The sequence below is a fragment of the Aquila chrysaetos genome, chromosome 18 (genome assembly GCF_900496995.4).
Source record: "Aquila chrysaetos chrysaetos chromosome 18, bAquChr1.4, whole genome shotgun sequence".
In the NCBI taxonomy this organism is placed as follows: Eukaryota; Metazoa; Chordata; class Aves; order Accipitriformes; family Accipitridae; genus Aquila; species Aquila chrysaetos.
The window spans coordinates 9671926-9816104 of NC_044021.1; the positions used below are offsets into that span (position 1 = coordinate 9671926).

Here is a 144179-nt window from a genome sequence, read left to right on the forward strand (position 1 = left end):
TTACTTAATAGAGGAAGCAACAACATAGCAAGTCTTTTATCCATGGTTTCAGAAGTGTAGCAGGTTTTCTTTCATCTTTTACTGTTTTCTTTTTCTTCTAGCTGATAATAATATTAATGATAATGAAACAAAACTTTGTATTGTGATTGATCTCAGTAAATACAGACCGCGCCCTTCGACTGTAAAAAGTAATTTAAGTTTTCACAATATCTGAGAATATTGCCATGGTGCTTTACCAATAAACCAGAATTTCCTATATTCTACTTCCTTGCTTAGTAAACAAAAGAACTTGCGTTCTTAGTAAACAAAAGAGCGTGAAAACAAACGGGGTTTTTGACATATCAATTCAAAACTTTCCCAACCTTTTAATAAAACAAATATTAAACTGTATATAAAAATTGTTTAACTTCACTGTAATTATGCACTCAGGTGGCAATTATTTTCCTTAAGTTCCGCATTGTGCTTCACAAATGGGAAATAAACATTTAATGTATTTAATATGTATGACTTTTGTGACCTTTAGTTTTTGATACTGCCATGAAATGACTTTCTTATCAGAATGTCCCCCAGGTAAATCCTGTGAACTACAAAATCTAGTTTACATGTCTTTGAAAAAGACAAAGAAATGAAATAGCCTGTTTTCCTGTGACTGATTTCTTCCCCACCTTTCCTCCATAGCTACATCTTCCAAAAAGATACAAAGAGCTTGCATCCTTTTACTCCTCACCCCGCTTCTCCTTACTTCTTTTTCTCGTACTTTCTATTTTTAATTTATTCTTTAACAATAACTTGCATATACTCTGGATTCTGGATAAGACAAGAAAGGTCAGGAAGAAAACAATGTAACATGGAAGTAAGCTCTCTGTTATCCTCTCTCACTCTTGCATCGTGGTGCTCTGGGTACTTTGTGTGTTTTAGTACCATGAATCTCTCTAATGTTGAATTCTTGATTATTTTTTTTTTTTTTTTTAGGGGTTTTGGGGGGGGGGTGTCTTTTTTTTTTTTTTTTTTTTTTTTTTTTTACAGGGGTATGAAATCTATTGTTGCTTATCACATGTTTTAGAAGTGTTTTCTTACCCTGAAGCAATTTATTTTTCCAAATTCAGTAAGGGTTCTGCTGTGGCTTCCATAGAAACCATTCTCCCTGAAGTAGTTAGTGTCCTCTTATTCTCTGCTAATGAAGAGTCCTCAACCTCAGTTCAGTACTTGACATTGTTGATAATCCCATCTTCCTGAACTATCTCCATAGCAATCCTAGTTATCCTACCAATCTCACCCATTTTTGTCTTTCAAATTTGGGCAGCTACTTTTTGTTGATAAACCTTCTGCTTATAACATAACAAGATTAGATTCATAATCTTCCATTTTCTGTGTTTGGCTGTGCAGTTTTCCTCTGTTTCCTTGTCTACATTTAGTAGGTTCCCAATATTGTTTTACAATAATAAATTCTAAATGGTTTGTTACATGTTTTAAGGAGAAGAATACCAGGTTACAAATTTAATTGCTGGCATTAGAATTATTGCTAAGACATGATTTCACAAAAAGTTTGGCATCCTTGTGAAAGAATATGCAGATAATGTAAAATAGCAAAAAAAAAAAAAAAGGCACTTACTTAATTTTTTAACAAATTGAAAGAAAAACAATGATTTTAGCATAGCTGTGTTTAAACAAGGGTTGCAAACCAGGACACTGTGCTTTCTATTTTTATCTAGGTGCATTGATTTGCTATGATAGGATATAATTGATTTTATATGATAGGATAATTATTGTTTGTATTTTTTTTTTTTTAGAATAAATCACCAGGGAGGCTAGAGGCACTATTGCTGAACCAACAAGGACTAACAAAGTTACTAGTGCATCCTTTCAACTACAGTCTTTTCCTGGTGTACAGGGAGATGTTATCATTTTCAGTAGAGAATAAAATTTAATTTTCTCTAATAGTAAAGTTAGTCTAAACCTATATTGATTAAAAATTGGGGGGTGGGGGGTGGGTGTCCATATGATGTGTATGCAGAAGGACATTGCTCTTTTCTAGAGATGATAGCGGAAAGATTTCACAGGAAAACAGAACCCAGTATCAGCCTTCACTTCAGAAATGCAGCCTTCATCCTTTTTTTTTTTTTTAAACTTCAAAAAAGTCAACAAGTTATGTAGCACAATTAATTATGGCTGAATTTTAACAAAATCTTAACTATGGTTTAATACAGATTCAGAGCATGCCTGTGTTTGACATATGTATATTTGCATTTCAATATCCTTTGACATTGTTTCTAAATTATTAGCTATTCTGTGAGTAAAACTGATGAATTAGATGGAATTCTAATGACAAGACTAAGCATATTTTAATACAGAGATATGAAACAGAAGGTTTGATTAATAATGAAAATTGCAAAGTATCATCTTTCATTGGAAACGTGGGCATAGTTGATCTTTGAAACAAGGGAAAAAAGACACTCAGATCGCCAATGCTGACGTGAACAAAATATGTTTTCTGACATATCATTCTTGGTCTGGGGGGAAAAAAATCCACTCAAGGAAAGATACTAAAACCTACAATTCAGATGAATGCAGAATAAACTGCAATTTACTTTTTTAAAATACATTTGCTGCGAAATAATTTATTATACATAGTGTATTGTGAAATTTCAGTTCTCTGCATCTAAGTAATTCATGAATGTTTAGTTCTGATAACCATTTCAAATTTTTAAGTAAAAATAAACCCTGTCCTGTCTGTATACTGGAAGATTCTGCTGTCTCGTAGACCAAAAGTACAAAGAGTTTGTGTATTCCACTCACGCCAGGCTTCCTCTAGTTATTTAGCTTCAAAATCTTGTCTTGAACTGACCTGAGGATCCCAGAGATAGGCAACGGGACTGAATTAGCACTCTGAAAGGAATTCTCCACTCATTTCCAGTGGTGAAATGGCATTGGCTCCATAGTACTTTTGCTTGGATAATTCATATCCTGTCAGTCATAGGTAAGGGCAAATTAACAGCGGAGACTTCAGACAATTTGCCACTTCAAGATGTAGTTTGAGTCAATGCTTGTTTTTAAACAGTTTTTAAAGGCACGCACAAAAATAAGTTGCATTAGCACAGTGAGAAGGTTCATTATATTCAGTTAATACATTTCCCCCGTGTCAGGTTCCCTCTCTAACCATTAAGTTCAACTACCAGACTGAAGCGAACAGAATCTGTGCTGATCACCTGAAGCACTCTGTGGAAAAAAGAAGTGGGATATAAAGCTTATATGGTAAATACAAAACAATATCTTTTTTCTAGGAAAAGAGATGTGCCTCGGAAAGACATAAAGACTATGACTGCTGAAGAACTGTTTGTGTTTTCAGAGGTGTAACTTCTGACCATGATGTAGCCACGCTAAAATTGGCCAAGTATATTCTGTTTGCCTAAGTTGCACAGTGTTATCTAGCAGGCTCCTTGGCTTGTATCCTCGTTTTCACACAAGCTGCTCCAGGTGGGCAGAACAGCCCTGCCAAGGGCAACTACATCCTTCCCCACCAAGCTGGGGAAGCTGGCAGAGTGGAAAGTCCTATCCTGCCAAATGCCTCTGAGGAGCACAGCAGGCACAGTGGGTTCTGCAGCGTGTTTCTGAGGTTGCCTGCTTATCTAAATATTCTTTCAGCTGGAAAGCTGTATTGGGATACAGTATCACAGATACCAGTATGGACTCTGGTAAGAGTGTGTGTCGAAAAAAAAATTACAGAAATAATGCAGAAGGGTAGGGAAAATAAATCTTGACTTGAGACTAGGTTAAAACACAGCAACTTATTGAAATAACCTAAATGCCTTCAATATAGCTCAAAGTTGGTGTTTGAGGCCTTGTTTGTGTTTTTCTCCATGGCAGTTTAATTGACGTATTTGACAATGGCAAGTTTGCAAGCATGCAGGGCACGGTTCAACACTTGTTTTTCTTGAGTTAAACGTAAGTGTCTGTAGAAAGCGTACTGTTATTCAGTGATGTCCTATGGCAAATAACTGCTCTTGAGTTTTCCTCATGAACATTTAACTAGTGTTAAAAATCCTGTACTGGTACGGCTTAAGTTTAGAACTACATATTGCTGTTAAACTAATTTTGTTGCTTGTCTGAAGAGCTTTCTGCAGGTCCACGTTGACAAAGCACAGTATTAAGGAAACCTTATCTTCTTCAGTATACTTTAACAATTATTAAAAAATAAGCAGGAGCTGACAAAAAAACCCTAAAAATATTTATAGAGGTATTTTTCCTGTTCTTTACTAAAAAACTTTTGAAGAAATGTGTTTTAACACGATTTTGTAATCTTTTCTATAGAATAGGTTTCCAACTTGCTATACAAATATGGCATAGTCATCAAGCAGTATGCTTATGTTCCAGAAGAAATTCTGATATTCCTTTAGGTAAGAAAATAATAATAAAAAGTACATTTGAAAATTTCATAAGAAACAACTTGGGAATAATTAAAAATGTATATGTAATAAGTAGAACTTCATTTTAATAATTTAGCTTAATTTTTTATGTTTGGCACGTTGGTTTCATCAAACCTTTTTCTAGGTAGAATAAAATTTAATGAAAATTAATGTGTTCTGTGTGCTCAGATGGTAAATTTCTTATTTGAAGCTAGAAAGTGCTACCCTGCCCCGAAATAGCCTTCAAAGTCAAGGATTTGGCCTCAAATATTCAGGTGTCAATATAAGACAACAGCAATAAAACTGTGAATGAGATCAGCTTCCCAGACTTTTTGTGGTTTTGTACCGAGATGCTGACTTGCACATCTTTTCCCACAGCTTTCAATGTGGGAAGCTCCAGAGGAAAGAACTAATCCATGTTCTTGAGTACCCCTTTTAGGTTCTGCTTTATTTTCACCCTCCTCCCCAGCGGCACGGACTGTGATTCAGGGCACCGAGAGGGCCCTGGCTCTCTTCCTCTGCCTGCAGAAGCTCATCCTTTCTTGTTGTGAGGGTTAGCAGTTTTGCCTGTGGGTGGTATTTTTGGTAGCCTCCTGGGTGGCAGAGGAAGTGGGATAGAAACAGCAGAAGCCAGTCAGACAACCCTACACCTGCTAGCATTTTCCTACAGGAAACGATGAAGTACTCTTCCTCTTTCTTCCCTTTTTTTTTTTTTTTTACATTCTTTTATTCTGTATATATCTCAGTATGATAATGGCAGTACATCAAATATACTGCAGCACTGTATTATACAGAAAATGGGAAAGAATAAAGAAAAGGTCCACATGGGAATGATAATATTTATATATGAATGTAGCGTACAAAATGTGTATATGCTACTGAGATTTAAATTTCCATATCTGACATATTGGTGATTTGTTTTTCTTTGATTACATCCCGAGAAGCAGCACAAGAAATGTATGCTGTTAACAGCTGATACATTGAATGTCATGTTTAATATTTTTCAAATATAATAAAAATATTTAATATTTTCTTGTTGTTTCTTCTGTATAATGCTGAAATTAAGGCCAATGAAACGCATATTTTTTTAATATTCCTTAAGAATGCAAGAGAGCATATAAATGACACATACTGGGCTGATTCAAGCATTTTGCTGTATTAGCATAAACACTTCTTTTTGAAAACACGTGCATAAAAAGCACAGCAGGATTATAAATTTGGCATTACCATGCCCCAGAGGGCTTATGCTTATGTAGCAGTGCTAGGAAATGAGACCCTTCTTCCAAAAAATAGAATTTTGCCGTATAAAGGCAATTTGAAAGGGGTATTTTGCAGGTATACAAAGGTTTGCCAGTGGAGAAGCTCTGCAGGACCAGGTTCTGCATCTCCATACTATGTAATAAAAAAAGGAATCTATGTACAATTATTTAATATTGCAGATGCTACTGCTGTAAAAGAGTAATATTGTCTTAGTAATTACCCCTTCATTCTGTTTCCGTCTCTTATGCCTTAGCAAAATGGTACTCTACTGCATTATTGTTTGTTCTTCTCTTAGGTTAATTTAAATTGTAACAAGTAAATGAGCTTCTACATTTTTCCTGGGGAGATAATTCTCCAGTTTAACAAATATCAGTGCTTTGCTGTTGAATTTCCTCATAGTCACTCTATACATCCCTATTTCTAATTTTAAATGGAATATTCTATGCTTTTGAAGAGAAATGTCTTGTAGACCACACCTGGTATTTAGACTTTTTTCCATTGGTTTTCTTGAATTTGAATGGTGCATTTCTACTGTGGAAAGCTGCTTGGTTTTAAAGGACACTTCTTGGTTTTATTTATTTATTTAAAAGTTCTGTAGTTCACAAACAGGCCATTGGCTGGAGTATTTCTTAACTAATACAATATCAGAAGTTTACCTTTTGTCTAATTTTTTTTTTTATACCACAAAATCTTCTCCTTCCTTCTGTTTCCTTTTTCACTCCACAAGTTCTAATTGCAGAGCTATGGGTGATGCATGAGCAGAAAAGGGACACAGCTTGACTTCCTGCTTCCATGCTGCGTTTGAGGCATGACTAAGAATGAAGACAATATTTCTACTAGGAGACTGAGCAAATATGATCTTGAAGTCACTGGCAGTTAATAAATTTGTAATCCCCATTTTTGTTGAGCTATTTACTAGGCTAGGACTGCATTGTCTGTTAGCAATCACAACATATATGTAAGTTCACATCTTAGAAAGAGAAATTGTACTTCAAATTATTTTGAAGTTACTACACAAAGTTCTTAAAATAAGAACAAGCCAGTTTAAAAGTCTGGTTTGGGAACTACTCATCTTTTGAATACAACTAATAAAATATTTATAGGATTGGTGGCTGAAAGAGGTTTAAAAGTGATCACTGTTGATCCGATGACCAACCAAACCAATTTACAAATTTAACCATTTCTAGTTTTGTGATTCTCCCCACTACTAAAACCAATAGCATAATGTAGACACATAACCAGACTTCTAGTTAGCCAATTTCTGTTCTTGGTCACTGGCCACATCTCTGACAGTCCACTGTCTGTCCCTTGATCAGTCTGGCTGCATTCTGTGACCCTTGTCGTCTTTAAAACATCATCAAAATGTTTTATTTTGATTTTTGCTCCCAAATTTCCGTTATCTTTCATCCTCCCACACATCTATCCTTTTTCATGTTATCATTCTGATATCTGTGTATCTTTCTTTTACGGTGTATTTTGATGTTTCGCAAACTGTAATCTGAGGTCTGTGATCCACGTTAATTAGTAAAGAACTTGTGTATAAATATTCTTCTTTTGTCCTGCTCTTTCTCCAAACATCCTTTTATTGTATGAAAGTAAAAAAATCTATTTTCTTTTAATTTTTCATCCTTAAGCAATTACGTGCCAGAAGGATGCTTTATAGCCTCTAATGAGCATACTTAGTTTTTCAGGAAACTGAAACAACATTACATTAATCATCTGCGAATGAAATTATATCCTTCTAAACTTCAGTAAGTTGCCAATGCCATTTAACCTCCAGGTTGTTTTTGTTGTGGGGTTTTTTTCCAAATTAACTATTCAAAACCTATTTATGCATGCAAAAATAGTCAAATAACTTTAAAAGCTGAATTTAAAAAACATAAATCTTGATCTCATAGTTTTTTGAGAAAATCAGGTAGCAGGTTTAAAGCGAGTGCAAGCTCAGATCATAAATAAATAGAAGCTATTCAAAGCCTAAATGGAATCAAAAGAGATTTTAAAAGCTTCATGGAAGATAGATCTATTAGTGGCTATTTAAATGATAGTCCAGAACAGGGCAGGATGAGTATTGAACCAAGCTCTCCTCTTTCATTTCTAGAGGCTGCTTGTTAGAGCTTATGGGTATTGCTGTTATACAGAGGAAAGAATGCATGTCCTTTAGGTTAAAAAAAAAAAAAAAAAAAAAAAAAAAAAAAAAAGGCAATAAAATAGGTCTTTTGCATTTCTGAAATAAGAATGAATCAATCTTTCATACATGAGTGTAGAGAAATGGAAATGTTTAAGATACTCCAATTATTGTCCTCCAAAGCATCTCTTAGGAAAAATAATAGTGCCCCAATATCTAAACCGACCTGAAAGAGCTGAACTGCTGGAGGAATCTCTTTGTGTGTCAGGGGAAGAGGGAAAGAACATTAGTTTCTTCAGTCTGTTATATTTACAGTCTGCAGGTTTGGCTGCTTGCGTGAACAAAAGATTAGTAGCAAATCAGCAGCAGCAACAATATTCTGGAGAGCAGAACTGCGTCCACAGTTGCTTTTGCGGTTTTACTCAATGAGAAAATTAATACTACAAAATTAGAAGGTAGCACTACACTGGTGTATGTGGACGCACAAGGTATTATATAACAGTAAATCATTTCCTATATACTCTGAGACCGCAGGTGAAAGTCCTGGGGTTAATTGCTAAAGATGGGGAGAGGACAATGCAGAAAAAGAAACTCAGGGAAAAATGGATTTGTTCTTAAACCTGGCAGAACATTGCAGTGTTGTTCAGACCTGCTGATGGGCACTATATAGGTTCAATGATTTATGTATTATGTAGATTTATGCTGCCTAGATTTATATTTTTAAGCAGTGTATACTCTCTATTAAAGGAACTTTGTACGGGTTCATCATAACGTCATTGACTTACATCACAGTCCATAAGGAAAGGATATGATGCTATGGGACAGATGGCGATCCAAATCCAAAATAATTTGCTCTGGAGGGAACGGAAGATTAAATCTGGAGCTGCTAAGTATAATGCAATAATCACTTTACCATGTTCTTAAAGCTGGAAACCACTGAAGCTCTATCAGTGAACTTTCATTTTCATAGGTGTATTCACTATGTCTGCAGTGTCCTGGTTCACCAGGATATTTAGAACAATACTGTCACTAAATGGAACTGCAGGCATCCACAAAATCATTGGGGCCTGCTTCCATGATGATGATGCAACTTGAGAGTTGCATTGCTGGGAAGCAAGACTCGGATTTAGATGAGACCTTTATTGAATCAGAAATTTAACTGACTTTGGAACAATGAAGGTTTGGAGTCAAATGTTATGTTCTTGCTTTTGATTTTTGCCATCCAGGGCTGCAACCTGACAGTTCAGAGTTCCCATCTTTGGCAGGATAACCATGACATCGCAGGAATTTTCTTAAAATCCAACGTCTGGTTGCTGTGACCCACTGGCTTCACAGAAGTTGCATGCAATACTTTAAAGGACTGCATATGTTACAAGGGCCACAGGATAAATTGTTATTTAAATACATAGTAAAATTTATTCAGGATGTGTATGTATTATGCATATGAATTGTGAACTACTTTGTTGCAAACTGGTTTATCTAATAATTTTGAACTAGCTGCTTTGAAATTCCACTATTCTGCCTCTCTGGGTATGCTGACAGTCCTATCCTACAAAATTCAGGCAGTGTGTTGCCATACTGGCTGAAAAGTGAGATGAGAAGAATGTTTTCTCATGAACGGATTTGCTGTATTTATGCACATACGATAAAAGTGAATTGAAAAAAGTATTAATTGGCAAATGTCCCTAAATGTAGCTATAGAGCATGTCAGCACATCTACCTTGCAAATGTTGCCATAGCAAAATACTCAAAATTTGCAATTTATAAATGAGAACTTCTGTTAATAAACAATTTAAAAATTAATTTGGGCATTTGGACTTCAAAAGCTTATATTGCAGAGTGGCATTGGAGATTTTTCTAGTCTTTCTCAGTCCTGATGAGAAGGGATTCATAAGCCTAAAAACTTGTCTGGTTTTATTAAAGCAGCTAATATAGTTGGATAAAAGATACTACCTCTCTCCTCAGACTTTCCTTCTATTACAAGTGTGTAAATCTTTTTTATAGGAAAGTCCTTATTCGCTGGGTAGAAATGTGACACTTTATTTTTTTTCTCTACTTTATGTAAGACAGTATAGATTAATAGTTTTTGTAAGATTATTTAAAAATCTGTACAAAGAATCTTTCTGCAAATTATATATACAATACCATCTAACCATTTAACATTTATTTGAACCTGCTTTATAGGATTGTTAGGATCAAGCTTTTAATTTACGGGCAACTATCTAGTTTAAAACACTGAAAGAGATTTCCTTTATATAACTGAAATACTTATGCAAATTACATCAGATTACATCACTTGTACAAACGTGTGTTTGTATTAATGATGTAGTGCAAAACTCATTTTCTTTTAATTTTTAAGGGCTTTTCATAAAATCGAGAGAAAGACCATTAACACGAGGGTTTGCTTTCCTCTCAAAAATTATAGCGTATGATTTTTCATAGTACTTTGCAATGAGTTTGGTGAAGTGCAGCAGCTCGTCACTGGCTTTGGAAGAAAAATGCAGTGGGTGAAATCTGGCCGTTACTGGTAGTGCTGTGCAAAAGCTGGCTGTAAAACAGTGCAGGGTTGGCCGAACATCAGTGACAACAAATATTCTGGCACTATTGCCCGGGATGGCTGAAGGCGCTCAGCCATGGCACATAGAAAAGCACACTGCCATTGCTTTGGAAAAGAGCAAACTTCCCCCTTGGTCAGTAAGTTGCAGATGGCAGCATATGTGTTAGCAGGTGGAGAAGCTGTTTACTCCCTTTGGCTCTCGCTCTGGATCCCGTCGGCTGGTGCCGTGCTGCCTGGTGTCCATTCTGTATCCTGATTTGAGCATTAGTTGAAACAAAGCCCTTCGCTTACACAGGGGATGGGGTTGAAGAGCCTCTTCGTGTCTTGTTTTCTCTCTGCATCTCTGCTGAGTGCTGGTCAGGCTCATTCCTAAAGATTTGTCATTAAATTACCAATCTGGAACTGCTGGGGAAAAAGCAATTTTTTCAGCAATCAAAAGATAATGTCTCATCAAGAAATCAAACGGAAAGGCATGGGAGTCCTTAGAAATATAAAAATAATTAATTCTGAAGGAGTGGAGACCAGCTGGTGTTGGTTACTACAACGTGATGTTCTTCCACTGTCTGCCCCTTCTGTCCCTCTGTCATCTGCTTTAAATGAAAGATTAACTTTCAAGTTAAAGCTACGTCTTTGCCAAATCTGGGCATATTCCTGCAGTTTTTAGGGCTTACTCCACATTCCTTTGTCTCTCCTTTTCACTTTGTACCTGGAATTAAAAGCCTCGTTCTTTCACTTTCCTTCAGGAAGCAAGCCTGGGAAAGCACCTCAGTTTTTCTTCTTGCAGCTACCTTGGACCTGTCTCAGAAACGCGTACTTGTCCGAAGCACAATCTTGATTTGGAAAACGTCTTTGACTCATGATGTCGCATGGAAGGGCATCTTCCTTTAAGATGTCTGAAATTTGTGGGGCAGTAAAAGCTAACTAAAAGCAAGATTTCTGACCAGTTTAAGCAGGGAAGTTACATAAATTAATGTCTCCTCAATGGTCAACAAGGTAACGTGGCCTGTGAAGAGAAGAGCAGGCTTCTGCTCCTGTTTTCAGTACTGTGCTGCTGGGTGTCCTTGGGGAAACTGGTGCACAAAAAAGTGCTTTTCCTACCTGTGAAATGGTGATAATGACACTGACCTTCTTTGTAAAAGCTTTAAAAACTAGGGATGAAAAGCATTATATAAGAAGTAAGTATTATTATCGTTGCTCCTAGCAACTAGCAGCCTGCTTCCTGACAGCTGCAAGAGCAATTCTCAAGTGACAAAAATCCCAGCCCTAATTTCCTTCTCGCCATTTTTACTCATGAAACTCTAGCTTTCAACTCTTCTTCCAGTAGTAAGTGCCAGATATGTACTTGTGTGCTGCAGTGCCTGGGAGGGTCATTCTGCCTCCTGCTGCTGGAGGGAAAGGAAGGCTGTAAGGATCCCAGACTGGTTGTTGGATCCTGTGCTGCTCCGAAGATATTCTTGCGCTACTCTAACAGATCATAAACTGTTTCTGATGTGGTCTAAGTATCTACCAGTAACTCAAAAGGTAAATTGAAGGACACAACTGTAAGCACTGAACAACGTTATTATCATTTTACTCCCACCAAAAATCAAAATCTGTGTTTGTGCAGGCTTACTTTGTACAGCCTGTCATTCCCCTGTGAGAAGTGATGGGAGAAATGCTTGGCACACTGACTCTAAAAGCAAATGCTTTTTAAAATCATGGAGTTCATTCCAAGCTTGATGAAGGTATATTAATATATGTTATGACAGGAGCTGTGTCAAATTCCGTGGTAAAATGAACAAAATCAGGAATATGCTCATATTTAAAGTCACAGGACTGCTATGAAAATGTATTTCCTGCTAAAACAGTGCACACCAGCAAAAGGAATAAGACATTGAAATTGTGACAAGACACTGTCACTTCTTTGGCTTTTACTGGTAATCTGAAATTTGCTAAAAAGGATTCTAATGAATTTTGCTGGAGTGGGCGAAGGGTGTTGCAGAGTGCTTTGCTTCGAATGGGGACGGTGGGGGGGGGGGGGAGTAAAAGGAAAGAAGTAAATGTTCCTGGATTTCCTCTCTTGCATGGTACCCTGTGATAGCCAGTGGGCTGATTCCGCACGGAGGCACTCGCTTCCCCTGCAGAAATAACATCAACATGATTTCTTTGGAACACAGGAGCAGTGATGTTCACAACACTCTTTTCTGCATTTCCATTGCTGTGGGATTTTAACAAAGATGCAAAATCCCAAATTTGGAAGTGATTTTGAAGTAGAGTTCAGGCCAGATCCCTCCTAGTTTGAATTATGATTCATGAATGGAAACTGAACCGAAGTGTAAAATATACCCTCTAACAGCAGGATGCTAGAACAACATAAAACAATCTGTAAAATCAGATTGGTTTATGTCCTTTTGTTTGCACATAGTTGAATGTGTCTTGTACTCTGCCGTGGGTTTTTTCCTCTTAGATGGGCATCTCTGAATGGAAGTGGGACCTAAGGGTTTCTGTTGGTTAACCTTATAGATAATAAAGTGGGATTTTTTATATATATGCTTATATATGTACACTCACCTATACGTATAGACAGACATTCATATGCATACAAAGTAACATCTATGTTATGTTCCTGAAAAATTCTTCTAGAATTCACCTCTCCCCCATTCATCTTCCTATAGCAGAAGCAAAACTGTTTGATTTCCCCGTACTGCTTTTTTTTCCGTGTTTTTTCTTTCTGGAACTGCTCAAGTTCTTCTACAAATTCAATTGTAAAACATAAAATGTAACAATACTCCAAAATGCAGTAACCCAAACGCTTATGTGTTCTATCTGTATGCTTAGCACAAGTGAGGAGTGAAGTGTAAATGTGACTTGAAACTACAACTTTCAGTGTAAATTAGACCATTAGCAGTTGAAATACCTTTGGTAGAGCAGAAGGTGTTAATGCCGTTTGTCATCAATGCTTAAGAAAGGTACTAAGGAAGTTTTATATATGGGGGTTTTTTTGTGTGTGTGACTATTCTGTTCTGAAAACAGCCATTTCATGAAATGACTAAAAATTTTAGGTTCATGTATGGTAGTGGTTGCAGTTAGGTTGCTTAACCTGGCATAATGAGGAGTCTGTTTCGGCATTTCACTGAAAGATGCAACCTTCTGTGAGAGATTGTCTCCAGCATTATTTTTTACTGATAAGACTGTTTATCCAGATAAGCTTGTACCAATATGAGGATGTTACAAAATTCAGTTAAAGTGAAAAGAAATAGAAAATACATAAACATTACAAAACAAGACCTTCATCACATGTTCCTCTTTCCTTTTTTTTTCTGCTTTCAAGATGGAATGGATTTACTTTTGGGGTTTTTTTTCTTGGAACATTCACTTGGAATTTTTCTGTGTTCATTTTTATTCCTTTTCCCTCCTTTTTCTCAGCTTATTTGCTCTTAACCCTGGGGAAAGCCCATTCAAAATTGATTTAAGACTGTTTGGAATGATGACTAAATCCCACAGTATTTCCTCAGGAGTTAGTAAGTTTATCTTGGCCCTTAGCAGTCACAAGTAGTTTTTCTGCAAGACGTCAAAATTAGTCTTGTACATCCTAAGTATTTCCAGCTACTTTTTCTCCTTTGGAGTGAACCACAATGGTGGCAGAAAAGTAGATCCTTGGTGAGATTAGCATCATAAAAAATGACCTTTCTCCTTCCTCTTGAGCCTCTTTTAAGGTCCCAAGGCCTTGAACTTCCCAGTGAGACATGTCTGAGATTTGAGGCAATCCCATGGATCAGAACCTTAGCTAAGCACAGTTGATTTCACAGAGGATGAAGATGTGCATAAACTTGAAATGCCCAGCACTTCTGTGCCTCAGTTCTCTCTCAGAGGGGAGAACATCTGCAGAAGCATCACTGGAAGGAGTTCCTACCTCTCATCCCTCTCTTTTTCCTGCTGCTTAACCAGTATTGAATATCCCACTGTGTCAGTCAGCACTTCTGCCCTGTATTGGACCAATATTGTTTGCCTATCCAGCTGAAGCTTTGTCTTTTTTGTTGGACCTTTTGTCAGTTGTACCCATCAATGTCACTAATCTTAAAACGCCAAAGGAAGCTAATAAATTCATCAGTACCAGTTTGTATTGGACAACTCAAAGACATTTTCTGTGTCAGTCAGCTCCTTCAACCATATTAGGGTAGTGGTACCCATGCAGGACTTCACCCAATTCCTCTAAATGTGGACCTGTGAAACCGAAAACAGCCATCGAACTTTAAGAGGCCTCTCAGGACCTTCTTTTTCTTCCTGTACCTTTGGGAATCCAAATACAATGTAATAGTGGGATCTAGGTGTGATGCTCCCTTTAGGACTTAGAGAAATCATATAGCCATTGTTTCACTGATGGTTTAAAGGAGATGACTTGCTAGTAACTGGACTTCAAAACGAGCTGTCAACATACACGTTTATTACCCAATCTCCTTTCCTTCTCCCACAAAATTCCTGTTTATTCATTGAATGATGAACTTTGTTAATATTTATTTCACAAAAATATTGTTTAAATAATCCAAAAAAATGATGTGCATAACTCCATCAGTCTGAACCTATTACTGGAAAATAGATGTTAATCAAAGGGTGATCTGAAGTTTTTCTGCCACCTTTGTATCCCGACAAGGCAGATTTCTGCCAATGCTATGCAAGTTCCCGTTGGTTCCTATGTCTGGCCTTCTGCCTGTTCAGAGACACCGAAAACCTGAGATTTAATTAGCCGCAACACCCGCTAGGGCATCCAAAGCGGCTGGCCACCCAGCAGCCTCAGCACATCACAGGCTAGAAGCTGCCCCTGTTCATCTCAGAATGTCCTCAGCATCGGGAGGTGGTATAGCGTGGGTTTTGCAGGCATAGCGCTCTAGCATTTTGGGTAGGCAAACTCAGAGGCAGTGCAGCTGCTCTGCTGAATACCTATGGCAGCAAAGGCGCGTGCCTCTGTCGTAGATAAAGGTGGTAGTCGTACCCTTGAGGGATATGGCTATTGCTGTGCAAAGGGTCTCCTCTATGGGAAATACCCTGGGAATCAGTCAGGTTTATGACACCAGAAGCAGCAGCTTATCTTATCACATAGGGTTGTCACTCATTGGTTTTATCGTATAAAATGTAATCAAAAACGCCACCCAAAAAATCTCAATGGATGTAAACAGATAAAAATGATACAGAGCAAAACGGACATATCATGGTAGTTTTCACTGTGAATACAAATTCCTCACCTGTGATGTGGTATTTACTGCGTTGTTTCAGATGTAAAAGAAGATCCATTTTTAAAAAACAATTGTAATAGAAAAAATAGTTTCTGCAGCCCATTTGAATGAACAAGCCCACATAACTACCAGTTAGGCATGTCAGGTGATAAACTTGCCAGCTAGCTTTAGTCATTTTAAGAATGCTTGAAATTTTTAGCACTTTTGAGAAATTTCTTGTTTTGCTATATCAACTGTGTGAATTTCTGTGAGCTGTAAATCCATGTAGGTCCTCTTTTAAACATATATTGCTTTAAGTGAGCCAAAGGTTCTTGGGCTCACTACTGAAATAGTAGGAAAGCATGGGAAAGTCTCATTCTCTTGCTGAAAACAAAGGCTTAAATCTCCCTCTCTTTGCTTTAGTGGTAATGACCCATGGGATGAGAAAACCTAGAGTGAGAGAAGGGGGTGCCTTTTTCTGATGATCTCCTAGAGTTTCTGCTCTTCCCAAAGTACCACAGTGGTACCATGACAATGATAATGAGGACATGTCTCTACCAGAGCATTCTGTGAGTGACTTCTACAATACTTCTTTTTCCTTTCTGTCACTCCTTTCTGAAAAAAAAACAAAAAAAAAAAAAAAAAAAAAACAAAAAAAAACCAACAACAAAAAAACCCACAAATAAGATTATTTCTATGTGGAAAATATAATTTCTAAATTAAATTTATATGTCTTCAAGGAAGAATAATTCCTCAGACCCTGTTTCCTCCATCCTGCCTTCACCAGTAGCCTCTCTGAAATCAAACTGGTACCCTTTAATGTGTACTGCACCAACTCTTAACATCTTAAAAACTTACTCAACTGCACTGACATATACTTTGTCTGTATCTGTCCTTGCTTTGGGACAGAAGTATTTTCACTGTCCTCTCTCCTGCCATTCTACATCACTGTGTGATATTCAGATTTCTGATGACAATTTACAAGATTGCTAAGAGCTCTCCTCTTAGTCCAATCCACTGTGTTAGTCACTGAAGATGAAATTGGGTGTACAATTTCTATAAGTCAAAGAAGATTTTCCCATATTCTTGTTTTAGTTTGTTTTATTCTCCCCCCGCCCCCCCGTCCCCCCCCGTAATTTCTCTTCAGGGACATAGTTGTTTTATCATCCATTTTTTCCCTCCTATCCCATCTTAAGGGAGTGCCTTAAAGTTATGAAAATTGCATTGAAAGACTAATGCATTCTAGTGTACTTTGCCAGCAACACTGTTGAGAACATACATTCCATAAGTCTTTTGCTTTTTGCTCCAAAAGACACAAAAAAGAAATATGCATTCTTAGGCCATCAAGCTATGCCATCAAGCTATGCCATCATGTCTTGTTACTACATCATATCCACATACATGGCTGCCACGTAGCTGCAGGTTATTTTGACTTTTTTGTGTCACTAAAGTTTTTTGCTTGCAACATAGTGTTTCAGACCTGACATGCAGCTCACAGGGAGCTGTTCAGGTGCTTGTTTGGAACCCCAATCCCCTGACCCCCTGTCCCCCCCCCAAAAAATAAAGGAGTTCAGTGTCAGAAAACTTGAGATGAAACCTTGGGGCTATCAGAAGAATACAGTAGAGGGGTACAATAAATAATAATAAAGAGATGTTTTGGAGAAATAATCTGAAAGTCAACATAGTAGAGAGGAAAATATTAGGCAGGAGTGTGTTCCTATGTGCAGGCGAAGTGACTTTGTGTGTACCCTCTTTATTATATTTTTGGTAAGAGATGAGTGCCTCAGTAGTCCACATTACATTGCCAATGTGTATCTTAAGTTTCTTTCTGAAAAGATCTGAAAAATAACTAAGTAATTGAGAGAAAACCTTAAAACATTATTATTTTGGACATCTATATGCACTTGGTTTTCCCTAGAGTTGATATTAAAAATTGAAATGCTATGGATAGCGTACATCCTATATTGTTGTCATCTTTGATTCTTTTTCATACATTTGAGGTTTTTTATTTTTCTTTTTTTAAACAAATGTGGATAAACCTTGCAACTCTCAGTTAGATCACATGCGATCCAGGTAAATTCCTCCTATCCTGTGTTGTGAAAAAAACCGTGCATTGCATAAAAGCTGATCCAGCAAATAGATTTTAAACACAGATATATACTTGAAGATTGTCATTAACGCTTTTAAAAAATATGCAAACGTATGCACTTCTTTGAAGGAAGAGAACACTAACATATTTAATAAAATATTACTTGGGCTTTGTTTTCATTGCTTGGCTCGCTTTGATTTAAAAAGAAGCTATTAGTAACATGTCTGATTTGCCTTATTGCCTCAAAACCCCCAAATAAGATTAGAATACAAAAGCCTTCCTTTCATTATTGATGTTTGCTTAATTATTCCATTTTTAAAAGGGAATATTATAAAATTGTTTTCATATCTACCAGAATAAACCTTCACGGTTCCTTAAATCCTCAGGTGTATATCTGTTAAATCCTCTCACTGGTCACCTGTTCATATAAGAAGGTATGTGGGAGCAAGTTTCACAATGAAACTATATTATTATGCCATATAGTAATACACATTGCAAGCCAGACTGCATTTATTTATAACCACTTTTTCAAAATAATTTTTCTTTTTTCTACACTGCATTCCCATTACAGAGCACTCTCTCCATATTGTTCTTGCACAGTACATTTCAACCACTAATCTGACAAAAGAAGATGCATTCAAAAATTAAGTATCGCACAACACGCAGTTTCCTTTGTTCAGAAAGACTGGACAGTTCCTTGTGATTAACAAAGTACGTGAGTAAGTATTGTTTTTATAAATACTAATTTATTTAATAAAAATACAAAAATATAAATATACATATATAAAAATATCATGATGAATCAACACACAGACATTCTTTAACTCAATAAATATGGCAGTAATATTAATCTTTTTTAAAGTATATTTTTGAGATTATGTTACAATGCAGGTGCACACTGTCCCAGCTAGTAGGAAAGGTAATGCAAAGCAATAAAAAAAAATTAAGTTTCCACCTCATTATTAAAGGCACAAAAAGCCTTTTATTGTCTTTTCATTGTCAATAAAAACCTTTCATCAGAGGTTTCTAGGCAGAGAGGGTGAATTATAGATTTTTTTTAAAATCTAAATCATTCATATTCATTCACGTTGACTTATTGATTAAGCAAACCCCTACTAAGACAACACCTATTTTTTGTAAATTTTTTATTCCCAAGTAAGAGAGAGTAGGCCACTTTATCTAGTAACATAGACATGAATTCCACTAACACTGACCAGGTCACAGATTACTTTCTCAGTCTCGATCACTGTCCTCGCCACCATACATATCTGCTAGTTTTTTAAACCGAGGTCCCCAGTCACTGAGGTAATCATAGTCTTGGTTGCCCTCCGTGGTAAGCGATTCCAGGGAGCTGAGTGAATTTGCTATGGAATCATTCCCTTCGTAGGCATATGTTGCTAGTGAATCATAAGGAGGGGCAGCTGGGTCTAAATCATTTTCCTTTAACCTTCTATGAATAAAATCTTGGACATCAATGTTTTCCCAAAGAGGTGCAGTCCGTCTTATCTGAAATATAGTTTCTGGGATAACATCTCTTCTCATCTTACTTTCCTCTCTTGCTTCTGGATTTCTCAGTGTGCCAATGTCAAAAGCCTGGGTGTCTTCTTCCCCACCTCCTTCATCGTTGTAGGTCACAATGTTATCCCGAACATCGTCCTTTGAGATGATCAAGGGTTCTTTCTTCCTCTGTCTCTTGAGAGCCGTAAACAAGACAACTAATACTGAAAGGAAACAAAAGATGAATGCAGAAATGGGTAGTTAAAAATTAAATAAATGAGCTAATATGTTGCATTTTCTGTTGAACTGGAAAAGTTTTAAGGCTAGGATAGGATTTTTAGTAGGGGAAGAGTGATAAAAGCTCTCTCCAAGCTCAAGTTAATAAGGAAAAATATTAATGATTTTATAGTAGTCAAAAACTTATGCTTTTTTAAACCTATGGGAGCAATGATTAAAATATTATATATTGGAAATACAGATACGATTAGGCTGAAGTTGAGAAGCAGACAATGTCTTAAAATATATCATCCTACTAGGGTTTGACTTTGATTTTAGTTTCTTGAAGTACTGCCTTCCTGGCAGTCACTAAGGGTGATTTCAACAAATGTAGTTGAATCTCCTTGGCAAAAGTAATTCACACTCTTGAAAGCTAGTGATTTAGGTATTCCTAAGTGCCTAATTCACTTTTGAAAATGGGATCTACAGGTCCTTCTGAAAATAAGAACCTGAAGACCTTCAGCTATCAATATTATTGATGAAACTATTTTTGGCTTCAATGACTGCAAGGATTGAAATCTAATCTTTGCTACTAAATGTTTCTTTTAAAAAACATGATCCCCCTAGTTTAAGAAATGTTGGTTGAATAACCCTTCCTTTTGGAGAGGTAAAGTTTGACACAAAAATGAACCTCTACAGAGGGAGATGAAAAACTGAAGTTAAGATTTGTAAATACATCCTGGTGCCTAAATGCTATTGATTTCAGTAGGAATTCAAAGCTTAAATGCATTTAAAAATCTGACCGTAGCTCCTGTAGCTGGAGTAAATAGGAGAGGCCAGCGAGATCATCTGTCAATGAGGCATAACAATGGTTGCCGAACCACACATTACAGCAGTGCTGAGCACTTTTGTTGAGTCTTAGGAGCAAAGCTTTTACTCTGAATGACTTGAGTACTGGTGAATAAAAGGGAAGACTGGACGTGCTGCGGGTAGGGAGAGGGGAACTGTGATCTTCCACATGCCATGGTACAATGCTGTGAATGTAAAGGCTGTTCTGTTTTGTTTGCGGGTTTTGTATCTGTACAGGAACCATTTTTTTCAAGTTTTCCTAATGCTAGACAAGTAATAGCCCACTTAAGTAAGTTTAAGACTTCATATACAAGAGTAGGGCAGATCACTAAAAGGTTATTATGAAGAAGTGTCTTTCACAGCCAGGTACTTAAAATGTCTCTCCTATTTTGGGCATGATGACACCAGTCTACTATCCTATAACACTACATCCTGTTGAACAATCAGATAAGGTGCTGAGAATCACAGCAGCTGTAGACTAACAATTCTGTTTAAATGCTCTTCAGCCCTGTGCTACTCTGGCTTCAGCTGTGTCTGTAGCGCTAAGTAGTGCAGGGTCTCTAACCTTGGGGCCAAGAGACACAAAGTGTCACAGTTGTTTTGCACAGCACTTGTCCCTGAGCATGTTCTGAGTCTCATGAGCTATTGTTGTGGTCCTAAGGCACACTTTGATTTTTGTTTTCAGTTCAGTGTTTCTGTACTAAAGCATTGCAGCCGATTAGAGTGATGTTATCCTAGTGATCAAGTAAGGGTATGTGTTTCATGGTATACATTTCATGCTCTATGCTGGGGCATAAAGGGTGGCTTTGAAGACGCAGAGCCTGTTGACATGGTGTTAAGAGCTATGCAAGGTGGAGAGCCAGATCTGGCAGGGTTTGAACCACAGTTGTCTGCTGGAAGTGGTGCCCTGCAAGTTCTGTTGCTCAGGCTATGCCTGGGCAACATCCTGGGGAATCCACGCTGGCTCATGCTGAAACCAGGCCGGCAGCAGTGCTTGTACCTAAGCACTATGGACAATCAGTTTGTCGGAGCTCAAGTACCCTCCCTTCCCTATGCCTAACAGTATAGATATAGTTCCTACATATTGCCCCTCTCCTAACAACCTCTGTGTTCCTCTGAATATTTACTGGAGGCAGCTTGAATCCAGTCTAAAAACTGAAAAAAAAAGTGATCTCCTTAGAATGATGTAAGCTGACACCTGTAAGCTTGTCACTGCCCCCTTGGCAAGCTGTGTTTGCTAGGACAGGTGGAAAGGGAAAGAGGTTTTCCACAGAGTTTGACTGGAAAGTAGAGGTGATGGCACTTTTAAGGAGGCACTTCTCTGGTAAGCAAAACGTGTGAGTTGCAATTTTTATGTACTTAACACCAGGTTATGAGCTAGCATTTATCCTAGTTTCTTCTTATATCACGTCATCTTTCTAATGCTTCTGCTCTCCAACCACCCATCTAACTTCTGTGCTCGCACTTTATTTAATCAGCTGCTCTCACTACCACTTGCAAGCAATTGAACATTTCTCTTCTATGCTTTTGAGCTAAATATTTCCTGAGTATAAAAATTACAAATCATTCATGATTAAATAGCTAGTATAATTGATAATTTTTTAATCACCGAGAAACTTATCATTCAGCTTCAGGAATATGATTTTAAAGTCCTGGTTCTAAATGAATATCTGTTTATAACACAAAATATTACTCAAACGAGCATGGTATCTAAAACTGACTGTAGATTTTCATATTTATTTCACCTAAATAACATTGATAGTCTCACTCTTTTCACACATTCTTCTGAATAGTATGATGACAAACAGCCCATAGTAGCTCCCTCTCCCACTCTCCCAGCTCGTCCATCTTAGAAAACAATTGGTAAAAAACAAACAAACAAACAAACAAAAAGACGACATCAAGTATGAAATACTGTTCTGCAGGGTCGTGTGAATAAGCGGTTGAAGAATGCCAGGGGTCTAGAAGTGACCAGACCTTTGCCTAGTCAATTAAACCTCTCATCGCAGGTACTTACCCAGCAGGATGATGATGCAGAGGAGGATGGCAACCAGTGCCCCGGTGCTGAGGCCGGCCGGGAGGAGCAAGGCCTCGGCGTTGCAGGACTGCATGTTCCCCCGGCTGTCGCAGGAACACACGCGAATGGTCAGCGTGCCGGTGCTGCTCTGGATCGGGTAGTCATTGTCAAATATTATGATTGGCAGGAGATAGGTACTCATCTTACTACGGCTGTATCCATTTCTTCTAGTCATAATTCCTGCTGTGTTATCTAGAATGGAAAAGCAAAATAAAGAAATGTTAGTGGATAAAGTTTTATGTAGTATTGGGGCTGGGGGGGAAGGGGATGGTGCTGGTCAGCAGTTACCTTTGTTGTCTACAATGGAGAAGTTTGGATGAACAGCAAATTCTGGCACCAGTTCAAAGAAAAATTTGTGTCCTCGAGGAGGCTCATCTTTGTCAACTGCACTCACAGTCTGTATCAGCTATAAAGAAAACAGTATTTCATGCTATTTTAGAAATCTTGTGTTTGAAATAAGGTCTCTGCTTTTTATGTCCAGTAAAAATGCAATGAATCTCTATCTGAAGACAGAAACTGATGTCCTAAGCCAAATGTTCCCCACATAAACACAGGAGAGTTTACAGTAAGCAAATTGTTGGTTTATTGCTTAAACACGTAGCGGGGGATGAAAAAGGGGCCAGTCCTCACTGCAAGATAGCCGTGTGCTTTGATTTCTACTCAGTATCTTGCAGTGATACAGAAACAATTGCCCTTCTGAATAAGCCGTAAACCTCCTGTGGCCTCATGTAGCAATGACACAGAATGGTGTATAAACCAGTTTTTAAGTGGGTCTAATTCCCAGTCCACCCCATCTGCTCCTGGCAATAAATTGGAGTACTGCACTGGCAGGGTGCTCGGTTCTCCTGAGGTAATAAAAAGAGATGCTTTACTCCCTCCTAAATTGAAATCTCTGGCTGTGGAGCTTTATAGCTGCCCTAACAAGGCCACTCAAGCCCAGCTGGGAAGGAGTGATGATAGTGCCAGCATGGGGTCAGAGTAGCGTGGACTAAAGAGAGGCTTGAGCGGTATCTCTAGATCGCACAGGCTTCCCTGTCGCATCAAAACATGTGCAAATATGTGTACTCGTGTATATATAGACACACATATACGCTAGCAATTTGACTTTTTCTATATGTCCACTGCTAGACTGCTAGATAGAGGCTAAGGAAAAGAGCTACAGAACCGAGAAGGAAAAGCTACCTGGGAATAGCTGTGGTTTGTGAAATGACTCGCAACAGTTAACACCCTGCCAGGTTGCCCGAGTCATAGTAACTCCTGCGAGCTGTATGAATGACTGCTATGGCCTTTGCACTCCCCAGTGGGTATCGCACTGGAGAGTGACCCGTACTCCGCCTTGGCTTGCAAGAACGTGTTTGAGTTCAGTCACAAGATGACAAGCTTGGTGGCATGAGAATGGGAGTAAGCTTCAACTGAGGATGCTGCAACTCGGTACAGGCGAGTTCCTACGGCACCTAAACTTAAAGGCAGACAGAGCTCAGCAGTCAGACTTGTTTCCTTCAAAGCCATGAGGGAGCCAATGCCTGTCTTGAGGTTTTCAAGCGTTTCCAGTGTGTAGGGTGTCTTGAAATCCCACAGACATCAAAGCCACTTGTTATCAAAGGCTTACTTCGCAGCTTGTTTTTCTGATATTTCCAGGGAAAGTACAGCATGACTTCTTCAAGACATACAGTAATTGACAAGTAACACTGATACAATGTTTAAGCTTTGCAGCAATCAAGTAAGGAATGCCTTTTTCTTATGTACTTTCTCTGAACACCAGCTTCAGTGGGACCTGAGGATACAGTTAAATTTTTGAGGGTATTTAGCATCTCTCAGGATGGAACACTACACTAGACAAGCATAATTATAGGGCTACCAAAAATACTGAAGTGTTTTCCTTACTGTATCCTTCAGAAACCTGCTGCTGCTAGTGCTGTACTGCACAATGAGTATTTGGCCCATTTGTTCTAGTTAATTTTGGAATAATTTTATTGCAGCTAAAATTAATAAGCTGTTATTAAAAAAAAACAAAAAGAACCCCCAAACAGTAGAGAGGTCTGAGTTTGGCTCGCTCACTTCCCAGCAGCTCCTTCTAAACCAACCACAAGATTTTTTTTTTTGTCATTTTCTTTTTATTTTTGAGGCATATTGAGGAACTTGAAAGGTAAATTGTGAACATCAGCCTTATACAAGAGGATTTGACTATCCTGAAGGCAGGATTATGCAGTTTTTCTAAGTGTGATCAGAATAATAACTACTTATTAAGGCCTTTTCACTTTTAAAGCATTTGATGATCATTGCTCTTTAGATTTTATTTTTTTTTTAAGTTTTAGCTGTTTCCTAAGATTAGCCATATCTCTGTTTATGACAAAGTAGCCTATTCAGTATGTTGCTGAGTCTCTGATTATGCCAACGTTTTTCCAATATCCCGTTGCTTTTCTCTTTGCCATAATCTGCCTGAGAGTGGCAATACAGAGAGCAAGACCAGGATAGTGCTTAGTTTTAGTTTTGCATTGTTTAATGCAAAAATGTAATATTGCTACCAAAACCAATTTCCTTCTGATAGGACTAAAATACCAAACTGAAATGAGAAAATTTCCCTCTTACATTTTTACAAGTTTGAAAAGACAGAAAAACTGTAAAAGTACGAAAGAGAAGAGAGAGAATTAGAATAAGTGATAATATTTGTGCAATTACTTGCTGAAAAACTCAAGAAGAAAATATCCTGATATAATAGCTACCAGAAATTGCAGTTGAGTATCTTGGGTCTTTTTGAGATGTAATCAGTGGGATGTTTGTAGGATCTGAATTTGATTCCCTTCATGTGCAAATCACATGGAGGAGGACAATTGTGCCAGGCATAGAGGAACCTAATTACATTGAAAACTTATTGTTGAGGGTAAGGCTGAAGAAGAAAAAAAAAACCAACCAACCAAAAAAACCCTTATTACCCGCTCTAACTATTGGCTGCATCAATTGAGAACTAGCTGTTCTTCCACCAGGAAAGATGGGAGAATAAAAGAACAATGAGAAAGGACGATTGCAGGTGAATTTTTCCAAATGATGAATAGGTGAAAGGAAATTAGAAATGTTATCTAATTAAGGGTTTTTTTTTTCAGTTATACAGCTGTAAATAAAAGAGAATCGGTAATGATAATCACTGCAGAAATGAAAGAGATGTGGCTATTTTTATTTTAAGTATCACAGTTATATGAAAAAATTTAGTACTGTTTCATGTACGTTTTGTAATTTCATATTGGAAATGTATTCTTCCATTTTGAAGCAGTTATGGACATTGAGTTATGATCACTCTTCACCAGGAGTTCAGAGAAAGATCTCTGACACTGTAAGATTTATGAGGGAAGAGTTATTTCAAGAAAATGACTTTTACTCAAATATATTTCAAGCATATCAGGCTTAGGTAAGATAAAAAGCATTCCCATTTTTTTCTTTCTTCCGTAGTTTCCCATGTGAATGAGCACAATTTGGAAAATACAGCATTACTGTTGTTATTTTGAGGGTTGTGTGTGCGTGTGCATGTGCACTTCTGTGTGTTTGAAGAAACAGTCTCATACTCTTGAGTGGATCTTATTGGGTAAATTCAAGTTTTTAGGGGTCACTTGTCTTTGAAGGTACTGAAAATTTAAACTTAGGCATTGACATAAAGTTTTCTTTTTTACACTGAGGACAAAGTGGTTGTAGCACCTTGACAGTGTAAGATGAGTTGTGAATGAGGAATTATTCCAACTGGAAAAATTTCTTGAAGAATTTATTTCCTTATGAAGCCAAAGATTCTGTTAAAGGGCTTGGACCTATTTCCCATTGGCATAATTTCTTCAAAAGTGGAAATTGTTTGATTATGATACTGTTTTGTAAGTTTGGGTTTTTTTTCTCCTGGATACTGTGTTTTTAAGGCCATGACTTACACCACAGTTGAAACTGTGATTGTAGTTTATGTTCAGGCTGTTTTATAGCTATGCATACTCATCTCTGAAAAAGTGATTGGGGATGAATAGACTGCCTAGTAACGGATTCCTTCTGTATATCTGGTGCATCCCTAGGTGTAGCCTGCTCTTCAGTTTTCTTCAGGCTGTTTTAAAGACAGAAAGTGAGTAAAAGCTAGGTGGGGGCATTCTAAAATAACAAGGGTCCATGTGCACTTCAGAGCATGCCCTCACTGTTCCTGAGGCTGCATTTGTGGACACAGAGAGCTGCACAAGTAGGAGACTTGGGTCGTGGGATCAGCCTTGGGACTGCCTCTAAAAGGAATATAGGAATCATTAAAGCAAATGTTAAGCTAGTAGTGCATCTTTAACAGTACGAAGGTCAGCACCGGCTAGCCACTTTTTAGATGGGCTTTTCCACCTGTGGTGGCTTGGCATGTCATGCGAATAAACCACAGTTGCACATTGGCTCCAGGGTACACACTTTAAAAATGCAGCAATGTGCTTCAGACAGAGTCTCGAAAGATTCATTGAAGAAAGCTGAACAAGATGAGGTCTATGGGTGGACAGATGCAATATATTTTCAGGTTAAAAATTTCTAATAATAAAACAAATTTTGAGACAAATAGAATTTCTGCAACATAATCTTCTGCTGCTTCTTTTCAAAACAACATCATATTGGTGGTAGCTATCATATTTTTAAACCTTTTTTCCAAAATTCCTTCCTTTAAAATTCATTATAAATAAGACAGTGAAAAATAATGTCACTTTCAGAGGAATTTAAAGATGTTCTGCTGTTGTAGACAGTGCCTTTCTGAAGTTTTAAAAGAATGTGATTGTCATATAGCATGAAAATTGTACTTCCGATCTCAGAGAAGTAAGACCACTGGAGACAGGCATTGTTAAGCTAGAGATACAGTAACAGCTGCTGAATTCTGTTGTTTCTTGTATGCGATTGTAGATATGCAGAGGAGTAGGCCTTCAATCCACTTGAACTATTTGGGCTTTTGTTCTTGTTATATTATGCTCTTAGTTAAACCTGGATATTGTACAACGGAGAAATTTCTCAAATGGCATTTATCTACTTTCAGCTGCTTCTGAGGTAAGACTTAAAAAATAGCACTAGGCACTTGAGAAAGGAATGTTTGGGACATTTTGCTGTGGTTTTTTTTGTCTGACAGTTTTTTTCAGAAGTGGTATAGGAGAGAACAGAACAAATCCTGGATCTTGGAGCACTGGCTTTGTCATTCTTGAAACTGATTAAACTTGTTTTGTGCTGCAAATATTTCCCAAGGTACCTGGAAAGATCTCACCACTTCGTCTGCAATAAACTATGAAAAAACATACTGTGAGAGAGACTGCACTTTTGGCAATCATCAGAATGTAGCAATGTGCAAATGCTGGGGGGGAATGGTGGAAAAGCAACTTGTGTTTCTCCTGTCCTTTCTTTCTCTTGCCCCTTTTCCTGCCTGTATGATCTGATAGGGCCAATCACTAACTAATCTTGAATGTATTAATAACACAGAACAGTGTAAGTGTGTTGGATGAAGATTTTGTAGAAGATTCCGCAGTGGCTGCATTTCTCTAGGAGTGAAGTAATAATATAGTTCAAGTGTCCCCACATGGAAGTGTTTCAAAATCGATCCAGCTGTCAGTGCATGCCCATCTTGTCATTTTGCAGCTTGAGTGATCACACATGTTCAGGCACAATTCTAGTCCTTACACCTGTACGGTGCTAGCTGCAGAAAGCAGCCTCCATCATATGTGTGTAAGCTTGAATAGACCTTTGATCTTGATGCTTTATGTCTTAAGAAATGTTCTGAAATGCCTGCCACTTAACAAAGCTTCATGTTTGGTAATGCAAAACAGTTTGGTTTTCAAGTCTTGGCTCTGTTCCACAAATATGTCGGCAGTTTTGAAGCAGGACTGAACGCTTATCAGAAGTTGGAAAATTCCCCATTGAACTCCAATTCTTGCTTCAAAAGAGAGACAGGCTATTAGCATGGGTCTCTCACTAAATCAAGCCAATGAGTGTCTACCTTGAGAACGCAGCTACAATGTATAAATAACTGGTAACTGATAATTAGCAATGGCCACATGAAAAATGTGATTTCTGTCTGCTCTATCTGAAAAAGGGAGGGGAGGTATGGAGATTAATGAAAAGAAAAATCTGCCAGCTTTCTACAGGAAGAAACAAACTCTTTCTGTGTTCTGATGTCTGAGAGCCCCTGAATGGCAGGAGAGAATATAGCATCAGTGCAAAAAAAGCAACGCAGGTTATTTTCTTAAATATTGTTATTGATGGGTATTGAAATTAGCTAAATTGTTACTAGCAAATTGTTCAGTTAAATCAGTCTCCTTTTCAAGTAAATCTTCCTGGTTTCCATGGAGAGGACTCATCCTCTAATCCAGCTAAAAAGACCCAATTAATTCCCGTGACAAGGGCATGAGAGAACTTGTACCAGAGCCTTCCCCACAACAGTCCCTGGGGCACGCCATCAAAGGATTAGGGATTTCTAAATTGTGCGAGAGGAAGGCTGCATCATACTTTTCTTTAGCCTGTGTATTAGCCAGTGGAACGGGACTTGCATGGTGACAAATCTGTTCCAGCCTAATGAATGTAGTTGTTTATGCACCTCTAGTGATAATGTTTCTCCCCAGTCATACCATTGTTGTTTGGAGACAAAAGAGTGGCAGGGGAGGAGGAGCGACTGTAGGATTTTTCTTTCCTCTGACCCTCCTAAGGCTATCTGAAAAACACAGCGAATGCAGCCTCTAATATCTGCTGAAGTTGAAAATGAGTAATGTCAGTTGGCGGCAAAGAGCAATATTTGATCATTCTGACTGCTTCCTGATGCACCTGAGATTTAGAGACCGGTGTGATTAATAGCTGGGCCCGATTAAAAAAAAAATAAATTAAAAATTAACTAAATGTATCTATCTTGTCAGTCTGGCTCTCCTGCTATGGGCACCAGATGTAGAAGCACTGCTGTGATGTGTCAAGAAGCAATAATGATTCTAATAAGATAGCTGCTTTAGGTAATCTCTAAAATGAGGTAGAGTAGTACTAAATGAACACAACATGATTCTATATCTTTATTGTATTATAGGGGGACTGCTAAACATGAGCAATACAGACTATCTGGAACGTAGCATCCTTGGCCAAAATATTCAAGTTTGTATCTCTATATTCACTGCTATTTTTAGGCACCAAAATAAAAGTAGTCTCATGTACTGAAGGTAATCTGTTTTCTGAAATACTTAGTCAACTATATGTAAATGTCCAGATATGAACTCAGATGCCTGTCTTGAGGAACCCAATTGTTAACAAATAGAATAATGATCTGGATGTCTCATTATTCTGCAGCTACACTTGATGCACACTATCTTTCTAGTATTTCTGTGGATTTTTCCAATTAGGGAAAATAATTCCTGGAATTACATTGGTACACTAGATGTAAGGGAGGTCTGAATGACAATATGCCTATCTAATGGGCCTCTGTCATCTCTGTTGTTAGAAAAGCACAGAGTTTACCAGAAAGGTAAATGAAATTTTATACATTAATGGATATTTCATCAAGTATGCTAGCCTAGATGGAAATTGGGCTAAGGAAACTGACAAGCAGTATGCCTGGATTGAACTTGGTTCATATATATGTCAAAACCTGTCTTTGCTGGTTGATAAAATTGCACATGATTAATTTCAATGAAACCTTCATTTGTAAGCTTTGGAACCTTTCTTTGTATTATTAAAGTACAGTCACTTTACTATCAGTCATTATATGGAGATTTTAAGGTTTATTTTTCTCTATTTCATCTCATGCAAAGAGATTTTGTTGCACAGACAGAATTTAGGTCATATGCCAGCTGTTTGAAATTAATGGCTAGAATTATCTGAATGTATTACACCTGGAAAAACCACTTATAAATCATAAAACAAAACTATGAGGGTACAATAACCAGAAGTTTAGGGAATTTATGCTCATTCCATAAGTATTGATATGTATTCTTATGTGACAGTTTATGTCACTGGTTAAGACGCAATGTTCTGATCATAAACCTCAGTTGTTTTGAAAGGTGCTCCTTGCTCATTTTTCTGATATTTTAATTCCTTCCACTGTTTAAATTTAATTCATCACTGTCTTTGATATGCATATTCCTCTATTTATGTCATTTGCATCAAAAATAGTAAGACTTTCTTGAAAAAGAATTAAAATAATGGTCAAGTACATTTTTAAAGCCCAGTCATTTCAAAGTATCCTCTGTCTTTTTAACCCACTTACTTAGCTTCTTGTATTAGGTACAATGAATGGAAAATAAGTAGAATTGAATGCAAACTCCAGCAATCCACTGTATCCTCTTTTTTTTCGCTTTTTTGGTGTCCTTTTTTTTTTTTTCTTTGGTCTGTTAATCAACTCATAAAACATCATTTGAATTGCAACTGGTAAATTGCATGTTCTTGCTCTGTCTAGAGTTCTTCAGGACCTGACCTGAAATTCCAGACTCATCTCAGGTACCATCTATGTTACTCTCAGTGCAACCCCTGTGACTATGTTGAATGCAACACTGGGCAGTGACCAAAGTAAAACATGAGGATGCTTCCTCACGTGTATCCATATCACCCAGCTCTGTAACGCCTTTGAGTGTTGTAGGGTCACTGTGCTCTAAGGAAAAACAAAACATTCTACATTCTGATCCTTTCCACATACTTTCCATGAAGTCAGCCAGCTTTGGTTGGATGAAGTCAGCATAAAACTAGTGAGACACAAGGACAGACCTAAGCTGAGTTTAAGGCTCCATCCTGGCCTCTCTCCACTAAAGTAGGAACCCACTCAGATTTGTACTAGCAAAAATAATGATCTCAAGCTTTTTCTTCCACTCAAAAATGCATGAGTCTAGAGAAGAGGCTCATGCATGGACTTAGACCCATGCTCGAAAGACAATCTCAAGGTACCACGTCTGCTATTAAATCCAGTTCTTTGGTAAATACTTTCAGAATTAAATATCAGCAAAACATACATCTTTCTTCACAAGATTTAAAACTGAAAGGCTGACTGGTGCTAGCATAAATAGATGTTGGTGGTAGCAGCAGTAATATTAAAAGATTTCTGTAATATCCTGGCTCTGAGTTCCGTGGGTCTGCCTGCTTTCTCAGTTCCCAGTTATCACTTTATTTTCTCTACAAATCTTGTTATTGTCTTTTTAGATTATTACAGAATTTGTGAGATAGTTTAGAAAGGGATATACATGAGCTTTGACCAAATTCAACTGAATTCCAAATTGAAGTTTAATATACAATGGAAAGAGTTGCATTATCTTTTATTTTTGTAAAAGTTTATTTTTCACATCTCCTTTACTGAAGCATAATAAAAGATTTTCCTGCTTTGTGTACTTGAAGGTGTGGCTACATTATCTAAGGCTCTGAAAAAAATCCAGAAGGAAATGGAATTATCAAACAGTATAAATGGTTTTGTAGCATTATACATAACTAGTTCTGAAAAATATTTTCTGACGTTAGGAATGAAAAAACATCTTAAAGTACAGGTTTGTATTATATGTTATGTTATTATACTGGGGTAAAATCCTGCCTCTTTTATCTCCTCCTTTTTTGAATCAACTGGTAGTTTCTGTAGAAGATAGGGAATAAAGAGGCTGGGTTGGTTTGCAGTTGTTCAAATTAAGATACGTTGAAGTCTTCATTATGGTATTCCAGGACAGTTTCATTACAAGTTCTTCAGTAACATAAGTATTGGTTTACCTGTCCTGCTTTTGCATTTTCACAGACAAATGTTTCATAGTATTTGGCAAATTCTGGCGCATGATCATTTATGTCTAAAATCCGGATGAAGACAGGTATCTGGCTACTTTGTTTAGGATTATCTGAAACAAGAAAATTATTTATATTACAATACAAAGATTTACAGTCTATGTCTATGAAAAGACCTGCAATTATCTAATATATTTTTTCAAATAGACATTAGAAACATCAATTTTTCTTCATTATACTAAAACAATCATGTTTCATTTTCTACTGATTTACATTCCATATGCATAAAAGCCCTATTTATATTTGAAACAAATTGTTCTATTATAGTATATATATTTTGAAGTAATATAAAGTATACTTAAATTGATTTGCATTAAAAACAGGTCACTGAGTTATTATTGACTTGTATTACATACATCAGTGCAGTAAATGATTCATTGCAAAAGCTGTTTCCTGAGGTTGAGCTGTCAAGAACATTTACTTTTCCAATCAGTAAAGCAGTTAAACAGTGCCAGTCAATAACAACATCACAAAAAAAACCCCAAACCAACAAAAAGTTGTCCTTTCTCCACAAAATCTAAAACCCAAACCAAAACAAGGAGATATATAGATGTTATCATCAATTGGTCTTCACAGACTTGACCTCTAAGGTCAAGCTATTGCTGGAGATTAATCTCATAGTACACATATTGAAAATGGACACCATATTTGATCAAACAATGAAAAAGCATTTATGACGAAAAAGTATCGGTCTTTCTGAAAATGGGGATATAATTCCTTTCTCCATATTACCCGACTCCCAGACTATTAAGCACATAGAGTGCTAGGGAATCTATAGGGAGAATGAAGGAAGGAAGAAAAGTTTTCCCCTAGAATCGGCGTCTCTGTTTCCCCTCTGATGACTCTTACCAGTTGGCTGGAAAGAAAAGGCAGGCATGAGACATCCAGATCTAAAAGGGTCCAACAGAATAGTAAAGAATCCAGGTGAAAGATTTAGGGCTAGGGTTTGCTTCAGACATGGAGGGGAAAGAATTTCCTCTAATCTTGGCTTCAAATGAAGCCATTTCCTGACATAAGTTAAAGCAGTCGAGGTAAAGCATAGTTCTTCCCCTGTTTACAGTGATAGTTCTGACAATGTGTTATTTATCTGTCATAGACAACTTTTTTACCAAGGATTTTCCTAAAGACTTAGCTTAGGATAAAGCCAGTGCATCACACCTGCATCAAATTATTTGCTGGGAATTCTCAGGGAACCAGTTAATTTGTCTAATATATACTGTACACGGTTTTGCTGAGCCTGAGAATTCCAAATTCTCTTTTCATAAATAGGCAAATACAATCTTAAAGTAGTAAATTGAACTTTTAGATGTGCATTTAAAGATACTCTGTCCATTGATAATATCTGAATAAGGGCAAAACTAATGAAACAAGATAAATCATAGATACTGTAGAATTTCAGTCGTTTCTCAGTTCTAATGTTCTTCTGAGATAAACGATCTCCAACTTACTGATTTCAGTTGCTATGACAGTGATGTTGTGCCAAGGAGTTTCTTCCCGATCAAGTGGCTTTGAGATGAATAAGGATCCATTTCCTGAATAGATGTTGAATATTCTGTCAAGGTCAGTGTGTCGATCCACAGAATATCTGTCAAGATACAGTACAACTGAGCATCACTATCTCCTGTTACAGTCTCTAGTTTAGCTCACAGCCACCTCTAAAAGTTTTCTACTTTTAACTGTGGTGAATCAAGAATGTTTTTTTACAATTAACCTAAGCTTTCCTGTAGCTGCCTGAGTGCAGCATGTTACAAATACTGAGAAACAATTTTTTAAGACTAGCGAGAAGGATGAAGACCACACTATTTACGTGGGCAGTTTGTTGGATTCATATCTGAAATTACTTTTTAGCTTTTAAAGTGTATGCTGGAATAACAACTAAAAGTGAACATTCTTAGATAATATTTTTGCAAATTAATTGTTTCTTGGAGAACTCAGTCATCAAAGGACACACATTGCAGATATAATTAAGTATCAATTTATAACAAGATATTTTTGAGATATCACAAGGAGCATCAAAATCACCAGAAAAATCTTTGGCTTAATTGTTGTTTAAGATGAAAGTTCTTAAAACCTTATTTTATGACGCTTGTGTTTGCTTTTTCTTTCCCAGCAAGGAAAAACTTGTTTTACAGGTGTTTTTTAATTAGTCTAGTAGTTACCAGTCACTATCAGGTTAAATTTATACATAGATTACTTAAAAATATTTTGTTTTCTTCCTCCTCTCACACCTCCTACCTCAAACCGTACTGCTGCAGGACATAACAGTCTTGTTCAGAAATGCAGAAATCAGGTTTCCTAATCAGTTGCATGGTTAATACACAAATTTCAGTGCTGTGTTTGTCACTGCAGATAATAATAGCAGATGGCTAACAATTACAGCAATTTCACAGCACTGAACTCTTACCTCTCATCATTATGACTTTCTCGCAATCATTTCTTATTTAATAATGTGATCATTAAATAGTTAAGCTATGGAACATGGTAGACAATGTCATGTCTAGGGGATTATGAAGGTACAGAAGGCTGACTGCTATCAACTAGCAGGGAGCGTAGAAGTACACCATTTTGAGTATTTTACATAACTTTGCCACTGGAAACATGGTATAAAAGCATAATCTTATGAACAGTTTGGTAAAATTACTGGAACATGATGCCAGTTAAATGCTGACCTCTCCTTTCTTTTTACTTGATGCCTATAGGCTGTCCTTCAGAAGCATACCGTGCCCTGTTAACTGTGTTTGCTTTCACAAGCTCCCATGGATATTTGTCTGCTTGACACTTTTCAGTAGCCCCGATGTGCTTAATTACTCAAGTGCCCCCCTATTACATTGCACTCTCATCACTGTGCAGGAGATTTGACCCACATCTAAAGCATTTTATATTGTGTAATGGCTTACTTTATTGCATTCTTTGTTATATCTGGATCTTGGGCTACAACCTGCCCAATAATGCTTCCTTCCTTGGCATCTTCATCTACCTCTATTAAATACCAGGGTCTGCTGAATACTGGAGGTTCGTCTATGTCTTCCACTGAAATTTTGACAAAAGCCGTGTCTTTGAATGGCCCCAGCTGAAGAAAACGAGGATCAGGATGAGTGTTGGTTGCTTCCACTCTTAACGTGTATAACATCTTGTTTTCAAAATCCAGATGCTGGGGAGCAAATAATAATAGTAAAGGAAATTGTGTCACTTTACAAGAAATGTGAATAAGTTTTATAATGCTGAATTAGAAGTGTAGGCATTTTTAGGAGCAAAAGCTCTAGAATTTAATGCACCTTGGAGAAGATAGAGTATATTAGGGCTTGTTCTAGGTATAAGAAAAATGAGGAGTATTATAGGGCAGCAAGGCAATTATGATCCCCCTGCCTACTACTTGTTCAGATTCCTGGAAAACCAGGAGGGGTCAATCTATAGTAGAATAGAAAGAGAGAAAGAAACGGGGAAGCTGGACTCAACCCATGAGTAGGAGTTGGTAAAGGTCTTATTTGTTTCATCTCATTGGTGGGAACAAGAACAATTATCGCAGCTCTTAAATGCTCTCTGTCCTACTTCTTTTTTCCGTACTCCTCCCCATTACCATCTACCCTTACCTATTTTGCATCAGGAGCAACTCAGACCTGTCCCTGGCCTCCATGTTCCAGAGTGAAAAGAAAAACTATGAAGTCTGATTTCCAATCTCTGTGACATTTATATTATGCATATCCATAAATGCATATGTATATATACATTCATATGTGCACATATATAAATGCATGCACATACATAAAGATACATGTTTCCAAATATATGTGTATAGACCTATACTATATATATGTAGATATCAATTAATTGTTACTGATACGTTTAGTAAGAAAAGAACAGAAAATAGTGCTCAGAGTTTAACAGTCTGAACACTAAAAAGCAACCAATAAATCTGTCAGAGATGGTATTTTGAATTAAATTTCTGCCCATGTCTTTGCTCTTTAAACTTCTGCTGATGTTATGTGTAACAACTTAAGTTTCACCAAGTTTGGACTTAAACGAAGACAGATTTCAGGTACCGGAGATACCTGACTGTTGGACAGACTAGAGAGGGACAGTTTAGCCTTGGAGGTGTAAGTTCCTCAAACTTCAGGTGAGCCTCCAATCCTTGTGAGCCTTACTGCGGCATTCAGCTGACAAACCCCACTTTAAACTGAACCCCTCCAGGTTTTCACAGCCCGAATTTGAAAGTACTGTGTGTGAGAATATATATATCGAACAGACAGCAGCCACTGAAATATTGCTTTATGTGAAGTGACATGCCAGTAAATTTCCCTTGAGACTTGAAAATAACAGATATCTGCTGAAGAAAGAGAAGAACAAAACTAATACAACAACTCCTTGGCAGCCTGACCCCTGTGAGATCTACCCTCCCTTCCCCTGGAAAAAGAAAAATAACTGTAACACCTGGAGAGCTAAGTACATATAAAAGAGAGGGAGAAAAAATAAACCTTTTTGACAGTTATAATCCCTTCCTGTGTGTCCTTGTCAGTGACGATATCAAACATGTCTGATCCATCCCCATTGGAGATGCTATACTCAATCTCTGCATTTTCACCCACATCGGGGTCATTGGCTTTAATTCTGCCAAGAGGAGTCCCAGGTGGTGCAGACTCAGGAGAGCTGAACTGATAGGTGCCTGGAAGAGCGAAATCAAGCATTTATTGTTTTGAGAAGCTTTGGTCTTCTGAATAATAAACATCTTCAATTTCACCTGGATTTTTTAAGTAACTTGAAGTTTGAAACACTTTAAGAAAATGCTGTTAGTCATCATACTAAACTTTAAAACAGGATTTGGAGTTGATTGACAAACTGTCACAAAAATTTCAAGTGATTCTTCAAAGCCATTTAGTACTGTGCTTTTAATTTTTTTTTTTTTTTTTTTTTTTTTTTTTTGTTCTTCAGCTATAAGGAGCAGAGAAGCTCAACAATAAAGCACCAGTTCTAACCTTGATTATTTAACAGCACATACATTTTTTTCCTCTCAGTTATTTTAGAAATGTTCCCAGATATATTTAGAAGTAGTAGGGGATTTTGTTTTGTTTTCTCAAGGCACAAGACTTGTAGAAACCAGTGTGGATTTTGAAAAGAGACTAAAATAGAATAGGCTTTTTTTTTATTCTTTTGAAAACTATATTCAAGATTTGTAGGTGTTCTGTGTGAAAGTAATTCATTCATCTGTTATTGGTAATACATACTAAAGAGTCATGGTAAAGAGCATTTGGATACATGTTCATGTTAATTGCTATAGTTAATTGAAATGCAGATACATTCAGATTTTCTTTAATTTACTCTGCATATATTTTTTGTGCTCTTTCAATGGTTGGTTTCATTTAGTGTTTCTATAATCAGGGTTTGCTAGAAAGAATTCTGATTACATAGACTTTAATCTTGCCTATGTGTATGAAAAGTGAATTTATATGTATTTTCTGACAACATTTGCAAGAAAAATGTAATTATAAAGACATACTGTTGCAGAAAAAATATTAATGGGATGGTTTTCTTGACCAGTCAGAACCACTCAATGAAGACCTTTCATCAATAGCAAGACACAAATGTTTCTAAATCAGTATTTTCAGTTATTTCCTACCAAGAAAATGTAAAAAAAGAAATCTGATATATTCAGCATTTTACATGTGGCAACCCAGAATGTGATGTTTCTTTTGATCTGTTTTCTCATGTAAATTAATATTAATTTACTGAGTGGAATACTAGTATTGGAAAAATACCTTAAGACAAAATTACCTGACAAAATTAGCACCTGATAAAATGCACAATCCTCATCTGAAGGGTCCGATAAGAATGTGTATAATTGTATTGACTTGTAGTGAAGCACAGTCAAGTATCTTTCTTGCAAGTAGCCTGTTTCCTATATTTACATGTCCTTTGCTTTCTTTTAAGACACTTAAAACTAATCTTGAAAGAAGAGCATCATAAGGAGCAAAGGCTAAGGAGACTGACAACGCTAAGTTATTTAGCAGTTCTATGCATTTTTCATTCTTTATTTTTTTAATTTAATTTAATTTAATTCAGCAACAACACTTACAATGCAATGTTCTACACTGCATTCTAATTTAGGTTCAAGAATTCTTATTTGCCAAAATAATATGGGCTATATCATGCCATACATGTTTAAGCAGTATCCTCTTCTGAAGTCAATCAGGAAGGTTGGTTAAAAATTGCTGTTTGAGTTTGGCATGTGAAGGTTATTCTCAGCAAGTAAACTCTGAGTGTGAATTCAAATTATATTTTCTTTATAAGGAATGCAGTACTTCCTCTCCTCTCTCTTTTTTAAAAGCAATCTGTTATCATGAATAGAGATAAAAACCTTATATGCAGTTTCAAGAATCCTTTCTCCCACACTGCCAGAGTTTTCTAATATTGTAGAAAATCTGTTCTAGGTTGACCTGTTTATACTATTCTGAGTGTACTTATTGGCATGGTACTGAAGTGCTTTTCAAATTTCTTCAAGTCCAGGAGAGCGTTTTCTAAATCAGCTGTGTTTGTTCAGTCCTTGGTGAATCTGTAAAGAGAGCCAGTCAGGTCCCTAATCAGTGCCAACAAGCAATTCAAATTTTATAATGTGGACATTTTTCCAGCAGGCACTGAACTACGGCTGTAAATTTCTTCTATCTGCAGCCTATCAAACAGTTATCAGACACTGATTATAACAATTTGGGATTGGATTTAAACCAGTGGCCTAGGATGAAAAGATCTGTAGTATGCTACTGTGAAGCTTTCTGTATTGTGCAGCTTTCTGTTCTTTACCATTTTTTTATTCTACAGAGATATTTTAAAAAAACTTAATTGTGTCAAACTGGTCCAGATCATTCAATCATTCATCAACTAGATCTAAAATCCTTCAACATCAAGAGCTGAACACAGATTACAGGTACCTAAACCAAATGCTTAGACTTCCAGCAGAGCATACCACCTGAGCAACTCTGCCTGTGCAAGGTGGTACATTAGAAAATTTGCTGACCTATTTGCTTGCTTAAACATGTGGAACTAAAAGCGTCTCCAAAAACCGAACCCTAAATTTTGTAATTAAATTGCTCTAAAGGTTTTCAAGTCCCTGCAGTTAGCCTAGGTTATTGATACAGCTCATATTCCTGTAAACAAAGAATGGGAAGGAAGTTTACCATTCCAAGAAATATTTTGCTATTAAAAAAATGGAGGCAGAGATTCCCATTTGCCTTAATGCTGCAACATAAACAGACACAGCAGTGGGCCAGCATTTATACTAAATATAAAGGGAGAAAACCAGAAGATCCCAGATGGTGACAGTGAAACAGCTGATTTTAGAGAGGTTCTCTTGAAAACAACGGAACTATTAGGTGCTCCATACTCTGGGGGAATCGAGGTGGATTGTCGTTGACATCAGTCAGCGTGATGTTCACAGTGGTGGTCCCTGATAGTCCTCCCATCTGGCCTCCCATGTCTTTGGCCTGGATGACCACTTGATACTGTTCCCTGTTCTCTCTGCTCATGTCTGGTAAAGCAGTCTTGATTAAGCCTTGGAGAAGAGATAAAAAAGAGAGACAGAGAGGTGAAGGAGAAGAAGAAGCGCCACCCACTTTAATCTCAGAGTTTTTAAATGGATTCATGTAAAATATACTGTGCAGATTTTAATCCACAGCAGTCAAAAAAAGGTACACTGCAATAAGCCTTTCAAGCTATGGCTGATTTAATGTGATTTTAAGAAAAAAGAGAAATAAAGGTAACAGAGACGTATTCATTGTTTGCGATGTGCTAAATCAGTCGAATTATTCTTTCAATGACAAAAATATACATATATTTCTTGAATTAATTAATTTTTTCAGCTACTATCCCCAGTTAATATTTTAATGTAATATGTAATCTCCGGCCCTGGTGAGGTTTTGATATTATAGCACAAGGCTGAACTCTTAACATGCCCCAGATTCATTCTTCTGGACTGTAATAAATCATAGATTTTCATGCCCAGTGATGGGCCCTGTAAGTCAGCTAGGACTATAGCTAATAAAAACATTGGACAAGACTGTAATATTAGTGTTGGAAATGTTTTTTGGTTGTCTGATCTCAAGAATTTCATAAATGTAATTTAAATAGCTCAGACTCTTGTACAGCACACAAAAACAGTAGGGACCTCAGGTGAGAAAACCAAAAATCCCATAGCCTGAACAGAGAAGTGACTTCAATCCTCCTGGGATCCAGAGCCAAAAAGACCTTTTCATTAAAGTGGACACACACATGTTTTCTTTTAGAAAACTAAACAGAGCTTTTCCTTGTACTTAGAAGGGTGGTGGCTTTGCAAGGTTGAAGTGATGAGAGCTTTCTCTTGTGACGTTGGAGGATTCACACCCCCGCCTTTCCTTTCTCAGAAAGCAGCTCTCATTACAAGTTCGGCTTGGTATGGAAGCTGTTCTGTTATGCAAAAAAAGCAACCCGGGAAAACTCCTACTCCTAGAAAGAGGGTGAAACAAAGAAAAAAACCTCTGTAGTCTAGTAGTTATGGCATTTACGTCTGATCCAGGATTGCCAAGTTCTGATTACCATACCTAGGCTCATTAATATATGTAGCATTAAAAAGCGAATTGGATAAAAATGTGTCCTAGTTTCAGCTGGGATAGAGTTAACTGTCTTCCTAGTAGCTGGTACAGTGCTGTGTTTTGAGTTCAGTGTGTGAAGAATGCTGATAACACACTGATGTTTTCAGTTGTTGCTAAGCAGTGTTTAGACTAATGTCAAGGATTTTTCAGCTTCTCACGCCCAGCCAGCGAGAAAGCTGGAGGGGCACAAGAAGTTGGGAGGGGACACAGCCAGGGCAGCTGACCCAAACTGGCCAACGGGGTATTCCAGACCATGGGACATCCCATCTAGTATAGGAACTGGGAAGTGGGGGCAGGGGATCGCCGCTCGGGGACTAGCTGGGTGCCGGTCGGCGGGTGGTGAGCAATTGCACTGCGCATCATTTGTACATTCCAATCCTTTCATTATTGCTGTTGTCATTTTATTAGTGTTATCATTATCATTATTCGTTTCTTCTTTCCTGTTCTTATCTCAACCCATGGGTTTTGCTTCTTTTTCCCGATTTTCTCCCCCATCCCACTGGGTGGGGGGGGAGTGAGTGAGGGGCTGCGTGGTGCTTAGTTGCTGGCTGGGGTTAAACCACGACAAAATGAAAGATAATCCCAGAACCTAAGATGAGAGCCCAGGTCTCCCCTAAACCGTCTGCCTGCCTAACCACCTGCTGCCATCAGTTAATGCCGGTGTGGTACTGGTCCAGTTTCCCTGTTCGTGCCTGATAAAGGTGTTTTGAGTAGGGGATTGGAGAAAAAACGGAGAAAGAGAGGAAAAGGTGAAAAAAACCCAAACACTTTAATCCTAGGTAAAATCATTATGCTCCCTTTTAAAACTGTAGCCATGTGACTCTTGTTATCTTTCTGATACAATGCCCTTGCTGTAGTTAAAAAAGAAATTGATTCAAAAGGAAATTAGCCATCATCTGAGCATGCTCAATGGGTTGGGTACTTCAGGGATTCTGGGCACAATTGCACTTAAGTTCTGGATTCTCAAACCAGAAGAATTTTTGTAACGTGCAAGAACAAGCTAATGCAACACCTGCTAAGGATTAGGTATCTGGAGGGGCGGAGGGTGTTGTTTGCTTTTTTTTTTGAAAACCAATTTTGGATTATAGATTTCCAAAGTTGACACAAGTTTTTCTTCTTTGTGTCTGTCTTTTATCTGATTCCCTAAATAACAGTGAAAAGGGCTTCCATTCATGCTTTACAACTTAAAACCATGAATGCTTCCCGCTTCAATTCTAATAGCCGTTGGAATCAGAATATAGTTTCAAAAAGCATCTTGAGTTAAAAATTGTCACTGATCAAGTTTCTATAACAAACTTTTAAAAATAATTAATTTTCCTTTGGGGATCTTTTTTTTTTTTTTACCTTATAATCTGAAATTATCCAGCTCCTTTTTCCTTTTCTTAAAGACAAACAGATGAAATTCCCAGAAATTGGTCTAAAGTAAGCTTTAATACTTTCATGATTCTTTGGACCCTTTACGATATTCTACACCCTTTCTGAACTGTTGACCCTTACAGCTAACAGTTGTCTTCCAGAAGTTTTTATTCATACCAAGCAGTTCTTCTGCAATAATATTTTAACAAAAAAAAGGAATACTTTTAATGTGATTCCAGTTTCCATTTAGAAAAAATGTATCAGCTTTGTGTCAAGTCATATGATGCCATACACCTGTTCCAATATTTAAATGCAAGTGAAAAGTGTGTTGATCCCTGCATCCTGTCTCTGTCATTGCAAAGAAGTAAGACTGAATGAATTGCTAACCTGTTTCTGGATCCACCGAGAAATATGGCTGTCCCTGAAGGATGCTGTACACCACTTTGGCACTGTTTCCATAGTTGGCATCATCAGCATCTGTGGCTGTCACTTGAATAACAGAGGTACCTAAATGGTTATCAGACAAAGAATCAGCAGATTTTAAGGCGGCACCTACTTCTTGTAAACCACCTAAAGTTGTTTCAGTATTGAATTCAGTAAAAAATCGAACAGCATCTGGTGGACAAATCCAGTGTTATCCTACCCAAGCAAACAGTAAAATAAAGTCTTATCTTCCCTGTGACTAAAACTAAAATCATTATCACTTAAGATTCATGCTTCAGTTAAACATGAGTAAACTCATAGGGATTGACACACGTCTTTGAAACCCAACACAGCTTTAGGTTTCTTTGGTGATCAAATAGGTTTGAAGTCTGTTCTCTGGTAATAACATGACCTCAGTTGAAACTGTTCACTTAAAAGGTAGGTAGCTGCTGCGTGAAAAGTACCATTTTGATTCTTAAGTTTGGCTTAATCAGTAAATTAAATTAAAGCAAATTTCCCCATACTCATTTTCTGCTTAGATGACAACCTCCAAATATCTGAAGTCAGACTAAATAAAAAATTTTGTGTCATCTTACCTCATTTTTAAGATGCTTTAAAAAAAAAAAAGCTTGGTTTTGCAATAAGAAATTCTGGGTTTCTTTTCTCTTGATCAAAGTTATCCACCTATTTGGCAAATAATTGCCTTTAAAAGATAACTACATCTTTTCAGCATTCAGTTATTTTGCATGAAAATATCTTACCCATGTCCTGTGATGACAATGAGGAGAATATAGGCTATATGGGATTAAGAGCACTGTGAGCCAAGACATTTGGTGTAGTTTATGGATTAGAAGCAAATGAAAGCTTCTGTCTGTCAAGCCTTTCTTATAAGATATATAAAAGGACAAAATTGTTCTTCACAAGCTTTTATTTCTAAGCAATTTTCAAGGTGTCAGGATACATTTTGCTAACACAATCTAGAGCTGACAAATGTGTGGATAAATGCAGGCAGTCCAACAGCTAGATGTGTAAAGGTCCTTAAATCCTTGGCAAGGGCAGAAGGCTGACTGCGAAGAAGCTCTTTACCCTGCTTTTGGCTGGGTATTTTTTATGTATCTCAGTTTCCTTATAAGAAAAAGGTCTAGTGAGCACTGTCCACTTAAGTGATATCATTTCCTATTCCTTTTTTTCTTCACCTTCAGCTTCTCAGTATTGAAGTTCACCCAGATAACTTGCAGTCAAGTAGCTGTCTTGACTATAAATTTAGAAGATGCTCATTTACCTGTGACTAATGGAATTGAAGTGAATCACTCTACTGTCACTCTTCAGTGTATAAGAGGCATTGGGGAAAGTAGAAATCCAGAGTAATCAAAACAGATTTATGAGAGCACATGTTATTATTAGGTCCTGTTAGATGCATCTATTTTCTCATAGTACATAATACCGCTTTACACATAAAAGTTTTACCTACATAATAGTAACAATTCCCACTATTTCAAGTTATCTGGACAGCATGACAAGAGGGGAGGAATACTTCTTTCTCTGCAACAAACCAGCAGAACAAAGTTGTAAAAATGCTTTGTCACAATTCATCAAACCATGAAGAGGATTTTTGCCTCTAGATCAGCAATCTAGATTACTTTTTGTCTGGTTAAACAATTAGAGGTCATCTGTGTGCCAAGCTGAGCTGTAAAGATAATCCTGAAGAAGTGAATATTTAAGGACAATTTTATCACTAACAGTGTCCAGCAGAACTGCTCTTCTTCACAAAAACTGAAGACAGTTTTTTGAGAAATGTAAAGTTCCATGAGTCCTATCTGCTTTCAAAAAAGCAAAAAAGTTAAATCCCGTGCCTCCTCAAGACTAACAGGGAAAGGAGAATCAATATCACTTGCTAGCCTTTAAAAAATGTAAAAGTCTTCAGCAGAATCATATGCTGGTACTGTGTGCCACTGTAACATCTACAAGTTAAGAATGAAGGGAAATGTATATGTCCATCCCACCCTCCCCCCACAAAAACCCCAAAACATCTTCATCAGGAAAACTTATTGCTGTGGCCTCCTGATCTAGGCACTGTCTTGGGACTGACACAGAAGTTTGAGTATAGTCATAACAACTGAACGCACATTAACTTTCTTTTCCTAGCATACTGTTTTGATGAAAAAAAGAATGCTGAAACCTGTTTTAAAAATGATTTTTTTAAGTTTTTGTGGTTTGTTTGGGATTTTTTTTGTTTGGTTTTTTTTTTTTTTTTTTTTTTTTTTTTTTTTTTTTTTTTTTTTTTTAAGAAAGGCATTACAGAGCTCAGGGCAGTCTTTGGGCAATTTCTGTCTTTGTCTCATTGGAATGTATATCCATTTCCCGAGGCTCAAGTGCTATATAATTATGGTTGCTGAGGAGAGTACAGAAGCTGTAACCCTACAGAAACTTTGGAGGTCACTACCAGATAATTCAAGTGGATCTTATATAGAATGAGATCTCATTATAGTTTGTAAAATATCGATGTTTTCTTTTATTTGTTGAATTTGGTAGAGTGGTGAAAAAAGTGTTATAACAGCTGGTGCTTCCTAGTAAACTAATAGTACAATCGTAAAAAATGATTAACCAAAGTATATCCTCAGAAAATTTATTGTCAGCATGCAGTGCACTCTCTTCTCTGCCAACAGTCTGCTGTGTCATAAAAGAGGATCCTCATGGATGATAGGCAATGCTTGTGCAGCTTTTTTTGTGAGGAAAGAAACTTCTCTTAGCTTTGGGGTTCTGAAATTAAACCAGGAAAGGCAGTGAAATAAAGGAACTCGGCACTAATTATGAAGTTATTGGTAATGAGGCAAAACCATTTTGGCTCTTTTAAATTAAAGACAACTGTGCCCTGTCCTCACCCCCACATGACTGGTACCCACAGAATGTGGTTGGGTTTATTCATTTGTTTATTTATAGTCTAGATTACCTCACAAGCAGCCTTTTGCCCACATTTATCAGCAGAAGTCAGCATGATTTAAAATACAAATCAGGCTGCTAGGTTAGGAATTTGAAGCTTTCTGAGATACTTCCACAGCTGTCAACATGATCAGGAATGAAGGAGTGAAGTAGAGCCTGGCAATAATTGGGGCTGGGGTGAAGGTGTTTTAGGTTTTGTCTTTGTTTCTCACCATCCAACTCTATTTTTAATGAGCAATAAATTAAATTAGTTTTCCCAGGTTCAGTCTGGTTTGCCCCAATGTAATTGGTAAGTGATGTCTCTGTCTTTATTTCAATGCATGAGCTTTTCTATCTTATTTTCTCCCCCTGTCCTGTTGAGGAGGAGGAGTGAGAGAGCAGCTGGGTGGGCCTCTGGTAGCCAGCCAAGATCAAACTCACCACACGAGCAAACTAGTGCGAAAGATAGCAGAGAAAGTGTGGCAATGACTACAATAGCGTCTAAGCAGTGATAACATCACTGTTCTGCAAAACAAAGTGAACTTCAACACAATCCTACCCAGCAAGCCTATCCCATCTCAGCATGGGAACTAAATCTCAGAGTTCTCAAGAGGTGTTCCAGAAGTATGTCTTATTTTATTTTCCTTTCCTTTTTCTTTTTCTTTATTATTTCCTATTTGTTTTGTTTTGATGAATTCTCAATACTTCTTTCACACAGCTTGCAGATTGCTTTCTTGGCTTTGTCTCTCAAGGATTCTCTCTATGTCTGCACACAATAAGCAAGGAATAGCAGTTTGCTGAATGTGTAGAATTTGCCAAACTTTATGACTGCTATAGCATCAACATTACTTTTTTTTTTCCTTTTCTTCTTTGCTTAGGTAGGCATTTGGGTTTGGAAGCTTAAGCACTTTGACAGCACATTTGTGGTGGATGGGGTCCTAATGTACGGGTAGAAAAATGCAGAAGGGTAATTGTGAAGATAACCTGAGAGAAGACAAATCTAGACTAAAACTGTGTAAGTAGCGTCTTTGTGTGTGTTTATGTATGCATGTATGTGCATGTAAGAATGTAGAGTCCAAAAAGGAAAACTGAATTAGAGAGAGCATCACTCCATATCTAGGACAGTATAACTCAATGTCAGAACCAAGTTCCACTAACACAGATTTCCAGAACTCATGAGGAGCGAGACATAAATTTGAAAAGCATTTGAAATGAGAATGCCTTTCTGAATTATGATTAAAATGATTTCTATTTTTTTGTGCTATTCAGTCTTTGAAAGAGTCCCTCTGGTATAATTAGGTCTCCCAGCATGATACCAGAGTGCATTGCAAAGCTGAAGTAAATAGCCTGCAGAGGATTGCTGTAGTGTAAAAGAGGTCTTCCACTAGATGGGATAGACACACATTTTGCTACCTTTTCATGTAAAGTCATACTCTTCAGCATACAACTCTTGTTCCTACTTGGCTCCTTTGGTTGATATGAATTAAAACAGGTTCTGCCAGTCAGAAAAATATATCTGTGTCTATTTGAAAATGCTATTTTTACTGATAACTTTTTCTGTAACCTTCATTTTTAACAGTAATCTCCAGCTTGGATGAAGAAAATGAGCAGATTATGTTGTTAGTGTAGTATGTTTCAAGATTCTACCATGAATGTTGGATCAAAAAATGACAGATAGTGATTTGAATATCATTCAGAACCATGACATTTCTTTTCCAAAGGGAATTCTGTAACTTCAAAATGCATTTTGAGTTTGATGCTGACATTTTTTGTAAAAGTAGGATTCCAGATCAATTCAACCTTTTTATTTTAAGAAAAAATAAGATGTTTGGTTTAGACTTTGGCCTTCTAATATAAAGTTTTCCAAAAGTAATTTGGAAATAAAAAAATCTGAAAATGCTGAAACAGGATTTTTTTTACATTATCAGACAGCTTCCTTTCTATTTTTTCTCAAGTCAACTTCTGTCAAAATTGGCAATTATTGAAAAGTTCTGATTTTTACAGAGAACTTTTGCGCGTGTGTGTGTGTATCTAGCTCTGTTTAAGAGAGAGCTCCACTCAAAGCAGAAAGGCTGTTTCAATTTCAGAAATAGAAGACCAGCTGGGGTAAGTGGAGAGGCAGGAAGGACTTTATCTCCCTAAAGGAGAGGCTCTTGTGCTTGCTTCCTGTTTTCAAGCACAATGACAATCTGCTGTTCATCATGTTTATTCATGGAGGGAAGATATTAGAAGTGGGTTACTTTTACAAACTGAAAAGTTTGGGGAGAGTTCTGGAAAACCTCTGGAGGCAAAATAAAGAATTTTGTTTGGCTAAAAGCCTAAAAAAGATAAGTGGGCATACAGTTTGCTCAGACAACATGGCTCCAAGGATTATTTTCATGTGGACATACTATGGAGATGCCCCTGATGAAGACATGAGTGAGATTTTAAGTGAGATACAGAAATATTGAGAGGTATTAAACTACTATTTGAGAGCAGGTTGTTCTGTCTGGATAGGAGTCTGTTCTTAGGCAGTGAACTGGAGAAATTATGAACTAGGAGCAGTCATATGGCACTACCCAAGCTTAAAAAGTTTAGAATTCACCACCAAGGTTCTCATTACTGCATCAGTTGGACTACATCACTTCAAACTGCTTTCTATACAAAGGGCAGGGCTAAATAAGGTTGAGGTATAACTCTTATGTTTTGACTGGGAGACAACTCTACCTAGAAAGCTGAAGGAATAGGGAACTGCAAAGTGAACTTTGCTCTTTTGTACATGACCACAATTTAGCGGATATTTCACTAGACTGCTGTTTCTTTGATGCAGAAAAGGCCAGAAGGTTGGTAGCATGAAAGATTTGTAAGAGCAAAGGAAAAGGAAGAGTAAAAGCAGAAAAGGAGCAAGTGTCAACAGGTAAATAGATAAATGATCCAAGCTGGAAGAGGAATAAATGGGCATGACTGGGAAAAATAAATAAAGCCAACTTAAAACAAATAAGGAACTAGACTCAAAGGAGCAATAACATGACACTGGAAAATTAAGAAGGAACTTAAAATGTAGTTCACCCATATATTGAGGAGAAATATATAAAAAAGGAAAAAAAGAGGAGGCAGAAAAAGAGGTGGCATAAAACAGGAGATGCAATATTTCATATATTGCATTTTACCAAGTTGATGACTTTTAATAATCTGCCGTATAGGTATGTGGTGAAACTTAATTTCACTTGAAAGCATGCTGTCTCATTTTTGAGTACATAGTCTCACATAATGGCTGATCAAGAAGTCCTAGCTCCTGTAGATGGGTACTGTACCTTTGTTTTAGCTGCCCACTGATGTCCTATCCAGGAATCACAAACTTTGCACCACTGTGGTAGACATAAAGAGTCCCTGTAATCCCTGCTAATGTGGTTAAAAGTAACTTATGAGCGATGTGAGAAAACCAAGCTATGCTGTGTGGTATAGCCTTACTTCTCTCCTCAGATCTACCTTTTCCTCCCCATTTCACTCCATACCAGTAAAACCAGATGGACTTTACCACCCATTCTGGAAATACGAGATGCTATTTTTATGTAGCTTTACTCCAGAAACAGTCCCTTGTATTTTATAAACATAATGGGGAAATAATTCTCACCATTTCTTGGGTGTGTTGTGCTTTGATGTTTTGGGGTTTTGTTCAATGCTTCATTTTCTATAACAGAATGAATTCACGTTTTAGATTGTGTTATCAGAACTTGCATTAAAGAAGTCAGTACATCCTAATGATTGTCTCACCACGTAGAAAGATGCAATGTGACTAAACTACTCTGTCTTTAATCTGCCTGAAATGCTGCATGGGGTAGAGGCTTTTGCCAGTGAATACAATACATGCACCATTGTAACATAATGTCTGAAATTGAACTGGAAATGAATGGCTAAAGCTGAACAAAGCCTCTAGCCCTCACCCTCCCGCTGTTCAATACCTTGATACAGTAAGTTTAGTTTTCCTTTTGCAGTAATTGTAACTGTGAAGTGCATCAGATGCCCTGCATGAGAATTTGAAAAGCATTATGGATGCAATAACAAGTGGGAAATACTAAAAAGAATAAGAAGTAGTTTCAACTATTGGTGGGTGAACAACTCTTCATTCTTTTGGGAAGCTTCTTTTTCCCCTTCTCACCATAAAGAAAGTCACTTCTGAAACAGCAATACCGGTGCCATCAAATGGCAGTGATAAGATAGAGAAAAAGTAGTCAGACTCTTTCAAGTGTTAATGTTGACTAGCTTTTACATTGCATTTCCTAGTGACTAAAGAGGTATAGTATAAAGTGATCTGCCATCCATAATAAATGAACTGCAGCTTAGAAATCTTTTTCATTTTGTTCAACATGCTGTACATACTTACAATTAGAAAACACGCTTCTTTTAGGCAGAGCAAGTATCTGCAGTCTATGTTCAAAAAGAAATTAAAACCAAAAATGAAAACAATGAATCACAAAATTATCCTGAAAATTTCTATTCAAAATAATGATGAAACTCACTGGTAGCATGTTTCTGGGCCTGGAGCTGCTATGCATATGGTAAGGTTGTTCCAACCAGAATTAGTTGCTAATGAAACCAATATGTTGAAGGAGCAACAAGTAATGCCATAATATGGCAGTTAATTATCTTGGTTACTCTTTCTCTGACCACAATGCTTTTATGGAGTATGTGAAAATAGGCCAGCTTTATGGACTGACAGCTGCCATCCATGGCAGGTTAGTCACAGGAACTCCACCACTTGTTTCCTTTTTAAAGATGAGAGCTGGCCATCTTGGCCCTTTGCCCCATCTTAATTTCTGGAATACTCCAGAAGAGAGAAACAGCTTTCAGCTGTTTTTATGATAAACTTAGGAAGAGCTTGTTGCTGTTGATACTACTAGGAGAGGTAGTAGTTCGTAAAGGCTGCAACACGGTTATCTACTGATTAAAAATTCCAATTCCTAGCCAACAGTTCCAGCCAAGTTTTTAGTTCTATTTATAATTTTCAATTTATAAAATAATGAAGTAATCTTAGGGATGTTATTTCTTCACTACTCTCAGGGCCCTTTGTTCATGTAACACAGCTTTAAGGGGTCCTCCATGCAATCTCTAAATGTTTCACTGAAGAGCAAAAAAGCAAGCTTAAAAGAAACAGTTGTCAATAACTGTGACTTTTTAGGACAAACTTTGAGCTTCTGATGTACATGCCCGTACGGTTCTGTATTTCACAGTGCGACACAGATGGGTTTATGAATTTTTGGGGAAGGAACAGATTAGCTTTCTGTACCTATTTTCATTTGTTCTCTTTTTTTTGACTTCGGCTTTTGTATCTATTAGATTTTGGAGAGTTTCTTTACTGTGGATTTCTATCTATGATGGGGAACTAGAACCTCACTCTCATTTGCATCTTCAAAATTCATCTGTAATACAAGTAAACAGAAATCTTTACAGATTTTCTACCTTTTTTCAGCTCAGCAAACAGGTACAGTTTGAAACCGTATGTGAATCTCTATTATGACCGTGAGAATGTAGTACATGATTATTAAGACAACAGGCTGGCCTCATATTTATTTTATTTGAGGGCATTTGCATCATCTGTGGGAACTCCTGTTTGGGTGGTGATAAAGTCTGTCTCTTTAAACATTAATACAGCTGTGGAAAACAGTAATTTTCTATGAAAATGCAGTAAATGAAGATATTATTGGTAAACTCAAATTTACATTAGTTTATAATATGTGATTCGTGAAAGCCTCTTGCTTCTGTCGTATTTAGATACTGTGCATGTTGTCTGTGGAAATGACAATAAAGACCTGTAATTTGGAAGAGAAATGGAGTCTAAAGCAGAGAAAATGAAACAAATTCCAGGGATATCTTAGTCATAGGCTTTTTTAAAATTACATTAGTTAGAGTACTATTTTTAGACAAAAGCAAAACACTTCTAGAGCTTGCATGGGTATATATAAGTAAATACAGATATAAGTATATACATGCATGTGTGTGTGTGTATGTACATGTAGATAAACCTCCTAGAATGTTAAGTAGGGTCACTCTAGGGACTTTTTTGTTATTCATTCTAGACATTTCATTTATTTTCAAGAGTGCTGAAATGTCTTGAGTGTAATCTGTCAAATGATTCACATGCAGAAGTGTTCTGCTAAAGACTGTTGAGTTTTCACTATGTTTGCAAATTGATCACAAATGCATTGGTTATTAATTGCAGGATTACGGTTACAGTAAATGACGCACATCATGAGGACAATCTCATTTGGACAAACCTCATAGATGTGAAAACTTCTGGTTGAAAAAGATTAAAGGTATTGATTCCAATTCCTTGTTTGGGAAATACTCTTAGAAATGCCTGAGCTAATTTCCAAACCTTTATACACTGGGGTGTCTAGGTGTCTGAAAATTAGTTGGACATACGCCTTTAGTTTGTTTATCTTCCTCAGGTAGACACATGTTCCTGATAGCCAAACTATCTTTTAAAAAGTTATTCATGAAGTCAGTAAGTATTAGTCTTCTGGACCATGAAATATAAGACTTTTTTTTCCATGTCCTTTCTCTTACCCACCTCAGTGCACTAAAGAGGTGGCTATTATTTAGGTGTTTCTTCCACAACTGTCACATATTTTGACTTTATGAGGAAATAAACCTTTTGATTTTTTTGTTTACGTCTCCAGTATACTGTGTACATAGCCTTATTTATCACAGGCTATTTATCATTTGCCTTGGAGGAGAGTGAAGTAACTGTTACTGAGTTGGCTTTCTGACAGGAAGCTTTGATGAGAATTTGTGGTTTATTGGCAGCAACTCTGTTAAATGCAGGATATTCACACATGTGTACATACTTCAGTGGACGGCAAGTTAGGTTGTTTTGTTTTGTTTTGTTTTGTTTTGTTTTTAAATTACCGATTAGGTGTGAGCAATATGTGTTTTAAATATGAAGATATGAACAACCTTCCTAAGGAATAAAATTGATACCTGCACAGATCTTAATCATGCTTGATCTTAATTTCACAGTGTCACATATCTATGAGGTTGTAGAAAAAAGCTATTCTGGGAAGTCTTTTGAGGCATCTGATTAGATAGTGGATAATAAAGTAAATGTGAGCACCAGGATTGCTGTCATTGTGAAAACTTGCAGCTGTGCATTTTGGTAGATATTAAGAAAAATACGGTGATTGTCATAAGAAATGCTGTAACCTATCTTGTTCCATGTACTTAGTAGAAGATGAGTTTCAGTGGGAATAATATAGAGTGGTTTTCAAATAAGCAAGACTTAAACAAGATAGTCCAGGATAAGATTTTTCTTACCTTCATTTTCTTGACTCTGTGAAGGCTGTGTCTGACAAAAAATTTCCAAAATGACTATATGGTTGGCAAGAAGGAAAAATGGTGATGTGTAATAGAATTCTTAACTGAACAAAGAAAAAACACACACGCAGTAACTGTCATTTCTATAATTCATCTTCTGTGTTGCTAGAAACTTATTATCAATTCTCATACCTATTTTCATGATTTAATTGAAAGAAATGTCATATTTTATTTCCGTAATATATATAAACATACATAACATATATAGATATGTACATATATCTATATATATATACATGTATGTACGTATGGGCACATTTTAAGTGAGAAATTTACATATTTAACAATACTGTATCCATTATGGGCAGACATTCATAATCCTTCCATCTCAGTAGAGAGGCATTTGATGGTCTCTTTTAGGGAAAATAGTGGACTTCTTTTGGGGGAGTAATGTTTCTTTCCTGAGCTTGGTATGCTGCAGCTAAATCATTTATAATAGAAGTAGTACTAATCATTCAGATTCACATGAGAGAAAGCTTTCATTTCTCAGTAGCTCTACTAAAACTAAAAATTAGGGGTGGAGGGGGATAGCTCGTGAAATGAGGTACATGGGATAAATAAAGCTGTAGGTGTGTGGACCTTTGTTTTGTGACAGACTGATCTGTTTAATGAGACTGTTACCTCTTTGGAATATTGAAGGTTATGTCACAGCATCTTTCTGTACAGTCTACTGTGTCTGATGCTTAGTTACTTTAATTTATATTACATTAAAAAAAAAAGTTGTGTTTTATCTTAAACCCAGATAAGATCCATTTTATCTTATTTACACATTTTGGAAATACTTAGAAGTTATAGAGATATCTGGTGAAAGAACAAAGAAACAAAGCAACCACCCTGCCTTTGTGTTTCACTTTCAAAATAGATGCATGTGTTAACATGATTTTAAAAAATAAACCTGACATTTTACACTCAGCTGCATAATGTCAGCAGCTAAAATGTATATTCAGGCATTCAGAAAGCTGCCTTTGCTTTTAAACACAACTGAAAAGCTTCTGTGTTCAGAAGATTAGACTAAGTAAGTATCCCAGATGTGCTTTGATTTAACAGAATAAAAAAATGAAATAATACTTCTCAATATAATTTGTAAATTTCTTTTATGGCTACATATAACCAGTTCTCAAACAGATTTAACTTATATCTAGTTAATTACAAATCCTGACTTAATCTGTGTGTCCAGTCTTCCCAGCCTACTACAGATCCCACATTTGAGAAATCTCATTCTCAAAAATCATTTAAGTAAGTGAAGAAAATGATTTTTTTGTCAGACTACACAAACTACACAAGTAACTTAACTACATGGTGTCAGGAAAGAACCCTGTGCATTAGCATGGTATAAACTAGAGACATTAATGTTAGCACTTCAAGAGCAAGGTCTGCCCTTAGACAACAGATTACCTCCTCCCCACTACTAACTTGTTTGTTCTAATATCTGCCATGTTTTATTTTTAATAAAGGATATAACACATGTATGCTTCTATTTGACATGTTCCTTCTGATAAAGACACAGGTGTTCCTAATATTAGTAATGTTAATTAGTCCCAGCTATTCCAGTCCTTAGTACCAGCAGTCCAATTGCCGCAGGCTCCAGTACGGTCACATAAATGTGAGAAGGGGCTTGCCGTACCTGTTATACTGTAGCCTGTCTTAAAAGAAGCAAAATTATTTAGTGGCTGGTAGCTGAAAGAGCTCATAAGGGAATAAATTAGTTGCCTGTAAACTGGCATCGTGCGTAGGAACTCAGTATTTGCTGTGGCTCTGAAAATAGGTTGTACATGGCTGCGAATTGTAACACATGTTTATATCAAAGGGTGTATAAAGGCTGTATGTTCACATCAAGAGGTATATATACTTGCTGAAGCAACATGGCTGTTCCTTAATATTTTTGGAATGTCAATGACATTTTTACTTTTTAGATGTGAAGCCATGAAAGATGAAAGGACCTTGGTTTAACATCCTATTGGAAGGACAGCATCTCTAACAATGCAGAACGTATCCCATTGTACTGCACTGCAGTGTGAGCAAAAGTGCTGATGTAAAGAATTCAGGCCCATTATGCTTTTGTTCAGAGATTATAGTGTTATAGCTGAAAATCTACTGAAATAAAAGGAAGGAAAATGGATACATCAAACAATTTTCAGTGTAAGTATGATACAGGAACTTTTAATGCTAATTTCAAGCTCTAACCTAGAGAGGTCCAGGCATCTAGGTTTTTATGTTTTGGTTTGGTCTCTTTTCAATGTACAGATAATGGGAAATAATAAATTTGTTGCAATAAAGGAGCCATGCAAACAGTATTGCACTGAATCTTTTCAGAGAGATATAAAGGGGAGCCACATTTAACATAGGCCAGGCCTGAAAATTCCACTTGGCAAGAAGACTGTCACTCCAAGGGTGCTGTGATGTCCGTTGCTGCAGTAGCTGAACACATTTCAACATATCTATGGAGTAGAGCTGTTCTAGTCTTCCGCTAACTGGTGGGAAATTGAGACATACAGAGGTTAAATGAGCTTGTGGTCACCTTAAAACTGCGTCTCCAAAGTTTAGGCCAACCAGTTTACAAATCTTAAAGTCCCATATGGTGCTCTAAAAGTTACCCATCCCGCTTACTAATTGCTGCATTTGAACTGCTGTCATCTTATTTCTTCCTACGAGAAACAGTTTAGACCAGCATGTCATGAAGAGTCAGCAGGTGGAGGTTTATAAGAGCTCAGAGGAGGTCACAAACTTCTAACAATGAATTGACAGTGGCTTCGTTCCCACAGGACAGAAATATTTATACCTTCCTGTGCTTACAGCAAGCGCTAGCTACCTTTACTTGCTGACAGCACTTCTACAAAACCCCGATTTCTTCTAGCACCAAGAGTTACTCTCAGGGGTGAATAGATGGGTCTGGTTTTCCCATTGTGCTGCTGCAGACTTGTGGTGTCTTAATAAGAAACCAAACTTCCCCCCCCCCAAGAAAAAAAAAGACGAGAAAGAAAGTGAGGAGTCCTGTTTAGAAGATATGAGGATTTTGTAGCTGAAGAAAAATGAATATGTCAAGTGATTTTTTAGCTGAGGTTAGATACTGCTGGATGAAAGAGTCTCTCTTGCTTTTACCTGCTATACTTTGCATGCTCCTGTCACTTCCCCAGCACCGGCTCTGGCATCTAACTTCATGTGATCTGACCCAGAGAACAAAAGTAGCAGAAAAAGAATATTGACCTTGAACGATCCATTTTTCTGATGATTTAGCTCCTTAAACCTTCTTCTTTTGGGTTTAGAGGGAAAGTGGGTAAGGCATAAGACAGCACAACCAGGAGCCAAGAGACCAAAAGAAGAAAAAGATGCCACTCCTTTTGGCTGTAGCTTGAGAACTCCTTATCTGTAATGTTAAAATGTTCTGTAAATCTTAAATTTGTGAATGATTTGAATTCTTCAGAAGCACTGCTTTGATCTTGTTAAGGCTGATTTTTGTCCCTCATTTTTCTGAATGCACAGTGTCTCTCAGTTTTTTCAAGTGTGACATTAATACATTCTGCATAAACTTTAAAGGAACTATGGTATTTCTGGTGACTTATGAGGAATTTCCCAAATTTTATAAACATGATTTATTTATTTGTTCCCTCTTTACCTTTATATATATACACACACTATATATACATATTATTTTTTATGTGATTGCTTGTATTTTTTTTTAAGTGTTTATCTTTTCTTCAGTCAATAACAAAGAATAATTCAGTAGCACTAATGGATAAAATTATTTATGTAAAAATAAAATTAACCAAGCTCTGAAGGAGAAAAAATAATATATAAATTCAATGTTTACTTTTAATTTCATATGTTATGTTTGGATGTTGAATAGATCTGTACAATGATAATCATCCCAAAATGTTATTGTTAAAAATTAGTTACATCGCTTGTTTGGATCCTAAAAGGAAACTATTGCTTTTCATTTTGATCAGAGTGTATGTTTATTTGTTTCTTGAGATTACATAATTATTTGGGAGTGTTGTGAACTCAGAGATTTTCCTCTGAGGATGGTTTCATTCTGTTTCTTGAAGAGCCAAAATGTCTACACTACATACAATTTTGTTTATCAAATAAACATAGGAGAAACCTCAGGAAAAAAATAGTAGTTGTAAATGGACATTTAAATTTTACAGAAATTATATACAATAATAGTGAAATAAAGTCCATGCAGAGAGATCCTAACATTTACATCCAGCTTGAAATCAATGGAGCTGTACAAATTCAAAATAACCTGTTTATAGTATCAGAGCTGTAGTAAGTAAGTTCCTTGCAGAGGAGACCTCCTTTTTGATAGGAAAATGCTGTCCAGAAACTATACAAATAATAGAATAATTTAAGGAAAAAAAAATAATCATGATCTAAATAAGATTCCTTTGGCGTTCCAGTGTTTTTCTTTTTTAGCTGTAAATACAAAGTTTTAAAGCACCCACTGATACTCTTCTGAAAAAGTTCTGCCTCATGCCAAATACAAAATATTTATAAAGCATTCTATATAGTTTCCTAATAAAAATGTAGTGCAAGCCTATTGTAAATAAAAATGTTATGCACATATCTAACAGAATGCATGTTCAAAACTGACAAAACCCCCAAATACCCCAAATTTCTTGGAAAACTAGATTTCTATTTTTAACTGTTTAACAAAAAGAGGGTTTGCCTTTTTCACCTTGATGGTTTATTTTAAAAAAGTATTATGAGGCATTGAACTCTTATTTTATATTTTCATTTTATTTTGTTGAAAGGGATTTTTTTCATTATAAAGAATTGTATAAAAATAATAAAGAAGATAAATTTAAAAAGATAAAAATACTGCATTTAGAAAAGAAAACCCTATGCAGTTTATAGAGGTTTTGAAATTCTTTAGTTATAGTGGCAAATGCAAACAGAAATGTAAGGAGTATTCTAGCTACAGGATTTCTGCCATCATGCTTAGTTTGACTAAAAGGAATTCTAATACTATATTTTAACTGCAGAATGTAAAATATGAACTTGCAGATAAAATATTTATTTGAAATATGTCTTTCTCTTAAAGCTAACTCAATAATTAATTTTAAAATAGAGTATATGAAGTATATGCAATTAGCATTCTGAAATTTTGCAAGTTGGCAAAGTAGTTTTCATAAGCTTGTGGCAAAGTCAAGACAGTCATTCATAGCTTTTTTTAATAAACATCTGAAACCAGGGAAAATATGCAGTGGAGAAAATAAAATTATTTCCTGCTGAAATGTGAAAGATGAGAGCTGCCTCCATTTAGTCGTTTACACACATCTGTAGATTAACGCTTATTGACATAAGCAAATTCAAAAATAGAAAATGTGATGATTACTGTATTTGGTTCAGTTTCTTTTTTTTTTTTTTTTTTTTACCATAAGGCCTATTTGTTCTTGTAAGAGCTTCCTGTACAAAATAACAAACTGTTCTTGAGAAATATGTGTTTATATTTATGTGATGCTGAAAACGTGATGTAGCTAAAACTAAATATTGAAATTCAGTCTTACTTAAATCCAGTAGTAGTTGTGATGCTTATAGATTCCCAAAAGATACTATAGAAATAGTGAACACTATTAGGAAAGTCTAACACAATCATTGTGTAACTATGTTGCAGTATATACAACTGCACTCACAGACAATAGCACGGTAATAAAAATGGTAGTATTAATGCATATTACCCTGTGTGTTTTACTGCAATTTCATCTCTCTTTTTCTCTCTTTCTCTTTGTGTGTATGTATTTTATATATATATCTTTTACTTAGAGTAGCTGATAAATACAATACATGTTTAGGCATGCTGTAATCCTGTATGCCTGAGTTGCAAATGGCCGTATCTACAGATCATATATAATGTCCTTTTATCAAGCTTCACTGTTCAGCTAAAGAAAAACTCTTTTGACTGTATTTGCAATAAAAGTAATTTAATGGAAAAATTATAGATTTTAAATTTAGCCATTTAAAGTATGGTCCTTTATACTTATACAAATCTTTTCATGTAGAAATTCTGAACCAGGAGGTGCCTTTGGTTAGATCCATAAAATCTAGAAAGTAGCAGTTAAGTATGAAGAAATAAGTGCTAAGTTAAATTGGGCATTATCCCTTCTCTTAATAGGATCAATTCAAAGATTAAAAATATGTTGTGAAATACTCATCAGCTGCATGCTGAAGATATTTAATGAGAACAAATGGTAAGCCTTACTCATTAAAATTAGCAAGGCAGGTACAGGAGGATGTAATAATATTGACCCAGGTGTCAAAAGGGATTGAACTCCACGGGACATCTCATTGCTAACTTCCCTTTTAAAAAATTTCTTAATAACTTTATTTATATCCTGAGAAAAAGTGGTTTTCACAATGAGGTGTAGGGTTAGTTTTGATTTCATTTTATTTTGTGTTTTTAGCAATCATCTTTCACTTGGAAACATACTTGGATCATGGCTTCTACTTGTGTAAGCCTTGAAGATGAAATGAGTAGATTTTAAATATGATCAGGGCTGTACTTTTCCTTCTACATGAAGAGGAAATGAAAAGATTATTCTCAAGATGCATAATATGTATTTAGCTTCTCTGAATTTTCCTCTTACAGTATTTCTAAAATATAGCCAAATCAGAATAGGTCATGCTTTAAATCCACCTGTTCTTCATTATGACCAAGATTGTATCTTACAGCTTTGGCTTTCCATCAATTTAAAATGTTGAATATCTTTTGTTCCTTTACTTTCAATATTACGTTTTGATTAACCTTTTTGGGTTTGTCTAGCATCTTTTTCTCATTTTTTGGAATTATTTTTTATTGAATCAATCTACCTAGTCTGACATAAATCTCAGGATTCTTCCAGGCAACTCTAGCACTCTTTAAAAATATAGCTACAGGAGTTATTATCCTCCAGTTCTTCAGTATAGTAGCTGATTTTAATGAGAAATTCCATGTTATTGAGTTTTAGAATCTTTTACACTAACTTTCTCATTTAATTTTTTAAGTTAATATCACTGTGAGCATTTAGCGTGATCATTTCCATAAAAGCTATCTGAAATGACACTGCAGTCAGCTCACTTCAGTGGTTTTGATTGCTTCCAGTACTAACTTTGCTACATAGCATTTTAGGTATACCCATAATGCTGTTTGAGATATGACTGGATCCCATTTAGGCATAGCAAGGTTAATTTATGTATAGCTTGATGGCTGCAGTGTAGATATTACAACATAGGATTAGCACAAACTAGTGCACAAATAAACATTCGTATTTCCCCCGGGCCTGGCTAGGTTGTGCTGAAAATCCATGTTATGCTTTCACTGTTCTTACTATCAAACTAGTCAAACATGAGTGAAGTTTGCCTATTGGTACTGAAAATCACACATTCTGTCAGAGGTGTTGACTTATCATTTTCCCTTGTGTGCTCTAGATCTAGTTATTCCAAGAAACAGTCAGTAACACAGCGCGAAATACGTAGTACGATATGTCATTTGAATAACAGATACACACGCAGCTGGAAACATTGCTAGTGATGATTCCTCTTCAATTTCTCAATCTTAGTGACATTTTCCTGAGCTTTCATAAATATCTGCTGTCATATTTGTTGATCTTGGCAAACATAATAAATATAATAGTTAAGAAAAAAATTGTATTTTAAGACACAAAATTGGGAGGAAGTGAAGCATGGGAAGAAACTGAGGTTTTCCCACAAATTTTTGACCTGCTCATTATATCTATTTCCTAAAATGCGTATAGTGTAATTGTATAGTTGTTTCCAGTCAGAAAAGTTATTTGGTTAGCTATGCAAGAATCTGTGTATATATAGTTATAACAAATAACATTCATCATCTTAAGTATTTATGCAGGTAATGCAGGGCTACACTGACTTTTTCATTTGATGTCATCTTAGTAAAGATGATCACCCTATTCCAGGGATTCTTGTTTTTATTTTATTATTCTTATTTTCTTCCATTTGTTATAGAGGAACAAATAGAATTAAGGGGCACTTAATTTTTTATTCTGAAGTCTTCTGGTTTTCTGGAATGCACTTTTGTGATCACAGTCTTTTTTCTCTTTCTTTTAATTTTCAGTATATTTCCTGTCCTTTTCTTCCAGATGCACTTACTTTCACAGCAGCGATAACTCTAATATGCATTGCTCACTCAGTAATTTCTCAGTTTGTTCTTCCTTCATGACTTGTTTTACACAACCGTCCAAACTCAAATTACATTTTAAATTCTACAGTCCAGAACCAACTAAAAGGTTTGGCCTTACTTCCTTACCAAATTTAGCTTTTGAACATCTGTTTGACACCTATCTAATCAGCAAACAGCATTATATGCCAAAACCACTGAAGAGATTAAGTGTTGAGGTGTAATGAACCTACTTGCATAATTGACAATTCTGTAAATTTGTGATGTTCTGCAATAAACACTGTGTTCAGGAAAAAATTGGACAGCATATTCAGACAAAAGAAAAGCTAGTAGTTGTTCATTAAATCATACCTACTGAATGAAGAATAATTACAACTGCTTAAATGCCATTTTCATAATGCAGTGGAGGTTTTTTAATGGATATCCTAGCCACTGTGGAAAATATGAACCAGGAGCTACTTCCACAGGCCATTGCCACACTCTATCACTTTTGAGTTTAATTTTTGTCACTCTCTTTTTTCTTCTTTTCTGTGCATTTCGTTGTATGTGCATATTTGTATGTGCATATTTGCCAGCTTACATTCACATAGCTTGCTTTTGTCTAGTTATTTCAAGAACTACACTATCTTAATTCTGTATTTTTTGTGTCCTCTTGTGTGTTTTATGGAAAGGTTTACAAGACTACTACTTGCTCACCTGTAAATTGTATTCCACTTATGGCAAGAATCTCACTTTTTTACTCCAAAGTTATTATCTCAAGTTATGGTATCTGCTTCCTTATCTGGAGGAATGGGACAAAGGGAATCCAAGAAAGAATATATTTGTGTATTCCTTATTTACCTACGTGTACATCCTGACTGTTGAATTAGCATTCTTATGACTGACTTCAGAAATATAGAATTTCTGCTTCTTGAATGGACTGATCTGGATTTGGGATCTTATTCTCTGCTACTTTAAGAAATTGCAAAACTACTTTTACTCATTCAAATTCAAATGCTAAAAATTGCCATTTTAGTGTAGTTTTTATATCCCCAAATGCAGATGTCAACTAAACAGAGCAAAGAGTAACTCAGATCCCTTTTTGCCTTGATATTGGAAGCTAAGGGGCTTTTTCTACTGTTTAAATCCTTTTCCTCTAATTCTTTCTTCACAGTAAAACTCACCTTTACTTGGGTCTTTCATGGACAGTTTCTCAGCTAAAAGTACATAATGGTACTGATACTATCATCATCCTCATCAAATATAGACATTTCATAGACTTAAAATTTCACAGGCAGTGCCAAAGCACTGGATCTTATTCTGTTCTCTTTTATTCATGCTTCTCCATTGACTCTAATGAAGTTGGACTAAGTGATAAGGTTAAACATGGACATCGTGCTTTTAATCCTATCTATTCCTATAGAGTTCCTTCCTTACAAATATGTTTCAAATTAAATATGACAGGTGCACTGCCAACATTTTTCCTTCACAGATTATAAGCAAAGTAAATTCTGAATGGAAAGGATTTCTCTATTTTCCACGTGTCTTTAAAAGAAGATGGACTATTCTTGGGCTCTTCGCATTATACATAGTAGTGTAGGTATTCCCTTCTCATGATTATAAGAGAGTTATAAAATAGAGTTCTGTTCCATTATACTTCTGCTACTGCTCTCAGAGATAATTATTAGCGTCTGTAAATTATTTTGCAAAGATACTTATTAGTCACAAATGTTGATTGATTGGTATTTTATTGTCTCTCTTAGCAATGCCATTGTCCAGGGCTGATTTTGCAAACCATTACAGTAATTTGTGATAAGGAAATAACTCTTGAGAATTTATCTGTCAGTTGTTTCCCATAGCCTATATATTTTATGCTTACTCATCTTATCAGAGAGACTGTCTCTGCTGTAAAAGCGTGGAGCACTTAGGTAATCATGATAAGTTCTGATGAATGTGTGCTGGTGAATATTATCTATCACTTTATATTATTTGAACAAAACTTAGAGAATTATTTTCCTTTGATGCTATATTTCTCACCTGTCTTCTACTGTCACTCCACATTTTTACTTTTCAGTGCAACAGTTGTGAATATCTGTAAGTTTTTATCCATGAAGAAAAATATTTTTTAAACAAAAAGATTTATTTTTTTGGGGAAGGGCTTCATTAAAAAAAAAACAAAACAGACAAGTCCATATTAAAAAAAAAACACCACCACCAACTACTAATATTGATACCAAAGAGAAAAAATAATTAACAATAAAGAAAGAAACAAACCCAGAAACAAACAAACAAGCAACCAAACCCAAACAAATTTTTAGGTATTTGTAGGAACACATTTTGCAGCATTTTGACACATTAATTGATTTATATACTTACGTGCTTAAAGTTGTTTGTGTCTAAAGGTACAGAAATGTTTGGTAAATTAGACTTTACAAATACAAGGAGGATATATTTTATGCAAGTGATATTCTCAGCTGTGGCAGAACTATGTAGTAACTGATAAGACAACCATATATGCTACATTCCTTGATGGTTCCGGTGGGCTTAAAAGAGTAAAGAGTAGCTTATAGTGTGGAAAAAGGATTAAAAAGTGGATGAAGATGAAACAAAAAAAATAAAAGCAGAAACCAATCATTTATGATACATTACTGGCAACAAAAATTGCTCCATGGATATTCACAGAAGCTAGTATTAAGTGCCTCAAACAATAAATTACTTGTAAGTTCCAAATCAACTCAAACCCATTTGTATTTTACATAAGGATAAGTTTTTACCTACCAACTCCAGACATCTCCGGAATACTGGCGGTGTACATGTCCTTGGTGAATTTTGGTTCATTGTCATTGATATCGTGGATTTTAATGATAAATTCAGACTCTGGCTCCACTTGTCTTCCCGTTTTTCTGTCTATAGCCTTGGCACGTAGCACATACAGGGATTTTTCTTCTCTGTCCAATTTCTTTGCAGCATGAATATCTCCTGTATTTTCATCTATAATGAACAGACTGCCAGCCCCATCTCCTGTTAATATGTATTTTAAATTTCCATCTCCTTTATCTTGGTCAGTGTGTAGCTTCAGGGAGGTAGAAAAGAAGAATTCTATAAATATATGTATTGTTAATACAGACCAAATCATTCAGCATATATGAATAAGTCTGTACAATCTTGACTATAATTGGGGTCAGTAGTGGTTATCTTCTGTTTCACTGTTGGAAAAATTGCAAATTTGAGACTCAGTCATACACAAAAAATAGCTCTAAACAAACTCAAAAGGACACAGGGGGATGTAGAAGGTATTGGAGTAGCATTTAAAATGACCAACTTAAAACAAAAAAATGATATTTCTTTGAGTAGTCTGTCCGGAAACTACCAGAAGTCTGCTTTTTTGAAGATGGAGGGGTGAAAACCTCCCAAGTTTCCATTTGCAAAATAACACTTGTCCTCCCATTTATTGATTGCTGATAAGGCAACCAGTTACCTTGTAACAACATAGAAGAAATGGGTTTTAAGGGTTATAGCTTCTGAACTTCCCAAAATCACCTATAAGTGTTCTGATTTAAGCAACTTGTGTTTCTAGTTTTCTATTCATTTTTTTTTTTTTTTTTTTTTTTTTTCCTCTTTAGGAACATCTTACCTCAGTTAATTACTTCCTTCCTTCTAGTCCTCTCCATGAAGGAGAAATAATTTTCAAGAACACTAGGAGGTAAATTTTCAAAGCATCAAGTCAGGTTGAGCAGTCCTTTTCCTCCTACACCTCTTCATAAGAGTTCAAAACTCTATCCCTGTGAACTTACAGGCACTGATTAGTTTGCCATATAGCACCATTATGAAAAAGTGCCTAAAACCAAAGCCAAAGCAAGCCATTGAAGCTGAGCCAGGCACTAGAAATTCTCACATAATACTCTTTTTTGGAAGTCTATTCCACTAATTTCATTTACGGGGACCCACAGTTGCTTTTTATGAGCATCTGTAGTATATTTTCCTCAGATATATGCTTACAGTCACATCTGACCACAGATCAGTGACCTGAGTGTTTTTCAAATGTAAACAGAAAGAATCTTATCCCAGCATATTTTTGATTTCTCTGAGTAGAAAAATATAGTATATTGTCCACCTGAGAAAATATTGTTCAGTATCAGTAAAGGTATTAATCTAGATAGTCACTAGAGCCAGATAAGTTATTTTATGCCACTTCTTTCCTTGTTTCTGTATTCCTGCCAGTGTTTATCTCCATGTTTCATAGCTGAGCCATTGCATCTTTTTATTACTCCACCTGTATGAAGGGTGATTGTGGCAGACTTTGTTAAATTTCTTCACTTTGATTTTTTCCTCTAGTCTAACACTGTAGCCTAACACTAGTCACCAAATATGATCTGATTATTGTTATGGTCTCTTAAAGGTAAGACTGGATGAGATGACTATCCAAACAGTTTTAGCACTTAATATATTCGGTGTATATCTGTAATAAATATCTGTGAAAATTCTTAAGGATCGCATACAATAGGTTGAAAGAATTATATACAACATTCACAAAACACTCAGAAAAAAGTCCCTGTCAACTTGCCAACTCTACAGATAATACAGAGAAAATAAACATTGTATGGGTATCTTGACACAGAATGTGGAGCATTATGTAGTCAATATACAAAGTTCATTAAAAGTATTTGACTCTTATTTTCATATTTGATCTTATTTTCATATTTGATTCTTATTTTCAGGAAAAAAAAAAGTAGACTTATTTATATGACAAGTACAAAATAGAGTGTATTTCTTTCAGTCAGATGATTCTGTCTTGTGCCACATAGGACAGTTTCCTGTCCCTAAGAAGCAGTGCACATTCATTCTTGTTGAGATATTCCTCACCTTGTGGCATAAATATAGCTTCTTTTTTCTTAAAGGTAGAAGCTTTTTAAAATATGCCAAATAAGAATCAGACCTCAGGACTGATGACTAGCACCTGAACCTAGTTTTCTCATGAAGACAAGCCAGCTTCCTTTTGAGTCTTGAAAACATCCAAGTACCTGTTATGATGCCCTGTGTCGTTAACATGCCTCCTTAACATCCTCAGCCAGCCAGCTGTGGGAGCAGCCAGAGCAAGAGCCCTGTCTCGGATCATGGTGAGGGATCAATCCCATAGGTCAGGAGAAGGGAAATCACTTAACGTAAGGAGTTAGGGAGGTTAGAGCCTCCCTGAAGCTAGTGTCCTTTCTCAACACTGAATATAAGGAAGTACTTCTCAATTCTCACATGGTAAGTCACCACTGACTAATCAGTAGTTTGTTAAACTGTTTATAGTACTAACATTAGTCATGTAAGTGCTTACATTAGACATGTAAGTTCTCAGACGTGGAGTAGCTGCACATTCTGTCCTGTATTTACAAAGTTACTTTTTGTATTTTTGAAATAATTTCCATCGGTCTCCCTGGAGCTTTTGGTTTTTTTCCTGCACATGTATATACTCCAACACACATTGTTATTGATACAAATTTATTTAACTTGCTTATCGTTATATGAATTAAACTAGACCCTGGCCCACAGGTATTATCTCCATAGTAGCCTGCCTGGCAGACTGCAAAGAAAGAAACTTAATTTACAGGAGCCCTGGTCTTTAATTGTCAGGACTGCTATGCATGGGAGGAGTGTAATATGTCCAGAGACACTAGAAGTTTCCCACTTTAAAAACAGACAGCCGTTACTGAAACAAAATATCTCACAGTTCTGAACTGGAAAATAAAAGAAAGAAGGGGGCAGGGGGTAGAATGAGATTTTTGTATTGTTTGTCTTGATTTAGAACAAAAAACTTTTGTTTGAACTTTTTCTTAGTTTAAATAGGAACCTATTGTATATGTGAAATCTTATTAGAAATAATAAGTACATAAAATGCATTTTATTGGAAGTTATATATGGAATGTCATTTTAATATAATTTTATTTGAAAGTGTGGTAATAATGTAGTTCATATTTGAAAATCTTCTAAATGTTTTTCCCGGGCATTTCTGCTACCTAAAGAATCTTTCAGAGACTATAAACTGACTTAGAGTTAGCACTTCACTTACTAAGACTGCAAATTTTGCTATTTGAAATTTTTTATTCCTACAAACCCTTTCTAGACTTGGTGAGCTGGTCACCTGCTGAAAAGAGGTCCTGTATACTACAAGAAGACAGATGCAGATAAGTAGCAGAGATCCAGGCTTGGATTAAATAGTTAGCTTGCCAAACTCATTTTGATTATTCATGTGAGCAACTCTGCTGGTAATCCAGGGTCAACAACCTCTTGAAATGGGATGACGATAAGCAAGTAGTCGGAGCAGTGATCTTTTCTGTGCTAACAAGTGGTTCTGGAAAAAAATCACATCTTTCCATTGCCATTCCCTTACCCTACTCCTCAACTATACAAAGACCCTCAGAGAATAGGTTAATTTATTTCATTTGTCTGTTCAAACTATCGACAATGATGTCAGGTAGCTCAAACTGTGATGGGTATTTGAAGCTTCCTACTTATCTCATGTTTCTACCAAATGATAAACAGAATTTTCTAGCATGATAAATTTAGGAATAGATTGTGATTTCCTAGCAATGAAGAGTTCCACCTCCTATTACCAATTTACTATAAGCAAGATCACTTGACGTACAGTTGCAAACTATCACTTATTCCACACGTAACAATTTCTAATTCCTACGTATGTTTTGTTTTGCACTTCGCGTTTGAGGAATTTTCATTAATCTGTGAAGTAATTTTTCAACATCATAGTTTGGGGAAAAAAAAAAGGAACCATTTTCTTATTTAAGACTAAATAAAGCAAAAACATTATTCAGCATCTTATAGAAATAAAATACTAGTTGTGTAAAACAGAACAATCAAACCATTCTTTCACTATATTAGAGTTATATAATTGCAAAACATGCTTTTAATTTATGAGACAGAGTAGCTCCACATAAGATTGTAGATGTTTATGCAAGATAAGTATAGGGACATATACATTTATAAAAAGATATTGCAATTTAATTTTGACCAATCTATATTGTGTTTCTTTATGACTAGTAATCTTCTATAAACTTAAATATTTTGAATTTATAATATAAAATATGATTTCAGCTTTTCAAATTTTAATTTTCCTACAGAAAGCCTACAGAAAATTGCCTACAGAAAATCACATGAAAAAATGTGGTGTGTTATAATAAGTTTACAAAATATCATGCCCTTTATTCACTAAAACCAAGGAATGAGAGCAGAGGAATTTTCTAAATCCTATTTCCAGTTTTAGTAAATAGTTTTACATACAAAATACTTTGTGCATTTTTTTTTTTAATTAGTAAACTGTTTATGTGTAAAGGAGGCTCAGATGTTCAAACTGGAAAAATAGTATTCATACATTTGATCTGAGGTAATCTTTGACTGCTTTGGTTTCCCTCTACATTTTACAGACTCAGCAGGTCTTGGGAGGTCCACCATTTACTATCAGCAGAAAGTAATTCCTGTTGAAATATTTTGGTTTGTTTTACTGTACATGTTCCTTTTTCTCTATTTGGGGTAGGGTAGCTTAACAGGCAAAAACTCTGTATGGGTGGAAAATGAACTTGTCAAATGTGTTCTTCCTCATATCATAAATTTTTCATTCTGCAATTTCTGTGAAGAGCTAGCAGGTCAGAGGAGAACCATGAAATACTTTGATAAAGGAAAGCAAGCAAACAAACAAAAAACCCCCAAACCATCTAATATATTAGATTACTCAGTATATAGTGACGACACCGATAACAAATGCCATCCCTATTCCATTCAATATCCAGCATCAACCCCTCTGAAACAGGTTGGAATGAAGACATAACTTAGAAGATGCACTGCACTATCTTGATTTCATAATATTTTTTTGCACACACTTCTTTTTCTGTAGTCTTCTGTGTGGCTGGCTAAAGATGTTCTCAACACAACTTTTCCTGAGCATCATCAGAGACAAAGACATTGGTAATGGTTATGGGAGTGACAATAAGCTATTTATGTAACAATATATGTCTTATAAATATGTGCATATATATAAATGCTGTCTCAATCTTTTTTCTTTATTTACATAGGGAAAGTGTGCATCTTAGATTAGCCTGTCTTCCAGTTCTGTCAAACTGAATTTTTATGTGATGTGATAATTGAGATCTTGATGTTCTCAAAAGAAATCTTGACATTAATTTACATGCGTCCCTGTTACTGTAATTTCCAATAAGTAAATGAGTAGGCAAACAACAGATTATCTTAGATTTCTGTAGCATAGTTCTATTTCCCCTAAATTAAGTACCTTGCTCCTTTGGCTTATGCCTCACCCTCATGTAGCACTCAGTATTTATCAGTAAATGGTGATTATAACACCGTGTTATAACTGCCTTGTTTCAGGAAGTATTTTGTTTGACTACGCATTCTTATTATGTCCAAGGCTAATCCATAACTTCTCTCAAAACTGCTATTATTATACACAGTAGAGAAGATACCAGCGTTCTTTGGAGGGAAAAGGTATCTCATAAATTATCAAGTTCGGGAATTGGTATGGAATGGCAAAACAAAAAATAGAGGAAAAAGAAAAAAATGTTGCCTTAGAAGGGCCATGTTTAAAAGTACTTCATTGTTTCTTATTAATTCAATTTTAATTTACTAAATTTCCTGTAAACTATGCAGCTGATCTGGTTCTCAGATCTTTGTAATAGAGAGTAACTCTTTTCAAGTTAGGCAGACATATAATCAATGGAAGAGGAGAGAATCAATGGACACAGTTAACAAGTTATATAGTGATATGAATGAATTTTCCCTATTTAGAAGTAAGAAATTGTCAGACTTCATTTAGATTTCATTTTATTTGCAATTTAGTTCTGTATGTCATGGTTTAACCCCAGCCAGCAACTAAGCACCACTCAGCCATTCACTCACTCTCTCCCCACCAAGTGGGATGGTGGAGAGAATCGGAAAAAAAAAAAAAAAAAAGTAAAACTTGTGGGTTGAGATAAGAACAGTTTAATAGGGCAGAAAGGAAGAAAATAATAATAATAATAATAAAATGACAATAATAATAATAATGAAAGGATTGGAATATACAAAACATGTGATGCACAGTGCAATTGCTCACCTCTCACCAACCAATGCCCAGTTAGTTCCTGAGCAGCGATCTGCCTCCCGCTGGCGAATTCCCCCCAGTTTATATACTGGGCATGACGTCCCATGGTATGGAATACCCCTTTGGCCAGTTTGGGTCAGCTGCCCTGGCTGTGTCCCCTCCCAACTTCTTGTGCCCCTCCAGCCTTCTTGCTGGCTGGGCAAGAGAAGCTGAAAAACCCTTGACTTGGTCTAAACACTGCTTAGCAACAACTGAAAACATCAGTGTGTTATCAGCATTCTTCTCATACTGAACCCAAAACACAGCACTATACCAGCTACTAGAAAGAAAATTAACTCTATCCCAGCCAAAACCAGGACACTATGCAACTATTGATGCAGAAGAAAAGGGGAAAAAAGACCAAGATGAGCTACTTATGACTAGCAAGATTGTTATGAATAAATACAGTGAAAACATTTATTTCATTGCCTAAATTTAGAAAAGAGGTATGATCTCTCTTGTGGAGAGGGTTAGTGGAAAGGAAGGATGAAGACACACAAAGGAGAGGGTAGATCCATATTTACATTGTGGTAGGTACTGTACTAATGCTTACAACTTGGATGGTTTACAGTGTGCCTCTGTATTGTGGTATAGAAAAAGGGCTATTACTATGGATTTCTTACCTCCACTGCCTCCATCCACGCAGTTGTCTCTAGCAGAGGATATCCCATGATCTTCTGTCTCAGACCCTATTTGCCTGTAAATGCCTTCTAGAAAGTGTGAACAATATTCTTTCCTTATGTTTTAAGTGAAGATATGTTGGGGGATTATTGTCAAATGAACTCTTTTTAGTGTCACTAAATTGGTAGATCTCCATATTTTAGTGGGAGATGAAGACTATGCTGATTTCCACATTGTTGTGGTGAAACTAGTACCAGAACACAAGCGAACCTCTTCAAGGGTATGTGAAGGATACAGGATTGCATGGAGCTGCAATCACAGCTAGAACGCAGATGTGCATGGGAGGGGCAAAGTGCATACATACAGAGTAAATTTTAAAGTGAGAAATCTTTTTTTTTTTTCATATGTATCATAACCTTACTAGATAGATAGGCAGGTGTTTGATATCTGAGCTGGAGGACAAGTGAATTCATGGGCATGCCCAGTCCCACGCCCAAACCCCTGAAACTCCAAACTCTCTAACATCCTGGTCACACATTAGAGAGAGCAGAGGCTCTGTCCCAGCTGGTTTTATTTGCTCTCCTCAAACCAAGACAGGGAGGAATGGGAGGAAGATGCAAAACTGGGTCTTTTCTTGCCATGGGGAAGCAGTTCTGGGTCCCACAGGTTAGATACAGCTATGGCATGTTACTTTTCCTCCTGTGTTCACTGTCAACAACATTGCCTTGTATATTGCGCAATACTGCACTTGGTTGTTCATCCTTACTTGCTATTTACAGTTGTGTATAAGTAGAAGTAAGAAGTTCTTTGAGCAAAAGTCCTACAAATTACATTAGAAAATTTTAATGTCCTTACAGTATTCTTTTAATTAATCCTGTAGAATTGTGGAGGTATTTTCATAATTTCTGTAAATTTGCTATGGTATTTTAAAGAGCTTAATTCCTCTTTCACATTGTAGTTACGTGAAGCAATTTCTAAGCAATTTACTCTGTTATTTCTTTCCACCTTCACCACTAAAGTTCGATTGTATTTATATTTACACAAAACATTGAAAATGCTAATGGGAAGATTGTGTATGCCTGTATATGCATTTTAGATGTTTGAAGCTGTAGCCTATTGCATGCTCTTTGTTAATTTTGTCTGGAATAGGGTTCTGTTTCAATGTGTGTAATTCAAAGGTCTTTCTTAAAGGAGGACATTGGGGTTCACTTGATTTTTTTTTTTTCTTCCTGTTGCTGGAGGCATAACAATAAAAACATAAAGTGTCAATGGTGCTAGTTATTTTGGTTTCAGGCTATCACAAGCCAGCAGGGGAAAATTGGAAGCTATAAAAGACAAAGATGTTTTTTCCCCCCTGTGAAAATGAAACCTGAACCAAGAGTTATATTGGTATTGTCTTTTCAGTCCAAATGTATTTCTATTTAAGGTTTTGCTAAACTGTAACGCAGCTGTCCAAACACATCTCTGTTCTTTTTATATTTCATGTGCAATTTATGCTTCAGATGGAAAACATTCCCTCTCCCGCCAAAAATTCTGTATGTTCAGCCTCTTAGCTCCTGGTACAGTTAACGTGCTTTCCACACACCAGTCACAAGTTCACCTCTACTTACAAAGTCTTTTCCTTGCGTTTACCTTTCATACCATTGCTTTCTTTATGGCTTAAGGCAAAAGACTCAAGCCATGTATAGCTTCAGATTGAAAAACTTTTCCATAAAATTAACATAACGAAGCATTATATTAATAGTTTGACAGCTAGAAAATGTTGAGTTTTGGCTGTAATATATCCAGACCTACTGGCTCTGGAAAATGTTTAGGGAAACCATAGTAGACTGTACATGGCATAAAAGATCAACTTGGCAAAGTGTCATTAACTGTCAGATTTAGTATGATTCTTTCAAATATGCTTATGTCTTCTTAAATGTGAAAGCAATAAGCATAAACAGTAAACAATGGGAAGGAACAGGGAAGCATAAGCTATGCAGATGTGTCCGAAGTGACCCTTTCTGAAGTTAGAGGAAAAAAAGAAAATTTCTGTACTGTTAGGATTCCTCAAACTTCTTTTAATGACAGTTTCTAGCTAAAGCTCCTGAGCTGAGGGAAGAAACATGTAAAATACAGAAAAACACAAGCTCATGTGTATGTTACTTTTACAAAGCCATGTGCCTATTTATATCAAATTTCTATTCATATATGGTGATTGTACTATGCTATTTATTCGGAAGCTGTGGCACAAAACCAGATTGAGTTTTCCAAGTCTGCCCAATATGTATTAAAGCACAAATTGATTTGACCCCAGGAAACTTGACTGTAATTATCACTGTAAGCTTACTCCAAGTAAAGAAGGTTATGCATATAGAGGTGGGAAAGAACACAGTATTTGTGAAGAAGGATGGATGAGTATTACCTCAAACAAAATAAATTAATTCATACTAAAAATGCAAGAAGTGTACTTGAAATAAGAGCTTGTAGCATCCCAGCCAACCCTAAAATCTTACAGAAAATACATTGAGTGCTAGTGACAGGTAGGATATTAACCAGTGCCCCCACTGTATGATTTCAGACCTTTGTGAGATTTACAGCAGCTAAGATACAGCTCCAATAGCAGCTCAGCCAATATTCTCCTTCATTAGCATTTTAACAAATTAAAAACTCTAAACATATCTTAATAACTGCAGTAGTTCTTTGGCGTGGATTGCCGTGGCAGTATCTGCATTGCTTTAATTTTCTATTTATGTGTGTTTAATCAAAAGTTTTATATATGTGCTAAATGGCAATGTATTTACCTGACTTGAATTTCTGACATCAGCACAAACTTCTTAATTAAACAACCAAACTCTGTGTGTGATGGTAACCTAAGTGACTGTATATTAAACAAGCAAATGACATTTACTTTTCTTATCTTCTGTTTTCCAGCATCTGGTTCTTGTGTTCAGCTGCCTATTGTTACAAATTCTCTAGGGAATGATATTGTGAAAAACACTGCTGACATCAGCTGCAGGTGCTGATTTTGACTTAGTAGGTAAGGGTAAATCTGGTTTTCATTCAGGAAGGGTGCAGCAGAATTCTTAGTAGTCTTTCGGTTCTGCTGATACAAACACAACATAGGGAAATTCATTCCCTCCATGTACATCTCCCCAAACCTTGGGTGGAGTCCTGGAAACCAGAGCTGTTTACTTAAGTACCTCCTTCACCTGCATACCTTCTACATCTCCTGTGTCCTATATGTTAGGTTGTCATCAAATCTGGAAAAGTGGTTGCATTCTTACTTCTGCACAAAGAATTGGATTTCAGAGCCCACAGAATTTCTTTGTTTGTTTGCCTCTCTCTATTCTCCAAATCAACAGCTGGGTTGCAGGTTTCCAGCCTGATGAAAAGAGCCAAACTGGTTTTTTTTACGCTTTGTCATACCCTGTCATTTTGCTGTTCCATAACATGAGATACAGGTTTACAGGAAGTGACTGTAGTCATCAATTATGTCCACAGGTCAGAAATTATCACATCATAACATCAAGCACTGTCACTTTAATCAATCCCTGAAACAGGTGGTACATCCATCATTATTTTAAAGGCTTCACAATAAGAAAGGATATTTTTCTCAGAGATTTTTTTCTCTCACCAGAAACTTCTGAGTGAAATCTGTCTGTGTGTGTGATATGTCTTGCTGTTTCGTAGGTACTCAAAATGCACTGTGGTTCCAAAAGATGTGCACACAGATAAGCAGGAATAAAAGCTCTGGCCCTGGAAGCAACATGAGTTCATCATATGTATGGATTATCTCTTACCCTCCACAGAACTAACTGATCTGGGCTCAGCTCTACACTAATAAGCATATAAGAAATACTCTAGGAGGCGAGACCAATGGTTTGTCTAGCCAAGTACTTTATCTCAGAAGCAATAGGAGATGCTGGTCTGAGAGAGCATGCAAGACTGGCCACTGTAATTTTTGCTTCTTCTACACTCCCTACTCCCCGGGCCCCAGCATCTACAACTGCCAGTTTAGAATAGGGATGTTAGCAGGACCTGGGTGGGGGAGTCGTTTTGGTTTTTTTTATGAATCTGATGTCCCTGAACTTGTCTAATTACTCATTGCCCTAACTTTGGACAAGTACTGCATTGACTGAAGTTATACTGAACTGACCGATGTTATACTGTTTTCAGTTGTGGGCCATCCACAATGATCTGAAGAATACATCTGTAACAGGAGTATTTTACTACTTTTAACCACAATTTTATGTGTATATATACATATATGTATGTATACTTGTAGATGGATGTCTACAGATCAAGACAATATTTTTCGGAAAGTCATACAGCATAATGCAAGAGTAATAAAGTAAGATGTTGAGATGTGAGGCAATATGATCAAAGAGTCTTTTTTGGCCTAAAATATGTAAACAGGCTTCCAGATTTGCAATACCAAACAAACAAATCCAGACTGTAGGCCTGCTGAGTCAAAGGAAGCAGATTCCAAAATGTGCATTTTTCCTAAGCTGTTCAACTACATGTTGTTTCCAGAAATATTCAAAATATTTTAAGTTATTTGCTACCCTTAAAACATATTTGCTTTTACATGAATGCATTTCAAACCTAAAAAGTGATGATTTTGAGTTCCATGCTTATTGATTCACAACAATCTCTACAACAAAGCTTCAAATCACAATTTTAAAAATGCTTTTTTCCTAAGATCCTGCTTTGCAAACTGATAAGCTAATTATTTTGTTGCACATCTCACAGGATGTGTACACATCTCACAAGAAAAAATCTGTTCGTTCCTCAATACCCATTTCAGAATGTGGTTGTTAAATGGTGACTCTTTAAATACCTCAAATATTTATCTAAAACTAAATTTTCAAATGAACAGTAGCGGAAGGTAGGTAAGGTCATTGCATGATTTAAAGCATCACTAAGGTCCTTTGCTACTGCTTATTTATTGATAAAGTTAATCAAACAAAAAAGAAGAACATAGGCTGAAATTAATTTAAAGTATTATGCTGTTTCTCTATTCTGCAGACTGTATTGGAAGTGTAAATCGTAATAGCAACCAAAGGGTACTCAGTGAAAGTATATTGTAGAGTTGCCCATCTTGTGCCTTCCTCAGTCTGAGTGCAATTCCCTGCCCCGCGCCTGCTCCAAGACACATAGGTGCATGCCCAACTCTTCTCTGAGAAGCAGATTCCTGAAGGCAGGTATATCGAAGCATAAGGTTTGAAATCAGGATGGGGCATATTAAGCACCAGGTCTTGAATCTGTGTTGTGATAATGTACCTTCCTAAGTGAAGCTATTGTTTCAAGAAGAGTATGCTGAAAACCAGTAGTTAGGAAAGAAATACATAGGATCATTTTTTGCTTTTTCTTATTTGTCACTGATTTTATATTTATTGAAATTTGCATTACCTACTTGTATGGTTCTTTCAAATCTTGTTTCAAAACACCATCTTTGAAAGGCCACCACTGTAATGACGGTAAAGACAAGGCGGTGGCTGGAATAGTTATCAAAACAGCTTAATTATTTTCCTGGCACAACAGAACCTGGTAAGTGTAATGCCATTTGGAGGGGGGCCTGAGATGGGCTTCAGGTTCCACATAAACCACAAGCTGATTGTACCTGTCTGATTAAGCACGAAGACTGGGGCTGTGAGAGCCAGGATAAGGCTGCCTGGGGCTTCAGATGAAAACTCCGTGAAAGAGAAGTAGTGCCTAGAGAAGCCAAAGCATAAGACCCAAACCAAGCATACAGTATTGCTTCATCAAGGGTATGATTAATAGCTGAATCTGCAAGCTGATCAGGTGAAGTGACATTAATATGGAGATGTTAGGCAATATAGGAGTTATTTAAGAGGGTTTAGTTTGGTTTGGGTTTTTTTTTTTGGTTTGGTTTTTTTTTTTTTTAATGAAAAAGAAGCCTAGCAGAAGGTGCAAAAAGGATGAGTTGAACTAATGTTAGTTTAACAGCATGGATAGTCAAAGTGTTTACATCTGGTTAAAGCAGATAAAAATCTGAATGTAGCAAAGCTAATTTTGTGTTAGCTTTATGAAAAAAAAGGAGATTGGGGGGGGAACTGGAATCTTCAATGCTGACTGTCTACATCTTTTGCTGAAATTAATTTTTGTCCAAAGAATTACTTTGTACTTTGGAGAAGCACACAGCACACAAAATAATACTGGATTTTTTTTGCTAATTATCCTATGACTTCATCTGGAGTAAAATGTTGACCATGGCCTCGTTGACCATTTGGAGATAGGTTTTAAGATAGAACTTGAGATTTTGCTAATATTCAAAATAAGGGATCAGGAGGGCTCTTTTTTCCAACGGCTTTCACTCTTGATGTGTGCTGTCCTTGATCTCTTCAAATAGATAAGCCTTGCCATTATGCTGAATTTGTCCCTGTGCAGTGGCTATTGAGTTCTGCATCTAACTGTTGTTGGCTGGCTCTGTGACCTCGTATCACTGTTTCAGCAACTCTGCTGAAGTTTTCTCCTCAGAAAAACAGATATTATGTCATTGCCTGCCTCACCATAGGTACTGTTCATTTAATATAAAATACTTTGATATATTTTGTTGAATGGCACTTATGGAAGTGGAAATTATTATTAATACTCATAGCATCATCATTAAAAGGTTTTATTTATCCTTTTCTCTTTTATCCTCATCAGAGATCAACATCATGAAGAGAAAACAATGTTTTTTATATATATACATACATATATATACTTATAAATATTCTTATAGATTTTAGAAGCATACAATGATTTTAAACTGTGGGCTTTTTTATTCTTTTTCTTTTACTCACTTTGAAGTTAGACCAGATTTAGCCACCTGAAGTACAAAGATAATTAATTGCAGTACCTCTAATAGAATGAAAACAGAATGGGTCATTCCTGTTGCCTTCCATTAACAGTATTTTTGAAGGACTAAAGAATTTCTTCTGGGATAGATTCAAAATTTGCCCTTCACTTCATGCCTTTCTGCATGTGATTCTAAATCTTTCATATGGAATGGGTGGGAATCAGACCGTGACCTCTTCTACTTCACAGTTACTAGCCTGTACAGAGGTGAATGTATTTTCATGTTCTGTGAAACTTAGAGAGACAGTTAAAAAAATCTTTTAATTATTTATTTTGCTTTCTTGCAACAACCCCGCTTCCATTTGCTTCACCAACAATATACATAGAAATACTTGCTTCCATGACAAATTCCTCTTTACATTAATTTTATTGTCCACACCATTTGTTTATATCTAATTAATATAGGTTTAAATTAAAAATAAATATACATAGTTATTTCTTTTAGTCACCTGTGTTACACAGAATATACAGTAACTTTTTCCTTTTTTTTTTTTTTTTAATTATTGATTTAAAGGATCTTTAGTCTCAGTGTTTTAAATGCAAATGCTGCAGTGGTAGAGAGACAAGGTAAGCAAATACTTTCTGTATTTTATTTTTCATTTGTTAATTCAGTCCTATCAGTCAGCTACCTGACCCAGTTATTTTTGAACATTTAATGCTCTGTTACCTCCTGGTATTTGACAGTGTTTATTCATCACAAATGCTTATTAAAAAGAAAAATATGCTTACTTCCACAATCCCTCTAAGACTGAACTATCAGAAAGGCACCATTTTTAAAGCTTGCATCAGTAGTTGCAACATTTTTAACAGTGTGATATAGTAGTGTTAATTCCACTTAAGCTGCATAGAAGTTGTAAACTAGAACTTTTTTATAAGAACCAAATTTGTTCTCAATATTTAGAAACTAAATTTATTTCAGGTCTTAATCAGAAATATGTAGCAACAGCTAAAAGTTCAAGGAGCAAAAATGGCTACAGGTGGTGACAACAATCACAAATTTGAAGTTAGGTAAATGCAATTTATGAATGCTTGAGAAGAAGTATAACAATATGCCACTTAATACTTCTGTGTTTGTCATTTTTATGCACTAGGAATGCATAGTTAAAGCAATCATTTATATCACAAATTCAAGCATTCAAACACTGTTCACCAAGTAGGTAGCTATTAAATATTTAGTTCTCTTTTTTCTCCTTTTCATAGTGTGTCCTGATTATCTTATTCAACCAAATACTTCCAAGCCCTGCTTTCAATCAAATGGCTGATTCATGGCTGTTTTCATGATATTCCAGAGCTTTTTTTGTAATATTGTGTGGGAACACCTCATACATAGACATGTTCTGAGGAAAAGCTTCATTAGACAAGTGCTGGCAATTGCATTTTACAGACAGAAAAAAATAAAGCAAAATGTACATAAAGCAAATATTCAATCAGATTTTATTAATGATTATTTCCAGCATCACTAATTATTTTTATGGCAGGGTTTGGGCTACAACTTTACTCTTGTATCTGAATCAACCATTCCAAAGACCTCTTTGAGATTTTGTTAAGAGTTCTACAACTTAAACAGAGGGGAATTGAGGTCATTTCTCCTTAGGTTCCCTCTATGGAAATGGAGAACACATAAAAAGAATTTCTCTTCAGTTAAGGCTAAAACTCATTTAATATTATGAGCCTGATTGTCATTTCCTCACACTCCCAATTTGACAAAAATGGTATGATGGCTTCCATCCAAAATGGGCATTGTTGTCCCTGAAATGTGAAGCAAGATAGGAAGGAATTTATAACTTCTCAAACGTTCATGGAGGCTGGAATGCTTTCTCACTCTTTTCATTACACTCTGCTGTGTAAAAACAGAAAAGAGATTTCAGCAGAGTTTCTTGACCATGGATTGATGTAAGAGAGAGCAGAAGTTAGCCCAGTATGTTTATGTTGCTACAGCAATGCATACAGCAAGGATTTGACTGTAGTTATGTATTTCTATAACTGATAAGAGATCACAGATTCCTCTTTTGATTGATACCCAGCATAGTGTTAAATTGACTGATTACATTGGCTAGACTAACATATTTTTCAGTTTCTAGAAGGCTGAAATGTATGATGATTTCTGCAATGGACAGGATTTGATGTATCAGACACGTACAGGAAGAAAAAACATGCTGTTCTTGACAGTTGCTTGTTGACAGCTCCTCTGTTTGTCTTCAGGGTGACTATTCATAAACCTTTCTCCAACAGACAAGATGTCGCACAATACCACCCTCTGATGCAGTCAAATTGCCCTTTCTAAGTAGTCACATACTGATTTGCTCTGATGGGTTTTGCACTCTTTTTATCACCAGGTTGGCAGGTACCGGTAAACCAAAATATAGTCAAAATACTTGCCCTCTTCAGAATCGCTCCCATAATGTAATCAATGCAATAAATATACAACATCATGAAAAGTATCTTGTGAAATACATTTTCCTCACCCTCCCACCTTTTCATGCACAATAAATGATTGCCTGATAACAGATAATGATAGGTCTGCAGATTGCCACTAGTCTAATCTTCTCTTCCCACAGGCTTAAAACTGCAAGGCTGAGAAATACCAGCCTATGAAGTGGTAATAAGAAGAGAGGGCTATTCTATGAATAACAATTACCTATTGTGGCAGGTTCCTGAGCCAGCTAGATCTTTTAGGCAGAGCTGCTTAGGCCTTTTCACATAGGGAGCTTGCCAAGACCAAGAGGCTTTTAAGCTCAGAAAAGCCAGTTTTTATTAAAATGAAAATGGTATTTTAAATGGCAACTGGAAATTACCACTGGAGACAGAAGACAACTCTAGTCTTCGTGCCCACTTTGTCTTTAAATCAGGTGGTTTTACTTCAAGCCTCGGTTTTCTTTAGCTTGTCAGCACCCTCCATCCCAGCAAACTCCACAGGGGGGACCTCCGTGGGCCCCAGAACCCCGTTACTGTTGTCCTGGCCCACCCACAGGTGCCCTGAGCATGCTCAGGAGATCCCCGCAGAAGGGGAGCTGTGACTAAGCAAAGAGCAAGCGCTGTGGTGAACAATAAACTAGACTCCACATAGTACCCTTTGCTGCTATGTTGGGTATCTGGTGAGTGTAATTTTTCCACACCTGAGAGGAGAAGCATGGCAGGGAAAAGGGAAAAGAATTGGGGAATTATTATTGTTTTGCTTTTATTGAATTGTCTCGTATTGGCTTTGGCTTTGAAAGTAGCTGGGTAATTTTTCAGATGCCTGTATCTATGCTGTGGATGAAGTTGTCACTTAGCCTTGCTAAATTCTTAAAAATTATCTTGAAAATTCTCCTTTTTCAGTTAAACACAAAGGCTCTTTAAAGGCACATAGTTGGCAGCTTTCTGCTTTTTTTTTTTAACTTGAAAATCATTGTGTATTGGATGTTCTGTCTCAGGAGAGGAGAGGAGAGGAAAGAGGAAGGGAAAAGGGAAGGAAAAGGGAAAGGGAAGAGTTTTGAATAAACAGCTTGAGGATTCCCTCATTTCTTATGTCTTTGGGTTTATTCTTGGTTTAGTTTTGCTTTTCACAAGCAGTTGAGCTGATTTAGCATTTGAACTTGAAAAATTCACACAGAATCCTTGAAAACAGAAGAGACAGAGGCCAAAAGAGATAATCTGTGCCATCCTTCTGCCTCCAGGAAGAATCAGTGTGGACTTTCTGGCACATAGTTTTTTAGTTTGTCATGAAAACCTACAGTATCAAGATAATCCTGTTTCTCTGAGTGATCTTTACCTAGTACTTCACTGTATTGACCGTATTTACCATCAAAAACTTCTTCCTGATGTTGAATGTAAATCAACCTTATGACACTACGAACCCAACTTCTTGCCCTGAACATGACAAGAACTTGAGATTATTTTTTTAGCACTCTTTTATGTAGTTGAATACACAGAAGCTGTCAGATCTCATGACAGCTGCTCTATCTGTACCAAACAATGCCAACTCACTCTTGTTATTCATGTATTTGAAGTCTCTGATCATTGCAGTTGTTTTCAGACATTAATCTTTATTTTGTGAAATATGATGTCCAACTTTGATTGCAAAATTCTAGCTTAGGCCTATCATTGCAATGTAACATGCAAGGTATTTCTTATTTAAACTGTCTAAATCTGGGATATACATGTTGTGATTAGACCTCTTCACTATTTTTGAAACATCAATTAAAAACGTATGTAGGTTGTCAGAAATGAGCTGCTGTCCTTTCTCCCAAAGAAAAAAGTCTTATTGTTTTTGGAAGATGTCACGTTTGTCTTTCAACATTTTCTTCCCTGGCCCTCCAGCCTTCTTTCTAAAAGCAGCAATAAAATTTTATTGAAAACTTTGGGTTTTACTATTTTTTGACAAAAAAAATTTTCCTTCCAGCAATTTTTCAATAAGGTTTACGACGGAAGCCTTCAGAAAGTAAGTTATTTTTAAACAAGTAAAGCTATGGCTCTTCATCGGTATTTGTAGTTAAGTTATGCACGTATCTGGAGACCGGGACTTGTGGCATTTTTTTTAACCTTTTTTTTCTTGGTTTGCCTGTTTCCATTTTAGATTTATTTTGGGGATTCATCTGCCTAGAGATATGGCTGCTTGAAATTAGATCAAATGTTTGTTGAAAAAATGTGCTAACTGAAGAATGCAATGTAAGTGGAGATAATTTATTAATTTATTAATTTTAGAATCAAATAGGTTTTATGTTTCTTATTTTTAAAAATATTGGTCAGACTCTTTTTCTTATCTCTTTGATCTTTCCTGTCCTTATGGCTTTTTTCGTTTCTGTTTTGATACATCGTAATTTCTGCAGTATTCATTCAAAGACAAGGAGAAACTTGGGGACCGAGAGAGGAAAGTAAAGACAAAAGGATGAGACCCAGGAGACCCCACTAATTTTTCTTCTTTTATTTAATCTTAAAATACTGATTTTACTTTAAGAGCAGAGATTCTAATTAAAATATGTTATTAAATCTTCTTCAAATCTGTGTTTTAAAAGATGGCTTTGGGATATAGCACATGCTAGATGGAACATGTTAAGAATGTGACAAAATCTTCCCCCAGTTGAATTACACTTCTAAATGACTATATGTCAGCAACATATGATTGTTTATGATTCTGTTGGTTTTTTGAAACTTATCATACTGCTAAGACAAAAGATGTCAAAGAAACACGCTGGTTTTAGCAACATTTAGGTGCTGTACTGAATGCAACAGCTTTTCAAATGAGACAAGTGGGTTGCATCTTTAACAAAGTGGAGGGCACACTTGAAACACTGAAAGGATAGTGCACCTGTATGTTCTGTCATCCTAAGAATAGGTGGTTCTTAAACTGACTCTGTGGAGGGAAAATAACAAATGCTGTAAAGAAATCCTTATGGATTAATTGCATAAATTGATTAAAGGCACAAGTGAAAAAGTAAGTTGTCTCACATACTCTAAAGGCAAGATTAAGATAAAATTCAGTACATAAAGAAAACAATATTAGATAATTAATAAAAAAAATTTTTTCAGCAGATGTTATGTGGCAGATATATGCTGTACCCCGCCCCCCTGAAAAATAAAACAAAACAAACCGTTCCCCCGTAAAAACCCACCCTCTGAGTATTTTTCTTCTCACTTTATACTTCTTAGTAAGACACACAGGCAAGTGTCATGAATCAAACTCACTGGTTAACTGGAGGTAGAACAGGGGTTTTTTTTTTAGTTTACATCCAATTTAAATGATGCTTATGATATGCAAAACTTAATTTATTTTTATGGAAGTTACAAAACAGAAGGTTATTCACGAAGCAGCTAAGTTTGAGCAGTGTCAGTTCTTTTTTATTTGATTTTGTATTTCCCCCCTTAATAAGAAAAAGAAAGGTTGCAGGTGGTGTACAAAAGTGGTTTTGTTGCTGTTGTTTGTTTATTGTTTTTAAAAGCTGGGTTATGACAAGTGTTCGATTTGAGTCTAACATACATTGCATGGAAATTCACACATTATCTGCCCATCAAGATTAGCAGCCTTTGATTAGCAAAGTGCCTGTTTGATATAGGGAGAGACTAGCTTTCATGTAAAAAATGTACTCGAGTGACTTAAAGGAAGGAAAATCTCTTGTCTCTTGAAATCACTTTGCAAAGCATAAAGGACTACGGTTTTCAAAATGGCTGATGATTCTGATTAGGCCTGTTTCTTCCCACCTAGGGATGTTTCATAATACTGGAGTTAAAGAGGTGGGATATTTGGCATTTTGCACAACTGATGCCCATTCAGTGGTTATCAGGTAAGTTATTTAGGAATGGAGACACATAAAATCAGTATTAACTTTGGAATATAAAACTAATTATCCCTAAAGGGCTACTTGGTTAGAGCCTTCTGTGCGTTTTATTAGCTTTTTCTTTAATTAATGAACATCATCCCCATCAACATTTTAATACTTCCTAAATTGCATGTCTTTTTTTTTTTTTAGATTATTATCTCTTTGGATTGTTTGTTTAGGAAGTAGGTAAATTTGGTAGGATTTTCTCATAGAAGGTCAGTGGTTTAGATTTAATTTCTTGGTTTCTGCATGGGGCTTAAAGTTAGTAGCAGCTGAGAAGTTGGATCTATGGCCCCTCCCTAGTGAAAGAAAAGGACATCCCAGAAACCAAGGAATACAACAGTATGCTATACAGTCAGGTGTTTTATTTTCTCAACCCCTTCATATTTCACAGACAAAATGCCAGTTGTTTCTTTTCCTTTAAAAAGAAACTTCTCTCAAACATTTAACTCTGAATGTTATAGTGTAATCCACTTTTTTGTGAATTCTTAGTAGGCAGAAGGAATTTTACAGTTCCCCTTACTACATCCTCTGAAAATTCCTCACACTGATGATCTCACTGAGATAGTCAACAATCACACCAGGCAACAGGCATCTTGAAAGAATATGGTCATTTTTACGTTTTAGAAATTTTTAGGGTTTTTTCCTTGGCCAAATTTTTAAACAGGGCTCTGTGATACTGCTTACCTTACCTGTGCCTGACTAAATATTTCAGCTGCAAACTCTCCAGAGCAAAGCTTTTCTCCTTATCCAATTTTTATACAACACCTAGCATGATGGAGCCACTGGTTTCTGTAAGCATTTCCTGAATATAATTTAAAAGGATAAGAAATGAAAGGATGTTGTAAGCAGGTCTTGCATTGTTGCAGGTACGAGTAATAGGACCTAACAAATTTATAGACTTCCTATGCACTTATTTTTTATGCATGCACCAGTATATGAGACAGATGGGTCCTCTGAGTTGGAAGAAGAAAAGAAAGATGAGTGATAGATATACTGTAGGTTGTCTGGATTTACTTTTGACTCCCATCACATTAGCAAGGCAGTTGTTCTGCATATATGCCCTGTCCCTGAAGGGTGGTTTGTCATTTAGGTCTGTTCTTTGAATAATTTCCTTACTACAATTTTTCTAGCCATCAAGTCTTTTGGCAGCTGTTGAATGCTAACTTCCTTTGCTCATCAAACAATATTTTCTATTTCTGCTAAGTGCATTAGATGCACTTACTGGTCTCCATTTTATGTCACCTATCATCACTACCACAGCCTTTGTCTAAAAGCTATCTAACTATAATTGGGAACATAAGCTCTGTTCTAGCTGTTCGGAGTCCATTAACACCATGTTACCCCCGTTAGCAGTCTGGGAGCCATGCACCAGGTTTGTGTGGAGTTGGGCTTTTCATCTACCTTACAAGTACACCAGAGCTCTTTTTTAGTTACTTCTTGTCACAGGGTGAAACCTACCCACAAGCACCACTCAGATAAATGAGACCGTGATTGCATCTTCCGCTCTAACTGCTTAGATTGGTTTGGTATGTGCAGGAAAGAAACAAAAAATCTGGGATGATGGAGCTGTTAACCACTTTCCATTCTTGGAAGATATTTGGGAAGGAGACCAGAGGGTGAGAGTAGCTGCAGTAACAACTGCTATTTGGCCTTAAATATGGGGAAAGTGATCATCCTGGGGCTACTTGGCTAGTAAGGCCATTGGCTGCTGACAATCTAATCTTAAAAAGTGCTACTTAAGATGGTATCACCTCAGATATGGGGGGAAAACTCCCTCCAGGAACCTCTGACACTGAGAGGGGCCTGAGCACAAGGCAGAAGTGCCCTTTTAGGGCCAGACTGCCAGCCAGGACTTGGACAGTCCAGTGGCCAAAGCAAGTGTCCAGTTCCCCTGGGTCCTGCTGCTGGTCTAAACTGGGCTGGGGGGGTGAGCGGCGGGAGTGAGAAGTGTGAAGATGTCACACAATAGCTCTCCATCCCATGTACCCATCCTTCTTCATAAATAAATTTTATCCCTTTATGTCACACCGAGTGATCCTACCCCACTGGCAATAACAGAATGCACTCATAATAAAATAAAGCATCAACAAAGTAGCATCACTAACAAAACACAAACAATGACCTAACAGATTAAAGTTGTTTGAAAATTGAACTAGGGAGGAAAAACTGATTTTTTAGTATTATGGCTATGATCCCTTAGAAGTTTCTCTGCTGATAAAGTTTCTTAATTCAGTTTATTTAATTTTTAGGATAACATTTATTATTCTACTCCAGTAATCCATCTGCCTGTGCATATCCATATTAAAGAGGGACTGGATAAGAATACTGGCTATGAACTAGTCCCCATGGGTTGGAATAAAAGTGCTCTCTCTTCACACATACCAGTTTGCTAATTACCATCACTTTGAGCAGGAGAATACTAAACCTGAGATTTAAGCCTTTCTCAGAATAATATTGTTCAAAAAAATTGTTGCTTTAAAAAAAAAAAAAAAAAAATCCTTAGCTGACTTCTTGTTTTAACAGCTCCCTCTTGGTGCTGCATGTCACATGTACCTAGGATAATCTGAACTAACTTAAATGGATTTACTGTGGGTTTATACCACTGAGGACAGAACTACGATCATTTTGTCAGGTCATAAACTGTTCTAAAGTTAATGCAACCACATGGAGTTTATCCCTTCAATCCAACTCCATCTCTTTGGAACACAGGGTAATATTTGGGGCGATTTCCATCTGTTTAGAGATCAATAATGCTGACCTCTCCCTCAGGGCCTCTGTACAATGTTTTGCAGTAAAATGTGAAAAATCTCCACATGTTATCTGAGTTGTAAGAAATGAATCATCTCAGATCCAACTGCTGTATAGCCATTTGTTTTCCTTCCTGGACTTAGCTCTATGGTAATGAGGTCCAATGGCTTTTAGTTAGTTTGGAATAAGTGCAGAATAAGTTTGCATCTGTTGCAATATACCATGTAGGCATTCTTTCTGTGAAACAGAGATGGTGATGACAGTCTTGGTGTAAGCTTAATTTATTTGAGATTTAGAATGGCATATATGGTTTGGAGTCCATTCATCTATAGCAGCGGGACTGAAACTGGAATCAACTCTTATGTTTGATACTTGCTTCTCCTCTATGACAGCTTTCTATTTTTACAAAAAAAATATTTCTGTGAGTCTAGGTAGAACTTACGGCTATGAAGATCTATATTATTGTGTACGTTATTGTACGTTTTCTTTGCAAGTTTACTTAATACTAAAAGATACTTCCAACCAAATTTTTTTTCAGAAATCTTTCTATGCAGTTACTTTACTCTTTATTGGAAACCCCTTTGCCTACAACAAACCTTCCTATTTTACACACTGATAAATGCCTCTAGCAATAGGGTTATTGGCTCTCATCTTATTTCTGCTACTGCAAGTCAAAAATTCTGCTACATCTGCTACTGCAATATTCAAAAACATTTTGGGGTCTTTTAATTAAAAAAGTCTCAATCTGTTTGGTAATTAGGCACCAGAAAGTGAGAGAACTACCTGAAAATCCAAGATAGTGACAGCATTGTGGATGAATGACAGAAGCTGGAATGGACACTAATTAACTTAAGATATTAAGATAAACATTTTCTTAATTTGTAAGTCATTCTGGGTGGTTGTTGTCTGTATTCAAGGCCTCTACCAAGAATGCTTAGTTATACGAGACCACAAGGCACATCTGTGGATGGTGAGACACCACAAAGGGCTAAAAATCTGGAAATCTTTGAGTTGTGTGTTATCAGAAAAGGTAGGACTGCAGACAGCTGGAATTCAGAGGTACTGTTGTTGACAATAGCTGATGTAGATAGGTCTCAAAGAATGGAAAGTCTTTCAAGCCGTTTAGTAAAGATCTCAATTTACTGCAGAAATGATGAAAACCAGACTTTTTTTCTTCTCAAACACTTTATCCATACTGGGAATTGTGCATAGACAGCAATTTTATTATTAATAAATAGAATTCTATATTTCATTTGAGGAAGTACACATCCCAGTATACTGGCAAATGACACGAGGTAGATGAATGAAAGCATAACTTCTCTATTCCCTTATCTAATATTTATGTTTAACAGTTGAAAACTGGAAATGAGTCAGTGATAAACTTGCATGGGCATATGTAATAAGAAGTTGGAACATTTTAGTCTGAACAGTTTCCTATTTTTTTTTCACCAAATTACTTCATTTCTTCCACAACTTTGAACAGTCATGGAAGCCTCAGGTGGTCCATGACATGCTTTTTTTTTGACTTAAATGAGAAATTGGGATCATTGCTGTATAAAAAGCAAAATAACTGTGGAGAAGGAGGGAGAATACCAAGGCTGTCAGATGCATCACCTCTAAAGAATCCTTTAAACACAAGGCTTACCTTGCCCACATATTGAGTATCGGGACCTGTGTACTCCTCCAGCAAGAAAAATTGATTCCACATCCAACCACGCTTGGTACGGTGCAGTGTTTTTCCATCATTCTCTGACAGTCCTGTTATCCTTTCACTGCGTAAGTGCTTGTTAGTCCTTTTTTGGGATGGCATCATATGAATCGCATGAAACATACAGCTCCAAAGCAAAACTGTCAAGAAGGAGTAAGTCCTCATCATTTACAGAGATGCTGTTAGCCTCCACTCCTCTAATAATTCACTGGAACAAATTTTTCAAATATTATATTCCTCTTGCAAGTAGGACCTACAGAATGGAGAACAGTATTTCAGTAAGTTGCAATAATTTTGTTTCCCTAAGGCCATGGCCTTAGGGAAACAGGAATACCAATAGCCTAGTGATCATGACAATAACCCATGGAAATTGCATATAACCATAAAAATTACTCAGAGAGTTTTAAGTCAAGTTCTTTAATGTCTCCTTTATCTTCTTCTGTTTCACTCTCTCACACTGTATATCAACATTAATTTAAAACACAATCTGAGTAAAATACTTCTTCATCTGAAAACTTTAGCTACCAGCAGCATCGTGACACAATGAAACAGCCCAAATAGCAGACCTTCCAACGTAATCTCTCCCAGTTCAGCTCTCCTACTATCTCCTCAGAATTGTCTGCACATCCGAATTTTCTGTTACTTCATGATTAATACAAGCCCTCTCCCGCTTTGTTCCCAATTGTCCAGAGGATCTGCTTCTGTTTCTGCACAAAGGAACTCATAATATGAAAATTAAAGTATTATTGATGCCTTCAACAGATTCCTTATTCCAGAAGGAAAAAGTACTTATTAGATAAGTTTCAGTTCACAGGATTCCTGCTGGGGTTAACAAAATTCTGCATTCAGGACAGAATTCTGCATTATAATGCATTTTATTTTTTCCCCTCCTGAATGAATGGGAATTTTCATGATATAGAACCTTATTTTTGCCATTATTTTTCTGAGACTGGCACTGATGTTTTGTGTAGAAGTTTGTAAACAACATTTAATCAAAACCAAAGATTTTTTTTTTAAACCCATACTCTTTATTTGGCAGTACAGCTGAGCTGCCTGATGTCCCAGTCTTTTCCATAACCTGGGTTTCCTCTCAAGTCTGCTTTTGCTTTAACAAATCTTTAGCTGAGCTGTCATTGTATATTACAGAAAGCATAAGAAAACTATTTAGCAGCAGAAGTATCTTTTGCTTTGGGAATCCTAGTCCATGAACAGTGATAGTAGCATGAAGCCACAACACCCAGAAGTTTTAGAATACTGAAGTTCTGAAATTTTAAAAAAATATACATATCCATCCTCCTTTCTCCCACAACCCAACATTACCAGCAGGTACTTTCACTTTGTTTTTTTCAGGGGAGGGGAAGGGAGTCTTTTTCTGTATAAAAAGAGAGATTTTTTTGGAAATAAGATGCTTTTTGTGAAAATTATTAGTCAGTCGAGAACCAAAACTGTTTAACAGAAAACATTCAGTGGATTGTACTCTAAAGGCCTTAATGATTAAATTGATAGGATTGTGCCCTTGTGTGAAGTTTTCCTTAAAATGATGATATTCTGTATGGTCTCAGGATCTTAACTAGCAATCCTGAAGGAGGATCAAAGTCTTTGCATTTTAGTAACTTCAAAAAGAGTTTTAGCTGAGCAAGAAGTGAAGGCTTGGAATATTTATCACTTTCTAACATGTTCAATAACAAAAATACCCCAAACAATTTAATAGGTGTCAAATTTATGCAGAAGATCATGGATATAATGCAGGAAAACTCTTATTTTCTTTTACTTCTTTATTTTAATTGAAGAATCAAAGCACAGAGTAAATTAACTCTATTTGCATAAAATCAAGAATGTTCATAGATTTTGGCGTACATTAGTGGATATATGTTCTTTGAATTCTATAGGTATACTCAAAATCTTGTTTTCTCCCTTGTAATGCTTGGTATGTTCCTGTTGCATGCAGAGGGGCAAAGGCGAACTCTCCTGTGGCTAATTTAATACCAGTAAATTTTGACATTAACTGGAAAACATGTTGCATACATGATGATCTTGCCTTGTGATTGAAACTTACTGGATACAGATCAAAAGAAAAAGAAAACCACTTAACCAATCTTTTATCCATGTCTAAATTTGATTATTCTAATTCTCTATATAATATAGACTGAAGTAGTTTTTATCACTGAATAAAACTATTTATCAATGTAGATCCTCAAATCCAGCCCACTGCACCATCTGAGGCAGGGCCTCTTTAGACTTTATAAATTAGATCCTGGTTAAGGTATTGTAAAATGAAAGTAAACAGCAACAGGAACTACTTTTGAAAATACAGTACTCAAAGGGCAGTTTATCAAGTTTGTCCAATGGTTCTGAATTCCTATCTCTTCTTGAGATACTCTTGCTTGATTTGTCCTCAAATAGTGCTCTTTCACAGCTGTAGTACAGCACTTTTTGTTGGTCTGTAGTTCAAGAATTCATCTTATATACATTCTCAACGATAGCACGTTCAAATATTCATGTTGATCAAATTTTGGGTTTGTTTGCTTTTGCTTTGTATATGAGTGATGTGTTGCTACTTAACTATTCCAATACATTTTATGTTTTTATATATTTAAGATCATGACTGATTTATTTCTCTAGTTTCTTGGAACATATCAGCTCTTATGCATTGAAACAAAACAAACCACAAAACAAAAAAAACCCAAAAAGCCCTGAAAACTATACATGTATTTGGCAAAATTTTAACACACAGTGAATCTATGAAATTACTAAAAATCCTAAAAATATATTTTACAAAACCTCTAAGCCTTGGAAGACTGCTGTGAAAAATAAGTTATCCAAAAATGTCAAACAATTCACATTTTCTCTTCAAAATGTCATTATTTCAAAACTTAAACAAATTTAAAACTCAAATTATTTAGTCTCATTTATTTTTCTCTTTTTTGAAACTGGGGGAAGGATAAGGGACATCAATATATTTTCATTTGGCCATTTTAAGAAGCGTGATTGCATGTTCAGTTTTATGATAATTTCAAATGGAAATAAAATTTCAAATTTCAAATGCTTCACTTTTGCTTTTTCAAAGCTACACATTTTTAATTTCCTGAAATTACCTTCATTCATTTCTGTCCAAACACTACTTGCCTTACTCATTCAAATGCATGAGATTTTTATACTACTCTTTCCTTTGTACTCAAAGAAATACTTCGAGGTGGTCATTGGCTTTATGGATCTGTTCTTGTAGTCAGCTACAAGTGAAGTGGGTAAGGAATTGTGTTTGGTAGACTCAGAAGGTGTATTTTAATACTGAAACAAAGGATTCTGGTGTAGTCTGGAAACGTAAGAGCAGATGTTCAAGGGACCACAATACACTGTGCACAGATGCTCTGAGCCTGCTATAAGAAATTACTTCTGTGCAAACACTTATTTTTTAACAGAGGTTTTTCTCGGAGGAATCTAGGTTCCCATATTCTGTCCCAGCCAGGGCAGAACTCAGTTTGACATTGTTTAAAATGTGTGGTTTTCTGTGTAGTGCTGCCCTCTACTGATTTCCTTGCTGATTAACAGAAGGACTTCACTGCCACTGAGAGGAAAGGTAGTATCTTTCATGTCAAGAAGGGTAAGATTCGGGTTTTGGAATGAAAAAAAAAAAAAAAAAAAAAAAAAGAAAAAAAAAAGCCTATTATTTCCCACTTTTGATTTTTACAATAGTTGGACGTATTAGATGTAAAGAGAGAGAGTTATTAGTCTGGATCAGTCTGGATCTACTGAACTTTATGGTAAACATCTAATTTGATTTCTTCGAAGAGGCACAAAGATCTTAAGTCTGAAACCATAAAGAATATTTTTAATGGGTTTTGTTCTAAGCAACTGATCAAAAGTTATACAGGCAATCCCTCTCGCTTCACGTCTGCTTCCACCATTTGACTCAGTACAACAGTCAACTTATTCTTCTTGTCAAACAATGGAAAATGGTTTTCTTCCTAGTTACATTGGAAACTTCTTTTAAGATGAGGTATTAATGTATTAAACATTTTAATGCCCCAAATTGTGGAGAACCTGCATTCTTTCCCCACTTTGCAAATCAGAGGATCTGAGTGGAGGCAATAAATATTTTTATTTTTACGGTTTGAGGGATCTGCGGTGGTAGCCTAGAACCATTACAGTCTCTCCTTGCAGTAAGGGTTCTGATATCAGAATCCTACAACAGTTCCAGGTTAATGAATTATCTCTGTATGAAAGACATTATTCTCCTCAGCACATTAGCAACTGGAAAAATTGTATCTTTTAAAGTCCTTTTGAATGTAAAATTTTCTATTTAGATTCTTCAGGTGTAGTGTGAAATAAGCCCTGCTGGGATCAATAGCAGGGATTTGTTAGCAATGATGCCAATTTAAATGTTTCTATAGCAATTGCCATGGCAATGTTTTTAATTAGTGCAGCACAGTCACTCACTAGCATGACATGAAGAAAGGCTAACCTTCGGCAACTTGATAATGTATCCCACATTAGTTTGTTTCATTTGTTAATACTGAAGTAATATTCTGTTCTAAAAGAAAGCCGTAGTGCTTGTGTACAGCTAAAAATAGCAGAGTTAACTGCAACAGCAGTGCTTCATATTGCACTCGCCATTCTTTAAATAGGCAAGATGCAACTGGTGTTCAGGATGATCCAAACAATCTGTCAAACTAAAATATGTATTTTAACAGGACATAACAAGTATAAATCTTGTGTAGCCTGCATGCATGGAAGTGATCTCATTGACTTTGGCTGTGTTTCTTTTGAAAACAAAATATCTGAATGTAGCTTTAATCTACCTAGCCTGAATACTAAGAACAGTGAAGCTGTAGGAACAAAAGACTGTGCTATAAACAGCACGTTACCACCAGTAATACCAAGCCTTAGGTAGAGGCTAGGTCTGTGCCACTGTAGGTTCACTTTTATTACTCCCCAAACTAATTAAAGATAGCCCAGGTATGCATACACATGATTCCCTCTGACTGCAGTGCTCAAATATTCTCTGAGTGTAGTCATCCTGCAAACATGAATATAGACTGGATGTATCACTGATGACTGACTTTTAAAAACAAGCTCCTTTTTTTTTCATCTTCCTAATTTTTTTCCTACCCTCTCCCCTCTTCACAGGTAAAGATGGGGTTGGGGGTAACATTGAAAGGATGAAAAGAAAACAGCCAACGTGCATCTTGAGTGACCTCCTTTGCTGAACCTGGGAGAATCAAGAAAGGTGTTTTCATTTATTTCTATGAGAGCTGAAGTAGCTTTTGAGGAATCCCCAAAACTTAAGGGACATGTTTTTGACTGGTGAGCACCCATTCTTTGAATACAAGTTCTCAGATACCATTCAGGCACAGAAACATGGGCCACTCAAAGAAACACGTCCCCACTCAGCAGCTCCCACTGCAAACTGTTCGGAACAGATTTTCAGAACCACTTTTTGCCCATTGGGTTGCTGATCTGTTCAGCAGTATATACAGTGGAGATAAGCTCAGCTGAAAATTTTGCCAGGAAACAGCTGAAGGCAGTTCTTTGTGTCTGGGATACCAGTGCAGGTTCCCTTAGCTACATGAGTCAAGGAGTCACACGAATATAAATAAAGTTTTAGGGAATGTGAACTAAGAGCAATTTGTATTGGAATGTCTGTTGAATTAATGTCTTTAGGCAAATGAATCTATGGCTTGTAGGTGCATTATAAGAAACATTTATCTTGCTGTGACAAGAGAGAATTAGCATTTATTTGAGAGTTTTACCATCCTCTTGGGCATGTACATTGGAGACACTGGTCCAAATTCAGCTCAACATGGCTTGAGTCACCCTCTCTATAGCACTCACAGTGAGTAACGCCAGTCCCCCGGGTGGGTGGATCTGGTAAGAGAATGTGTTGATTCATGTTTGGATAATCCCCACTGGCAAAGACTCGTACAGAGACACAGCTGTGATTTAAAGCAACTGTCCCTGGGCAGTGAAAATGCCATCTGCCCTTCTCTGGAGCAAGTCTCTTCTGAGGTGCGGATGAAACTGTTTCTGGACTTTTCCTCCCCCAACTATCCTTTTGTCAGCTAGTGAATGAAGCCTGCAGCACTTCCAACCCATCCTGCATAAGGGTCTCTCACTTGTTAGCAAAGGTATTCAATGAAGCTAAGAAGAGACTTTTAAAAATATCTATTCCTGAGGCAGCAGGTCACTGGTTTACAAAAGTGAAATGTGTATTTTCACGTTTAAAAAACCAGAAGACTCTTTTTTCTCCAATAATGAACCTTTTTACATGATCTGCTTTTCATCAACATGAGGGGAACTAGGAAATACAGCACTTGTAAACCCTTAATGCAAGGCCTTTTGAAGATATTCCTTTGATCTTTAGTATCGATTTTTCTCCACAGGGGACACGTTTCACTCTTATCATATAATGAAGCTGCACTATAAGTTTTTATACCACACCTTATTTACAAGTGCAACACAGTCATCACATTCATGGTTTTTAAAGAATAGCCTTCAGAAACAGGAGGAAAAATAAATGCTGTCATCAAAGTAAAATTCTTCTCTTTTCTTCCCCTTTAAGATTGTCTCAATAAACTGGTTGGCAATATTTAATATTACCCTGCAATATTTAAGGCATTTTTTTGTTTGGTTTTGTTTGTTTGTTTGTTTGTTTTTCATAAGCAGTATAGCCCTCTATCTGCCCGATACAAACCCAAGAAGTATCTGGAGGTGTAGACCCCTATTTTCCAGACACGGTGATTCTCATCAGTCTCCCTGCATGAGGCAGATGAGATTCACCTATGGCAGCACTGTTAATGACAGGAGGTACTTACCAGATCTCCTGATAACTGGGACTACGCACTTTCGCCAAATGCCCCTTTCTTGCTGCTTCATTAGGCAGCAGTCCACTGCGGTCACACAGCTAGGTCCTAACGAAGCAGTCTGAGATTCCACGTCAGGTGCCTCCTACCTCTGCGTATCTCCTGAGCATAGCATGCACCAGGATGAGAGCCTGCTAAACTTTCTGAGTCTACAGCTTGTATAATGGCCCGAGAAGTTGTTACAAGCCAGAATTTCTCAGAATAAAGACATCTTCAAGCTAGCGTTTCCCAGATTTTTAAAAACCATTAATTTCTCCCATCTTCTTTATTTTTTTTTTTTTTTTGCTTACGTCCATATGAGTCATTAGAAATCTTGTTCCTATAGAGAAGGATCATGAAAATCAGACTTAATTACTACCTGCAAGGGAATATACATTCACTTCTCCGGACTGCAAAAGCTCAGTTGCTGACCAATTAAAGGTAGTTAGCAGATTCAGACTGGTAATTGCAGCCCGTTGTTGCTGCTTCCTTCTTGAAGGAACGGAGCAGCTGCTGAATGCTGTCATTTATCAGAGCTCAGCCCCCTTTACGCCCTTCTGCTGTCTCCAGTGGGATCACAAAGTCAAGAAAGTCTCATCCTCAGAGCTGAGCAGACCCCTTGCAAGCACAGGAATATGTGCACAGAAATAGTGCGTAGGTTTAACATAATTTTTTGCTATTTGTTATCTCAGTTAATCTGAAAGGAGTCTGATGCAGCTGAGGCTTCAGCCTTTATTTCCATAATAAGCACCCTAAAATACCTACAAATGGTAATTCTACCACTTACAGGAATAATATAGATCTCAGAATTACAAAGTACAATTACTTTCCTTTTTCTTATTTCTAGGTCTGAATCTCTTCCTTAAAAAGAAACCCCCCACCCACCCCCACAAACAACAAAAAAAGCCTTTCACTTGCATCTCATTTGACTTCATTAATGAAAGACAAATGCAAAACATGGAACAAACTCAACATAAGTGTAATAAAGTATTGTTTATTCTGTTAGTATCCTGATAGACCAAGACAAGGTTGTCTTCAACAAGCAGACATCCATGATAGTATATAAGCATGGAGAAGCATATAGTGATTTTTCTCCTGTATGTTTTCTCAGTCTCCAAATACTAGGTTTGTAGTAATCCCCAGTAGATTCTCTTTGTCATAACTTTCTCCAGTTTTGCTTTGAAACCATGTAAGCTTCTAGGAGCCGCAACATTCTGCAAGGAGACTCACAGTTTAACAATCTTGTAAAAAGCACCAACTCTTTTCGTTTGTTTTTTGAACTTTGTAACTGACAGCTTCATTAGACAGCTAATACTGTCATTGGAAGCCACAGTAAATAGTCATTGCCTCTTCACTCCCTTTGCCACAGATGAATGTATACACTTAAACCAACTTCTCCTTCAGTTGTCTCTTTTCCAAGATGAAAAGTTCAGGGACTGTCTGCTTAATCATTCCTTGTCTGGAAGCTGTGCCATACTTTTGATTGCACCTGTAGCCCTCCTCTGAATCTCTTCCATTTTTCTGGTGTATCTTTTGAGATTGACAATCATAATTTGTTGCAGTATTCAAGTTGCAAGTGCTTCATGCATATATAGACAGCAGCTTAATTACATTCTCTACTTAATTTCATCATGATACATGGCATTGTTTGCTTTTTTTGACTGCTGCAGGGCTCTGGGCTAAAGTTTTCCTGTTATTATCTATTGTTACATTATGGCGTTATTCCCCGACGGCAATAGTCAGACTTTATTATTTTAAATGTAAAATCTGGGGTTTACCATGTGTGTGTCTTTACATAATTTCATAACAATTTCACCATCCATCATTTTGGTGTCCATTCACTGTATTGCATTGGATCAGGACAGCATAGACTACATGTATATGTATATGTATATGTAGCAAACTACTATAGTTATTAAACCATTGTAAGGTAGGGATTGGTTGGCATGGCAAGGCTGAAATCCATATGGCTAAACTCTCCTCTTCTCTCCTCTGCCTTCCTCCAAAGCAGGCTTACCTTGTCTATATCATCTATGAGAAATCACCCCGGGCTTGGTCCTTAAACACTGACAGGAGTTTTCTGGGAGAGTGCTGGTTGGTACAGGCTAAACTGACGTTAAGGACTGTAATAACAGAAAAATGGTATGGACAATTACATTGCAAAAGCCAGTTTCGTTGCCAGGTGAAGTGTATTAGCATAGTCATAGTCATAAGCTCCTTTTGCAAGTTTTTGCAAAGGTCCCTTAGCTTGATTATGCTGAATGTCACTTGCAAAGTTTTTCACCTTGATATTCAAACCTGTTTTCAGTTTATTTATGAGTATGTTGAACAGTGCTGGCCCTAGTACAGATCCCTGTGGAACACTACAACAGACCTTATTTCAATGTGAAAACTCGTTATTTACTTCTTCCTGCTGGTTCCTGTCATTTAATCAATTACTGATATATGCAGGGATCTTCTCTTCTAGCTCATGGCTGCTTAAGAGCCTTTGGTGAGTGACCCTGTCAAAAGCCTTCTAGAAGCACAGCTAGATCATATCAAAGAGGTCAAAGCTAACCATATGCTTGATAACTCTTTCAGAGGACTCCAACAGGTCTGTAAGGCAGGACTTCCCTTTCCAAATACTATACTGACTTTTCCCCAGTATGTCATGTGTGCAACAATTGCATTCTTTATAAGAGTTGCCAACAGTTTCACTGGTTTGGGCCTCAGACTTTGTCCCTGCGACTTGGCCCTGGTAGAACTGAAACTGTTTTTTAAAAGTTGGCATTGCATTTGTTACCTTGAAACCCGCAAGTATCAAGGACATTGAAGTGAAAGTTTAAAGAAAATAATTAATATTTCAGCAGTTTCATCACTGAGATTTTTAAGATTCCTGACAGTATCCATGAAGCTACTGCCATTTACTACAACTTGAAAACCCACTGTACTGAAGTTAGATCTCCTCATGAGTCCCTGGTTAAATAAATAAATAAATAAAAATCATAAAACAATCTCGCCTTTAATCCTTAAGGGTTTATAACCCCTTGTGTTTTCTCCTGAAAACTGTGACAAATAACCACAGAACACTGGGTAGCCACAAGCATAGCACTGATCGAAAAGTTGTTCATGGAACTTCCCAAACAAGTTTTCAGTTTTTAATTATAGCAGTTTATTAAAATCAAAATGATTCCCCAGCCTCTGATGAAAGGACAGAAAGGGTAACACACAGGTACATGGCACTGGATTTTGGGTGTATATGCTGTTCCAGTGGATCCCCTTTCTGCTCTTTGTTTCCTAAGGGTTTATCCTCTCTCCCAGGAGCTAGTAGCCTGGATGTGGTCAGTCAATCTTCCTCTGGTGCTTGACAGTCCTGCAGAGAAGCCCACCAAGAACTCTGATCAGTAGCTCAGAATTTGGCTTCCATGCTCAATTTCATATTGAAATTTTGATTACTTCGAGTTTTAAAGCCCTCTGGGGAAAGAAATCCTCTAAAAATTAATCTTTTATTTTTTTACCCCCTGTTAAGATTTCAAGATTTCCTATAGTATTTCCTGAATTTGCCCTCCTCAGATTTCTACCATTAGTGCAGACTTTATATGTGGTTTACTGCTGCTACCATGATAGGCAATTTCAGAAGACTTCTGATCCATCTGGAGCTGAGTCTAAAGATGGGGAAATATGTCATCTGCATATGCATTTAATCATTTAATCGTGCTCTGACGAGACTGCAGTTGTTATTGCTGATACCAACTGTTTTACTATTTGGTTCCTTTGTTTCTAGCAACCAGAGACAGAAATAACTACTTTATTTCTCTTAAGATACCAGTTAGCTTTCAAATGATGTGATATGTTTCCTTTAGTAATATCCGAGCCAGACTTGAGAGTTTAATAGTCTATATCTCAGTATGACTTCCCAGAGCATGCAGATTTTCATGTGATTTATTTGGATTAATTCAAAACACACATAGTACCTTTCAGATGGCATTCTAGAATTACTCCTTCTATTTTCCTGCCCTTTTCATTAAAACTCAGTAAGAAGTAAAAGATATAACTGCATGAAACCATGTATATGGTTCCAGTTTCAGAGTGAAAAAAGAGTATAAATATGACTGGAAAAAGTTGGTATAACAAAGCATTTGCTTTACGTTGTCTGCTCTAGTATTCTTCTGTCTAGCTTTGCCTGAAATGGCAGTGCATAGTCAAGCTTTAAAACTTTCTTCCATAAACTCAAATGCCCATGACTGTCTCTCTTCCCTCTCGCATTCCTAAAAGATGAGGCAAAAGGGTGTATGAGGGACCATAGCTGTGTTTGGGCTCCATACTGCTAAGTCATAAAATATCTGGCTTCATAGAAAACAAATCAACTCAGTCATGTAACAGGAAAAAAAGAAGTGCATAGTTAATCTGTACATAGGGATGTGTATGTCAGTCACCTTTTCTTGATCCTTTTCTTGGTTTATGTAGGAACAGATATTTTACCTGAAACAAACTTAGACTTCCTATAAGTGAATTTCCTCCCTCTTTTTATCTTTGTGATTCTGCAATTATTATTACAGCCAAATTTTGATGTCACTTTTTAGTAATATGGCTGGGGGTACACAGTATCAGTGAAACAGTGTCATTACTACTGTCAATAAACATGCTAAATTGCCCTTTTTTTCCTAACTGAAGAACTGTCATCATATGCACTATCCACAGGCAGTTCTTCATGGAAAAGAATGTAAATTCATCTAAATCTCGTTACTACAGTGTTGATTTTAAAATAAACACTTAATAGTAACAGTTACTAATAAATAGAGTGAATAATAATGATGCAGCATAGTCAAATGCAATTGTCCTATTGTATTTCTGGATGCTGTGAAGGGAAAACATGCTGCAATGGTATAATTAAGATGGGCATCATGATATAACAATTTTAAGTTAGTTGATATAAATCCAACTAATTTTTTAATTGCATAGACCGATATCTTAATGAATGTTGAGGAATGGCTATTTTCAGTAATAGAAAGTGCTAAACAAAGCCTGTAGAAAAATTCATTTATATATACCTGCCTAACATCAATATTTTATATAAAGGTAATAAGAAAGCAATAGGAAGAATTTTTGAGTGAAATAAAGTCTGTCTTCTAGCTGACACAGCTGAAGTCATTGAATAGTGCTGCTGAATTTTTCATGAACCTTTTTTTGCCAAAAATTTTATTTCTAGTTGTCTCACAGCAGCATACATGGAGACATGGAGAAAATTGAACCTGTTGTGTAATGTGGAATTATGCCTACATATTAATGTACAATAATGGTGGTATGCCTCCCATACTTGGCAAAGCAAAATCCAAATTCAGAATTAAATATAACTTTATCTATGGAGACAACATTGTTTGATTACTACTCTTACATTAGGAAAAAAATCTTAAACCATAGAAGTTTAGGCTCTGTCAGGATTCACTGTTCTGTGTTGATTGATAACTTTTAATGGTTTTACTCTTTCATCACCTTTCCCACCTAACAAAACACCTTTTATTTTACAGGAATGATTTTTTTTTCTTCTAAAAATGTTATATGTCTTTTAATTCTTCAAGAGTGTACTCAAAAATTTCCTGAAGCTAATATATATAAGTCTGTAGACTTTCAACTAGGTCACAGTTATGCTGGAGATTTTAAAAGAGCAACCCAAATGGCCGTTTATTTTGTTTTTCACTTACAGTTCCTAATGAAGTAATAGTGTAGGAACAAAATTTGTTCCTTTCTGGTCACTTGTCCAGAGAGTAAGTTAGATCAAGTGCTTTCCATCAATCTTCTGTTAATTGTTCTCCTTCATTTTGTATTAACAACACTGCTAAAATAAGGAGCAATCCATGAGAGAATTTTATGTTCCAGTTTTTATAGGTACTTGATAGACTAATGTTTAAAGTATTTCAGAAGTATTCTAGCTACAGTTCTAGCTAGGAAATGCATGTCTGTTTTTATAGAATGTAGAGATCTGCAATATAATTGCATTTTGCAAGGAACTTATAAAAAGATTGGGTTTATTGGCTGCATTTATCACTGTTAAGCAGGATCTGGGGGAAAAACAGAGAGGCTTGTGTTATTTTTTTGGTGTTAAGGACATGATGAATTTTCTTATTATTGAATACTAGATATGTGCGATCCAAAAGAGGGAGCCATAACATTATACTATATCTTTTCACTTTATGAGACAGTGAAACTGCATACATTCTTCTATTCCTTTTTCTTAATTGTACTTAAAGATGATGTTTGCTCTGAGTTTTTGGGGGTTTATATGAATAAGCAATATATTTCAGAACTAGATAGTACATGTTAATAATCTTATTGGAGCTGACTTAAATGGTTGTAGTAAAGTCAAATATGCTTTAAAAAGAGAAAAACATCCTGTCATAAAAAAAAGTCAGATTAATTTCTCTTGCTCTTGCTTCCACCACATGATTTTTTACCAATTTTGAGAAAGAGTTTAATCTCTCTGTACTAATTTCCTACCTTATGAAAGGGAAAATATATATATAACTATCAAAGAAGAGTGTTTGAGGTATTTGCTCAACATATTTTGATTGTTTGTCCCTGTAAAAAGTGAGATTGACCGAAAATATCACTCTTAATAACTGATGAGATGTCCAGTTCTACGAAACCTTTGCTTGGAGGAACACAGTACTCATAAAGGCATTACTTATATTTTGGAAAGCATGGACTGGATTGCCTTCGTATCTGAAAGGTCAGTGAGCTAGGATGTATCTGAAAGAGTAGAATAGAAAAGCGCAGAGTCATCAGTAACACTTGCTTTAATTTCATAATTTCTTTAGAGCATTGTCTTTGCCTCTTCCTGATGGTTCTGTGTACCACGTGGGGAGTTCAGCACACCCCAATAAGCCTATGTGAGGAGGGACTTCAGGTATTTTTGGTGTCAGAGAAGCATTGATAGCTGTTTATCCCTTTCTAATATTTTTGAACTAAAGTATAGGTTTGATTTGCATGTTGCTTTACAAAAAAGCTCTCTTGCTGGTTTGGCTATGACCATATCTCATTATTTGGTAATGATGTAATTGGCAAAAAGTAATGTTAATGTTGATATTGTAGACCTATTTGGTAAATGAGAAAAGGCAGGCCAAGTTAAAACCCTAGAGGTGCTAGTCCAAATATAAATTCTGTGCTTGAACATACCTGCGCTCAAGTGTATATGAAAATATATATGAAACTTAAGTGAAAACATATGTCACTGCTCGTATGGAATGTGATTTTTTTTAATTGCTTCTAGTTTTTTCTTTCTTATTCCTAAGTAAAAGTAAAAATCATAGCCTACATATAATCTAAACTATTACATCTTTTTCTTTTTTTTTTTTTTTTTTAGTGAAACGAATACTGAGTAAATAAGAAAAGAGGAAGGCAAGTATAGGGAAGGGAAAGCGCAAGTGGAGAGAGGAGAAGAGAGAGGATAGAGGATATAAACACTTGAGAACAAAAAAGCTGCAGGAAAGGAGGGTAAGTGTTCTTCAGAGAATTGTGTAAATTTAAATGTGAGCATTCCCTTCATAGCGTATATGTTAGATAAAGTTTGGCTGACCACTAGAATCACTGTTTTCAGTTACTCAGTTCAAGAGACATGGATCTGACTTTTTCAGAGCTGCTGAGTAGCATCAGGTCCAGAAATTAAACTAGTTTTATAAAAGCTTAGCAACTCTGAAAACAGTCTATGTAACACTGGGTCTATTGTTTCATTTATTTTGAGATCCACTAAACTTTTCTGTCCGTAGCTTTTTCCTCACTGGAAATATATGTAATTGTAGTACTTTCTCCATGTGTTTTAAGAGCCTCTGCTACTTTTTGTGGAACTTCAAAGATACATATGTCTGGGAATAAGCATCGTTCACAGAAATCAGTATTTACCACAGTGGTATCTGAAGCCACCTAACAGTTTCTACTGCAATATAATATATAGATAAGTTTTAGGAAAACTTTTATGTTATTGGGGTTATGATAAATTTTAAGAGTGACTCCATTGCAAAGTAAACAAGTAGGAGTGTAGATTTTTTTGAGAAAAGCAATCAACTGAATAAAGCATGACAGAATAAACATTCCACCTTAAAATAATTTAGCTGAACAGAGCATCTAGGCAGTTTCTTCTTCACTCTGAAATTCTTTAGATAGTTTTTGCTTATCACACATCTCTTTATCACATAAGGTCAGTCCAGCCTATGATGCACCTTGTTGGAACAGCTTGTGACTTGCCCTCCCAATAATTTGCTCCAACAATACATTTGAACTCAAAACTTGAAAAAAGAGAAGATCGTTTACAGCTATTTGTGTTCAACAAGTTATTATTACTTGTTAAAAGTTGTTCACCTTTTATAATTTGCTCTCATTCCCAGTATTTTTCCAAATTTCCTGTAATAGAGAGCTTCTTTGGTTGGTATGTTTTAAAAATTATGCTTTTCAGTTTTAGTATCAATATTTCATGAGCTTTTATTATATTGCCTCACAATATGTAAACAGCTTTCCACTTCACCACTTCTGTTGTGACATGGTATGCTTTAGTGGTTAATATGAAATAATAAAACCACTTTAATTATTGAAAGCCTTGTTATCTAATACAAAAAGAAATATTTTATCTTAATTTCTAGATTGACCCCCACACACACTTGTGTTATAATGAAAGTGAGTAATTTTGCACAGAAGTTAATTTCATAAAATTAAAAAAAAATGTTATTATCTGCCATTAAGTCATCATAAAAGAAATAATGAGCTTGAGGTAAAATCTATTTCTTGATATTTAGCTTTCCTTTTGGTCTTGATGAAGACATAAGAAAATACATTTGTTAACACCAGCTTGTGAGTGTTGAAATTATAACAGACAATGCATTTAAAAATATACTACTTGTGAAACTTTCCTGATTTGGATGTGAGCCTTGTGAATGTAATTTAAAATAAAAGTGCCTACTCCAGCCATATTTTTACTTTCTGTTTTCCCTGTTGACATTTGAAAATATGTTCACGTTTTCTCCAATTATGTTCACTGAAGTTCTTTTATGTGCCATCAGGCTTACTTTGCATACTCTATTACCAAGTCAAAAACCATTCATACTTCCAATTTATTGTTTTTAATCATGTGAGTCCTCTGTCATAGAGTGAATTACGATTAATACTTAACTACTTTTTAACGCAGGTTGTATCTGCACCTACACTAAAACAGGTGGTCTAATACAAATTTAGGTAGTTACTTCACAGTTGGAATTCCCAGTTTTTGGTGATTTCTTTATAACACATACAATTATAATTTTGCTTTTTCTTTCTGAAAGCCAATGTATTCCAGATTTTTCTGGTGTGTTTATTTCAGTATCATCTTTATTTTGGCATGCATTCAAAGCTTAAGTGTGGTAAGGCACTCTTTATTTTCATGCTTCTTTCCTCCATCACTTACACAGGACATTATTTCAATCAGCAATTAATATTTGTAGGGGTGGGGTTTTTTTTCCTCTTTCCCACATGCACTATATTTTCTCTGCTCAGGTGTGCTGTTCCACTCTATGCAGGAAATTTTAGAACTTTCTTCCAAGTCATGTAGGTCAGTAAAAAGGTTCTGCTAACTTCAGTGGCTTACAGTTAGGTTTTTGTTACATTTGTGTAGTTCTGCTTTTTGTCTGGCATTAGTCACTTAGTGTCTCTATCTTTTAATGAAATTTTCTTTAATGCTATATACATTTTAATGCTTTCTAAAGCAATGTCTTCTTCAACATGTGATACTAATGTATACATTTGATTGTGATTTTTTTAAACCAAAGATTTCTTAGCCCTGTGTATAACTCTAAAATCTGTACTGTATGTATATCTATGGTTCTAATTATGCAGTACTCAAGTATAACTATTTATTTTATCTAATAAAAGAATTTATTACTTTTATAAGCAATATGTTCACAGTATTCTATTTATCCCATTTTAAGCTATACTGAAATTATATTTCAGTCTCATTTTGATAGCTGAACAAGCTATAATTTCCCTTTCTTTCCCAGCCTGTGCAGAAAGAAGCCTCTTTACACTATCTGGATTTTCCTCTAGCTTTATCCTCTCATATATCAGAAATCAGTATTTGTTGGCACTTTGCAATACTGTTTCCTCTAAGATTTACCTTGCACAGAACATGGAGTTATTCCACTTATTTATTTGAATACTGATGACTTATGTGCAGAAGATAATACATGTTTAAAACATAATTATCCAAATAATTTTTTTCACATATTGTATGTAAATTGGCTTTGTCATGTAAGATTATCTATCTACTCACATTATACGCACATGCACATTATACAAATTAATGCGGATTCTGCACACATACCAACCCCTGTGCAGGAAGAATGATGTGAAGAGGCTGGAAAGAAAAAGTGTTATCACTTAACATTAGTCCCGATTACACAATAGTGGACAATTTCCCCCCTAGTTTGGTTGCTATTGCCCAGCCCGCGGGCTCTGGTGTGGGTCAGGCACTTCAGGCGTTCCTGAACAAGCTGGTGCTCAGCTGCATACCGATTTCTGCCCTTTCTGTCCCTTTGCAGCTCTCAGGTCCTCTGCTCTGCTTATTAATGACCGTGACAGTATTTCCTCCCTTTATAAAGATTGAATCTAAATGTTACCGATGTCCATGGGAATATTCAGCTAGACCATGTTGAGCTTTCCATCAGGACTATGTGCACTTCTGTTGTTTACCTGGAGCTTATACTTAACTGCTTTCACAGAACACTTTGAAATACTTTGTTGTAATTACTGACTGGTAATTGGTAATTTCTGAGGGGCACCACATGAATACCAATTTACTTGGTCTCTAATACAACGCTGTTCTTTCAGTTCAGTGATAGTGAGATAGAACCATACCGTTACAAAGACATTACATATGATGTGCTAATACTATTTGTATAATTTTCTCGGGTTCTAGTATCTCTTTTTCAAGATTTAATTTCAGTATTTTATTCTGTACTCAATGATAAAACCTGTTACTCAAGTTAGTGTATTTTTTTTTTTTACTGAACAGTAAGCTATGACTCTGTTTATACTTTCCTGTTGTACCAGTAATTTAACAGTACTTCAAATTCAGTAGTAAAATTATTTGGTTATTCTTACCTCAGCTGAAGTCAAAGACAAAACTTGAACTTAAGCAATGCAGACTTATATCCATGCAAATTTCTGAACTTTTTAATAGCTTCAGATTAAAACTAGAATGGTTAAAACTTCTCATTTTTAAAACTGCTCTGTCTGTGCCTTCCTGTCTATTCTCCTGCCCTTCAGATTTATTAGTGATATCAAAATCAAAACGAAGTATGAATAAAAAATTCTCCACTCTCAAGTCCTTTCACAAGCTCTCCCTTTGTGTGCCTCCAGTATTTGCAGTATATGAACACAAGGTTACTTAGGCCACACATCTTTTTTTAAAAACCTCAAATTTGTTGAAAATGCAGTAGACAAATAATTGTTCTGAGTTGTTTGTTTGCTTTTTGATTACTATGGTTTACAGACGCTATAAATATTTTCCATCAGGAAAGTGGGATTCTGTACCACAAATTTAAACCTGCTTGTAATTAGCATATATATTTTTGTATGGGTTTCTTAGAAATAGGCTTCTTAAAAGTCTGCAGACTCACAGGGTAAAAATGACTCACTTACTTAAACCAGTGTATCCCTAGTAAGCTAGGTAGTGTTGTGTTGTTCTATGAGAACTGGGTTCGGTGTCTTTAATTTACAAATGATAAATTGATTTTCACTTAAGTAATATGCAATATTTTCCATGTCGGGGGAATGCAGAAATATTATTAATATTTCTATTAGTTAAATATTACATTTTTTGCCAGGCAGTCACTATCAGTGGACATGAATATAACAGAAGAGTATACAAGTCACAGGTGGTCTGATCAATGACTGCCCTAATAGGATGACAAGCTATGGATGTCCAGTGCATGCATGTACTTAGGCCAAGTTGGATCTTGTGCTTTAGCCCAGTACCTGGCCTTTCCTGGAGGTCTCTTAATGATGGAGTACAGACAGACATTAGGGATTGTTGACATCTTCTGAATCTTTCATTGTTTGAATATCAATAAAGGGTTAAGAAAAACATGATGGTGACATTAATTCTTTTGGACAAGAGGTAAGCAAGACTTGGAGTGGGAGGAACAATCTTCTCCTCCACTTGCTAAACCAGTTTGGTCTCCAGAGCAAAGGGAAATGACTTTTTCACTGACACATCACTCTATGGTGGAGGGTGCAACCCTCTTTTTCCTCGCTTCCCTCAGAATGAGGACCACTCAGAAACCTTTGTCCTCTTCACTGTCCTCTCTTCAAACCATCAAGTCTCTCTGACCCCATAAAACTCAATAGTCCTCCAGCTCAAACCACAGCAAGGACACAGCAAGGCCAGTTGCTCCAGAAGGCAGTGAGGTCAGGCCCTAGGGAGGGGTACAGAGTATGAGAAGAGATAAATGTTGGAAATGTTATGATACTGCTGTCATTCTGGCAGATAATAATTTTGGCATCATGTAAATTGGCATCATGTAAATTAAGATTTTACTGGGATCTTGAGGTATTCTTGCTCAATAGCAGATGCACTCTATGAAATTATAATGCACCTGACTCTCTGTCCTGGTTTCAGCTGGGATAGAGTTCCCCCAAGTTTACATGCTGAGCATGACGTTGTATGGTATGGAATATCCCTTTGGCTAGTTCAGGTCAGCTGTCCCGGCCATGCTCCCCCCAGCTTCTTGTGCACCTCCTCACTGACAGAGCATGGGAAACTGAAAAATCCTTAACTTAGGATAAGCGCTACTTAGCAACAACTAATACACCAGTATGTTACCAACATTATCATCTCACACTAAATCCAAAACACACTGTACCTGCTACTAACAAAAAAATTAACTCTATCCCAGCTGAAACCAGGACACTGTCACTAATAAAGTCAACTCCAACTTTTTAATTACACTTATTTATGCCCATAAATACATATATATATACATAAGTAAAGCATATGTATGTTCTTGCATTTAAACGTTGAGGGTTTTTTTACACTGATTATGTTTAAATTTCTTTTGTATGTAATTTCATAGGACTGTGGACAATAAACCAAATGAACACTGACAAATACTTCTTAATAAATTCTCAGTGAGATAAACTGCAAGTTTTAACATCTATTCCTAGCATTAATGAACATGGCTGGCAAAGTATTAAGATATATCACTTCTCAGACACAACAGTTTAACATACCATATGGTAACATTCCATTTCTTGAGGAAAAAAAAATTACAATACATGCTGCTTCCAAAGATGAACAGCATTATATTTCAGGGCAAATAACAATTCTTCATCTTTTGAATAGGATAGGTGCTGTTTGTCACCTGCACCTGAGAAAACAATCGCTTGTAAATGGAGGTGGTAGTTTTGTCCTATGACTACCTTTTTATTTAAATCTTAACATCTACAATTCTTTTCTTTATAAATCGGACAAGAAATTTTGGATGCTCTGTGGCAATTCTGAAAACCTCATACTTCATTCGGTGTGCCTTAGAATTAACCACTACAGACTAGCTGGAAAGGATGGAGAATGGCTTTATCTTCCTTGATCTTCCTGTCCTTCAGATACCTGATAGTGGCCACTGGGATGGAAATTTCTGTTTAAAAGGAGCATGCTCACATCACTTGACCTGTCAATTATTAGGATAAAGCTAAATTTCAGGAGCAATTAAGTAAAGTAAGAATAAGAAGTCACCTTTGTATTTGCATTGTAAAGGGACATTTAAATGAAAGTTATCAGAGGGATAGCTTTGTCTGCCTTGGGGCTGATCATTTGGATGACCATACAGTAAGGCTGAAGACACTCCAAAAACTGCATTGTAGCAACAAGATTCCAGGTTTCCTGAATCTTTGCCGCTTGAGGTGAGAAACAGTGAGACAAGCTGAAAATCCCATTTTGAAATAGTCGCTTAAATTTTCTGAAGGTAGGAATTTTGTCAATACATGTAATCAGGTAGAAAGTGTATAGGTATTACATACAGGTACTTCACTGAAAGTAATCAGTCATGCCATATAATTGTACTAAGGTAATTTAGTCATCAGTTCCTCTTTCAGGGAATTCTTGCCTCAATACAAAGTTATTGAATGAAGCAGAAATTGTTTCCTGAAAATCTTGAAAGAATAAACTGATGCTGACTGGTTGGTGGACCTTGGGAACTACCAGGCAGTCATCTTCACCTTTGTGACTGGTACGATCATGGAACAGATCCTCCAGGAAGACACGTCAAAATATATGGAAGGCAGGGAGGTGATTAGGAACAGCCAACTTGCCTTCACCAAGGGAAAATCCTGCCTGACTAATCTAGTGGCCTTCTACAATGGCCTGACTGCATCAGTGGGCAAGGACCTACAGATGTTATCTACCTGGACTTCTGTAAGGCCTTTGATATGATATCCCACGACATTCTTGCTACTAAATTGGAGACATACGGGTTTGATGGTTGGACTGTTAGATGGATAAAGAATTGGCTGGATGGCTGTGTCCAAAGAGTTACAGTCAATGGCTCAATGTCCAAGTGGAAACCAGTAATAAGTGGTGTCCCTCAAGGGTCCATACTGGGACCAGTACTATTTAACATCTTCATTAACAACATAGTGGGGTTGAGTGTACCCTCAGCAAGTTCACACAGCAAGATGACACCAAGCTGAGTGGTGGGGTTGGTACCCTAGAGGGAAGGGATGCCATCCAGAGGGTCCTTGACAGGCTTGAGGAGTGGGCCTGTGCAAACCTCATGAAGTTCAACAAGGCCAAGTGCAAGGTCCTGCACCTGGCTCTGGGCAATTCCCAGTATCACTATGAACTGAGGGATGGAGGGATTGAGAGCAGCCCTGTGGAGAAGGGGATACTGGTGGATGAAAAACTGGACATGAGCCAATGACTTTAAACTGAAAGAAGGCAGTTTAGATTAGACATAAAAAATAAATATTTTACAGCGAAGGTGGTGAGACACTGGAACAGGTTGCCCAAAGAAGTTGTGGATGCTCCATCACTGGAAGTATTCAAGGTCAGGTTGGATGGGGCTTTGAGCAGCCCGATCTGGTGAAAGATGTCCCTGCCCATGGCAGAGGGATTGAACTAGATGATCTTTAAAGGTCCCTTCCAACCCAAACCATTCTATGATTCTGGATTGATGCTGTAGGCAGAGCAGCTGTTTTGCTGTTTTCCTCTGATATTTACTTGCCTGGGTCTGCTGCAAGAGAATTGAAACTTGATATGGCCTGTGGAGTTCTCCTCAACTCAGAGCACATAAGCATCTTACCTTACCTGATATTGGCTAGAACATTTACCACTGGAGACCTTACAATGCAAGTACATGCATGGCTTTCATGACACTGATGTTGTGCACATAAATAGATAGATAGATAGACATCATTATAGATATAGAGACAGAGATATATTTACATAGATATCTCTAGATCTCTTTATCTCACCTCTATCTCTAAAATGATATCAATATCGATACAGATATAAATATAGATACATGTATGCACATATACGTCTGTGTGTTTTCACCACAAGCAATGACATTTCAGGATTTTTTTATTGCCTACTAAACTCACAGGCTGACTAGCATGAAATTTAATTAGTGCTAATCAACTTGAGGTGAAGGAAGCAGAAAATTAATGTGACTCATTTATTTTCCATTCTACAGCAATGTCCCCCTATTTAAGTTCCTTAAAAGCATGGGTTTTCAGATTTCAGCTTTCAGTCTGTACAAATTAATGATTCTGATGCTATTGGCTCAGAAAGGATATAGACAAATTACCATTCATTTTGGTCCTGTTTGTATTGTAGCTGCCCACAGTACCGCATTTAAAAAGAGCTCAAATCAAGTAATCCAGAATTTTATGCTGGTTTACACAAATCTTTATGTTTCTTCAACTTTATGAATCCACTTCTGAAGCTTTGGAGAGGAGGCCAGCCTGCCTGCCTGCCTGCCTTCCTTTCTTCCTTCCTTCCTTCTCCAGAGAACTAGTGATTCTTTCTGCCAGGTTGGCAGGGTTTCTTTTAGCAGCTCTAGGCATGTCCTTTAACAGCTACATTGGGTTACTTAATGTATGTTTCTGCCCTGACTTTGTATTGTTTGGGAACCCTGTGTGTAGGTCTTGGGAAAGTTCCCGGTGAAATGCATAGCATGTAGCTACTGTTTCAAACTACCTGCACTTTCAGAAAAATATCACTTAAATAGTTATCCTGAGTTTATGCAATTTTCTGCCAGTTAAAAAGTAGTGAAATTCTTTTTGAGTAGAAGTTGACACCCTCTCTATGTCATGAGACCAGGAACTTTAATCCTGTGATAGTTAATCCTTAAGACCCATTCTAGTTCTGTTCAACACTCAAGCTGTGAATATATGCTACTCCTGGTGTTACAGACACAGATCTGTACACAAACTACACAAGAACTATCTGGTCTCATATGTAATTGTCAGGAAATTTTCAGATGTATGTTTTCTTTGAAATCATCATTTATATATTACTTGCCATTAATGAGTATATCTCTTGAGTAATCAAAGGTAACTATAGTCCTGTGTCTGCGTATAGCAGTGCAGTTCACTATTTAATCAAACAAATGCTTAGTAAACATAATCCTTACAGTAGTTTAAAAAATATCTATTCTACCTGTAGGCTTTTAGTTTTGGGGAAGTATGATGAACTAGAATCTGAATATGTTGGGGAAAGAAAAAGACAGAGAACCTTTGTATACTTGATAAGTTTATTCTTTGTGGATCTATATTGTAGGGGTCTGTTAGACAAATTTGCTTTGAAATGTAAATGTGAATGGGATGAGTGTAAATTCAAATGGCAAACAAATAATTAGAATGAGTACCGTTGGCAGGACTGCTAAATCTTTCCTTCTAGCAGTGCTAACAGTTACGTTTCTGAATGTGCAACACTGTGTACATTTGTAAACCATTATCTATTAGATTTAACCTTTTCAGATCTATGTCAGGCAGTGTGAATGAGCATCTTTTATTGTGCTTTTTGTTTCTTTTTTTTGCCAAAAACATCAATCTATGGTGCAGTCTAACCACTTCCTAATTTATTCCCTTTTTGACTTCCCTAGTGCTATTTTCCCCTTCCTGAAAGAAAGCTTCAGGGAAAGATTCTCAACCAGCAGGTTTTTTGGCCACTTGTAGCTGAGAGCAGCTGTACCAACTTTTTGGAGAGTTTCTTCTCTTAATTGCCTTAAAAAGGAGTTAGAAGTACATTAAATACATGGCATACTTTTCTGTTTTGAAAGTCCTGTTGTTTGCTGCAGGGATGGTTTGCCATCATCGGTAGTGAGGATTTTTCAGTAGGACTATGCCTGAAAGACCAGGCAGCACCAGAAGCTTGGATTTTATTAAAATGTGATAAATGCTATTAAAACATTACAAACCCCTTACTTGAAGTGATATGTGAGTTCTCAGCTTTGATACTGCTGCTGCTGCTGCTGCTGCTGCTGCTGCTGCTACTACTACTACTACTACTACTACTACTACTACTACTAAGCAAAGAATAGTATCTCCAGTATCATAGATAAAGGAGTTCTATCTCCATGAAGGAAAATGAAGAGACTAATTCATTTTCTTCAGAACACAAGGGGGTTTACTTAGTGTCTTACCCCTAGAAAAGGTATAAATATGATCCAGAAATGTGTCTTGATTAGGAATGAAGGCATGTATCACACAAATTTAAAACCATTAGGAGCAAGATTTGGCCCAATGGCTGGTAATCCATGGGATGCAGATAACAGCAAGGAGTGAAGAATCTACATTAATTTTTAAATCTATTTCCATTTTTCAGAAAGTCTGAATTCTCATTAGAGGTGAAATTTCCTTTTACATTTTGGAAGCAAATGTAAGGATTATTGCAAATCTTGCAGGAAATGGGAAAATGTTTCCTGTAACATAATATTTTTATTTTTACTCTGAGGAAAAGATATCTTTTATCAGATAGAATCATTGTAAAAACACAGATTCGACACTCATTTTTAGTCTGGGTAGGGGAAATGCACAAAAGCAATTTCACTGGCTTCAGTGGGACTAGTCTTATTGCAAAATGTTAGTCATTCTGAATAAGGGTTCCAGAATGTGCCACAAGCACAAACAGCTCTCCTGACAAATAATTTAAACAACTGCAAGAATTTCCTTTTGAAATAACTATGTTTTCCTGATTTTTTTTTCTGTTACTACACAGAAACACTTCCATGAAATTTCCCACAACCAGCACCTGTGCCTTAAAAATCAGAACTTAACAATAGTTTTCCACTATAAAACTTGATATTTAAATCCATTAGTATAAAGTGTTATGATAAAGAATAATGCAAATCACGTAAAAGTATTGTGATAAACAACAGAGTAAGCAGGCAAACAAATTCAGCCGGAAAGTAGCACTGCAAACTTAAGCAAACCTATTTGAATCTATTATTTTAAAAAATATTTTATCATTCTTATAATTTGCATGAATTATGCTTGGGTTTATGTCTGTATGCATATATATATATGTATGAATGTATGTATATGTGCATATATATGAAGAATTCTGTTCATGAACTAAGGCTATTTTGATCTGTTAAATTCAGGTGTGAGTAGTTTACTGATACCTTCTAATCATAGATAGTCTATAACTGCTTGATTTTAAAATATTAATTTTCATTTGTACTATGCCTACTTTTTCTTTCAAAACAGAAGTAATGGGATTAACTTCACCCTTTCCCCAACTCACACCTTTTTCACTTTACCTCTTCATCATGTCCTCAGGAGCAAATATTGAATGATGGAATACAGAGGAAATAAAGAACAATTATTTCAGTAAGATCTTGAGCTGAGGATGTTAGATCATTATACTTTTAAAATTTCCTTTATTGAACACTCTTATACAACCTGATGTTTTATTGAATTCTTTTTTAAGAGGTGCCAAAATATAAATGTCAAATTCTGCACCACTGATTATCAGTGTAATTGATCATCATTTTCTGAAAGTAATGGCTAAATATAATAATGTCTGTATATATTGCTAGATAGGCTTGTATGTATTATTAATTGCCTTCAACTGAACTATTAAAAATATGCAAATTGAGATGATCTCCTTATGACAGTTGTTGTGTAGTTTGTCTAAAATGATGGAAAGGCCTGCTGTTTCCATCCCCAAACATAAAAGCATTATCCACAATTTTCTCTATTTCAGAATCTTTTCTTGGGTGTCATTTATAAAGAGCATGTTTTGAATTTGGAGAAGTAATTTAGGAGCTCTTTCTCAACATACTTATATACAATGTGAAAATGCTTTCAGTATTTTTTGGAAATTGGAGTCTCTAAGCAATAACATGCATGGCCCACCACTGTAATATTCTTCCAGGCAGAATTTCCATGAAGGTGGTGGTTATTTCCCATGAATAGGGTTTGTGAGGACGAAGCAACCTGAACACCATTTAGCACCTAGAAAATTTGTACTTACATAAACCTCTCTGACATTTGCATGTTCATATCAGGAGATTCTAATACGAACGCTATGTTTGTGTGAGACAGGGAAAACTGAATCTAATGTGATGTTGTCTTGACGTTGCTATTGCTCTTGCTACTAAAAGGTGTGAAATTTAAATATAGAAATTTGCATTTAACTGGCAAAAAAATACACTAGCCATCACCTGAGGCATTCCATTTTGCAGTTACAGAAATATATTTCCAGAGAAACATTAGTGACTGTTTATGGTGTTATTTAAGTAATCAAGGCACGTTTATTTTTATGAACATTGGTGCATTCATACGGAGAAATTGGACGACTGGGAAAGCGGAGGCCCTGTTCTATCCCTAGCTCTAACACTGAGGTACTCTGTAGCTGAGACCAAGTCAATTCAACTCTCTGTGTATGGGATGAAGACAATGCCACCCATCTCCTTTGTAATCTTTCTGAGATTGTGGAATGAAGATTATAAATAACATAGCTCACTTCCTATCTTTTCTGTAATTACACTGCATATTACACATTAAAAAATTATGTTTCTAAAACATAATCATTTTAGAGCTTTCTTGTAACCTACAGTATACATCCAGTATTTTTCCTTTTTCCCTGAAGTTAGTAACATGTTCCTTGAAGTAACCAGCCCAGCTTCACTAGGATTTTGTACTGCAAACACATAGTATGATCTGATCAAGATACGTCTCTCCAGTTCAGTCATGCTTGGCAAGTAGGCCTCGATGCCGCTGGGTTTTTTTTATCATGATCAGTCGCTCAAAGTCAGGATGGTAACTTGCCTTTTGCCATTCAGCAATTTCCTATTTGTTTAAAAGGCAAAAGGAGAAAGTTATTAAAATGACGCTTGACTGCTTTTACAAAGATTCTTTTTGTTCATTTCCCTTTGCTTTATTTTCCTTCTCCTCCCACCCCCTCTTGCAAAATTTTGGGTTTATTCTTACAAATGAGTTTTCATAAACTCTCTCACTCACATGAAGAATGCAGTTAGCTTTCACTCAGACATCCTTATTCATCTTCAAATATTTGTGCTTCTGCAGATAGCATTTGCATGTAGCACCTGCTGCAAGCCTTAGAAATTCAGAAGGCATTCTGATATGAGTGGGAGATGCATTTTTGACTAGGCTTTCTGCAGTTAAATAGCACTGACTACATGAAAGAAACATATAAAATTATATATCTATATTGTCTTATATCCAGGTGTATATAGCCTAGTTTTCTTATAAGTACAAGATTTGCAGGAATTGGGACAATTTTTAAACAGTGGTCATTACTGAGTGTTGATTTTCAGTAAGGACTTGCTTTATCTCCAGAACAGTTTGCAAAATTGGGAGAAGAAGGGGGAGGATGAAGAAAAAGAGAACAGTTCTGTGTTTCCGTTTATCTCTGAAAATAGGTGCAAGACTCTGTGTGTTTGTGTGTTACCCTATAATAAATGAAAATTCTGAAGTAATCATTGCTCCTTCATGTGTCCTGTTATCATCAGGCTATGGACAGCCAACAGGAGACATCAGTCTACCTTGTTTTATCTCCTGAACAAACTCATCCTCAGAGGAAATTGTCAGTCCTGTTACTTTCTAGCTCTACCTCGCAACGCTTCTGCCAGTAGATTCCTTGCAACCCGTGTTGCACAGCTTCAGAAACCGTGTCCTGATGCCAGGGCATAAGCGAATGTTGGAATTAAGTTGTACAGTTCTTTCTGCAGCATTGTGGGTGACAACTTTTAAACTAGTGGATTTAGGTTATTACATTTCGTTTGGCAGATAAGTCAGGGAATGAAATCATCCTCATTGGCCGATCCAATGACGAGAGGGCGTCTCCGCCAACGCCATGCGGCTGCTGCTGAGATCAGCGTCCTTGTGCAACAGCAGCCAGGTGAGGCGAGAGCGTAGCTCCCTGCCAATGGGCTGCTGTCCGGAGGGGAGGACAGCCTCTTTGGAATGGTCATTTCTGCAGACAAGTGTGAAAATGCTGAAAGCCTGAAGCACTTTTACCATGGAGCTGTACAAAGCATATGGCAGAGCTGTGTCTCTCCACATTTTCTCTCCAAACTGCATCTCTAAACTGCTTTTTGCGTTTAGGTGAGATGTACCGCGTACTTATGCAACATAGTTTTCCACCATAACAGCTGCAGGACAGCCCCTGAAATGAAATACTCTACTTGGTTCACACAAACATAGGAAAAACTTTGTTGAAATCACCCCATCAAGTTTAAAAAGAGTTGACAACTATTTTAGGTACAAGTTTAGTACGTAGTACTGATACAGTTACATTTCCCCATTTAAAATTAATCTTGTTTATCTAACTTAGAAAAACAAACCAAGAATTATTTATTTCATAGGCATTTGATTGTATAACATGACCTTGTAAAAGTTCTGTATTTTTGCTAATAGAAAATCACATTAGCTGTAAACATATTTAATTCTTTCTTGAATTTATATTATTACACAGTGAAGGACAAATGACATGTCAATGTATTTCACCTGTCAAATTGACATACAGATAACAATATGCCTTTTTTAAAACTAACATAGTTCTTCTATAGCGTCCTTAATAATTGTAGAAAAAATATAACACGACTTCTAAACATTTAATTAGTCCATTCTCATTTTTTTGGAATAGAAATTAACATTTTAGATGTGGAAAATTACTTGCAAACAATGATTTTTAAAGATCTGTCAGCAGCAATTCCTATCATTACCACTAATATTACTTATCAAAGAAAGCTTTTGATCCCATTAGCGAAACTATTGCAAATATTACACTTGTCTTTTTATCCGTATTTGTCTTTACCATGACAAACTAGTATAGTAGTCAGCAATGAAGCATAATCCTGCTGCGATGTAAGTAAAACATGAGTTTTGTCTGACTTTAATCAGAGCAAGTCTGATATGTTGGTGGTAAATTTGTCTACTGAAAATGGATATTATCCTAAGAAACTACCATTCTATTTTCTGACCTACTACTTCAATCTGTGAGATGGCGAGTGGCTGCTGTATGCACATTGCCATACAACTGCAAGAGATATTGATTTCTTTATAGTTCATATGCATCATTCTTTGTTTGAAGCTCATACAGTGAAATTGAATGGATGTGACTGCACATTTCTTGCATGTGAAAAGAAAAAGCAAAATGTCATTCATTGGGGAATTGGTTTCTGCCGGTTACTTCAAAATCAAGTGGTCAGTTTGTCCTTTTATGCTTTCTGCCTTGCTTTCTGGGCTAGTCTCTGATTATACATATTAGGCTGATAAGGTTGTTTGGTAGCACTTCTGGAAAGCAGCCTTACACTTTAAGCCTGTTGACTTTGACTTACTGCTGTGAATACCCAAAGGGACAGCTCCTTCAGATCTCTGAAGCTTTCTGAGCCCTGAGCTGCCACTTCCCCCTCTAACACATAGAAAAAAAACCCTAATTTGCTACTCCCACTAAAGAAAAACAAAATAAAGCATTGGTACTTCATTCTTAGTAGTAGTAAAGACCTCCTCCTTTTTCATGCTTCTCTAACTGGGTTTGTTTTGATTAGAAATTTTCAGTAAAAACAAATGTGAAAGAAAGAAAAGGAAGATAGCTTCTGTTTGGACAGGTGAAAAAGCATCCTGCACAAAAGTTAGGCTATATTGTTACTGCTATATTGCAGTAAAAACTGAATAACGTCTAGTAGTATTGCCAAATAGCATACACATTGCTAGCTTTCTAATATGCACAAGCAGCTGTCATATATACAGCAACAGAAGTTTAGATTTCAGCAATTCAGTATAATTATTTTCTTTCTGAACTGGATAAAAGAAATCTCCCCAAAGTGCTCTGCTGACCCTGCCCCCCACCGTACCCCCCCCCGCCCCTTCCTAAAAAGTATCAGTAAGGCATCTTTAACGTTTTAGACACTCTTTAAGAAAGCATCTGCTCTTTTGCTGGCAGCAGTTTCAATGCTAACGAAAGTTAATCGACTCACCGTGTCTGTCAGTGTGAGCCTAGCTCTGTCCGTCCAGCGCTGCTTCTCTACCTGCTTCCTCCCTCCTGCTCGTTCCTGTAGCTCCAGCGCTGGATGTACTTGCATCTAACTAGGGCTCCCTCTCTCCCAGCATCACTTTTAAGTCAGGCAGGCAGGGAGCTGAAGCCAAAGGGACTCTCTATCTGATTGGTTTCTATTCAGTGCCCCTGATTAATAAGAAACGTCCCTCTCCGAGAGAGATGTTGCTGCTGATAGAGCCGCAGTGCTCAACATGAGAAGGTTTGGGGCTTGGGGGGGACAGGACGACGCTTCGCCAGCCATACAGTGATTTGCAAGTGAATGCAGTGGGAGGGCTCAGAGAGGAGGGCTTTGTTAAGGACCCTCTTATTAACTGAGGCTTAAATACAGAGTCTCACGCTACCACCTCAGTTTATGTTTTCAGTTCTAATAATAAGGGTAAAGGGATGCTCATAACCTGTGAAATATGTGCAGAAAAAATTTACTCTAATTACTTACACGAGCAATACAGTGCCATTTGTGTGCACATACTCACCGAAGAATGCAAAATTATCCTGTAACACTGCAGTGACAAATGATTTTAAGTTGAAAGAAGGCCAGTGTGGGAGGTTTCTCCCTGCACTTAATAGGTTTACAGCACTAGTGTCACTTACAGATATTGATAATGATGGGCTTGTCACTGTACCTGAAAGCGGACATAATACAAAGTTGCAGAGGATGTTTCGGGAATCGTGGCTAATGTTCAGGTCATTCACAGAATTACATGGTTTTGCCAGCAAGAGTAATGAATTTCCTGTTTCCTGGTGCAGCCTCTTTGGGCACAAGTAATCACTGCTCCCTACTATGTCACCAGATGTTCAATATTACAGAATATTGTGGTTTGCTCGAACTAGCATCTTCAACGAAAGCATAAGATATTACCTATTAAAATGGGAGAACTGGAGTATTGTAAGTTCTGGGTTTGGATCTGCTATTTGTGCATTTTGGGGGGGCTCTGGGTACTAATGACTATTTCAGCCACTGACATAAGATAAACATTTGCAATGGGACTTCTAGGAACTGGTACGTTGCAGTCACTCTCTGTACCAACAAACCCTGAAGATAGCTTTCATCAGATGTCTGTTGTGGGCACCAATAGAATAGCATGAAATGCTGCAAAGTGTGGTTCTCTGGGCTTGTAGCATAATAAATTTAGTACCAAAATTTCCTCTTAGAAAGATGGATCATGAGCCTAGTTTCTAATTATGAAATATCATTAGGGCTGTAGGTTCAGTAGTTGGGGTGAAAGGAGGAATCTATTGTGGCGGAGAAACTTTACAATAACAAAAGGAATGTTTACATCAAATAGCCAATTGAGAAACCTAAGTAAATGATTCTTTTTTCCTTATGCTCTTATTACTGCTGTAATACTACCATTGATGAGTTCAGCAGGCTCATATTCACAGTACACTGTTTCTAATGAGAACCATTTCACCATTAGATTCCATTTGAAAAGATTAAGGGATTGATGCAATTCGTATAGACATCAGTCAGAGACTTTCCATTGATTTCAGTGGCAGTTAAATTGGGCCCTGTACGAACTAAGTGTTCTCTGAGAATGCTACATATCCATTAAAACAATATTTGCATATATGTAAGAGAGTGCAGAATTTGGTCTAAAATTTTGAAAATCAAAAAGCAAAATCCAGACCCAAACCAAAATCAATTACTGTACCTTAGCTAAAATGTATAAAGCAAAGTTTTAATCAGTATTTTCATCCCATGGTCGGTCCACTTTAGCAGTGGAACTACTGGAAAAAAATACTTAGTATAATTTTTATCTCAGTAATTACATGGTAGAGTAAAAAGAAAAGCAACAGACAAGTGTATATCTCTGATGCCCTATGGTCCCAGTGCAGCCTTAAATCTCGGGGATCCTAAAAGATATTTTCTTAATAGGAAGATGTCTGGATGAGAAAAAGGCATGAGTAATGGCTCTACTTTTTTCACTGTATTGGCTTTTTTCACTCTTTTGGCTGCTTTTCGGGAACATTGTGGCTACTCTAATCAATATTAGGAGACTATCCAGGTACAGAGGAATCCCGGAAACTGGCAAGATGTACAAAGCCTCTTTGCACAATACTTCCTTGAGCATTAGAAAGCATTATTCAGTGGCAGCTGGGGGACTGGCCTCTGCTTTAAAGGCAGGCATAGATCTGTTCAATACCAGGCAGAGGACACTCAGATAAATGGGAATGCCTTCATTTCTGTGGATGCCATCTACAAGTTTGTAGTAAAACAAGGAACATTATTTATATCAGACAGCATAATGCCTGCTCTCTCACATATATTTTTCATGGTGTTGTAAATATGGCACAGTAACTACTACAGGGGAAAAAAATTGAAATTACGTGCTATACATTCACAAACAAGAGGCACTTCCAATGCAAAAGATGTTGCATGATGGGGCTAAAAAGTTTTGTAATATACACTGTAAATGGAATATACATCAAAAGTAGGCCAAAAAGGAAAAAGTGTAGGTGTGACAGCAAATAGGAAGAGATGGGTGGAAATCTGAGGCTGTGCTCTAACACACAGAAGGCTACTCCATATAGGGGAGGAAAGCATAATGCTCCTTCTGAGAAAGAGTGGGCAGTGGAAAGAGATATGGAAAAGCAGAAAGTGCACCAAAAGGGTAAGGCAGGATTGTTTTTACTGCAAGACAGGCTGTGCTTCAGTTTTATGTTTTATGAAGTTGTTTTTGGAATCAGGTCTCTTCTCTTTTGACCCTTATTCATCTTTCTTGCTTTACCTTCCTAAAGATTTGTCTGCTGGCGTCCATGGGAAGCAGTGATGACATACCTAATCTTCGTTGAAATTCTGAACATTTCTTTATTTCACAGAGGTTAAGATCACTCAGCAGTGCATGGAGTCGGGCTGGTTGCCATGTTAAATCATTCTGAGTTCAATCACTGTTTCCCATCGTTTTTTTCTTTTCCTGACATGTTTACACTTAACTTGTTTAGGCAAAACTAAATGCAAATAAAACATCAGAAGAGGAAAGGAATACTCTATTTTTATCCCTAGGTTTTTCCACCTATATCCAGTTGGCAGATGATGTCTAGAAATCTGCCAGTGGGACTTTGATATCTCATGCCATCTCTTCCCATGCTTCTGATAAGCCAAGGCAGGCCTGAATTCTCTCAAATCTGTGTTCCCACAGATGTCCTATGGTCTGTAAGGAAAAATTGGTCTGGGGTTCGGTAGTAACAACTTTGCTTCAATATGCCACTTACATGAGTTTTTTTCCATTGTCAGAAATGTTAAATATGTATTTAATCTTTCTCAAATAAGAGACTCTATGTGATGCCAAAAAAGAACAGAGCTGAACAGAATGGAACAATCAAGAAGCACATAAATAAGAAAAGCTCTCCAAGATTCACAAGAACAAAGCTAACAGTTGTGCTACTTCAGCTCTGTTAATTTTCACTGGAGCCTTTAAGATTCTGAAACATAAAGAAACTGGATCAAATAATTACCACTAGTTGAAAAACTAGTTCTAAACACATCTGTATTTTCACTTAGTCAATCATTTCAAAAGAATGCTATTAGCTTCTTTTCCAGGTTTTCTCCAAGCTTTCTTCTCTCTTTCTGTGAAAGACTTTAAATGATTCAGTTGTTAAAGAATATGATGAAGTGGATGACTTTGAAAGATTGTCAGAACGTTGCTAAATCAGACCTGACAAGCACTAGATTTTGGCTGCACCCCTTTGATATACATAGGATAGGGCATAAGAGAGAGAATAAGAAATCTTCTGCTCCTTTCCTACTTTTGAACCTCTTCTTTGGTACAATTATGCAAGGAACAGCCACACTTTCTTGTCTGAAGGAGAATTACATTTCTGTATATGGCTCCAAGTTCCCCAAAAAGAGATGAGAGGAGGGAAGAATTGTACGTGGGAGGGAGAAAGAACATGTAACAAGACCAAAACATGGTAAGAACAACCAGACATTGCTAAACTTTGAGCTGTTTAAAACGAAGCAAAGTTAAAACACATATATAAGGCAACCCTGTGCCACACAGACCATTGGATTAGGCTAACATGTCTCCAGACTTATTTGTGTTTCTGCTTTGAGAAATATAGAAGTAAAAGCTTTAGTTAAGAATATATGCAATAATCAGTTTCATAGCTTAATCTGTATACTCTGTTTACAGCATTTTTAAGTAAATTAAATCCCTAAATATGAATTTTTCCCAGCTTGGTAAAAAACCCAGTGATTTTTTTTAGATAGCTGGCACAAAATGATTGGAGTTATTTGCATACACACACACACCTGCATATGCATATTTACATACACGCACATCTCCATTTGTTTCTATGAGAGAGTTTGTTTATCTCAATAGGTCAAGATTCAAAAGTAATATTAAATTAACTTGATTTCATGGGTTAAGTAGGTAGAAAAACATTTTTAGAAATCCCTAGCAGTTTCACATTTATTAATTTGTTTTGAAATTTTTGTTGTTGTGGTTGTCCATAAATCAGTGGTATTGATCACTTCTATCTTGCTTTCTTTCCTCAGTCTGTAGATGCACTGTTTTGAAATATCAAAATAAGATAAATCTGTGTTAGGTTTTGCTGAAGTGAAGTTTTAAAACATCAGGGCAGATTTTGCAGCAAAGCTTTAATGTTTTCTTAGCATTTAATCAGTTCAAAGCTGGTGAAGATTTTGAAAGTACATAGTAACCAATGTAACTATGTATAAAAATTAAAATGTTCTAATTTTCAATCAATTTACCAAAATGGTCATAGAAGGATGATTTATGGTATACACAAAAAGTAAAGTGCACTATACTTAAGTAGAAACAACAAATATTGGATGGAAGATACTAACACATGAAGAGAAAGTGAAGACAAAGTCATGTACATGAAAGCATGAGTGCCAGGCTGTTTTCATAACTTTTATAAACTGACTTATTTAGCACTTTATTTTTCAGTCTTATATAAACAATTTTTACATGGGTAATTAGACATGGTTACAATCTTTAACTTTTTTTAACTCTTTAATTTTTTTCTTGGAAATATTGGTTTACTGAAACTATTGACAAATTATTGGTTGCTCCTTGTTTATTTCCTTTACCAATTCTTTAGGCACAAAATTGTAAGCGTATGATTCCTGCATGAAATTAAACCTTTCAAAATTATTTAAAAGCATTGTTTTGATTGACTTAATCCAAATACTTTTTCTGGAGGGTTTGGGGTTTTTTTGCATCTTAATCTGCAAAATATTTTGAAACTGTTTTACTTGGGGATAGGGCTTCTTCTTTCTCAGAAATTTGAAAAATCACATTGAATGGAAAATTTATTGACCTCCCTGCAGTAATTCTCCAATTAATTACAGTAGCAGTACACTTTTATAAGATGTACTTGTGAATAAATTAGCTTCAGCTGCAGGGGTGAAATAATCAAGTTAAATATTCTTTTGGTACAGGAAATAAAGTTCAGGCAATAATTTGTTTTGGATATCCTGAATCCACTTTCTACTCAAACCAGCATCTTCCTTACCTCCAAACATTAAGGAAATAGGGCTTCTTAAATATTAATGAAAATATGTAAGACTCCTGACCAGCTCAAGAGAGCATACGTAGCAGCACAGAGTGGACCTCCACATACGCTATTTACAGAACAGAAGACCAGATCTACAATGACATTTAAGAACCTTCTAGAGAAAATAAATATATAAACAAAGCATGTAATTCCTTTTAGAAACTGCCACTCCCACGGGCAGACATAAGCCACCCTCACTTTTGTGTTATAGAAACATCACTCTGATGGGCCACAGCAAAGCCCTCATCTTAGATCAGACACATTGATCTGAAACTGCTCCCACCCTCAGTCATGTGCACACACACACACACACAAACTGACTAATTAACAAACTGCCTAACTGTTTCAGGGCAACAATGGCAATCTTCGTGGTTCAGAAGAGACACAAGCAAAGTGCTCTGCTGCTGTGTCAATGTCACCTGCTCGCTACAGAAACAATGAACCCTAGGCAGTGCAGGTGCACACGTCTATGGTGTTTGGACTTAGTACTTATTTGTAGAGGTATATCTTAAATTATTAAAATTAATTTGCAAATATGAGCCATAAAATTATAATATTGAAAAAATTTATAAAGAATGAATCTGAGTGGAATTTTAGAATATCAGTAAAATTAGCAATTTTTAAAAAACACTTTATTTTCTGAAAAGAAAAATAAATACTGTGATATTTCTGACTCACTAAGGAATAGCTAGAAAGTACTTCAGCTTCACATGAAATTTCCATCCTTAATTCCATAGCTAAAGTCCATATAAGCTTTGCATGTGCATTCAAAAATGTATCAAGATGAACTGCTAACCCTTCAGCTGTCATTGCTTCATAAGCCTGATGCCTAAATTCTTTGCTTACAGTGTGTGACATATGACAGTTGTGAAGAGTTACTGGAAAAAATCGTGGGAGGAGAGTTGTTTTCCTCTAACAGTGAAGCAGCAGCTGATTTAGAATAAAGAAAATAGCAGAAGCAGCAGCTTTTTTTAAAAAAGAAACAAAGGTCTGTCAGATGATGATTTGCCCCTTGATATGACAAAGGTAAAGAATGATCCCCAAACTGAATAAATTAACTTTCATTCTTCTACATTGGGATAAATATACATGCATAAGTAAGTCTACTAACAGGGATCTTTGTCTGTGTAAAATATTCCTGGACCTCTCCCATGTTGCTTTCTGCTTATGGATGTAAAACAATGCATAAATGCATAATCTTCACAGCACATGCAATTGCTGTCCTCCATCAGTTTGGCAAATCTCGATCCTGTTTACATCAGGTTATTTAGATGAACTTCTTCACCTTCTGTGTGGTAATACTCAAGTTCCCTTCCACTACAGTCCTTGGAGCACTACCAAAATCTGTAATTGTGCTGTAATTGGATCTCGAGATGGAATTAATTTCACCTATTTTACTGGTCCAGAAGTTAGGCAGCCACTTTAAGCTATTTCATCTATAATCATTGGAAGGAGAAAGAGGTCTCCAGAGGAAGATTCATCCCATTTTAAGATAGCTGTCTAAGATATTTGAAGAAAATTGGAGTTGCTAAGCAACCTCATCTGGATGGTGGTGGGTTTTGTTTTTTTTTTTTCTTTCTTTCAGCTGACTATGGAGGGAACCCTGCTGAGAAGATCAACTGTTTGCCTAACTTTCAACTGGTGATGATAGGTGAGATGAATCCTGTCCTCAAGTTCCAGCTACTGGAGTTCTGAAATGTCTATGATTCATTATGCCAATTATTCAAGATTCATCTTTTCCCCTAACTTGTTAAAGTATGTTTCTAGTCATCATGACTGGGAGGAAAGAATGAAAGTGCAACCGAAAGAGGGCAAGAAAGAAGACTTTAGCATGTTGTTATTTGTTAAAAAAAACGATGCCCTCTCACTTTTCTCAGAGCTTGGCTTTGCCATGCTGCTGAATTACAAAAAGGTATCTACATAGATCATACGAATGTAGCAATACTGAGAGAATAAGCAGTGCTATTGACCAGTTTGACCTGGTCAAACCAATTAGATTTAATGGATCCATAGGTAGATTCTACTAGTCATGTGTGCATAGGAAGTACACAGATGATTAAGATTTTTCCAATTAAAAATATTTCAGAGTAGAAAAACAAGCAAACAACAACAAACCCAGTAGATTTCAAGGAAACATTTTAAATTGCTCAAGATTTCACCAAAGCATAACCAGGAAGTTAATGAAACCTGGTTTGGCCTCTGGGTAGTTCTTAGGTCAATCAGAGAGTTCCTGGGCTTTGGTAGTTGATTCAGATTTGAGGACTCAGCAGTAGTCTTGGGGACAGCAAGGTCTAAGAGCCCCAGGCTGGAACTGGGGGGCTGAGGGAAGCCAGTGTCCATGCCTTGAGCTGGGATATGTGGCTTTAGTGACAGGCAATATTCTCTGCAGGCAACTCTTCCTGGTGCCTTGTGTAGGCTTCTCCAATGGGAAGATAGTTTACAGTACATGGGGAAACCACTTGGCTCATGTCTTTTGAAAAAAATCAGGCCATTTTGATATTCTGAAGAGTCTGGCTTTTTTTTTCAGAATAGTTCATCCTCTTGATTTTTTTTTTTTTTTTTAATTCTTAGCATTTCTGTCTTTAATGTTGGTTTGAAAAAAAACCCCACCCTCAACTACTTAACAAATTCTGTTTCAGTCAACTTTAATAGCATTGCTCTCTCTAATAGCAGGAGAGGAAGAGAGAAAACTAATACTGTGCTCTCATGTTTATATGCCTCTTCTTTTATTATGCGAAACCCTATGCCCTGTTTTATGGGACTGTGATCTACACAGTGCCTCATTTCCTGGCCTTTATTTTCATAAAGCTGTGATTGATTTAATGTGAATTTATCTTAACTACAAAAATTATGTGGCTTCCAGTCCCATGTAATCAGTTTTCTTTAAACAACTTGCATATTTGGTAAATGTTGCTCTAACCACAGCAGGATAATTTAAAAGGAGAGCCCCTTATGGGGGGCCCTGTGTAAAATCAACCATTCTTTATGAATATCAGAAGCAATACTGTCTAGATAATATTGAATTCCTGGATATTACCAGGCGGTTAATGGAACCCATAACCATACTCTGTAAAAGTGCACACAGCGACACTTGAACTTATATAAGTTAGCATAAAAATGCTATGCTTTTTATTTACTTATTGTTTTTACATGACCTGAAATTAGTGACTGTTTTCTGCGGTTTTCTAAGCACCTTAAGTTAGGTATGGAGATGGAAACAAAATAGCAGGAGGGAGCATAGCTCACAATAAGGATAAAAATAAAGGAGGCAGATGAGAGGAAAATATATTAGATAAATGCATCCAAATGTGAGGCCTGATCATCTGGTTATTTTGTTGTCTAGTACAGCAACCAAAATTTATTCAGAATCAGAATTTATTCAAAATCCAAAAGATATTTGCATGTTAGTGAAAAACAATATACAGTGCTCCAACTATGCATTAACCTAAGAGGCACAGAACAGCTCAAGCTTCAAAATATTATCCTGAAGTTAACAGGTAACCTTTTAAGATGAGGGCCAGATGGAGCAGTGGAGTGCTTTGTTACTGAGTCCCCCCAAAAAGCAAAATAGTCAGGTCACTTCAGCAGACAGACAACACAGTGGTTTAGATGTAGGCAGCTTTATACGCCTGTGTTTGAATGAGTCTCCAAAACTATGTTGTGACAGTTGGTCTTTATTATTATTATCTATTTCTATTTTCATGGTGAATAGAGGGCTTTTGTAGAACTCCAGAACATAATATGCTAGGTACTTTGAAAGCATGCTGTAAGACAGTGGTTTTACATTATTGAATGTAGGCTTAGATTGGATATTATGAAAAGTTTCCTCACTGAAAGGGTTGTCAAGCACTGGAACAGGCTGTCCATGAAAGTGGTTGAGTCACCATTCCTGGAGGTATTTAAAAGACATGTAGATGAGATGCTTAGGGACATGGTTTAGTGATGGACCTGGCAGTGTTAGGTTTACAGTTGGACTCGATGCTCTTAAAGGTCTTTACCAACCTAAATGATGCTATGATTCCATGGTTCTATGATTCGAATGTACAGTTAAAATAGCCAAAGACCTCTTCATGTGAGTGGAAGGGATGCAAAGGAACAGCACATAGAAAACTATGCTGAAATTATTCCTCAGCCATATAGCAGCTTAGGGAAGGGATGGAAGGACTTGGCTCTCCACATTCCCCCTTGAGTGTTGTCTCCCCTAGACCATAATGCTGATTTCAGACCACTTTACAGGAACTTGTTCAAAGCCTAATTGTAGCCACATTGCCCTGGTCGGTGGGAATGGAATATGCACCTTCTGCTCTCCGACACATCAGTCAGCCCTTCAGCAGTGCACTGCCTGCCAGCTGAGCAGCAGCAGTTTTTGCCGTGGAGAGCTTTCGGATTTTTCTGAGGTTTTTGTTTTTGTGGTTGTTGTGGTAGTTTGGGGTGGGTGGGTGTGGGTGGGTGGGTGTTCTGTGTGGTCTTTTTCCAGCACAATCCAATGGACCACCTGCACCTAGATGAGGGTTTTTTCCTCAAATGGTCATAGATCATCAGACCACTGTCTGTGGAAACATAGCATACCTTTGACAATGTTGAGCTATCTTCCATCTTTTCAGAAGACACTCAGTATTTCTTAGCTCTAACCATTGCGTTCAGTGGCCAAATGACTATGACACATGTTGTCCAGAAAGCTAAAGTAATGATAACACAGCTCCATCTGCTTGCACATTTTAGCCAGTTGCAAATCACAGCACCTCCATGAATATATTCAAATCCTACGAGCTTCTCATTTCTTTCCCTTTGGAGCTCTTCTCTCTTAGAGACAATTATTTATTATTGAATTAAAAGAGTGCTCAGAAACAGTCCCACCCCCAAAACTTATGAAGCCAGATACTGGAATTAAAACAAAACATTTCCAAAGAAATCACTCTGAAAAGATGAGCCAGACAAATTGGGTGGTAGCATTCTGAGCTTAGCTGTTGTGCACATCACTTTTAAAACTTTACTTTGGAACAAATAAAGAGGAAAACTTAAAATTATAGCTACACCAGCTGTAGCAGTAGGGAAAATTAAAAAAACAAACCAAATCAAACCACCTTTCTTGAAAGCCTGGGTTAAAGTATGGGAATAAGCAATACAAACCCAAAATGATGTGTTGCAATAATTAAGCTGCCAGTAACATTTTCTCCACATTTTTTCCACATTTTGTTAGCAAATAATTTATATAACCTGTAAGTAAGAGGTCATCATTTTCCAACAGCCTTAGTTATTTCTGCGTATTGAGTCTGTAATTTTGATTGTAGAAATATATTGTGGTCAATTCAAATATTAAGGCTTTTGAGTAAGAGTTATTATTGCTCAAATTTCAATAAGGGTTTTTGTTCTAAAGCTTCAATGGCAATGTTGTCCAGTTGCTACCAAGAAACCATATTCATTATATGCATAAAAACTGTTGTATTGCCTTGAGGATAAGCTTAGCTACTTAGTGTATGTGTTGTTAACAGAGTGAATTCTCTTCTATTCTCTCAAGCCAAGTTAAGCAGAAAGCTGAGGCCACTGTAGTAAGGAAATCTGCAGGTTAGAGGCCCTCATACCTGATCAAATAGATAAAAAGAATAGCTGTCTTTACTATAGTGGTGTCATTTTACTGTTTTAGCACAGGGTTTGCTGACTTTTCTATTGCAAATGTAATTTTACAAGCTTATCCAGAAAAATGACTCTGATTAATAGTTTGAGTGTAAGAACTCAGCAGACTAAAAGAAATGCCTATCTTTTAATCTCAGTGCATTCAGCTTCAGCCACAGTGTACCATTAATTCTCTTGGTATAAAATATGTAGATTCAGTCACCGGCCTGATTTTACCATACCGCCAGTCACAAGTCTTCTCTTCAGGCACTGATATGGGCCCTGCTGGGAAGACTAAAAAGGAGCAGCCACCCTTTTGTCAGCCTCTTCAAACCAGAGCCCTGGTGTGATCCTGCCTCAACACTTGCTTTCCTGTTACTGCTCTGCTCTTTTCCTCCTTCATCTGAGAAGGAACAACAGGGCTTTCATGCTCCTCCCCAGTGTCTGAGCCCTAAGCACCACTTTGCTGCCCTTTAGCTTGAAACTGGCTGTTTTGCAGCACACAAAAACAAACAGTTGGAAGGCTGTTAAAAAGGGGGCTCTGAATTAAAAGAATTTCCTCTGCAGTATGACTCTGAAGAGCTTGTATTGTAAAATTCATTCTCTCCTGCTAAGCTACGAATCTAGTGCAGCTGAAGAGTCCTTCATGTCATGGAAGATGCAATGATCTTTTATCCTTCAGACCTGTGGTCAGAATCGATGCGGGGACTAGCTTACCAGTGGCTGCTGGATTTCCTCGAGTGTAAGTTGCAATCTTTTAAAACTACCCTCTGGGATTTTTTTTCAAGACTCTCTTCTCTTTTATAAGTTCTAAATTATTTGTCTTCTTGTCTTTCAGTTTATATACCTTCTGCCAAGCTTCTTAAAAGATTAAACTGAATTTGCTCCCCTTTCAAGTTAGGGATGCAGTGAGAGTGAGAAAAGAATTTGATAATATTCTACATGCTACTGATTAGCTTTAAACTATGTATTATGACTGTTTTTAACCACAGTGCCATTCATAATCCTAATGAAAAAAGTTAAAAAAAAAAAAAAATCCATCAATGTGCAACTTTCCCCAAGGACAAACGCTGTTGTTTGCATTAAGGGGAATGTAAATCCTAGGGAAATTAGACCACTGCTGAAACTCAGACTGTGTCAAGCTGCCTAAAACTGTTTGTGGTACTGTAGACCAAAGCGAGGTCTCCTGGGAAATCGCTCAATGTGTCAGAAGAAGCATGCGGTCTGTGTGCACTACTGTTCCAGAGACATTAAAGACCTCCGTGATAGATTAATTCAGCCCAGACGCTATGCCAGCCTCGCTGTGATAATTCTGACACATTTCCCTTTACCCCAAAGGAGAGCCACACTCATTTACTCAAATGTAATTTCTGCTCTGACTGACAGTTGTTGCATTTAGAGATTAAAAATATCCCAAACCTACAACACTTCAGTTGTTGACATCTTAGCAGAAGCAGCAGGCAATCATAAAGCCTCAGATTAATAGGGCTTCAGGGCAAATTTGCTTTATTCTGACAGTTTCTCTTTCATTCTGGTGTGTTCCTCTGTTGCCAGAAGGTTTTCTTTCATTAATTCATTTTTAATAAACAATTAGATTTTTAATGTACAAAATGTAAACAATAAACATGGGGTCAACATGCAAATAACCATCAACAGATGTCCACATTTCTTAAAAAATAACATGGTTCTGTTTGTCTAAAACATATGTAAGGAACTGTTTGTTTAGGATTTATTAGTATTACCATGATTACTGTTTGCTAGTCATGTACCAAATGTATAGTATCGCTTCTCCCATCTTTCTCAGAATGAAAGTATTTTTTTAGAATTACAAACCCAAGGGTAAAAATATGAGTTGGGCTTCAAAAAAGTGTAGAGTCAAAGCAGATTTTTAATAATCAGACAAGAATTTACTAATCTTCTGATTTTCTTTTTTTTTGTAGTTTTCTGGGGAAGCCTTGTATCTTTAGTTTGTGTGTGATGTTTCTTAAGTTCAAAAATTGCCATTAAGCACATTCACAGATGCAGGCTTCTCATCTTCTTACTGAGGAGACATCAGTTTTTCATGGCTGTTTTCTGTGTAGAGTTGGGGATCTAGTAAATAGAGCTGACTCTAATAGAGCTTAATCTAATATTTTAAACTATTTTTTTGGTATCAGAAATATCTTAATTAGTTTAAAAGAAAATTACCAAAGTAAAACAATGTATTTTAAAGCAACCAGTGTTTTTTGTTGTTGTTATTGCCTATGAAAAACACAATATGTGAAACTAAACTGGGTATGGACTGAAGGATTAATCAGCTCTCACTATTTTATTTGGGGGATTTTGTCTTTTCTGGTCTCATTTTAGATGGGAAAATTTTTGATATGTCAAAAATTCTCAAAGGACAGGAAAATTGTTTCCTGACAGCTGTACTGATATGATCAAGTTTGTATAGCTTCAGGCTATAAATTAAGATATCCTTCCAACTCTTTGAAACTGATGTATGGCAGAATATTATAGAATATTTTTCAAAGGAGCATGGAAAAAGAGTAAGTATATTCATACTAAATGAATATGATAATTTAAGTAAAGTGTATGCTTAAAATTGAACATAAACATCATGTCATGATAGTGTTATTATTTAAGCCTACTGGATAAGGCAATACAATAACAGGTTTTTCTTTACCACTGAAAAATTAGCTCATTCTCCTTTTGTACATACTAGTGTTGTCAGTATGTCATTATCATTGCTTTCCATCTAATTACTTGTTGAAGATAACAATAAAACTATGTTCTCACATACAAATATATTATGAATTATTGCCTTTTTACACACAAAGCAGCCTTTTAACACAGCATGAGCTTCAAAAGAGGAAATAATGCATGCTAGTGAAGACAGACTGAGCAGTGTTCTGTGTGGTGAGCAAGCACATCATACTTTCAGATCTCAGTGAGAAAATTCAGAAGTTTTGGAATGTGTGTATAGAGGGGGTTGCTTGTTTTTTTTCCTGTGGTTTTTTTTCAGTCTTCTATTACTTCAGCAAATCAGGTGGTGTTTCAAACAGCATCTGGGAGGTGTCTGAAGATATCGTGTTGTGTACTGCATGATTTGGCTTTCAGGATGCTCATGGTGAGAACACCCCTCAAGGATGGCAAACCTGTAAAAAAAAAAAGAAGGGAACTAAATATCTCAGCAAGATCACAATGCAACTACAGCAAACAGAATGAGCAAAGAGGTCCCAAAAGAGGCTATCTTTCACACTGGGTAAAGACAGCAGTTCACACACTTCAAGAACCATTAATTTATTTATGAATTAGTGAAAACTTGATACTTAGTCACTAAACTTTAAAGAGGCAACTTGACACCCAATTCTTTCTTGAATACTCACTGGTTAATGGTTTATTGCCTAAGCACATTAGCACCTTGTAGCATTGCCGTGGATTATAGGGTGATACAAGAAGTGCATTCCCCAATAGAAGAATTGGAAACTTTCTCAAATGCTTTGATGTGTACTGTAACTGCAAAGTGCAGACCAGTTCCAGATTCCTTCAAATACCAGTGTTGCAACCTGCTCCTTTCCATCCGTAATCACATTCCTGTGCTGAATCCTTGTTCAAACCACCCCTTCTTTTTACCAAACACTGGAGCAACTCATCTATAATATTCCTAATGTTAGGAATGTAAAGCCTGACAAACCATAATGATAGCAGTTGAAGTGTCAATGACTGGTCTAGAGTGCATGATATTTGTGATCACAGGAAATTTGGTGCCTCTTTGTGGGACAGAGCCAGATATCTATGTTTCTTTTATTTAACTTTGTTTCCTTGCTTTTGGTTTCTGAAATAAACTATGCATATAACAACCTTAACTGCTTCAGAACAAAATATATGCATATGTCCCATTGTGAGTGATTGGATTTCACATCTTACAATTCTTTTTCTGAATAAACTTATGCATGTTTTATTTCATGGATACATCAGGACAATTGCATTCAGGACAATAGCATATCAAGGTTTGTCTGTGTTTTAGGCTATTAAAAAATATGCAAAATTTGAGAGGTTTAGTCACTTGTCTATGGTTTCTTGATGTCCTGAAACCAGTTGGGGTAGGCATGCCTGCTATAGCTTGGTTGGATGCTTCAGTGTTACTCTTTACAAGTAGATCAACAGTACAGTATGTGTATACTGGTTCCAAGGCTTTCCAAATGCATCTGAACTGCTGATGTATGGTGTATTGCATGTCTGAATATGGACGGTATGTCTCACGTGCAGCAGTTATGCTATGTGCACAAGAGCTGGGTGTACAGCACGTGTTAGACAGCAGGGCTTCCTAATTGTGAAAAAAAATATGGGGGTGTTATTTGTTTAGGTAGGAGAACTTATATTACTCCTTTCTACCAAAAAGGTACCTAAACAAGTCCTTTTTGAATGAAAAATAGCACTATTAACAAGTAGTCTGAAAATTACTTACATTTTCATGGAAGATTTAAATGACAAGCAAAACAAGAACTTTTTTCCTTTAATTTAAAATTAAAAAAAAAATTAACAAAGCAATCCTGTTATTTTTCTGAAGCTCCTTTTTGTTTCCTAGGTTTTTAATTTCATTAAATTAAGACTAAGATAAGAATCCAGAAGGCATAAACTCTCTGTGGAAACTACTTTTGATTCAAAGCAAAGTTTGTATGTCAGGCAAAACTGGTAGAAAAATTTCACTTGTCCATAGCAAGAAGACATCCCAGAGTCTAAACTAACATAGAAAGTTTTCAAGATACTGATTATATGAACCATTTAGCTTCACAATGTTCGAAAGATTTGGTTAGGTTGCCTAAACAATTCAATAGTTAACCTCTGCACAAATATATAAATATCTTGTTTACAGAGATGTAAGATTCCCTAACACGCGATCAGATGCCACCATGCCTTTGCGCTGATGTTGCCCTTCCCTCTGGTGTGACATCCCCATGGGCCACTGTTTACCAGTGTCTTTGACAGATGAATCAGGAGATAGGGATATGGGGCTCTGCTGGCAATAGAATTCTGATTAATGCAATTATCTGTGATACAAGAGGCATGTATTTTCCCATCTCACTAGCAAACCATTTTTTATCTTCTGCTCCTCTCACAGCATCTGTGACACTGCCTTCAGCAACCATTTCATTAGCCCAGCTTCCCTATAATCAATCTGGAAATCAGCTGATGCTTTCTCCATGGAAAACTCCATCTACTTCACGATACAATTGCTCATAACTGGGATGGCATTGCTGAACTCACAGAACTGAACGTCTCTGTAGAAGAGATCATCTCTTTGTCTAAATTACATGTAATACCCCACATTTTAGATAAACAGAGGGAGGTGTTCACTGTTACCTGTGGTTACAATGTAAATCACCTTATAAAAGCTATATAGTGCAATCTCCATTGTTTGAAGAAATACACCTTTGGGAGTTTTTCTAGTGCAGTATATTAGATTTTTCAGCCTTGAACTGACAGATACACTTGGAAAACTAAATCAGCTGTAAACGCATTTTAATTTGGTCAGCATGCTTTCATTGTTTTCCATTATTCTGAGTTAAACAAAAGATCCAGATAATACAGGTAAACCAAAAGCCAAAAGCAGCAATGCCTTTTTTGATGTTCAGTTTAGCTTAAAGTTTTATAATATAAATCCTTAAATTGTCATAAACATTTTATAACAAGAATATAATAACATTTTCTTCCAGAATGTCTTTGATCTGTATTTGTCTATGATTAAAAAACTTTCATGGGAGGTTCTCAAAGAAATTTAGAAAAGTTAGGAGTACTTATTTATACTTCCAGAGCACAAATTATTCTAGTGATATAATTATCACAAAATCAAGCACTGCACATTCAGAAAATGTAGAGTTAAGATTTACTTTAAAAGAAGTACAAACTGATGTTAAAATATGCAAGTCTAGACTCTAAAACCGTCAAAAATCTCTTTTGCAATGATGCTAGAGAGGAAGAATTGTAATGAATGTCTTGTGAAAAGACCCCAACAAACTTATTCATTACTCCTAATTGTATTTCCTGTTATATCATTAAAAAAAAAAATTAATGTTGTTTAGTGACCTTGATTATACATTTTTATGTAGTAATGTGTTTCATTTTTTTTAAGATCACTTTCAATTCTGAAAATCTTCTGAAGGACATTCAAACTTCCTGACCAAAATCTTGCACCCATTGGAACTCATGCCAAATCATATAATGACTGCTACAGAGCCAAGCGTTTACCTCTTTCTGCTGTATTAACCTTAAATTTTTAAGGATGTTTTGGGTTTTTTTTCACTTTCAACTTGTTTTAACACTCTTTAAACATTTGGATCTTATTTCACCACAGGACATATTCTCTGGGTTTGGGAATACATTTAATATAACCTATTCTCATCTGTAGTGAACTTTTTTTTTCCAAATAATTTTTTCTTCCCTTCTGTTTTTTTCTCTGGAGTCAACCTTGTGTAGCCAATAGGTTTCACTGGAAGAAGTTGGAGTTTCCACAAAAGCTCCTCCAGAAAAGATTTTGAAATGAATTTTTGGATGAGGAACTATGGGAAGGAAGTTGGCTAAATTACATATGACTAACTTTTAAAATCTCAAATGTTAGGCTGCTAAGATAAGTTGTTCCTTTGACTTTGTGATATGACTCAGCTGTATATAGTTAGTCATATGTATCCTTGCCAAACTGATATCCTTGAAGTCTTTTTCTCTACTTTATATTCCAAATTCTTCAATAAGATCCATTCATTCTTCAATAAGAATTTGGTGGGAAAAGTAATTAACTATACATATATGAGTAAACAGACCAAATTCTAAATTTCAAGGGCATTTTCAATTATTACAGTTGAGTTGCATTGTCAAGAAATATGTGAAAAGTCTTCTATATTTCTCACGTACATCATATCCAGCTGTAAACAACTGTTGCATATGTCACCAAGGCTGGTCCTTCTATTTTCTACTGACTTGAACTTTTACCACTCCAGTAACATCAGGATTTGCATCTGAGCATCTTCATTCAGCAGAGCCAATCCCTGCAGTCAGGGTGTGATTCTTCATACAAAATGTGGGTCTAAAGAAATAAAATGACTTTGGGACAGGGTTTGCATACCAGGTAGATTAATTTGATGCAAGTCTAAATAGCTTCTGTGTTATTCTGTTTCTTAAGGAGTGCACAAGTTGACAAGTTTCCTTGCCTTTCCTTCCTCATTGAAAGTTAAATGCTGGCTTTTGTTGTGTTTTCTTTGGAGCTTGGGATATCTATTTAAACACCTGCCTTGGTATTTTGAATGAAATTCACAATATGCTTCTGCCAGACACTGGGACATTAGAAATGCAGCATTGAACAGAACACATCCTGTTGTATTGTAAAAAGGAATTTAAAATGTCAGTTTACTCAGTCAGGTGAAAGTAATCCTATTCTAGGAAGTAATTAAAAGGGTTTACAGCTATTAGTTGTCTCAGGTCAGGATGATTAGAGAAAGAATCCTATTTATTTAAATAAGTATGGGGCATTATTATTATCTGTACTGCCAGGGTTTAAGACTTTACTGTCATTTGACAAAAGGGTTTAAAAAACCTACTCTCCTATACTGAATTATTTTATATATATTAGAAAAAAAAAATCTCTGCTTGCATAGAAATTACTTGGTCCTATATAATCCTAGATTGCATTGTATTTGTTCCTCTCTTAACCTACTTTTCCCTCGTCCTTCTCATTTCTTCTTCTGCTTGAGTTCTCTTCAAATTCAAATGTGGCTAAGGGACAGAGTTGACAAACAGTCCTTTGTAGAGCACCATCTCATAACACAATATGTTTTACAGTAGTATTTTCTGCTCGTTTCAGCTGTTATTTGAGCAAAGGTATAGTGCTTAACTTAGGGTTATGATTGTTTAGGTGGCAGTAAATGACTTTTTTTTTTTGAGAGAAGGAGACAAATACAGGCTGAAAGCATAATAAAAGTCAAGAAACAGGTGACCCAGGAATACTTTCTTCTCTTCAGGATAGTGCTGAAGCTCTCCCCTCAGAATAAGTCTAATTTTCACATTACAAATATAAAAAGTTTCATGTTTCTTTTTTAGTTTGAAGGAGTCAGGTTACAACAAAAATTCAGTGAAAACAAAGTGGTTGTTGTTTCAATCTGAGTTACTAGTGCAAGTTAAGTCTTGAAGGAAACAAGAGTTTACTTTGATGTGTGTACTCACGAAAATTACAAGTTAGCTTGTCTTGTCCTCACATTAGTTGAACCCCATAGTGAAGCCACGTAGTGCTTTCTGGAAGGCAAGCAGGCATACAGTAAGATCCAATAATTCTTCACATTATACTTTATTCTCATTTGAAATTTCACCTTAGAGAACCTTACAGTCTCTCTATATTTAATAGCTTTGTGAGTTTTTCCTATTTTTGAGCTAGAAGGAGTGACTAGAATTGACTGTCTGGTTTTCCAACTGATTTTTCTTCTAGTGTCTTTGGCTTTCAAGGAGAATGAAGCATTTGGTCCTTAAACAGTTAGAGAATAAGCAAGAAACCTCAGTTTAAATAGTCTATCTTGACAATTTCCAACAATCGACATGTTAATTGCTTTTGACCACAGGCATCTTCAGTATTCACATCTTTTATTTATTTCTTTATTTATTTATAAGTAAACTTCCATTAATCCAATCAGGAGCCCAGATGGCCGCCTTACATGAAGCAAAAGCTGTGAGGAAAAACTCATTGCAAGGTAATACTTTACATAATTATTGATCACAATGGCTTGAGGAAAAGGAACAATCCAAGAATATACCTGGTGCTCTTTTTTTCCTGATTAAAAAAACCACACAAAAAAGTTCAGATATATAATTTCAGTGGAAATGAAACATTTTGAATTTGAGTCTCAGGCTAGTATTTCACTAATTATTGCTTTTGATGTTTTAAGGACAAGCCTCATTTTCCATCTAAGAAGCTTGTTTCAGTCGCAGGTGAACTCTAAGGGCTTCCCAAGAGCTGTAGGGTAAATAGCATGAGGCTGACAGATCACGTTGTCAATAGTATTGTAGGACTCCACAATGAACTTCTGATATTGCTCATTGCCATTTTAACTGCATCTCTGCTTCCTTAGCTCCAGAGTTTGAAGTTAATAGCAACAGACTGCAGGTAAGGAAGTCTTCTGGAAGGTCTTGTTTTGGTAGGTCTAATTGACAGGTCTTATTTTGATCTTGCTTGAATGCTTCACACCTATGTATTTTTAAATCCTTATATCATGGCTATACAACAAGTGAACAATTTAGGCTGGTGGAGCTGGGTGAAGTGTGCTTTTTGTAGAGTGAGAAATAGGGAGATATTTTTCCACATTCTGGTTTTTTTTGTTTTTGTGACTGTAAAATCTGGAAAAAAAACCCCAAATGGTATATTTGAAAATATTAATCAGTTTGAGGAAATTCTCCACTTCCTTACTTAGATTCTTTCTCCAGTGATGGATGCTTTCACACTGACTGGTGTCTTATTGGAATACTAATTTTCTACATATATGTTGAAGGTGGAAATGTGGTGATATTTTTTGCTCTATTGTTACTTTATTTTTAATTTGTTTTTATAAGGTAATGCTAAAAGGCACTGCAAGTGCCTTCTTACTCTGTTATGACTATTTATCAAACCATTAAAAAATGTTGTCATCTAACTCACTCCTGGATTTCTGTAAAGAAGATCACTTCCCTGTGTGTTTAAGTTTACCTATGCTTCATATTACTAATGATTATGCATGGTAATTCCTAGAAAGTATTTCTCTTTCAGGCGACTCTCTGATTCTTACTTCATCTTCTGCTGCCAGTGGGTGTTTTCAGAAGATTCTCGTCAACTTGGTAAGTACAAGATCAGTTTTACGGGAATAAATTCAAGGAATATGTTAAATAAATTCTGGAATGTTACAACAAAATGAAAGCTGGAACGCTATACAGATATGATTGATCAACTGACAAACTGGTGGTTCATAAACTCAGTCAAATCTAGAGTTCTTTTTTTTTTTTTTTTTTTTTTTTACAAAATGATGATCATGGAAACTGAAATTTATGGGAAAAAGGGATAGTGTAAATGCATTTCCCATCCTGAAGAAACAGAAATTTTTACAAATTGCCCAAAAGGATCCTATTGTAATGATTTCAAAGTATTTTTTAGGATTAAATATTATTTTTCCTTTTGAGTGTGATTTGAAGTTTAGTCAAAACAAAAATCATGATTAAATTATTGATCTGAAACTAAACATTCTGAAAATTAAAACAGACTATTTCTTTTTTTTTTTTTTCAGTGAGTTGAAGAAAAATTTAAATGGAGAGATTAATTAATAAAAAATGTAAGTTTTTAAAATATTTCCCAAACTAGAAGTTAATCTTTTTTTTGAAATTTGAAATACCATTCATTTATTACAAAGTGGAAAAATATTTCCTGTCTGACTTCATTTAAATGTTGAAAAATATAAAATGTGTATTACTGAAAGATAAGGTTTATTTCACAAATACTGAATATTTTTCTTGATAATTATTTCCTTGGAGATATGTGTAGGCCTTGTAGCTCAGCTGTGGTTTCTTCACACATACCAATTATTGTATCAGCCTTTAAATTTCATCTCTCTAAAACTGTATTTAAATCAGTTCCTTGCTATATATGACTGGCTTGTGAGATCAATACAGCTGAACAAGGAGTACATCTACCTAAATGGCAAATTTTCTGGCCACCAGTTCTGACATTGCCAAGTAACTGTTAATTTGCTGATTGACACTAGTTTATTGAAAAGGTTGCTCTCATTTATATCTAATTACCTACAGAAGCAGGCTGTTTCAGGAAATAGTGATAGGCAGAGAACAGAGGACTTTTTTCCTTAACCCAACAAGAAGGGCAGGGATGTCACAACATCTCTCGTTCTTCACATGCAGGGAAAGTACTGCAACAATTTAAACCAACTTCCTAAAAGGCAATAGGCCAGAAAAATATTCACTGGAGAGAGAGAGAAATGTAAAGGGGAGCAGGGAACATTTTTTAAAAAGGGCATTTAAGTATCATTTTGCTGAAGACTTTTCTAAATTGTTTTCCTTCTGCCTTTTCTAGTCTAGTTGAAAAAACAAGAAGGAAAAAACCTGACAAAGCAGAGGAAAGAAACCCAAACCATTCTGCATTTTACTTTTATTTTTTGCTTTATAAAATATATGAAAGTAAGTCCAAACTTTAATATGTCCTTCAAAGAAAAATTATGATTTTTTGACCTCTCTATTAAAAAAAGTGGAGGACAAAGAACTCTCACAGAGTCTTCATCTTGTCATATACCTTTGATGCAATTCCTTTATAATCAGTAGCAGGTTTTCTCCTGAGTTCAGTGAAAGCTGAAGTAAGCCTTGACTAGGAACCTGACTAATTAAAGTCTCATTGTACCTGGACTTTGCCCTCCAGCATTTTCACTTCTCTTCAGCAGCAATGCCAGTCTATTAAAATGATCTTAAAATTAAGGGTTTGGTCAGATATGCAGACAGAGTCGTCAAAGGAATGTTTTGGTACTGTAGGAAGTGATTTAATGGGCAGCATTGCCCATCACACAATTTCAAAGATCATGAGTCAGAAAATTTCATAAGACTTTGAAACTGAATAGGGATTTTTATGTTGCATATTTGTATAGAATGAATTGGAAGGTGTTTTCGGAAAGATTTTCACTTGAAAAATGCTAATTCATCTATTGAGTCACCCTCTTACACTTTTCATGTGTTTTTTTTTTTTTTTCCTTGGGTTTTTTTTTAGCCTTTATCTCTTGCTGCAATGCTCTCACAGCCTCATTCATCCAGCCATCTTCTACTCATCTGTTCTTCCCTCTAATTCCTTCATTTTCTCCTTTTACCTCATCCTCTTTCTTCCCCTGATCCCCCTCATGACAATTCTGTTTTGCTCTCTGAATCTTCTTGATTGTCAGTTCTTTTCTGGTTCTTTTTCTTCATGATAAAAGCATGTGTTCTTCCTCTTAAAAAGTCCTCCAGTGACCATTTTGCTTTTCCAATAACCATCTCATCTCCATTGGCTCTTCCACCATTAAAGTCAGTGGTTACATAGTATTTTGCAGAGCTTGTGTTCTCAAATTCCTCTTTATCCAGAAGGTTTCCCTAAACTGTTCTTATCTACCAAGACTATTCTTATTTTTTGGTGACATCATCATCCTGAATGGCACTCAGTTTCATCTGGATATCATCATTAATTCAGAAATTTACTAGGTATTAAATCTTTCAGTTTGTTTTGTATAATGCCTCTGCAACAACTCCTTTGATGGCTGCCCGCAAAGCTAAACTCCTGTCTCAGCTGCTACGACATCATACTACCTACCCTTGATGAATAAATACATAACGTTTTTGTTTTTTTTTTTTTCCCGGGATTCATATAAAAACCTGCTGTAAAGTTTATTTATATTCTCTGTTCACAAGGCCATAAATGCTTCCTTGTTTTTGTCTCCTTCCTCTGGCTTATCCTTCTATATCTTGTCTAAAAAGGCTTTGCTTTTAAGGCCATCAATCACAATTCTCACTCTGATTATCATTCTTTATTCTCTACCAAAAATTTACCTGGAACTCCTGATAAGGTCAAACATTAGCCCCCATTGTTATTTTGCTAAACATTGAAATAAACAGCTTCAGAATTCTTTGTAATGCTTGTCTTCTAAATTAAGAGAAGTATGAGTCTAGGTATTGCATTGTTACTTGTCAAAACGCTCTTTTCCTTTCATTTGTCAAAAATTTCTACAGGAAATTTGACAGTATTTAGGCTGTTAGTGTTAAAATCACTGCCTGCCAGGGCAACATGTAGCCATAATTCTTGCCTTCTTCATCTCATACTTGTTTTATAACTGGAGTACAAGTTGTGTGGTACACAAATTTTTAATTATTTTATACTGGTGCAGCACTGCCTCCTTTGATGCTGGTTCAGAACTGTGACATTAAAGTAACATGAACAATTATAAACAGTCAACAGAAATCAAAGATATTTTTTCTGCAGAAAAAAACAACATTACATTCACAATAGCCTTGGTGGATCTTTATGGTAGCCAACCTGTTGGGAAGTCAAAACCCCAGGGATTTTTAGTTCCTAGAATAAGAACCTAAGAACAGCCCTAGCAGGTGAAACCAAAAGGTCATCTAATCCAGTATCTATTCTCCAACTGGGGAGAGGGCTAGTAACACTTCCTTCTGCATGGAGAAGGTGAAAGGTTCCAAGACTTTAGGCTTTATTTGATTCATGTTTGTGATGAAATCTTTACATCTGTCCATTGTCTTGACACAAAACCAAATATGTTCTGTTCCTTTCATACATAGCATTTGCATCTGGGTTTTTTATTTATTTATTTTTCTAGACTTTTTTGGGGGAAGATCACTACAACATTTTTCTGTAAAACGTGAAAGCTATGATTTTCTTTGGTGGGGTACTATTTCTGTCTTTATTAATAAGGCGTCCTGCGAACTACCTTCACAACTCTGCTGTCTTACAACTTCTGGACTACCTTGCACAAATTGCATCACCCTGCTGGAGTATGCATTTCTTTTCATCGATAGGAACTTTCCCAACACACCAGCTTGTTACTGCTTCACAGTTTAATCTTTTGAATTCTAGATGTCAGTGAGGATCATTTCAGGCACTTCCCTGGCTATCTTCAGAAGGAGCAGTCCTCAGAAACCCACAATAACACCTGCTAACAGGTGAGGTGAAGCCTTCTAATAAAGTCCTTTCAGCTCAGGAGGTGTCCTTCCTTTACACTGTTCTTGTAATTATGAAAGTGTCCTCTTTCAGAAGAGAAGACTTCCCAATATCATCCTAAAGTCTGGTGCTGATATATATGGTCTTTTAAACTGTAATACTCCTCGCATAGACAAACATTATTCCTCTGTCAGGTGATATCAGCAAGACTTCTGGAGAGAGAATCACAAATTGTGGGAGGAATTTCATCCAGTTTCCCAGAAGATAGCTTTGTTTCTGTGACCATAACTAAGGTTAACAATAATGAATTTCAGGCCACAATTGTCATCTGTAGATGCACCAACAGATTTTGATTCTAGCAAAAATACTATATCTTTCCTCTCCATTGCATTTCTGGCTCCAGAGCATCCAGTGTGGATGATTTCACTGCACTTGTGCAGATATGCACGTAAACCTCACACATGCATGTACAAATTGCATAAATCTGCAGCTACATTTTTATGATGAAATGCAATAACAAGTGGTTTATTTGTTTATTTCTTTGTTTGCTCGTTTTTCCTGTAAATGTGTATTTCTGCACTGTATTTGAGTCAGTTGAAGGACAGATTAATTCTGGCTTTCAAAAAGGTTGGGATTTTGGGCATATGCATGGAAATATGGATGATGAATTTTGCTTTATTTTTAGCTTCTGTTACTTAAATTCTTCTATTAGTTTGGCTTTTTGGTAGTTATTGTTTAATACATAAAGCTACGTATTTTCATGATAAATGATCCAACTTACTGTTTCATATCTGAAGTTGTTAAAATACGAGTTTGAAGAAAATTCCTCTTCCTATGGAACATCTCTGGACTTTGG

General features: G+C 36.4%; 1 protein-coding gene across 2 annotated transcripts; it reads right to left on the minus strand.

Moving 5' to 3' along the window:
• Window positions 1-18115: 18115 nt before the first annotated feature.
• CDH9 (cadherin 9) lies at window positions 18116-118686 on the minus strand. 2 transcript variants are annotated; one of them, XM_030042063.1, is made up of 12 exons: window positions 118421-118686; window positions 88075-88390; window positions 63564-63858; window positions 42371-42490; window positions 39385-39552; window positions 36488-36675; window positions 34913-35166; window positions 33464-33600; window positions 31947-32068; window positions 22551-22668; window positions 22203-22454; window positions 18116-19344 (listed from the first exon to the last, which is right to left on the minus strand). In XM_030042063.1, the coding sequence occupies exons 2-12, from the start codon at window positions 88303-88305 to the stop codon at window positions 18857-18859; spliced, it is 2373 nt and encodes a 790-aa protein (XP_029897923.1). In that variant the 5' UTR covers window positions 88306-88390; window positions 118421-118686; the 3' UTR covers window positions 18116-18856. The 2 variants fall into 2 exon arrangements, with proteins under 2 accessions (XP_029897923.1, XP_029897924.1); XM_030042064.1 differs by lacking the exon at window positions 118421-118686 and having other exon boundaries at window positions 63564-63884; window positions 88075-88164.
• Between the last annotated feature and the right edge of the window lie 25493 nt (window positions 118687-144179).

Excerpts from the sequence above, each read along its gene's own strand:
- CDH9 (XM_030042063.1), bottom strand. The coding sequence starts at position 88,305 with ATGATGAGGACTTACTCCTTCTTGACAGTTTTGCTTTGGAGCTGTATG. Across the intron at positions 39,553-42,370 it reads CTCGGTGGATCCAGAAACAG|GCTTAATCAAGACTGCTTTA; the intron begins GTTAGCAATTCA and ends CTCTTCTCCAAG. Across the intron at positions 33,601-34,912 it reads ATAACAAAGAATGCAATAAA|ATATTCTGTGGATCGACACA; the intron begins GTAAGCCATTAC and ends GTATCTTGACAG.